This window comes from Vulpes vulpes, chromosome 6, assembly GCF_048418805.1.
Source record: "Vulpes vulpes isolate BD-2025 chromosome 6, VulVul3, whole genome shotgun sequence".
Classification (NCBI taxonomy): Eukaryota; Metazoa; Chordata; class Mammalia; order Carnivora; family Canidae; genus Vulpes; species Vulpes vulpes.
In genome coordinates, this window is record NC_132785.1 from 110897598 (window position 1) to 111029238 (window position 131641).

The 131641-nt window shown below is 40.6% G+C and overlaps 3 protein-coding genes and 1 long non-coding RNA gene across 5 annotated transcripts; 2 read left to right on the forward strand and 2 right to left on the reverse strand.

Annotated features, from left to right (window-relative positions):
- Positions 1-34388: 34388 nt before the first annotated feature.
- On the reverse strand, positions 34389-59567 carry ALKBH1 (alkB homolog 1, histone H2A dioxygenase). The gene is made up of 6 exons (XM_025996434.1): positions 59356-59567; positions 56368-56476; positions 52665-52827; positions 40032-40122; positions 36983-37176; positions 34389-35571 (listed from the first exon to the last, which is right to left on the reverse strand). The coding sequence occupies exons 1-6, from the start codon at positions 59536-59538 to the stop codon at positions 35142-35144; spliced, it is 1170 nt and encodes a 389-aa protein (XP_025852219.1). The 5' UTR covers positions 59539-59567; the 3' UTR covers positions 34389-35141.
- A 24-nt stretch (positions 59568-59591) lies between these two features.
- On the forward strand, positions 59592-67567 carry SLIRP (SRA stem-loop interacting RNA binding protein). The gene is made up of 4 exons (XM_025996435.2): positions 59592-59739; positions 63084-63142; positions 66893-67000; positions 67456-67567. Exons 1-4 carry the CDS (start codon positions 59643-59645, stop codon positions 67525-67527), a joined length of 336 nt encoding a protein of 111 aa, XP_025852220.1. The 5' UTR covers positions 59592-59642; the 3' UTR covers positions 67528-67567.
- On the reverse strand, positions 67568-101069 carry SNW1 (SNW domain containing 1). The gene is made up of 14 exons (XM_025996433.2): positions 100710-101069; positions 95818-95971; positions 90669-90830; positions 81748-81843; positions 81547-81653; positions 80476-80580; positions 79386-79455; positions 78398-78463; positions 76657-76773; positions 75523-75664; positions 71873-71969; positions 70075-70192; positions 68328-68491; positions 67568-68246 (listed from the first exon to the last, which is right to left on the reverse strand). Exons 1-14 carry the CDS (start codon positions 100721-100723, stop codon positions 68048-68050), a joined length of 1611 nt encoding a protein of 536 aa, XP_025852218.1. The 5' UTR covers positions 100724-101069; the 3' UTR covers positions 67568-68047.
- On the forward strand, positions 100112-115871 carry LOC140599408 (uncharacterized). 2 transcript variants are annotated; one of them, XR_012002290.1, is made up of 3 exons: positions 100157-100988; positions 101384-101603; positions 112177-113557. It is a non-coding gene; the product is annotated as an uncharacterized lncRNA (long non-coding RNA). The 2 variants fall into 2 exon arrangements; XR_012002289.1 differs by lacking the exon at positions 101384-101603 and having other exon boundaries at positions 100112-100988; positions 112177-115871.
- The last annotated feature ends 15770 nt before the right edge of the window (positions 115872-131641 follow it).

A 131641-nucleotide genomic window follows, 5' to 3' on the forward strand; every position in this document is an offset into this window, starting at 1 on the left:
CTTTTTTACAAGATTATTGATGTATAATTGACATCATGTAAACTATATATATTTAAGTGTAAGATATTATGAGTTTTGACATATGTACACACCTGTGAATCATCTCCACAATCCAAATAATGAAACTATTCATCAGTTTAGGGCACCTGGGTGGCTCAGTGGTTGAGTGTCTGCCTTTGGCTTAGGGCATGATCCCAGGGTGCTGGGATCGAGTCCCACATGGGCTCCTCGCAGGGAGCCTGCTTCTCCCTCTGCCTATGTTTCTGCCTCCTTCTGTGTTTTTCATGAATAAATAAATAGAATCTTAAAGAAAAGATTCATCAGCCTCAAAAGATTCCCAGTACCTTTTGGAATCCCTCCCTCTTTCACTACCTTTCTCCATCCCTTTCTATCAATAGACTGGTTTGGATTATCTAAATTTTATATAAATGGAAGAATAGGGTGCCATACACTAAATATCTGTGTCCCTCCAACTCCCAAATTCATAGGTTAAAATCCAAATCCCTAAACTGATGGTATTAGGAGGTGGGGTCTTTGGGAGGTGATTGGGTCATGCAGGTAAACATTTCATGAATGGGATTAGTATCTTTATAAAGAGAGGCCCAGGGACACTTGAGTGGCTCAGCGGTTGAGCGCCTGCCTTCGGCCCAGGACATGATCCTGGGGTCTCGGAATCGAGTCCCACATCGGGCTCCCTGTGTGGAGCCTGCTTCTCCCTCTGCCTGTGTCTCTGCCTCTGTCTCTGTGTCTCTCATGAATAAATAAATAAAATATTTAAATAAATAAATAAACAAACAAACAAATAAATAAATAAAAAGAGAGGCCCAGAGAGATCCCTCATCTCTTCAGTCATGTGAGGCTACAGTGAAAAGACATGTTCTCATCAGGCAGTAAATCTGCCAGTGCCTTGATCTTGGACTTTCCACTGTGAGAAATAAATTTCTGTTCTTTATGAGCCACTCAGTTTACGGAATTTTGTTAGAGAAGCTTCAATTGACTAAGACAGAAAATCAGTACTGAGAAGTGGGGTGCTGGTATAACAAATCTAAATTGTGAAAGTGGCTATGGATATGGGTAATGGGTAGAGGCTGTAAAATTTTCAGGTGCCTGATAAAAAAATTCTAATTGTTGTTAACAGACCTTTAAGAGTTATTCTGGTGAGAGCCCAGGGAATAAAGAGAACTGTAAAAAAAGTCTCAGTGTTTTTAGAGAATGCCCCAGTAATTCTAACCAAACTGTGGATTAAAACACTGGTCATTCCAATGAGATCTCAGACAGAAATGAGGAGCATGCCTTTGGATGATGGCAGAAAGGCCATCCTTGGGGGATCCCTGGGTGGCTCAGTGGTTTAGTGCCTGCCTTCGGCCCAGGGCATGATTCTGGAATCCCAGGATCAAGTCCCACATCAGGCTCCTTGCATGGAGCCTGCTTCTCCCTCTGCCTGTGTCTCTGCCTCTCTCTCTCTCTCTCCCTCTCTCTCTCTGTGTGTGTGTGTCTCTCATGAATAAATAAATAAAATAAAAAAAAAAAAGAAAGGTCATCCTTGCTATAAAGTGACAAAGAACTTGGCTGAATAGTGTTTATATCCTAGTGTTTCGTGGAAGGTATAACTTGTATGTGATGATATTAGATATTTAGCTAAGAAAATATCTAAGCAAAGTCTTGAAGAAGTGGACTGCTTCCTCTTGACTGTTTATGGTAAAATGCATGAAAATAGAAATGATTTTAAGATGAAATTGTTAATCAAAAAGGAAGCAGAACTTAAAGATTTTGCACATTCTCAGCCTACCTTTACTGTAAAGAATGAGAAGAGATGCTGGGAGAGAACACAATAGTGGCCAAGTAGCCATTTGGTAAGATTAGCCAGCCATCTCTACAGAACCCCTGAGCTGTTGTTTAAGACAATAAAAGAGGGGCACCTGGCTGGCTCAGTCAGTAGGGCGTGCAACTCTTGATCTTGGGGTTGTGAACTTAAGTTCCACATTGAGTGTAGGGATTACTTAAAAATAAAATCTTAAAAAATAAAAAATAAAATAAAATAAAGACAGTGGAAGAGCGCAAAAGAGGAGCCACCGGGGTGTATGATTCACCAGTGCACTGTTTTGTCTCAAGTCATAGGTTCTGCTTCCTGCATTCTGGCACCTAGCTCTGGGTACTCCAGGTGCAGCTCTCATGGACCTCTAGGTGGAGTCTTTTTTTTTTTTTTTTTTTTTAAGGTAATATTTGTTTCTATTACAAAAGCAACATATATTTAACATAGGCAAGTTAGAATATAATATAAGCAAAAGAAAAGGGGAAGAAATTAAAAACCACTCATAATATATATTGGTATATGACCTTCCAAGAATAATGAGCAAAAGAAAAAAATGGTGAAAGAAAGATGGGAAGAAAATCTGGGGCAAAATGAGCAGCATGGAAAGCCACCAAGATACAAAATAGCATAGAATGTGGGCAAACACAACACAGCCACTTGTTATTTCTGGAGCAGAGTCTTAGAGGAGTAGTTTCCTTGCTACAGTCCCACAATGAAATATAGCATTCAACATGAGCCATTTTATACTCAAAGTATTTATGTACCCACTTGTGCTTGTTTTCTCATCCACTGGAGAAACTAGTGAAACATATTCAGTTAGTTTGTGGGGTTACTTATGTATATTTTGTTTGCATGCATTTGTAGCCCAAAGAATCAGACCCAAGAATTCTGTGTTCAGGCTGTGGATGAATAAATGTATTCCTACTTTTCAGTTTCTTTTTTTCTTTCTTTCTTTCTTTCTTTCTTTCTTTCTTTCTTTCTTTCTTTCTTTTTTAGTTTTCTACTTTTCAGTTTTTAAAAATGAATCTATTTATAATTACAACAATTAAAATCACAGTGATAGAGTGGGACCCCAGAGTTGGTTCAACATTCAAAAAGTTAACATAATTCATTATTTAAATAGAATAAAGGACAGGGGTGTCTGGGTGGTTCAGTTGGGTGAGCATCTGACTCTTGATTTCAGCTAAGGTCATGATCTCAGGGTCGTGAGATTGAGTCCCAAGTGGGGCTCTGCACTCAATGTGGAGTCTGTTTGAGATTCTCTCCTTCTGTCCTTCCCTCCACATGTGCATACTCTTTCTTCCCCTAAAATAAATTTTAAAAAATCTTAAAAATTAACTAATTAATTAATTAATTAACATACTAGGGGCACCTGGGTGGCTTAATCAGTTAAGCCTCTGACTTCAACTCAGATCATGATCTCAGGGTCCTGGGATCAAGTCCCACATCAGGCTCTGAGGTCAATAGGAAATCTATTTCTCCCTCTCTCTTTGCCCCTCCCATGCTCATGCTCATGTGTGCATGTGCTCTCTCTCAATCTTTTTTTTTCTCAATCTTTTAAAAAATTAACATAATACATTATTTTAATAGGATAAAAGATGAAAACCACATGGTCATTTTAATAGATGCTAAAAATTTTTGACAAAAATCTAACACTTTCATGATAAAAACACTAGGAATAAAATAGGAAAAACAAACTAGGAATAGAACAGAACTACCTCAACCTGATAAACGGCATTTGCAAAAACCCTACAGTTAACCACATTAACATTACTGTAAATGATGAAAGACTGACTGCTTTCTTTCTAAGACCAAGAACAAGAAAAGAATGTCCACTTTTCATCACTTCTATTTAACATGTACTGGAGCTTTTTTAGCCAGAGCAATTTAAAAAAAATTTTTTTATTGGAGTTCAATTTGCCAACATATAGCATAACACCCAGTGCTCATCCCGCCAAGTGCCCCCCTCAGTGCTCATCACCCAGTCACCCCAACCCCCACCCACCTCCCCTTCCACTACCCGTTGTTCATTTCCCAGAGTTAGGTGTCTCTCATGTTTTGTCACCCTCATTGATATTTTCACCCATTTTCTCTCCTTTCCCTTTATTCCCTTTCACTAATTTTTATATTCCCCAAATGAATGAGACCATATAATGTTTGTCCTTCTCCGATTGATTTACTTCACTCAGCATAATACCCTCCAGGTCCCTTCACATCGAAGCAAATGGTGGGTATTTGTCATTTCTAATTAGCCAGAGCAATTAAGCAAGAAAGTGAGATTAAAGTCATCCAGATTAGAAAGGAAGAAGTAAAATAATCTCTATTTGCAGTTGACACAATCTTATACATAGAAAATACCAAGGAGTACACTAACAAATGATCATAATAGACAAGTTAGGGACGCCTGGGTGGCTCAACAGCTGAGAGGCTGCCTTTGGCTCAGGACATGATCCCAGAGTCCGGGGATCAAGTCCCTCGTTGGGCTTCCTGCATGGAGCCTGCTTCTTCCTCTGCCTGTGTCTCTGCCTCTGTCTCTCTGTGTCTCTCATGAATAAATAAATAAAATCTTAAAATAAAAAAAAGAACTAATGACAAGTTAAATGCAAAGGTTGCCGGGTATAATAAACAAAGATCAACAGTATTTCTATATTCTAGCAATAAACATTCTGAAAATGAAATTCTGAAAACAATTCCATTAAACAATAGTCTGCAAAAGACTAGTATACAGAGAAAAAAAATAGCAAAAAATTACAAGATTTATACATTGAAAACTACAAAATATTATTGAAAAAAATATAATCTACATAATAGAAAATTAGCCCATGTTCAGGGATTGAAAGACTTAAAGATGACACCACTGTTTCAATGCCATCTCTACCCAAATTCCAGCTATGTTTTTTGGAGACATTTATAAGCTGATCCTAAAACACATAAGGAATTGCAAGGCACCCAGAATAGTCAAAATAACCTTGATAAAAAAAAATTTAGAGGATTTTCACTTCCTGATTTCAAAACTTTACTATACAGCTGCAATAATCAAGACAATGTGTAGCATAAGGATAGGCATAAACAATGGAATAGAATTCAGAATCCAGAAATAAACCTGAATATTGATGATCAATTGATTTTCAACAACAGTGCCTAGACAATTCAAAGACAGAAAGAATGATCTTTTCAACAAATGGCGCTGGTATAACTAAGTATCCCCATGCAAAATAATGAAGTTGGACCCCTAACCATATATAAAAAATAAATCAAAATATATCAAGGATCTAAATGTAAGCACTAAAACTATAAAATCCTTTGAAGAAAATATAGGTATAAATTTTCATGACCACTGATTAGGCAATGGTTTTAGATATGACACCAAAAACATAAGCAACCAAAATAGATAGATTGGATTTCATCAAATTTAAGAACTTTTATTCTTCAAAGGATACCATGAAAGTGAAAAATGGGGTACTTGGGTGACTCAGTGGATTAAGCACCCCAGTCTTGATCTCAGCTCAGGTCTTGATCTCAGAGCTGTGAATTCAAGCCCTGTGTTTGGCTCCATGCTGGGTGTGGAGCATGCTTTAAAAAAAAAAAGTGAGAGCCTGGGTGGCTCAGTCAGTTAAGCGTCTGCCTTCAGTTCAGGTCATGATCCCAAGGTCCTGGGATTGAGCCCCATGTTGGGCTCCGTGCTCAGTGCAGAGTCTGCTTGAGAATTCACTCTTTCTCCCTCTGCCCTCCCTCCATGCTCTTGTGCTCTCTCTCTATCTCTAAAAATAAATAAATAAATCTTTTTAAAAAATTCCAGAACCAAGAAAATAAATGGATCAAAAGAAAAAAAGAAGAATAGCAAATGTCTAATAAGCAAATGGAAACATGCTCAACTTCATTCGTTGTTTATGAAATGTTAATCAAAACCAGAGTGAGATACCAGGTCATACCTACTAGGATAGCTAAAATTAAAAGCCACACAACAAATGTCAGTGAGTATGTGGAGGAATTGGAATCCTCATACGCTGCTGGTGGAAATGTAAAATGGTGCAGCAGCTTTGTAAAAAAGCTTTGTAATTTGGCAGGCCCTCAAAATGTTAAATATAGAGTCAGCATATGACTATGACATATGACATATGACAACTGTACTCCTCTAGGTACCTACCCAGGAGAGATGAAAACATTTCCCAACATAAAAACTTGTATACAAATCTTCATAGCAGCATTATGCATAGTATCTAAAATGTAGAAATGACTCATATGTACATCATCTGATGAATGGATAAACAAAGGGTCATCTATCCATACAATGGGATAAAAAGTAATGAAATACATGTGCCGCAACATACATGAAGCTTGAAAACTTGATGCTCAGTGAGAAAAGCCAGATAAAAATACTGTATGTTGGTCCCAAATAGGCAAATCAGAGACAGAAAGTAAATTAGTAATTGTCAGGCTGACATATGTGTAGAGAAGGTAAGGGGAGGAAGGTGGGATTGGGACTAACTATTAATGAATATGAGGTTTCTGTTTGGGACCATGAAGGTGTTCTAAAATTATGGTCATGCTGTGCAACTCTGTACATGTACTAAAACTTCTGCATTGTATACTATAGATGTTGAAGTTTAAGGCACATAAACTACATCTCAATAAAGCTTTAAAAAACAAAACCTGGGCAGCCCGGGTGGCTCAGCGGTTTAGCGCCCAGGGCCTGATCTTGGAGACCCAGGATCGAGTCCCACGTCGGGCTCCCTGCATGGAGCCTGCTTCTCCCTCTGCCTGTGTCTCTGCTGTGTTCTCTCTCGCTCTCTGTGTCTCTCATCAATAAATAAATAAAATCTTAAAAAAAAAAAAAACTAAGATACTTTATTTAAAAAAAACCCAAAAACCTCTTGGGGCACCTGTATGACTCAGTTGGTTGGGTGTCTGCCTTTGGCTCAGGGTCCTGGGATCGAGACCCACATAGGGCTCCCTGTTCGGCAGGGAGTGTGCTTCTCCCTCTCCCTCGGCCACTCCCTCTGCTTGTGCTTGCTCTCTCTCTCTCTCTCTCTCTCTGTCAAATAAATAAATAAAATATTTAACAATAATAAAAATAAAATAAAATAAAAACTTCTCACAGGGAAAATGTCCTCTCCCTTGATGGGGAAGGGATTGTGTTTTATAAATTGTGTAATTTCAACACTTACCTCAGTGCATAGCCCATGGAGGACTTGATGACAGTTTAATAAAAGGAAGGAAGGAAGGTGGAAGAGGTGGATGGATATGACTATGAAATTCCTTCAAAAAATATTCATTTTCTATAGTGTGCCAAGAACCTAACATACATTGTCATTGGCCACCTTGCAAATCAGGAAACTGGATCTCTTTGGAGGATCAGAAGCTGATTGAAATCCTTATGCTAGTGAACAGTGGAGGGAAAAATCAGAACCCAAGTCTATATATGCCAAAGCCAATATTCTGTATATTCATTTCTGTAATTTTGATGAAGGTTTGAAACTATAGGGGTGATTGGAAGCTATGTTGATATGAGCCGGAGAACTGTATAGGCAAGTGCATGAGGGCAGTGACGGATGAACAAGGGAAGGAAAGGGGTAGCTCCTGAAAATTCATATTAGGTGTTGTTGGGATTCGAAGGGGCCCAATAAATAATACTCTTGCTCATATCATCAAGTCCTGAAACTGATAAATAAGACAAAAGGGTGAGAGATGCACAAAGTGCAGGATTGGATTGGTGAGTCGCACTTGGTTTAATGCTCTGCCATCATTGTCTTAGAGTTTTTGGTCCTTTCCATTTTATACTAGGTCTCACAATTATGTAACGGACAAAAATGTCATCTGACAAAATATCACATTTATGACTGTTTTATTTTTTTATTTTATTTTTTTAAAGATTTATTTATTCGTGAGAGACACACAGAGAGAGAGAGAGAGAGGCAGAGACACAGGCAGAGGGAGAAGCAGGCTCCATGTAGGGAGCCTGATGTGGGACTCGATCCTGGATCCTGGGATCATGACCTGAGCCAAAGGCAGCCACCCAACCCAGGCGTCCCTATTACTGTTTTAAGGGGTCTGGGAGCCTGTGGCTTGAGTGTGATAACCAACTTTTTTTTTTTTCGATTTTATTTATTAGAGAGTGCACACTTAAGAGCAGGGGAGGGGGAGAGGGAAAGAAGGAGGCAGACTCCCCACTGAGCAGGGAGCTGGATCCCAGGACCCTGAGATCATGACTTGAGCCAAGGCAGATGCTTAACTGACTGAGCACCCAGGCACCCCATGACAGCCAACTTCTAACCTCCAATCTAGGCCGTGGGCAGCCCACCTAAGGGAAAGTTTGAGTCTGCAATGTGTATTCATTCCCACTGGTTCAAGTGAAAAGGTGAAAGAAAGAGACCAGATCCTCCAAGCCAGGACCATTGATAAATCCCTCCCATCCAGTGGAGAAATCTATCCCACACCAACCAGGTGCTGACTCCACCTCCCTGGGGAGGGGTACAGGATGGGGCAGGAGGCCAAGAATGATTAGATAAATCAGAGAAATGGGGAAACATTCCCTTAACCGGAGCAGTCAAGTAACAACAGATACAACTGACAGATACAATCAAATTAGCTTAAATGGAACAGGACGTGTTGAAAAGGTGCTGCCAATAGTGTTTGTTTCAAAGCAACACCAAGGGGTGCCCAGGGCTGGCTCAGTTGGAGGAGTGTGTCTCTTGATCTTGGGGTCATGAGTTCAAGCTCCATGCTGGGTGTAGAGGTTACCTAAATAAATAGATAAATTTTTAAAATAAAAATAGGGATGCCTGGGTGGCTCAGTGGTTGAGCCGTTGCCTTCAGCTCAGGATGTGATCCTAGTCCTGGGATCAAGTCCCACATAGGGCTCCCTGAGAGGAGCCTGCCTCTCCCTCTGCCTATGTCTCTGCCTCTCTCTGTGTCTCTCATGAGTAAATAAATAAAAGCTTTAAAAATAATAGAAAATAAAAATAAAGAAGCACTGAATAGTTTTCCCCTGCTAATTTTGTTCAGGTACAGGGAGGAAATCCCTTGATCTCAGAGAAGCAGATGTCCTGCCAGCCCCATGCATCATAATCATGGAAATCCAATTCCCTTTTCCTTGCCAGGCACTCACTTTTCCAGCCCGTCTTGCAGGTAGGGTTAATACATGAAACAGCTCTAGCCAGTAGGATGTAAGAGGGAGACTTCTCTGGAGACTCTAAGAAAGAGGGGCTTTTCATTATTAACAAAAATTAAGCCTCTTTCTCTCCTCTTTCCCTTCCTTCTTACTGGATACAATAGTGTGAGAATGTGACATCTGGAGCCACGGAAACCATATTGAGACCGTGAAGCGACACGCACAGAATGAAAAGTGGACGTGCTGAGTAGCATAGCCAAAAGATGGAGAGTCTGGGTCCTTGATGACACAGCTGCACTGAACACACCGTGGTTTTACGTCTGCCCCCAGACTTCTTAAGGAAGCAAAGTGTCCTGGTGGTTCAAGCCACAGTCACCCGGGTACCTCTTGTGGTCAAAGACATCCTAACTCCTGCACACTTACCCCACGCTTGGAGTGATTAGTATCAGGGAAGCCCAGGGCAGCTGCTCTCAAACAGGAAGCAGGAACTGGGAAGTTGTCACACTCCCGGGCAGTTATCTCTCATCCAGCCTCCTCTCGTCTTCTCCCTGAGAACCTGTCTTTCTTCACTCGGGTCTACAGACCGGTTTTCACTGGCTCGGCATTCACATTCACAGGCAATGCCATCCCTGTCTGCATCCCCTGCATCTAAGAGACCAGCTCGGGCTGCAACAGCATCTCAAGCTCAATTCCAAAGCCTTTAGGAGAGAGAGGAGGCTTGACCCGGTTGTGGGTCCTGTACTTGTCGGACACCCTAGGGGCAAAGTCACATGCTGGAACACAGCTGCCAAGGACGCACCCATGTGTGTGTGAGATTCTCAAAGAAGGGGAGGCATGGGCTAAAAGGCACCCCTAACTAGGGACACCTGGGTGGCTCAGTGGTTGAGCCTCGGCCTTCTACTCAGGGTGTGATCCTGGGGTCCTGGGATCCAGTACCTCACCTGGCTCCCGGCATGGAGCCTGCTTCTCCCTCTGCCTGTGTCTCTCATGAATAAATAAATAAAATCTTAAAAAAAAAAAAAAAAATCCAAACCACATATCCCTAACCACCTACCTTATGAGCCGAGCAAAAGAGGAAAGGAGATAAACGCCAGGTTAGGGATGTGAGAGAGTGGGTGGGAAGGGAGAGAGAGAGAGATGGAAAGATTTTGGCAGCAAGAGGAAAACTGGGGGAGGGATACACTGTTTCCAGGGGTGGCTGAGAAATTCCTTAGAAGCCAAAAGAGGGACTTTCCTTGAATGAGGGAGGAAAAGGGGAGGAGGAGCAGAGAAATAAGGAAGAGAAGGAGTGGCCCTGGGGCAGGGCGAGCTTGTCAGTGGACGCGCCCCCCCCGCCCCCCAGGAGGGAAAGCCCGGGCCTGCGTCTTTCAGGCCCAAGTCCCGCCGCCGCCGCGGGGTGCGGAGACGAGGTCCCTGGAGCAGACTGGGGGCAGCCTCCGAGCCCCCCCACCCCAGAGATGAGAAGTGTGCGTGGGGGCCGGAGCGCTGCCCCGAGGGTCACCGGCTCCCCACGTGGAGGCGACAGCCCGGGGGCCCGCGGGAGGGGGTGCAGGGCGCCCGGGTCACAGGGGCGCGGCCCCGAGCCCCATCCCCTCGGCGCCGGGCGCGGGGCAGGGGCCGGGAGGACGGTGTGCGCAGGCGCAGTTGCCGGCCCGGCCCCGGCCCCAGGGAAGGCCCCAGGGAAGGCCCCAGCGAGCGGGGGGACGTGCGCCCGGAAAGCGCAGGAAGGAAGGCAGGGCGGCCGGATAGCGAGGGCTGTGCAGTCACCCTGGACAATTCTGCGAACACAGAGGCTGGGGTCGACTTGCATCCAACCCCCCTTCCTCCCTCCCTCCCTCCTTCTCTGCATTCCTGCATGATTTATCGTGCACGGCCGCGGGGCCCTGGCACGCACTTTCCGCTGGGCCACGGGGAGGGATCGGTCCTGCTGGGTTCACTACAGGTCATCTCGTGCGTGCTCTGCACACAGGAGGTGCTGGGCAAAATATTTCCTTCATGAGTAAGTGCGTGGGACTTTGTCACCGGGAGAAAGGACTCAAGACATAAGCAGATGTGTTGGTTGTCTAATAAGGGGGCGCTCCCTTACTAGGGTAACCTTTACACCATTTTTTGGCTACACCCTCTGACTTGTTACTGATGGATTGGTTTTGTGCTGGTAGACGGAGGAGGCTGGAGAAAAGGTTTGGAACCACTGGACCAATTAGTGATTTCCCAAACTAATTCGTATTTTTGTTTACAAGATTTTTTTTTTTTAAAGATTTTATTTATTTATTCATGGAGACACACACACACACACACACACACTCACACAGAGGCAGAGACACAGGCAGAGGGAGAAGCAGGCTCCATGCAGGGAGCCCGATGTCCTGGACCCCAGGATCATGCCCAAAGGCAGGCGCTGAACCTCTGAGCCACCCAGGCATCCCCCTGTTTACATGAAATTTCACCTGGAAGCCTAAACAAATAACAGAAATTAGCAACTATAACAAAACCAATAGTTGCTCTCCTGCCCCCATCCTCAGTGAAGAGCTGGTTTTCAAAAACATTCATCCGGTGCCTGGCTGTTTAGGTCCATAGAGCATGGGACTCTTGAACTCATAATATACACATGTCAAGGTGTGCCTGGGTGGCTCAGTCTGTTGAACCTCTGCCTTTAGCTCAGGTCCTGATCCTGGGGTCCTGGGATGGAGCCCCACAGTTGGCTGGCTCCCTGCTCAGGGGGAAGCCTGCTCTGCTCTGTGTTGACACTCTGCACCCCCCCCCCCACTCATGTGCTCTCTCTCTCTGCACACTCTCTCAAATAAATAAATGCAATCTTAGAAAAATATGAGTGTCAAGTCACTATGCTGTACATCTTAAATGTATACAGTGTTGTATGTCAACTATATCTTAAAGAAACTGAAAAAAGCAAGTAAAAAATTTAATTTAAAAAAAAAAAAGAGAGAGAGAGAGAACTAGGGCAGCGCAGGTGGCTCAGCAGTTTAGCACCACCTTCAGCCCAGGGCCTGATCCTGGAGACCCGGGATCCAGTCCCACATCGGGCTTATGCATGGAGCCTGCTTCTCCCTCTGTCTCTGCCTCTCTCTCTCTCTCTCTCTCTCTCTCTCTCTGTGTGTCTCATGAATAAATAAATAAAATCTTAAAAAGCAAAAAAAAAAAAAAGTTAAAAATAAAAGAGAACTGAAGCCCAGAGAGGCTAAGTGACTTACTCAGTGTCATATGGCAAAGAAGGAAAGAAAGAAGGCAACAACTAAAAAACCACAGGAACTTGAATAGAAGCCAAGAGAAAATGATAGCTTGCAGTCCAGATATATTTATTGCCTGTTTTTGTACAACTTGAGATTGAAGAATGTTTTTTACAGTTTTAGATGATTAAAAAAATCAAAAATATTATTTTGTGACTTGTGATTATATGAAACTCACTTGTCAGGGTCCACAAATAAAGTTTTATTGGCACACAGCCATGCCCATTCACTTACTGCTGCTTTCAGCACTACAAAGGCAGAACTGAGTAGTTAGTACACAAACTGTAAGTGGCCTGAAATATTTGCCATCTGGCCCTTTACAAAGAAAGTTTGTTTACTTCAGGTATGGAATTCTGTGGCTCCTTAGGTTTTCAACTACTTCAGAAAGCTTTAGATGCTGGGGTCTGGGTGGAATATGTGACAGTGAGTGGTGAGGAGAGGGAGGACTGCAGATATTGGGGTCCTTTGATTAGAGGCCTAGAAAACCAGCTGTAGGCAGCACAGGAAAGAGAGCAGGCCTAACCTGAACTAGGTAATTATGATATCAGGGACAACCTGACTTTCTGTGACTCTCCCATGTTCTGTTCTGTGCATTGTAGGGTTTATAAACAGTTCCTAGTATGCTACACAGGAGGCTCACAGTGCTGTTCGAAGACTGTCTACACATCATGAGTTGGAAGGACACTCTAGTAATGATGGTGTACAATGTCAGCTTCTCACCAGGCTCTATCCTTCCTCCTATATATTAGCTAGTACTTATTGAACACTTTCTGTGCCAGGCACTATGCAAAGTACCTTTCAAACATTACTTATTTTATAGGGTACACTAGTATTTTTTTAAAGATTTTATTTATTTGTTTGAATGAGAGAGAGAGAACACAGATGTCGAAGCGGGGCAGGGGCAGAGGGAGAGGGAGAAGCAGGCTTTTTGCTGAGCAGGGAGCCCAGGACCCCAGGACCATGACCTGAGCTGAAGGTGTCTAACCAACTGAGCCACCCAGCTGCCCAAGACTTTATATTTTTATCTCCATTTTGCAGATGAGGAAACTAAGGCTTAGTGAGACTAACATCCCACTGTGGAGACTGAACAAGGAAGTGGAAGGGGTCAGGATCCAAATACAGATCAGCCTAATTTTATAGTGTATTTCTTCTTTTTTATTTTTATTTTTTTTCTTCTTCTTTTTTAAAAGATTTATTTATTTTATTTTATTTTTTTTATTATTTTTTTTAGTTTTAAATTTTTTTATTTATTTATGATAGTCACAGAGAGGTAGAGAGAGAGGCAGAGACACAGGCAGAGGGAGAAGCAGGCTCCATGCACCGGGAGCCCGACGTGGGATTCGATCCCAGGTCTCCAGGATCGCGCCCTGGGCCAAAGGCAGGCGCCAAACCGCTGCGCCACCCAGGGATCCCAAGATTTATTTATTTTAGAAAGAGTGCCTGTATGCAAGGAGAGGGATGGACAGAGGGAGAGGAAGAGAAGCAGACTCCCCACTGAGCACGGGGCTTGATCCTATGACCCCAAGATCATGACCTGAGCTGAAATCAAGAGTGGGACACCCAGCCAACTGAGCCACCCCGGCACCCTGATGGTGTATTACTTAAGTAGCATGCTGTATGGCCAGTGACAGGAGTTGGGTACATCCTAGTCTATGTAATGCCCCCTGAGACCCAGTGAATCATCCAGGGTCTGATTGGAAGAAGAGGAACCACTCTGAGCACTTGAAATAGAGGGGAGTGGGATGCAGAGAACTGGTGAGAGAAAAGCTGAGAAGCCTGTGGGAGACAATAAGACAGCCCAGAATTAGCAAAAACAGAAAGCTACCAGCACTCATAAGCTGAAAAGGTGTCTTAGGCTGTTCAGGTTGCCATAATGAAACACCACAGACTGGGTGGCTTAAACAACAGGAATTTATTTCTTTGAGTTCTGGGGCCTGGGAAGTCTGAGATCAGGCAAGGTAATTGTCAAGGTAAAATTCATCCTGAGGGGATCCCTGGGTGGCGCAGCGGTTTGGCGCCTGCCTTTGGCCCGGGGCGCGATCCTGGAGACTCGGGATCGAATCCCACGTCAGGCTCCCGGTGCATGGAGCCTGCTTCTCCCTCTGCCTGTGTCTCTGCCTCTCTCTCTCTCTCTCACTGTGTGCCTATCATAAATAAATAAAATTAAATTAAAAAAAATTCATCCTGAGGCCTCTCCTCTTGGCTTGTAGGGGGTTGCCACCTCACCCTGTGCTTCCATGACCTCTTCTCTGTGTTTGAGCAAAGAGGGACAACAAACTCTCTGGTGTCTCTTCTTATTAGGGTACTAATGCCATTGGATCTGGACCATCATCCTGATGGTCTCATCTAACCTTAATTACCTCCCTAAAGGCTCCTATCTGTAAATACAGTCACTTGAGGATCTGAGGTGGGGTGACGCAAACATTCCGTCCATAACAGGTAAAGAATGGAGGTGATGTTACAGAGCCCAGGGATGGGCTCAGTTGGTTTCAGACAGAACGGTGGTGGGCCTGACTGGCTGGAGCCAGAGGCACAGAAAAGGTTCAGCAGCTGCTGAAGATGCTGCCCATGGCAGACAGAGAAGGGAGAAATACCTGGCTTTTCCCTCTCTTGTGCCTTTTTGTCTCCTGTCTCTAGTCAAACTGAGCAGGAAGCCAGTTGACTCAGAAAGTCCTGGGAAATGTGAGAAATGCAGTCAGTCTGTAGGAGTCAGTCCCACTGTGACACAGAGCAGGGGAAGGGGGAAGATAGATTTGGGTGCTTGGAGTGGCCCAAAGAGCTTCAGAGAAATTCTCTTGCTCCTGGTTGGGGAGCCTTGAGCCACCGTATTTAAAAAGGAGCAAACCTATGCTTGTTTATGCCTAACAATGTTTCTGGCAGGATACATAGGAAGCAGCACGAGTGACATAATTTGGAGGCCCAGGGAAAAATAGAAATGTTAGGCCTCTTGTTAAAAAAATTATGAAAAATTTCAAGATGGCCATGGCAGAGGAGTAAGTGTCCTTCTAAGCGTGAGGGCCTGGGTGACTGCAGAGATAGTTCGCCCATGACGTCAGCCCTGATAAGAAACTCCTAACATGATTACTTCTGTAACGTGGTACTGAGGGTTGGGGAAGGAAGGAAGGATTTACTTATATCAGATGCTGGTGTGTATTTAATATACGTGTCACTACAATTAATTAAAACTATTTCACTCATAATGAATTTGAGCCAAGATATGCACAACTACCTTAAGGACACAGAGTGCCTTCAGGATTAGCAAAACTTGACACGGTAGCCTGATCGAAACCATTTATCTGGGATCCCTGGGTGGTGCAGCGGTTTGGCGCCTGCCTTTGGCCCGGGGCGCGATCCTGGAGACCCGGGATCGAATCCCACATCGGGCTCCCGGTGCATGGAGCCTGCTTCTCCCTCCGCCTGTGTCTCTGCCTCTCTCTCTCTCTCTGTGACTATCATAAATAAAAAAAAATTAAAAAAAATTAAAAAATTAAATAAAAAAAAAAAGGATCAGTCTCTAATTTAAAAAAAAAAAAAAAAAGAAACCATTTATCTAATGGGGCACCTGGCTGGCTCAGTTGGAGGAGCATGTGAACTTTTAATCTCGGCATTGAGTTTGAGCCCTACTGGATGTAGAGATTACTTAAACAAGTAGACTTTAAAAAATGCTTAAAAAAACCCATAACCCATTGATATATCTTAAGAAAGAATATGTCTGTTAGAAAGGGGTTACTATATATATATTTTTTCATGTGACATATAAAATTATATTAGAATATAATAATTATTATTTTTAAAGATTTTATTTATTTATTCATGAGAGACACACACAGAGAGAGGCAGAGACACAAGCAGAGGGAGAAGTAGGCTCCATGCAGGGAGCCGGACGTGGGACTTGATCCCTGGACTCCAGGATCAGGCCCTGGGCCAAACCGCTGAGCCACCCAGGGATCCCAGAATATAATTATTTTGTAAGTTTAAATTTATGGCATTTACTTCTCAGTGAGAAAAAAATATATTTTTATAAATAGAAAAATGGAGATTATTGCCATCTATTGTGCTATCAGCTTCAGCATCAGAGTTAGAGGGAGAAGCAGGCTCCATGCCGGGAGCCCGATGCGGGACTCGATCCCGGGACTCCAGGATCACGCCCTGGGCCAAAGGCAGGCGCTAAACCGCTGAGCCACCCAGGGATCCCCCTGTTAGTTTTTTTCTTTTTATTTTATTTTATTTATTTATTTGAGAGAGAGAGAGAGAGCACAAGCAGTGGGGAGGGATAGAGGGAGAGGGAGAAGCAGGCTTCCCACTGAACAGGGGCTTAATTCCCAGGACCCCCAGCACCTGAGCTGAAGGCAGATGCTTAACCAACTGAGCCACCCAGGTGCCCCAGGATAGGTTAGGTTATGCTGCTATAACAGGTGACCCCAATATTTCAGTAGCACATAACAAAGGTTTATTTCTCACTCAGGCTCAGTGTCTAGCAAGCACAGGTTCTGCACTGTGTTGCCTTCCCTCCAGTGCATGCCCATCCTCATCGTGGCCAAGAGAAGAAAGAACCATGGTGAACAGCTGCTAGCTTTTAGAGCTCTGTTTCTGAAGTGGCATTACTTCCACTCACATTTTATTGGCCCAAAGAAATCACATAGTGAAGCCTCAGATCAATAAGGCAAGGAAATATAATCCCATCCAAGGGGGAAGCAGTGAATACTTGTCAGCAACAATACCATCTATCACAGCAAAACACTGCAGAAATCTGGATTAACAGAAAAATCCTTAGAATTGATAAGAACTCACCTGGCAATCTTGAGCTCTCTAATTACATGATACTCCAAGCTAGAAACAAAAATGAGAAAATTTGTTTCAAAGTAGACTCACTAAGCACTGAGCTTATCACTCCTCCTAAATATAAAAGTGAGACTAGAAGCATCCATCTGAAACCAAGCATTAAAGTATTTACATTTTGTCACTCTCACCATGTGATGGGTTAAGCATTCACTTTTTACTGCCCAACTGATTCTTAGCCCTGTGATAAAAGTATGTCTCTAGGAGATACACCTAACCTGACCTTTGCTCAGCATTCAGTAGGGTACAGAGAGCATGTGCTCTAGGGGTGCATCCACTTGGATAATTCACCTGAGCAGCCATGCCCAGGCCTGGAATTTTCAATAAGAACCAGTACTGAACAACTGAACCAGTGTTCCTAATCAATAGGCCATTTACAAGGCGTTCAAATATAGTCATAGACATAGGCAGGAGAATTCACCCTCAGGAGCACTCCGAAGTACGGTGGTTATCATGTTGTGGTATCCAAATAAAGAAACAGAGAGGTCTTGGAAAATCCAATACCTGGAGGGGCCAGGCTGATAACTTAGGTGGCCAAAGGATAAGAAAGAGCACTGACACTCCAACACATTGTCAGCAGGCTGTGGAAAGAAAGGAGACCGATGAAGTGGAGACCCTGCCTGTACTTTTAAGAGAAACAACTACTGTTCAGCTCTAGCCAGTTGTTGCTATAGAGAAAACTCTCCCCCTCCTTTAAGTTGGAAATCAAATTTCTATGCGAAATCTGCTGGTTTTAAATATTGGCAGTCATTCAAAATTGTAAAATACAGCGTAGGCCAAATAAGCATCTTCGCAGGCTATGTTTGGGGGCTGTAACTCTGCTATCCCTGAGGCAGGTGACTGAGGTATAGATCTTGTGGGAAGGAGAAATCTGGAGAGCAGATTCCCCCAAAGGGGAAATGTGAGATGGAGCAGAGAGCCAGGAGGACAAGCATGTGGTTAGTCCCTGGATGGCAGGGACCTAGGGGAAAAGACAGATGTTGAGACAGGGAATTCAGAAAGTTTTGTGACTTTGTGGAACCTCATTACTCTCCTTTTCATAAAACTTTTAGGAAAACAGGCTCTCAGCATTGGTTGCTCTGGGAGTCGGATGTGTGTTTTCTTTGTGGTGCATCATTGCGCTGCGACTGGCTGCAAAGAGGCCCAGTTACACCTGCCCTGTGTTTGAGTCTCCACCAAATGCTCCTTGCTTGGAGTCCAGATTGCAGTCTGGTTTCCCAGGTGGTTGGAGAAGCAGGAGAGAGGCGGCCAATTCAGAGCGTGGGTCCTGCAGGCAGGCAGAATGGGGTTTGGATCCTGGATCCCCTACTTATTTGCTCTAAACTCTAAATCTCTGAACCCTATGGCAAAGAGGGGATAAAGTAGACCACCGCATAGCCGTACAGACTTACATGAGAAGATGAACACAACGCGCTCAGGACCGTCTGTTCTCATAGTACAAGTACGCAACAAAGAGCAACTGTACCTGTCATTAGTGTTATTTGTATGCGATTACTTTCATATGTGATCACATGCCCACAGGGAGAGAAGGTGCTGATCATCAAACACAAGTAATTGCCCTGTAAAAACCAAGCAATCCATTTAAAACTTTTATTTCATGTTAGAAAACAATTAAACCGCTCTCCTGGTCTTTATGCATCAATCTCTTGTGAGTTTGGTCGTGTGATTCAGTCAAGTGGAGCATAATTTCTGCTTTCCCCCTGTCTGGCTTCTTACTTTTGCCAGAAAGCACCAGTGTGCTTTCCCGGTGGTGTCTCCGCCTCTCTGAGGGGAAGAGGGCTGGTTCCCACGGATGGAGAGGGAACCGAGGGAACCATGTGTGTTAGCTCCTCAGCCAATGCTTGTGCAATGAGTGAACCTGCTGCCTGCTGAAGTGACCCCCCTCCTTCTCCCTCCTCCAGCACTGTGCCATCCTCCACGTGGCTCCCAGGGAGAAGAGCAAATTATCTGAGAGCAGTGTTTCATTATTATAGGCGAAATATCATGCCAGTGGCCTCCCTTCATTTTGGTTATATGAGCAAGTTAGGAGCCTTGCTCTGAGGAAGTGGTGTAGGAAGGCTTCCCCTGGCTTGGTAAAGACCACTTTATTTATTTATTTTTTTAAATGTATTTATTTTAGAGAGAGAAGGGGAGGGGTGGGTGCAGAGGGAGAGAAAGAGAATCTCAAGAAGACTCCCCACTGAGCATGGAGCCCCACCCGGTACTCAATCTCAGGACCCTGAGATCATGACCTGAGGTGAAATCAAGAATCAGTTGCTCAACTGACTGAGCCACCCAGGTGCCCCAGTAAAGGCCACTGTATACCTTGACCTTTTATGACCAGGTATAAGGATCCCAGGAATCTTCTTGAATGAAAGGTTCCAGTATCCCCTATTCTTAGTCCTTTCCAGCGGAAGTTAGAGAATTCTGTTGGGAGTGAATCTAGATGGCTCTTGACCAGGACCTTACAGCAGCATTATCACTTCAACCTAGGACTGCTGGAATAAAACTACCAGGAGAGATAATTCTTCATTTATGATTCAGATTAAAGTGAAATGAAAACACACGCACGCAAATGTGGAATGCTATAACCCAAATTGAAAACAGTGGTTATAGGGCAGCCCTGGTGGCTCAGTGGTTTATTGCCACCTTCAGCCCAGGGCCTGATCCTGGAGACCCAGGATCGAGTCCCACATCGGGCTCCCTGCATGGGGCCTGCTTCTCCCTCTGCCTGTGCCTCTGCCTCTCTCTCTCCCTCTCTGTGTCTCTCATGCATAAATAAATAAAAATCTTAAAAAAAAAAAAAAAAGAAAAGAAAACAGTGGTTATCTTGTAGTGGGATGGCTGGCAACTTTTACTTTCTGCTTTAAATATTTGTGCTTTTTTTTTTTTTTTAATATAACAGGACTATTACTTTCATAATCAGGAAGAAAAAAGTCCTGTATTTCCATTTTGAAGAAGAGAAGAAACAGATGCCAGTAGCTAGAATACTGCAGGTGGATGAAAAAGTGTCTATTTAATGCTGATTGCTGGATTAGAGACCACAGAGTAGAGAAGGCAGGCAGGAAGGCCAGGAGGAAGGACAGAGGGAGGAGCTGAGAAGGAGGACGGCAGGCAGTCCTCTGGGAGTGGCTGGGTGTGTCTGGGCAAACCCTAAGTGTGCTGGCCTGTCTGGGGCGAATTAATTTAGAGATGGGGGGATTAAGGATCAGTGTTTTGGCAACCAGCCCCAAGTTAGACACTATTTCTTATCCTCAGTGAATCTTTATGCTTCGAGCTCTGCGCACTGCTTCTGCCCTCACTTATCTAGAATGTTCGACTGACTGGCTCTGAGTCCAGAACAAGATTTTGAGCCTGAGGTGGGAGATTTACTGAGAAAAAGTGTAGCAGGCAAAGCCAACCCTTACTGTCTGCAGTTCGGTTCAGGTAATCACTTGAATGCTTTCCAGGCACTGAGGTCTTTGGGGTCCATGCTGGGGATGCAGAGACAAGAGAACAGGCCTCTCTTCAGAGGAGCTCAGAGGCAGGAAACAAGGACATCCGTCTATGAGCTGCGATGGAGGAGGTGGCTCGGAGGTGGAGAGGGCACTCGTGAGGACAGGGCTCTTTCACTTGCTGTCTATGTCTATATGACCTGGGGCACATGACCTGATCCCTCTCTTCTCAGTTTCCTCACCTGTAAAACAGGGATGGTCATAGTGCCTGGTTTTTAGGGTTATTGTGAGGATTAGAGAGATAATGCCTCTGGAACCCTTAGCACAGGGCCTGGCATTAAATATTCAGTGTAAGCTATTGTTCAGTGCATAAATGCTCAGGGGAACTCTGTGAGGGCCAGGGATTCCCCCACAGGGGGCCAAGGAAGCCACAGAGGCACGAAGGGGGTCTTTATGAAGGAGTAAGTGTTTGTTTGATGGACAAAGGTGGGCAACCTATTGCCAGCAAAAGAAATGAGACACGGAAATATATGGCGGGTTTGTTGAAGATGGTGGCTGTGTGTGTGTGCCTGTGTCTATGTGTGTGTGACAGAGACAGAGACAGAGACAGAGAGACAGAGAGAGGCTGCTCTTGAGAGGCTAAACTTGAGAAAGACCTTGTAAACCAGGCTAACAGCCTTGGGCTTTATCTTTCCCTTGAAGGCACAGGGGGTGTGGAGTGAGGAGGCAGAAGAGCATTGGTTGTATTTTTGAGGTTTATTAAGCAAAGAATAGTAGAAACTGATATAAGTTCTGAAAAGTTGGTTCTGGAAGAAGTGTCCATTCTGTCGAGAGGCCAGGAGCCTCTGGCTGTTGTCCCCAGACTGGTCACTAGAGGGAGGCCTGGGCTCAGTAGTCGCACCACACCTAGTCACACCTAGTGCTGTTGAGGGGCTTGCAGGTCCCTGGTGGGAGAGTAGGGGCGCCAAGGAGACAGCCAGATCTCGACTCACAATAGCACCTCACCTGGGCTGAGGTAGACTTGCCATATCACAGACAAGGGCACTGGCAAGTTAGGAAGAAAAAGAAAAGACAGGATGTGCTGTGGGAATCTTGATTTCCATGCATCTAACAACTAACTGGGCTTTTCATCTCCCTCCCAGTTCATTCTCCCCCTCTTCCTATTCCTGGCTCTGGCCCACCCCAAGTATGTGGACACCCCATCCACATGACCAAGCTTTGCCCATAAGTCTACCATTAGCCCCGGGGTGCACCTGAGGATGAGGCCTGTGTAGACCCGGGGAGAGACGTGGGCCATTATGGGAGAGAATTCTGGGGTCCTGGGTGATCAGGGCACAGTCTAGAAAGGGGTGAAGGGCTCTAGGTATAGGCACTTTCTTTTGGCCAGTGAATGAGTCTCCTCTAGGGGAGGGACGTGGTTAAAGGAGGGACCCAAGGCTGTGTCCTCTTTCAGCCAGATCTTGAGTGAAAGTATCTTGTGTTATTTCTGCCTTTACACACAACATTTGGCAAGGAGCCTAGCAGCTACTGGGTTTTCAATAAAAGCTGTTTGAATGAATGACTTCTCCTTCTCCGGCTCTTGACTGGCTTCGTATGTGAGAGAGCCCAGTTGCTTTTCCTTTGTAGAGAGTTCTGGGGTTGGAAAGATCCACGAGTCCTCCGACACCCTCCAGAAGAAATGGGGCCTAATTCCCCTTCTGGGCCAGCCTAGCAGCGACTTGAGAGGGTGGACATGCTACTTTGGGAACTAAGTCATAAAGGCACTGAGACTTTCTCCCCTTTATCACTTAGCCTGCGCTCAGGAGAAACAGCTGCTGTGTCAAGAGAACACTCGGGTAGCCAAGTTGCTTAGCTAAGTTGAGCAACAGTGTGAGAGAATACATATTTATCACTTTCTGTCATTACATTGAGGGTGATTTGTTATGAAGCAATAAGTTACCACCACAGGCTTCAAGAGGACTCTAAAAAATAGCACTCCTATTTCTTGCTTAGGTTTCCTATATGTCAAAAAATAAATCAAAAGCAAATGTGAAAGGTGAAGTGTCGCCTATTTATTAGTGGCAAGAGGCCGGGCTTTGACCAGCTGAGGCAGCTCATGCTGAATGGAGAATTTAGGCAGACTTCCTCACCCAGTCCAAAGAAACACTTGGTGGAGACATGCCTCCCTTCACAGAAGGTTCCAGAGGGGAAATAAAAGCATGAAGGGGAGAATTTCTACTTGACCAAGAGAGAGACAAAGTGTGGGTCTGAGTCAAGGATGCTCACATGTTCTTGCCAAAATTGACAGTAAATCACTGCTCATACTGTCCCCCACCAGGGCAGGAGAAGTCGGGCAAAGAGAGTTCTAGAAGTCTCGATAAAGATGCTTCCCTTCTTGTCAAAAGTGGGGAAGAAGTCTCCCATGGCAAACCCTCCCCTTCCATCTGTCTCTGGGCCTTTCCCATGCATGTGACCTCTTTCTTCCCCACAGGGTCAACATCTCATGGTGGGGGGTGGGGGGTGACTCTGCCATCCTTGGAATCTGGCTACTGCTTTCATTCTTCTGCCTCTCCCCATCATGTCCTGGGATGTCCTCGTTAACTTGGGCCTTTGTCTGTCACTCTGGACATAACAGGGAATCATGATGCTTCCAACTTGTCATTTTGAAAGGGAGGATTTTCTTATCATCTGGGCCTCTTTCCCCCAGCTTTTGGGGGTACTGTTCTGTTAAATCGCTGATGGACCAAACCAGCTCTGCAGGAACACTGTATACATGTGGAATCATGACTTTTTTTCATTGGGTGGGAATGTGGTTCTGGGAAAGCATTTAATGACCAGCAAGCAGTGGCAGAGAGCCAGGAGAGAATGGAAAATCCCATCATCCTTTTGCATAGCTCAGTAGTAATACGTACTGTTTCATAGGCACAGCTACTTCAGGGTCTGATCACATTTATTTCTTAGTGTCGGGAATCTAAGAATATTGCTACTTCCTTCCTTTGCTCTTTCTCTAAGGGTCACATTTTGTTTTAAAGATTTTATTTATTTATTCATGAGAGACACGGAGAGAGAGAGAGAGAGAGAGGCAGAGTCGTAGGCAGAGGGAGAAGCAGGCTCCATGCAGGGAGCCCGATGTGGGACTCAACCCCAGGACCTCAGGATCATGACCTGGGCCAAAGGCAGACGCTCAACCGCTGAGCCACCCAGGAGCCCCAAGGGCCACACTTCTCACTAGTCAACACATCGCATCTCTGGACTCGGCTATGCCAAGCTCCATTTTCTCACAGTTGTGTTAAAAAACAAACAAACAACAACAACGAAAAACAAGACACAAACAAACTTGCCGGGCATTTTGCTGCTCCGTCAGTGGGGTATGCGACTCTTCTTGATTGTGGGGTCGTGAGTTTGAACCCCATGCTGGGCATAGAGATTACTTAAAAAAAAAAAAACCAACTTTGCCTCTAACCTTGAGGTCATCTTTGACTTTTCCAATCGAATTATGTGTCAACAAAGTCCTCATTGCCCTTGGATAGGTCTCTTAGATTTGCCCTCTTGTGTGTATCAGTTTACCTGAGTCACACAGGAACATGGAGTCTGGAATCTTCGAGTAAAAGGTGAGAGGTGCCCGTGGCTGTTTGTTGACAAGTTCTTCCCATCCCACTACAGCTGCCCGTTGGCACTGTTGTCACTCTGTCATTCCCGTCATCAGGAGGTGGGTACTTTCCTCGGCCCTCGAACTGGGCCGCCCTTGGACCTGCTTGGACCGGAGCGTGGCAGTGGCCAGCGTGCTGCTCCCTGTGTGGCTCGCCGCAGCGAGAGGCCACTGAGGCTGAGGAGGCCGGGCTGGTGGCTGTCACCCATCACTGCAGCCGGGTCAGAGCTCAGGGGGGCCCAGCGCAGGAGCGACCTAGCCCACCCACCGAGTCAGGAAGGAGAGTAGGGCTCTGGGTGTCTTGAATCTCCAGCTCTGGGCGGGGGTTGTCGGGCTCCCCCTTCCCTGTTGGGGCACACCGTAAGGCCCCCGTGCCAGAACTACACGGCCCCAAACACAGGAGTGTGATGACACTTTACACACCGACACATTCTCCCGGGGAGACCAATGATTAGGTGCCTCCTAGACCTCGACAGAGCGCTTTGTTGTGCGAGGTGCTGCCGTCTGTCCGTGTGCCTAGGCCTTGCTCACGGACCGTGACGCTGTTTCTGACTTTTTGCTGCTACAAGAGCATCCGGTGAACGTCCTGGGGCCCTCATGTCTCCCTGCTCTGACTCACCCTGTCCCCCACCCGGAGGCAAGGGTGGGCAGAGACAGGACGTCAGGGGGTGCTTGGGTACCTGCCAGGTTTTGGCCTAACCCCTCTCCTCTCAAGAAAACAGAGAAGCATGTCTGCCCCAGGGCCACCTCCCTCCCTCTCCCCTGGGGCCTGATTAACGGATTGGACATGACACACCAAGGAGATTTATAAAGGCCATGGAGATGGGGCTGTGTGCTAGGGGCGTCAGGGAGCATATGGACCCCAGCAGGCTCTGGCGCCCCGCGTTCCCTCTCTCCTGTCCGGGGGTGCTTTCGGACCTGCGTGATTGGCCCAGGTGCTGCAGGAAAGGAAGGGTGAGTGTGGGTGTCCAGAGCGGGAGGGGGCCTGCAGAGAGGGAGGGCTGCCAGGGGAATGTGTGTGCAAGTCGCGGGGGCTGGTGACAGGGCGCCCCATGTGCCTGAATGTGGATGTGACCAAACTCGGGGATATGCTGCTGTTAAATGAAGCGAGGCATCGCCATGGCAACACAGCTCTCTGCTCCCAGCCAGATGCCAAAGCCCTTAAATTATATTTTTCTGGCTGAAAGCACCTCAATTGCCTCTGGTCTCCAAAGCAATGGGACTGTGGGGGCGCCAGATGCCTCACCCTCATCTCCAAAGCCTGAGAGGTGATAAGGGGAAGGGGGAGAGGTGGATGGGGCACTAATGAATTTTGTCTGGGGGAGGGCCTGGGAGTAGCCTCTGGCGAAGGAGGTTGCGGGGAGCCATGGACACACCCCACTTCTATTATTTCCTGGTCCAGTGATCAGGGCTCAACATTCTCCAGCACTTCATTCTAGAAGGCAAATTGCACAATGAATGTCAGTAGAGATACCAATCATCTCTTCTACTAGTCATTTCCTTGCCTTCCGTCCATTGTCTTCTCTTTGAAGGGGAAAGTATTTCTGCCTCCCTTGGCCACAGCGGACTGGACTGGGGTAGGCAACCGACCCGAAGAATAGCAAGCTGATTCTCTTCCAGCACCTTGGATTTGGGTTAATATGCAACCAACCTGGAGGGGCAGGGACTGAGGGCGCCACTTGGGGGCAGCCCTGTGTTAGTAAAGTCATCACAGAGGGTCTGCCAACAGAAGCAGACAGGCAGAGGGCAGCCAAGATCCTGGGAGGGCCGAGGGCGGGAGAGGTGGAGGAGGGAAATAGGGCAGTTGCTGTGGTCCTGATGTCTTTCCTGATTCCAGTTCTCAGGGAGGCGGGGTGCACTTCCTGCCTTTACTTGCTTTTTGTCATCTGATGGGTTTGTGTCTTAGAGCGGACTGATCCCTGATTAAGGCATTAGGAGTACTTGGGTAGAGCTTGGCTGATGATTCTGGAAGCACTTTTCTAGCCACATTTCTACTCAGGATAAGGAGTGACTCTCTTTAAAAAGGCTCTTTTGTATATATATATATATATACAAAAGAGCCTTTTTTTATATATGTGTATATATATATATACATATATATGTATTATATACATTTATATATGTATATATATATATACCTTTGCAAATATATATACACACACATATATATGTATATATATATGCAAAGGAGTATGTTTTATATATATGTATATATATGTATATATACACAAAATGTGGCTGCTACCTTTCTGCAGCCAATTATTTGCAAAGAACCTTCGTGATACACAATGTCACATGAAGAGTATGACGAAGGGGAGCCTGGGTGACTCAGTTGGTGAGGCTCCAACTCTTGGTTTTGGCTCAGGTTGTGATCTCATGGGCTGTGTTGGGCTCCGTGCTCTGCAGGGAGTCTGCTTGAAGATTCTCTCCCTCTGCTCCTCTCCCTGCTTGTGATCTCTCTCTCTCTCTAAAATAAATTTTGAAAAAAAATATGACCAAGAAAATTTTCTTCAATCATCAATGATATTTTATTGAGCAGCTGCTATGTACCAGGCAGTATTCTAGGTGTCAGGGAAATGTCAGTGAACATGACAGGAAAAAAGCCTGCCCTGAAGGAGCTTTTCTTTGGAGGACACAGATCATAGAGTGAACAAAGGATATATATATAACAGCAGACATTGCTAAAGGCTATGAACAAAATAAATCTCTCAATGTGAGTTGCTCAGGATCCACTATTAGGGTTTGAAAAAAATCCTCAAAAGTTTCCAGATGAAACCAAAGAGATAATAAATGGCCTTTAGCCAAAGAGGAGGGTAGTGAAGCTAACTCTAGCTGATTCTTTGTTGGCTTTTATGTTACTTCCTACAGGGAGCCTTTCCCTACCACCTCTGCATTAAGTGCCTCTCCCACTGCACCTTATTCAGCCCATCATGGCATACTTTATGGTGACGCCTGCTTATGTGGGTGTTTTGGCCACTCACTGTGGGACCTGAGGGCAGAAACGATGCCTGTCACATTCACATCACACAGTGACTCACACTTCACAGATGCTCAATAAATAGTTGCTGGATGAATAAATGAAAGGGCTGGTGCCTGGCCACCAGCATCAATGCTGATGTTTCTTTTACTTCTGTAGGGGATTCTCCCACCGTGTGACCCCTCCAAAAGCAGACGTAGTTGGTTAATGACACAGACATGGCATGACTCTCTTCAGAAATAAGAGAAAAATATTCCACAGCCAGAAACCCAAGAGAGGTGGTTTGTTCACTCTTTTCCAGCTGTTGAGATAGGAACCTTTGGGCTGAGCACCTCTGAAAGATGAAGAAGCAAAGGCCTCTACAGGGCCTGTATTTGGGGGCTTTCAGGAGGTGCTAGGAGCAAGGAAAGTAGCCAGCCATTGGTGGGGGGACACTGGTAGGCCTAATCCCAAGTTGGGGACAGGACCATTGACGTGTTAACAAAAGGAAACACACAAGGCACCCAGGCAATGTACAAGTACACGCACCCACCAGCGTGTCCAAATCGGCAGATTTTACCTCTCCTCTATCTTGTTCTCATCATGGAGCTAACAGAAATAATACACCACTGACACTATCTGCCCAGCTGTGGCCCGAGAATATGGTCATCCTCTCCAGGGGAGAGAGCTGTGGCCCTCACAAAGCAGCTCAGTGTTGACTGCTCATTGTCTTTGTAACCAAAGCCACCTGGTATTTTCATCACAGAGGCAGGACAAGGTGTGTAGCCATAACAGACAACTGGAGATTAGGATAGACAAAACCATGACGGAGGCTGCTTCTCTAGGCGGCCCAAGGAGAACCCAACCCAGGAATCACAACTAAAGCCTTGGCGGGAGCAGCTGAAACTGGCTTCCTGCTGCATTGCTTGACGCAATACCAGATCTTATCTATAAAGTTATCTCCAGAGTCTGGGGAAAGACGAATTTCCTCCGTTTCTTATTACTGAACGATTCTTTCTAGGGTCTGCTATGCATAACTTAAAGGATTTATATAGGTAATGCATACATATGCTCTTAGCATACAAAGAATCCCCCTACTGCTTTCCACTCTCCTTCCCACTATTACATGTGGATGTATCTTTCCTGCTATGTATCTACCAACCAGTATGTGCATATGCAGATAATAGTCTTAGTTTTTACAAAGTACTCTTTATATGTACATTTACATATACATAATAGCTTTATACCTTGGTTTTTACTGTATGTACAATTTCACAATTTCTTATTTTTCAAATAACCATGTATCTTAGAGTCCTTTTCTATCACCCGTTCTTGTGAAGGGGGTAGTCTTAATATTCCAAAGTATATAGGAGCCATTACTCAGTGAAGTCTTTTCCTACTAACATTTGAGTTGGGTCCAGTTTTCTACTGTTACGAACAACACTGTAATGAACATCTTTTTACACATACCATTGTGTCCCCGCATAAGCATTTCTTTTTTTCTTTTTTAAAAATTTATTTGAGAGAGAGACAGTGAGTGAACAAGCACAAGTGTGGCAGGGAGGTGCAGAGGGAGAGGGAGAAAGAGTCTCAGGCAGACTCTTTGCTGAACGGGGAGCCCAACTCGGGGCTCGATCCCATGACCCTGAGATCATGACCTGAGCCAAAACCAAAGGTTAGATGTTTAACCAATAGCACCACCCAGGCACCTCCCTGCATAGGCATTTCTATTGGGAAGATACCTGGAAGTAGAATTGCCAGGTCAAAGTTTCGCTAAACACTGATAATGGCTTGATCAATTTACATTCTCACTATAGTGTAAAGTGCCCATTTTCACAGGTACCATTGACCACATCTATCCATCCATTCTACAAATATATAATGAGCAATTATTATGGGCCAGGCACTGTCCCAGAAAATTAGGGCACATCTCTGCCTTGTGGCCCTTACAGTAGTAAGGAGGGAAATACTTTTTTTTATCATGTCAGATTTTCTTAAAAAGTATGATTTCCTTTCTTAGTAAATTATATAGAATGTTATGTCATAAATGTTAGAACAAAACAGAGTACGGTAAAGAAAATCTGGAATGCCTTTGGGGTTGAGATTTTGAATAGCCGAGAAGGCATCCTCAGGGTGATATTTGAGCCTTTGAAGTAAAGGAGAGTGAATTTTCTGCAAAGGGAGAAGCCCATGACCAAGGCTCAGAGCAAGGATGTGCTAAGTCTAGGTCTGTCTAAAGGTGCAGAAAGGAGGTCAGTGTGACCTGAAGAGAGTGGATGAGAAAATCAAGAGGAAATGGGGGCCAGGTTGGGTAGGGACTTGCAGGCAATGGAGTGAGATTAGAAATTTTTTTTTAAGATTTTATTTATTCATGAGAGACACAGAGACATAGGCAGAGGGAAAAGCGGGGTCCCTCCCACCTTGGGAGCCCAATGTGGGACTGGATCTCAGGACCCTGGCATCACACCCTGAGCCAAAGGCATACACTCAACCACTGAGCCACCCAGGCACCCCAGATTAGAAAGTTTTGAGCACAAGAGTGATATGATCTGCTTTGGTGCAATGGCCTCACCCTGGCTGCTCTGTTAGGAGTAAACTATGGAGTCAGGGGTGAGTGCGAGCATAGGAGTCAGTTGGGAGGTTGCCACAATAATCCATTTGAGAGTTTAGAGAGCCTTGGGCAGGGCAGTAGCAGTGAGGTGAAGAAAAGTGGTTAGATTCTGGATACTATGAAAGTAGAGCCAACAGTTATTTGGGAATAGAAATTGGTGTGAGTGAGGAGTCAGGAGATTATAATCTTGATTTTGCCACGTGGACAGCTACATCTCCTGCTTTAATTTCCATTTCCCTTTCTTTTAGCAAGGTTAGTTTCTTTCCACATGTTTATTGGCTACTTGAATTATTTCCTTGAGAAGTTCCAGTTTTCCTGTCCTTTCCTCTGGTTAATGCATAATTTCCTTAACAAAAATCTTGTCTTGGGGGCAGTTTTGCTTGCTGTTTATCCAAACTCTGAGGTTAATTTCTCATTTTAGAAATACAGTAGGGCGCCTGGGTGGTTCAGTCTGTTAAGCGTCTGCCTTCGGCTCAGGTCATGATCCCAGGTCTTGGGATGGAGCCCTTGCACTGGACTCCCTCCTCAGCGGGGAGCCTGCTTCTCCCTCTCCTCCCTCTCATGCTATCTCTCTCTCTCTCAAATAAATAAAATCTTAAAAAAAAAAAAATTACAGCATTGCTGAGCTGGCAGGTAACCCAGGATTACTTGGTCAAGTCTCTATAGAGGAGAAAACTGGGGTTCAGTTGGGTAATTTATTCAAGGTCACACAGTTCAGTGTGGGAACCATTACTAAAATTTAGCTTTCCTGATCACACCTCTATTTCACTTTCCATCTACTATACCATCTTATTAAGAAATCTTTTTTTTACCAATAAAACTAATGAGAGCCAATAAACTCATCTCCACGAGGGTTCACATTTGGATAGGACAGTTGATCAAAAGGAATGTTAATCAAAATGTACTCCCCAGGCTGAGCCACCGGATTTGCATGCTTTTTTTTTCACTCTAACCTTTGAAAAAGGAGAGAAGGGGCGGGGTGTCTTTCCTGCCCAGCCCTCAGGCCCCTGAGCCATGCTGAGATCAATAATCATTCGGCTTCTTTCCGCCTCATTACCGTTCTAATTTGCCTTAGTAGAATTCACCGAAGGTGTGAGTATAATTTTTTTCCTACTCTAATAAACCAACCTTTTAGATTAAGGGAAAAGAGAAAAGGGATAAGACTAGCTTATCTTAGTGAAAAGGAATTGGGAAAATTAGAACCTGGCAAGCCAACTCTTGCTGAGTTGGGATTGTTCAGCAACAAAGCTGTCTCACTGAAGGCTTGGGGTCCTTCTAGGAAAAACCTGATGGAGGGTGCTGGAAACAGGGAAGGGGCTCTACTGATGTAATAAGCAAAGAGTCACCAGAGGATCCACCTTAGCCAGACATTTGTTTTTTAAAGTTCTATGCCCAGCTTGACCTCATGACCCTGGGATCTGGAGCCCCATGCTCTGCTGACTGACCAGCCATATTTTAAAGATCAGAAAGACTGAAATAGCCCAGACTGGACTGGAAGTGATGATGCACATACTTGCGGAGGTGAACGGAGCCTTGGTAAAGCTACTGCTGTTGAGCCCTGTGCATACCAGAGCTGCCCCCTTTCAAAGAGGATCACAAAGACCTTCTTCAAAAGAGCAGTTATGCTAGCTACAGAGCACTTAGGAGATACAAAAATACCAGAGCCCTCTAGCCTTTTCTGTGCTATATACTCTGTGCATACAAAAAACCCTGGCAAAAGGCTAAGCCTACTATTTTTAAGCTGTTTTTCTCAGTTAACAATATTAAGCATTTTCTCCATGTACTTAATATGTCTCTACATGATTGATAGTGACCACAAAGTATTTTATTACATAAAACTTTCCCTCAAACAAGCCTCTTTTGTTAGACTATGTTGATGTTTCTAGATTTGGAGACTCACAAATTTCAGGTAGAGGTAGAATTACCAGGTCAGAGTGTTTTTTAATTTATTATTTTTATTTTTAAAAATGTATTTATTCATGAGAAACAAGAAAGAGAGGCAGAGACACAGGCAGAGGGAGAAGTAGGCTCCAGGCAAGAAACTGATGCCGGGCTTGACCCCAGACCCTGGGATCACGCCCTGAGCCGAAGGCAGATGCTCAACTGCTGAGCCACCCAGCCGTTCCAGGTCATAGTGTTTCTTAAAAAACAAAACAAAACAACAAAACAACCAAAAACCCCATAAACATTTACTCTTTAAAAAAGAGAGATTTCAAAAGATTTTCAATGTGGAAAAAAAAAAGATCAGAAATACAGAAAAAGAATAAAATAAACATCAACTACAATCGCACCATCATTCACATTTTGGTATATGCCTATCCTTTTAGTTTTAAAAAAAAACACATGTAAATATTCCATACAAAATTATACATGGTTTTGTAAGAGAATTTTCTCATTAGATATAGTATGAGTATTTTCTCAAATCTCTATTCTTCCAAAACAGAACTTTAAATGGCTACAGATTTCCATTGTATGGTGATGTCACACTCACTAGGATAGAACCAGAAAGGCAGGTACTTTGTGGTCAAAGAACAGTGCCTCTTGGGCAGCCCCGGTGGCTTAGCGGTTTAACGCTGCCTTCAGCTCAGGGCGTGATCCTGGGGACCCGGGATAGAGTCCCATGTCAGGCTCCCTGCATGGAGCCTGCTTCTCCCTCTGCCTGTATCTCTCTCTCTCTCTCTGTTTCTAACTAAAAAAAAAAAAAAGAGAGAGAGAGAACAGTGCCTCTTGATAAAGAACAGTGCTCAATAATCACTTCTCGAATAAATAAATACATGAACTTAATCAACCAATTCCCTGTTGCTGGATATTGAGCTTATTTTGGACTTTCACTATTACATTCTTACACAAAAATCTTATGGACAGCTCTAATGACTTCTTTAGACTCAACTCCTCTAAGTGACATTGGGTCAGATGATAAACACTTTAAAACAAAATGGAGATGACCATCTAGTTTATCATTAAACCATATCACTTCTGAGAGGACAAGGGGACAGAATTTAGGACTGCAATTACATTCCTCCTGGCAGAGTGTCATCTGAGTATTGTTTGCTCCAGGTCTAACACTGTGACTCTACTCTTCATACTGCATATATCCTACATCGTACTGAGTATCTACTTGGGCATTTTTGGTACAAAATAATGGAGGAAAAAAAGATCTTCCCCTTGGCCCCTTCCTCTAGTTTCAGGTTCCTACTTAGGTGTCTAGTTTCCTTTCTGAGCATCCCACAAACACCTTCTGTGCAGGGCCAGATCACCTAGGCTCTATGGTCTCCCCTGCTTCCACTTTAATGGTCATGCTAGCATGAGGAAGCAACCACAGGGCATCTCTAAATGACTGTGACTGTGTTCTGATAAGACTTTATTTACTACAGACACAGAAATCTGGATTTCTTCTAATTTTCATGTGTCATAAAATACCATTCTCCTTTTGATGTCTTCTCCCCAGCCACTTGGGAACGTTAACACTATTCTTAATCTGTGGGCAGTACAAAAACAGGAGGTCAGTCAGCATTTGCTGCTTCTTGAGTTAGAAAATGTCTGGTAGACAACTAAAACCCTAGAGGGACCATCCTCATGTAAAAGGTAGAAAAAAAAATCCCCGGTTTTCCTTTCTCCACAATTCCATAATCTTCTGCTGTGAAAGTAGAGTTGCATTATAGATCTTCAACTACATGTTCCAAAAATAAACATAAATAAAAATGAGGGAGACAGAGAATTTGATGGTGTAAACAATTTTTCTCACCATCCCACTCAATCGGCACATCCCTAGAGGGAGTGTGGGCTAGGAGACCGGAATCTGCTCTTCTCTTGGCTGGCCTGTCTCTACATGCTTCTCGCAGCACATATATCTCACTTCATGAAGTGTTAGTTTACAGTTTAAGTAAGTACTTTTTGTACCAGTGTTTTCTAAACACAAGTCAGCACCTTTATCTGATACCCAATTGACTAAAGAGAAAACTATTCTAATACTGAAGGATAGGTTGACCTACTGGATTTGCTAAGTGACAATATGTGGGTTTCCAATGGGTCAGATACAATATATACTATGGAGAATTTAAGGGATTTTTTCCAATGGTAATTTTAATTATATAAAATTTTCCCATCACGGAACTAAGTTTTGAACCTAGCTATTTACATGTAAGGGACGAATCTATTAATTTCAGTTTCTTAAAAAAAAACCAAGTATCAAAAAAACCCCCCAAAAACCAAGTATCAAAATATGAACTCAATATGCAATATTCCTAAGAAGAAAAAAGGCAAGACAGAGAAATGCAGATTTGGCAAGTCTTGTCTCAAGCAGCAGGTATCCAAGTGGCTTTCAGCCAGTCGTCCACACAAACAAAAGGCCCTATGTAGTAATAAAAGCTTGACACTTTGTTATAAAGGAGCTCTAAATTCCTATTACATTTAAAATATTAATATCCTTCTAGGAAGATGGTAGTTAATACTATCGTCATGTCATGGATGAGGAAACTGAGGCCCAGAGAAATGTAAAGCAGCTCAGCTAGGGGTATGGTGAGTTAAGCTGGTAGGGGTATGAAGATTAAAACTTGGTACTTCATGCAGTTTCCAAGCTGTCCACGATCACAAAAGACAGCAGTGACTGGAATATCAAAGAATTTTCTCTTCTGTGAGACAGTCACAGAGAATACTTAGGGCAGAGCAGGATGGTGCAGGGCAGAAGCAGCTGGAGGGCTTCAACAGGAGCAACAACGCAGCAAGTAAAAACTAATCCCAGATTTACTAACCCTCAAAGATTGATACAGATCTTTAATTTAAGATAGAGAAAGTTTATTCATGGAGAAAACAGTTACCGAACACCCTTGGGGCTTTTTTCATCCAACAATTAAAATTGCATTAAAAAGCCAACAGGAAGAGTTTAGACCTAAAAGAAATCTGAAGAAACTACTGCCCCTCTTTCCTTGGGCTTATATATATTTTATCTTTTAGGCAAAAGAGATAGCTGTGATTAATTTCTTTCTTAGGAGATGAGGTTTTTAGTTCCGTTGTCTTAATATATATAGGATTCTTCTGTGAAGGCCAGAGAAGACAGAAGATCACAGACTCTGATGATGGCTGGAAGAATGAGGGTGAGACTAATGGCTGGTTCTTGGAACCACGATTTTACCGTAAATCACTAGATGGGGTAGTGGGAGGGGTGTCAAGTTTCCCACTTATAAAATCTGAGGTATTTTAAGGCTCCAGTAACATGGAAACTCACTTCTATTTCCCTCACAGGTAACAGCAGAGGTTGGGAAGACTGTTCTGGAAGGTCAGAACTCCTTGGACTTATCCCACACATTAGTGGCAACATCTAACCAGACTGGACCATGTCAAACATGTCTCTGAGCAAAGTGGCCAACTACTTTACTCTTCAGGATGCGTTCCAAGGCAACAGTGTGATCAGTGATGAGTTGCTCCCTGTCTGTTTTTGGCTTGTCTTGGTGCTAAAGTCTATGGCAATATAAGAAAGCGTGGTCGTTCACCGTAAGACCTGAGTAAAGGAACCAGCTCTCCAAGTCTCAGCTGTCAGGGTCGAGCTTCATTCGTTTTACTTGGCTATTGTCATCGTCCAGGTGGCAGAATCCTTCCAGGGTGAGGTCTCTTTGATTCTCCTCCGCGGGTTCTGAAGGGAAGTCCTGGTCTGCGGCCAGTACCTGTCGGACAGTCATGTTAACACGAGCAGTTTTCAAGTAGCGGGTGCACACTTGCCAGTCCTCCTCAGAGCAGGGTTGTACCACGGAGTCTCTGGGGAGAACGGCTGGCAGAGGCGTCTCCAGGCAGCACGGCAGGCTTTCCCCCTGAGGACTTGGAAGGACCCTTGGGACTGCATGGTTCAACAGGCGACTGAAACCTGACATTACCATGATGTCACCACTGTGCATAAACATGGCTGTGGGAGCTTCGTCTCTTTTGAGGCCGCCCAGGAGAAAGATGGCAGACTGTCCAAAGCTAAAATAAAATAAGTACAACAATACACGAGAGTCAGTTCCTTTACTAACCATGGCTTGGAAAGTTACTGCCAACTGGCTTCTTTTCTCATTTCAGCTTGGCACTTACTGCTCTCACATACTTTTTTTTTTTTTTTTTAAAGATTTACTTATTTATTTATTCATGATAGATATAGAGAGAGAAAGAGAGAGGCAGAGACACAGGAGGAGGGAGAAGCAGGCTCCATGCAGGGAGCCCGATGTGGGACTCCATCCCGGGACTCCAGGATCGCGCTCTGGGCCAAAGGCAGGCGCCAAGCCACTGAGCCACCCAGGCATCCTCTTTTTTAAACTGTGCTCAGACCCTTCTCTTCTGGCTCGTGTCTATAAGTGAACAACCCATGATCTGCTGCTCAAACTGCTCAAAGACCACAGGACTGCTACAAAATAAAATCTGAAGCAGTTAAATAAGCAGATTAAAAATTTAGTTTTACTATTACCCATATAAGTTTTGTAAGATGAATCTTTAAGATTTAAGCCTTCCAATGAATTATTTGAGTCCTTTCCTATACCATGCCTGCTCACTTTAAAGATAAGGCAATTAATAAAAGACTGTTCAGGCACTTTCTTTGTGTGATACAAGCACAGCACTTTGCCCAATTTAAACTTATGTTTAGGGAGACAAGGAGAGTACATTACTCAGGCTTCTCTGCTTTACTCTTCCCTGTTCCAAAAAAGGTTGCTTCACTCACCTTACAGCCTTCCACTTGCCTATTCCACAGACACTGACGATACCTCTCAATACAAAAGGCAGGGATACCTGGGTGGCTCAGCGGTTACACATCTGCCTTCGGCCCAGGGCATGATCCTAGAGACTCGGGATTGAGTCCTGCGTCAGGCTCCCTGCATGCAACCTGCTTCTCCCTCTGCCTGTGTCTCTGCCTCTCTCTCTGTGTCTCTCGTGAATAAATAAATAAAATCTTAAAAAAAAAAACAAAACCAAAAACACACAAAAGGCAGATTCCATGCATTTTAAACAAATATTATTATTATTATTTTTTAAAGATTTTATTTATTTATCAGAGACACACAGCGAGAGAGAGAGAGGTAGAGACACAGGCAGAGGGAGAAGCAGGCTCCATGCAGGGAGCCCGACGTGGGACTCGATCCCAGGTCTACAGGATCACGCCCCGGGCCAAAGGCGGTGCTAAACCGTGAGCCACCCGGGCTGCCCAAACAGAAATATTAACTGTAATTTGGTTACTACTCTTCAGGACAAGGCTAATTTTACTTATGATATCATTGCTAAGACACCCAGAAGTAAAGACTATAGAGTCCAACCATTTCTTAAAGTCTCTGTTTTTATTTATCTTAGCTAGAAATGGTTTAGAAAAAGGTATGAAGTAATAGAAAGTAATCTCAAACCAGCTTACCTGAAAGACAGCAGGGGTTTGGAGTGATCTAGTTCAGATCTGTCTACGTGGATTCCCAGTGTAGAGTCCAATCGGTAGTAATTCAGGATACCTGCTTCAGCTCGGAAACCCTGAAATCCACAGGCTGCAGCTACTTGCTCTGAGAGGAAAGCCAGGTCAGAAGGGAAAGGTGTATAATGATCGGCTGAGTATTTCTTTGATAAAAGTAGGGAAAATAAGAAAAATAAACAATGATCTCAGGAAAACAGGAAACTGTGGCATTATAAAATTTTTTATCTATCTTTAAAATTTAACTTACATGTAATACAATAACATAACATGATTTATCCATCTGTTTTTGAGGCATCCAGTAATCTAATAATGAGATATTCAAAATACTGAGCACCTATTACATGGTAGGCACTATGCTATAATCAGACAAATTCTCTCTGCCGGAGTCATGAAGCAATTACTAAGTCTCTCTTTGGTGTACTTTCATCCTAAATAGGATCATTCTCATAGGATAAAAAAGCAACACAACATTGTCACTGCCAAGAGGTATTTGATGACTAACTGTAAAGTAGTATCCTGGAACAGAAAACAGATATCAGTTAAAAACTAAGAAAACTGAAGGAAAGCTAAGAAACCGTGAATGAAATATGGACTTCACTATTACTATTGAAATAATGCATTAACATGGTTCACTAATTGAGACAAAGGAACCAAAAGAATGTAAAATGTTAATAAGAGGGAGAACTGGGTGTGGGGTCTATGGGAACTGGGTGTGGGGTCTATGGGAACTCTGTACTATCTTTTCAACTTTTCTGCAAATCTAAAACTATCCTAAAATACAAAACTTATTTAAGAAAAATAAAGAAAGTAATTCAAATATGATAGCCAGTTTGATTTTGGGCCCCTCAGCCCATAACATGGTTTGCTGCCCATTTTATTGGTCAGTCTGATGAGATGACATGCTCAAAACATCTGAATGGAAACTTAGACTAGAGTCAAGGCAGGATGTTAAAATGGAAGTAATTTTCAGCATTTACCTTCTAGAAATGTCTATTTTTAACATGTAAAGATCACGAATTTTTTTTCTTTCCTTTCCTTTTTCTCTTAAGTAAAACAAAACAAAAAAAATCAAAGGGCAGAACACTCATTCTCTCTACCAAATCCAGCAACTGAGGAGGACAAGGCGGCGGTCTCCTATGCACACGAGGATGCAGCCTGCTCTGGCTCGGGTGAGCCTGGCAGCCTGATGCCCCTCCTCTGTCCTGCTACTGCTCTCATGGCTCCCTCAGACCTATTAGCAAACCCACACCTGTCTCCTGTCTCACATCTCCACTAGTGCCCTGAGGTACTCCAACTGTAGCACCAAAACCATAGCCCTGGAGATCACGTCTTCACTTTGGCAGAAGCAAGCTTTTACTTAAGGTTAAGGAAGACTTTTGTGAAAAGTCTGATGGACGGCCAAGCCTCCTCACAGATGAAATTTGTTTTATTTTTTCCTTCTTTTCCTGAACTGCCCATAAGAAGAGTTCCTATTTAATTTCCCAACACTAAGGATACAGCTAGAGAACTTCAAGGCAGTCCTCCAAAAGATCAACAACTCAGAGCTGCTATTCCAGCACTAGGTTACCTCTGTGGGTTTTCGACCCTGTCCAGACAGTCTACGCACGAATCTCCCTACTTCTCTTCCCCTTTTCTCTGATTACTCATTCAAGGTTTCTGATAATTTTTCACTCCACATTTTTCTTAGTAAATGAGAGTAACTTTAAGTCCTTGGGGAATAACAGTATTGACAATAAATATAACATTCTAAAAAAAAACAATAAACTAACATGTATTGTGTTAATGCAGCATTTAACTGCTCAGAACAACCGGGCACTGCTGTAATCACGATGTAGACATTAAGTGTCTGACGTATGCACCCCCCTTTATGAGGAATACACTATCCCCTGGAAGGCAGATTCACACTGGGGTCAGCTAACCCAGAGAATCACCTGGCTATTTCCTCAAACACAGGTATCCAGTCTTTCATTGAATCTGCATTACTGAAAGTGAGAATTATATCATGAACATTTTTGTGCGACATTCATCATTATTTTAAGTAGTTAATATATTTGTTAATAAGCTGGGTTGACTGAAACTATGGAACTTTTATTTATTCATTTATTTTTTAAATCTATTATGTTCTAAACCATTTTATTTTATATTTTTAAAAAGGTTTTTAAAAAAATTTATTCATGAGAGACAGAGAGGCAGAGACACAGGCAGAGGGAGAAGCAGGCTCCATGCAGGGAGCCCGATATGGGACTCGATCCCGGGACTCCAAGATCATTCCCTGGCCCAAAGGCAGGCACCAAACCGCTGAGCCACCCAGGGATCCCCACTATGGAACTTTTAGAAAGTAACGAGTTAGTAAGAAGATGATCTCTACTAATTGGTTTATTCAATTTATTTTCAGAATTAGTCCTTCCACTTGGTGGCAAACATCTCATGGAGACAAGAGGCACTAGCTTGCCTGTGATAAAGGAGGCACTTTCAGAAGCACAGAGGTCAGCAAAGAAGCAGCTACCTCAAAAAAAAACACAGAACTTTGTTAACTGTAGGACATTCTTTCCCATCTGTGTCATGCTCAGACCTTATATAGTTGGCAAAGGTATCTTTTAGGAGTTGATGGACATTATTTTACTCCAAACAGATATTACATAGAAAATAAAAGCTCAGCAAACATTAAGCAATTACAGAAATAAAAGTTTTAATCGAGAATTGCTCTTGAATGCAATAAAGAAACATCTATATCCCTGAAACATATTTAGAGAAAGCACCAATGACTTCTGATGAAATATTATGACCTAAGGGCATATGAGAAGAAATTTTCTCTTCGGAGAAACTATTCATTCCTCTTGAGACATTGTTATCAAGAGGATTTTAAGAGATAAATGAAAGATCCTCTCACAAATGGATAATCTGATACTTTAAAAGCTTGGCCAGGAAGACATCAATCTCCAGAGCCCAAGGAGTGTAAAAGCAAAAGACAATGGAATTCACAAGGAAATCTGCATACCTTACTATCCCAGTTATAATGGTAGCCTAGGGTCACCCAGCGCAACTTCTCTAGTAAACTTCTGGGTCTCCGTTTATTCACTTCTTTATACCTGTGAAGATTGGGGACAAAAGAAGATTTATTCACCTCAATGACAGCAATTGCCCTTTGCATGATGGAATTTGGTATTCTTTGGTATAAGTTATTATTAGTCAAGATCTTGATAGAGGAAGTGAGAACAAAGGAACTGATCAAAATATAAAAACACTAAAAAGCAGGTTTGCATTTTTAAAAAAAGATTTATAGATTGGGGTGCCTGGGTGGCTCAGTTAGTTAAGCGTCTGCCTTCAGCTCAGGTCATGATCCCAGGGTCCTGGAATCGAGCCCTGCTTTGGGCTCCCTGCTTGGTAGAGGGCCTGCTTCTCCCTCTCCCTCTCTTGCTCTCCCTGCCTATGTGCTCTCCCTGTCAAATAAATAAATAAAATCTTTTTAAAAAATAAAGATTTATATAGATGTATTCATTAGAGAAAGAGAGAGAGAATGTGCATGGGTGCACATGCGTTTATGTGTGTGGTGGCAGTGGGGGGTGCAAAGGGAAAGAATCCAAGCAGACTCTACTGAACAGAGAGCTGGATGCAGGGCTTGACCTCAGGACCCTGAGATCATGACCTAAGCCAAAATCAAGAGTCAGATGCTCAACTGACTGAGCCACCCAGGCACCTCCTCCCCCCATGTTAGCATTTCTAATTTTTAGACCTTGATTCTAAATCCTTTGCTGAATGGGATAAATTTTAAATGGCAAGTCTCCAGCATGGCCATAATGATAAAAAAAAGGAAAACAGAAATATCTTTACCTATCCATTGGAAATGGGACCAAGGGCACCATGGGTAATTTAAATTTGGCTAATAGAACATGTTCCATTTGGTTTGCTAGGAGTAGGTAGGGTATGATTAATCACAGCAATCACTATGTTTATAATGCTGGTGGTTTCCCAGAATTATAGGTTGGGGAAAAATTTTGGCAAAATATACATTGTATACAATCAAAAATAACTGGTTTAACATGACTTCTTCAACCCTGTATGACATAGCTTAGAGAATTGAGGCTTAGCTAACAATTAAGGACCTCTGTAATTAATTTGGTTTCTGACATCTCCTTGTTCAAATACAGAAGGTTTCTGTAAAACAGAGAGGTGCCCTTTCTGTAATTACATCTTATCTGATCAAATCTATGGGATTAACTACTCTTTTTCTTTTTTTTTTTTTTTAACTACTCTTTTTCTAAAGAGAAAGAAGCTTCTTTGATTTACCTTTAAATATCTAAAAATACAAGAATGCTAAATCTAATGCTATGTAATTTGCATCATTAATCGATCAAATTTTTTTTGGTCCAAGGACCACTGCTGCTTAAAAAAAGATTAGTCTGCTTTAGGAATTCATATTTTGACAAGAGATGACAGATAAGTATAAGAAAAAATGAAGGGAAAGTTCAAGGCAATATGAAATCTGTACTGAACTGAATAGCACGAGATTTTGAGGGCCACTGGAATTAAGAAAAGGGAGAGCTCAAAGTTAGCTGTCTAATCAGTTAAGGCCTCAGTGGGCAATACAAGCATACCACATGAGCAGAAGCAAAGGACTTTATTAATTAGAGGTTCATACTGTAAGTGGCACTCGTCTTGATGTTTGACAGCGTTTACATAATAGATCCTATCTGTCCTCACAGAGTTTACATTTTTAGGACATCATGACACAGACACACATCAAGGCCAGATGCTAAAAGGAATGGTATCAACACTGGCTTACTAAGGAGAGCAGTGCTGAAAAGAGGCAGAGCAGATCTGAATGCTATCCTTTGAAAGGCCTGCTTACAAGGTTGGTTGTTGGCAGGCATCTGGAACTTGGAATTTGGGGAGGTTCATGTCATTCCCAGAACTGCTGCTCACTGTGCCTAAACTTCCTGTGCAAAACGATATGGTTTATGTTACACAGCTGCTTTCCTTCTGAGAGTCTGAATTTGGAATGTGTCACACAGAGACTATGTGACTGGGCACTGAGCTTCATAAACAATCTTTCGCACATGTTGTCACAACTTGTTATTGGTAGAACAAGCATAGCTTGTGTGACTTCACGGGGAGAAAACCCCAGAAGCTTGAGCCCGGTTTTTCCAGGACTTTGCTCAATGCATCTTTTCCCTTCACTAATTTTGCTTTGGATTCTTTGAACTGGAATAAATCTTATCTACGAGGACAACTATGTGCTGAACCCTCCTGGTCAATCACCAACCTTGGGTGTGGTCTTGGGGGACACCTGGCACAAGACATGATTAGCAATTTAGGGGAAACTATATATGTGTGGCCAGTGAGTACAGCTAGCTGATGTGAACAGCTACCATGTAAAACCATCATTCATTATTTACATCTTCTATGTGTAAAAACTAAAAATGGGGGGGAAAAAAAGGAATGCATAGTTACTAACACAACCTGACTTCTACCAATGTTTCTTCAGCTAAAGATACAAATAAAAGAATTCCCTGATGATCCCCTCTGGAGAACATAATCTATTTTAGTAGCTATGAGATGGAAAAATAAGGATGATCTCTCATTACTGGACTCCTGTGAATACTGTGGCTAATAGTGTGTACCCAACTTAGTTTCCAAATATTAATGTTCAGGAGAATCACCTAGTTAAAACTAACAGGGCTGGACCCAGACCTATAAATTCTGATTCAGCAGATCTAGGATGGAGCCTAAGAATCTGCATTTCTAGTAAGTTCTCAAGAGATGGGGATGCTGCTGAACCAGGGACACTTGAGAAACACTATTCTAGCTAAAATAAAAAAAAAATACTTTCCATCTTTCTAAATTGATAAAAATATCATTTTATTCTTGATGAAGAACTCACACAATTATTATATCAAAACTAGATTGATCTAAACAAATATAACAATGCAGCTCTAAAAATAATTCAGGGGGCACCTGGGTGGCTCAGTCGGCTAAGCATCTGACTCTTGATTTTGGCTCATGTCATGATCTCAGGGTTGTGAGATCGAGCACTGCATTGGGCTCTGTGCTGAGCAGAGAGCCTGCTTGGGATTCTCTCTCTCTTCCTCTGCCCCTTCTCCCAACTCCCCCTCTAAAAAAATAAAAATAATTCAGAAGGTGATGGTATTTAGACATTCGATATGGCATCACCAAACTGCTTTTACATCAAGAGTCAGTCTAAAATTCCTTAAGAACAGGGCATACACTATTATAATTAACACAGGTTTATGGTATTATTAGTAAGAAAATGGTCAAAATCATAGTAATCACCAAGCATGAGTAGAATCGTCCTGTAACATACATTTAAAATTTTGTTTTTAGGAAACCAAAAAAATATCTGTTTTCTGCCTTAATTGTATCACTATAAGGAAGGCTCTGGGCTTTGCCTTGTATTACTGAGGGGGACTGGTGCAAGGGTGTAAAAACATTAAGCCCAGGCCATCTAACAAAAAGGAAAAAAAAGCTTAAAGACTTGAATAGGGCAGCCCGGCTGGCTCAGCGGTTTAGCGCCGCCTTCAGCCCAGGTCGGGATCCTGGAGACCCAGGATGGAGTCCTGCATTGGGCTCCCTGCATGGAACCTACTTCTCCCTCTGCCTGTGTCTCTACCTCTTTCTCTGTGTCTCTGATGAATAAATAAAAATCTTTAAAAAAAAAAAATTGTATAGTCAAAGAAAAGTTGTGATCACTGGGTGCACCATTTTGAGGATGATTCTACACACAAATACACATTTTGTGTAATGTGTCAGACCCATGTAGATATAAGGTTCCACCTGTCACTTGCTATTCACTTTTGAGAACACAAGTTCAATTTTTGTCTTTGTATTGAATTTCTGGTAGGAAAGTAACATTATAAAACTTGCCTTCAAGATATGAACAGGGCAGGCCAACATTAGCCACTTCCTGTCTTAGCACTACTTGGGGACCATTCTGGTCCCTGTGACCTTTGGGTAACAAAGATTCCAAAAAATTCACTCTCGAACACTGTGAATAGTTTAAGGCCAAAACCAAGTTTAACACACTCCCAGATGACCTTCAAGCAGGAAATACTGATGGATTAATACAGGGAGTACGCTGTTCTCTTTTTAAACCTGACCTGTCCAAAAGGTGGCCAAGAAGGCTCAGTGCCAACAGAGCTGCCAAATCCAGTCTAAGGAATGCGCAGGATATGCTGGCATCTAACTTTGAATCTTTATCCAATTATCCAAAAGAATGTTTTCAAGCAAGTATGACCTTGATTCTTGGTTCTTACTGCAAAGAGAAAAACGCTAAGCTCCCTGCCCTTGCTGTAGCTCTAGGCACCAGCAGGAGGACGGATGGGCAAGCTGGCCACCTTCTCCCCTGGATAGCAGTTTGCTCACTTTCTGTCATGGATAAGTGCTTTCTCTAAGTGCTGGTATTTCTCTCCACAATCACATCCCATAATGCTTCTTTCAACTGCATCCTAACTGGGTGGAAATGAACCGTCCTGCTTGTCCACTCTTTGTGTAGTGGGTAGTTTGTCTCATAACTAAGCGCTGGTATTTCCTTTCCTTCCTTGTTTCAAGGAACAGTAGTGAATCACTGAAAGCAAAAGTACTCAGGCAGAAAAGATCTCAGGTTGTTTATGATAAAAAGCCTTAAAAATCCTATTACAAATATTCTTATTTTCTTAAAAAATATTTTATTTATTCATGAGACACACACACAGAGAGAGAGAGAGAGAGAGAGAGAGAGAGAGAGAGGCAGAGACACAGGCAGAGGGAGAAGCAGGCTCCATGAAGGGAGCCTGATGCGGGACTTGATCCCGGGTCTCCAGGATCATGCCCTGGGCTGAAGGCAGGCGCTAAACTGCTGAGCCACCCAGGGATCCCTCTTTCTTCTTCTTCTTTTTTAAAATAATTTATTATTTATTTATAAGAGACACAGAGATAGAGAGGCAGCAACATAGGCAGAGGCAGAAGCAGGCCCAATGTGGGACCCTGGGATCACTCCCTGAGCCAAAGGCAGACGCTCAACCGCTGAGCCACCCAGGTGTCCCAAGTATTTTTTTCAATCATTTAAAACAATTTTTATTTACTTAAGTAATCTCTACACTCAATATGGGAATTGAACTCACAATCCCAAGATCAAGAGTTGCTCTACTGACTGAGCCAGCTGCACACCCCACTTTACTATGGTCTTTATGTGTAACTCCCACATCTCCCTCTGACTTCATTCCTAACTCAGTTCCCTATTTCCAAAGGCATACTGGCCATCTCCATCTGCATACTCCACAGGTATTTCAAAAACTTGAATCCCTAAACTACACTAAGGATTATCTCTGCTCCTTCTCCTCCTCTAATCCTATTTCCATTAAAAATCTTAATATATATATAATGTTAAAATGAACATGGAGATGCAGATATCTTTTTGAGACAGTGATTTTATTTCTTTTGGATATATACCCAGAAGTGGAGTTACTAATCTTCTGGTAATCCTATTTTTAATTTCTTTAATCTTTTTAAAAAATTTTTATTTATTTATGATAGTCACACACACACACACACACACACACACACACACACACACACACAGAGAGAGAGAGAGAGAGGCAGAGACATAGGCAGAGGGAGAAGCAGGCTCCATGCACTGGGAGCCTGACATGGGATTCGATCCTGGATCTCCAGGATTGCGCCCTGGGCCAAAGGGCAGGCGCTAAACCGCTGCGCCACCCAGGGATCCCTAATTTTTTTAATCTTTAAAAAAATTTTATTTATTTATTTATTTATTTATTTATTTATTATTTATTTATTTAAAAAATTTTTTTTGAGGAACCTTCACAGTTTTACATAAATAATTAGTGTTATTTACAACAGCCAAAACAAAAAACACCTGAGTGTCCATTGATAGATGAATGGGATAAAGAAAATGTGATATACAACACATAATACAAGTATCATCTAGCCATAAAAACGGAAATCCTACATTTGTGACATGAACCTTGAGGGCACTGTGCTAAGTGAAATGTCAGACAGGCAAAGACAAATACTATATGATCATACTTACATGTGGTATCTAAAAAATCTAAACTTGTAGAAACAGAAAAGACTGGAAGCTGCCAAAGGTAAGCATGGGTGGGTATGGGTGAGGTGACAATGTGGTCAAAAGGTACAAACTTCCAGTTACTTATAAGTAAGTTCTGAAGATTTAATGTACAGCATGGTGACTACAGTTAACAATACTGTATTGTGTTATTTGCTAAGAGAGTAGATTTTAAAAGTTCTCATCACGAGAAAAAAATTTCTAACTATGTGAGGTAACTGTTGTTAACTCACCACAATAACTGTTTTGCAATATACACATATCAAATTGTTGTACACTTCGAACTAATATAATGTTTTATGTCAATTATGTCAATAAAACTGAGATAAAACCCCATTTTTACCCTAGAAGTGCTAGCAATAAATTTGTGGATAATCCTTAACTTGTCTCTTTTTTCTTATGATCTCTTGGTCACCAAGCCTTGCTGACAATGTCTTTTCCAGGCCTTTATCATTTTTTGTATGGCTTTTAAGCTAAATTCTTTTTAAATTAAAAAAAATTTTAAATTTATTCATGAGATACAGAGAGATCCCAGGATCACGACCTGAGCCAAAGACAGATGCTCAACCACTGAGCCACCTTGGTGACCCAAGCTAAATTTTTTATTGTGTTTTTGCAATGACTAAATTTTCAGTCCATTTTCCTCACTGCCAGAAAAATTACCTTTCTAAAGTGAAAAATCTGTTATTAATCTGATGAATTCCCACTGTTTATAGGTCAAAGCCCATACTTGCCATAAGGCATGCAACACCCCCTTACATTTTCTGGTTCTCACCTTTCTAGTCTCACCTCCTATCTTTTCCCATAGGGTGCCCTACCCTCCATCTTTCAATTTTGGCCATACAGTTTTCTCTACTGAAATGCTCTCTTCTCTCCTATTCTACTCTCTGTACGGCAGATTTTTCCGACTTGCTTTTTCACACACAATTTAACCTTACTTCTTCAGGGAAATCTTTTTCCTAGTTTCAGGCTCTCCCTCCACTGTGCCCCTATAGTACGCCTTGCAACTTCTATTTGCCTACAAGCTTCGGCATAAATTCTGTAGGTAAGTACCCAAATTCTTCCTTTAATAGTCCCTTCCTCAAAGGCAGGGACTTTAATCTTCCTCTCTTACCATCAGATATTTCCTAAAATACAAAAGTATATTATTTAATCAATTAATGAAAATAAGATGGAAAGATACTATATAGTCTTTAATTGATCCTTCTCAAATTCAGCATGTTTTTATCAGGCTAACCAAGGGGATATTAATTTAAAATAATATTTAAAGAGCACTTTCTAGTATATACAAAGAACTGTGGTAGGCATCAAGGTTACAAACACTTCAAGGTCTGAGGCAGAGGAGGGGCATGACAGGCAATGGGAGGGAGAAGGGCACCATGACTGGATACACTATAACAAGTGCTTATAACAGCATCAGAAACAGTCTTAAAGGAGTGGAAAAGGGAAGGGACTAATTCTGTGTCCACACTGAGGATATTAATGGGAAAAGTGTTCACACATACAAAAATGGATGTAAAGTATTTCACAAGCTAAGTCATGGGTTAGAGAAAGCAAAGTTGCTTTATTTGAATTAATATTTCCCCTTGTCTTATTCTTTAAAAAGTTATTTTTGAATAGATAATATATTCACAAAATTCAAAAGGTATAAGAAAGAACCCACTAATTAATTCCACAAATATTTATTTGGTAATTACCAAGCACTGAAGACTAAAAACAGAGGGCAAGGCGATAAAGAGTAAAGGAAATGGCAGACTATTTTTAATTTAATGATAAGGGAATCGTCTCTTATAAGATGACAACACCCAAAAGACTTGAAGGAAGCGCAAATCACTGGTTAGTTTTTTTTTTTTTTTAAAGATTTTATTTGACAGAGAGTATAAGCTGGAGGAGCAGCAGGCAGAGAGAGAGGGAGAAACGGGCTCCCTGCTGAGCAAAGAACCCACCATGGGACTTGATCCCAGGACCTTGAGATGACCTGGGCATGACCAGGGCATACGGCCAACTGACCAAGCCACCCAGGTGGTCTAAGTCATTGATTATCTAAAGGAAGAGCTTTCCAAGTAGAAGGAACAGTTTGTACAATAGTGTGAGCATGTTTGATGTGTTTAAGGGAACAGCTGGAGGCTACAAAAGCTGGAGCAGAATAAATGAAAAGGAATGGCAGTAGGTAAGATTGGAGAGGTGGCTGGGGGCTGGTTTCACCAAGGTCTTATAGGCTATGGTAAAGACTTTTGATTTATTCTAAGGTGATGGAGTTGCATTAATGAATTTTCACTGGCCTTTGTCCCTGGTTCTTGGGAGAGAGCTTTTATTTATTTAGTATATCTTTTTATTGGAATTTGATTTGCCAACATATAGTAGAACACCCGGGGGGGGGGGAGAAAGCTTTTAAATCCTAAAATTTCCAGGAGGAATTGGAGTATCTTTGTTTTACAGTGGGCCCTAGGACCACAGTTAAGGAGATAATTCAGGATGTGAGCTTGTCAAGCTAGAAAGACCAACCAAGTTAATTAGAGGGGTTGAGGCTTTCAGTCAAGTGATGTTAGATGAACCTCAGGGGCTGGTTTGGGGGCTAGATATTGAGTAAAATCATGTAGCTAATAATTCAATCATGCCTAAATAGTGAAACCTTCCAAAAAAACCAAATACTAAGTTTGGGAGAGATTCATGGGAAAATGACACATCCTGATTCCATGGAAATTCTGCATTCAGGACCCTCCCAGACATGTCCTACATGTTTCCTGTTGAATGGTCCTGATTTGTATCTTTTTTAAAAAAATATTTTATTTATTTATTCATGAGAGACACAGAAAGAGAGAGGCAGAGAAATAGGCAGAGGGAGAATCGGGTTCCATGCAGGAAGCCTGATGTGGGACTCGATCCTGGGACTTCAGGATCACGCCCTGAACTAAAGACGTAGGCAGATGCTCATCCACTGAGCCACCAAGGCATCCCTGTATCCTTTATAATAAAACTGTAATCATAAGTACAAATGCTTTCCTGAATTCTGTGAGTTGTGAACTTAAGAGGGTCATGGTTATGGAATGCATAATTTGTAGTCAGTTGGTCAGAACTGTGGGTAGCTAGGGATCTCCCAAACTTGTGGCTGGTGTCAAAAGTGACAGTGACTTGGTTGGAGGGCATGCTCTCAACTTGTGATATCGACTTTGAATGACTGCATCAGAACTGAACTGCAGTACTACAGATGAGAAACTGTAAGAGAGGTGCTTTGATTCCTACACTTAATTAGAAAACAGACTGAAGAGAGGCGCCTGGGTGGCTTTGACTTTTTGCTCAGGTCATGATCTTGGAGTCCTAGGATCAAGCTTTGTAGCAGGCTACCCATCCAGTGGGGAGTCTGCTTTTCTCTCTGCCTTACCCCCTTACCCCCACTCACGCGCATATGCATGCACATTCTCTCTCTCTCAAATAAGTAAGTAAAATCTTAAAAAGAAGAAAACAGACTGAAGAGGTATTAGAACAAACACAGGGAGACAGGCTAGAAGGCTACTGCAGTAAATGGTGGTGGCTTAGACTAAGGTGGCTGTGACAGAGAGGCTGAAAATCGATTTTACTTATTATGACGGTAGCCCTACTATATTTGCTAAAGAGTTGGATTTAAGATCCTTGAATGGCTGCACAGTGGCTATGTTCTACTGCTGTGGTATGTTATACTTGATTTACCTGATCTCTTGCTGACACTTAAATTGTTTCTCATTTTTTTCCATTACGAATAATGCCGCAATAAAGATGCATATACCTAGCTACTATAGTCTTGTGCAAGAATCTCTAGCTACACTATCACTCACAATAAACTCTGAATGAAATAGCCCTAATTTTGTCAACAGATCTATTTTTTCCTCTAAGTTCAAGTCTTTCTTCATTTCCTACTTAGAAGTTTCTCCTCTGGGGGAAAAAGAAAAGTTTCTCCTCTGACCATAGAAAGTTAAAATGGAAAGGATCCTTAGAGGTCTTCTGGTTCAACGGTTCTCAATACAGATGTTACGGTCAATAATAAGAATCTCTAGGGAAACTAATCTTCTTCAGTGACAGACCCTCTTTCTTTCTGACCTGCTCTGGGAAAGTGGGGAGAGCTAGCATGTATTGTCCAGGTTGATTCTGACCATGATCCAAACACCTGAAATGGCTTATCAAGTCCAATCCCTTTGTTCCCAAATGAGGAAATCCAAATATATATCATATAATGAAAGAAGAAAAATAAAGTCCTAATCGATTTTTGATGCCATCAGCAATGTCTGAGCCTATCACTTTCTTCCAATCCTTGACAACAGAAGACCACCGTATTTTTATTTTTGCTGATTTGCTAGATAAAACAAAACAAAACAAAAACCTCACCACTGTTTAGAGAACGATTTATTAAAGAGGTTCATCTGAACTATCTTAGAAAATGACAATTTTCTAAGATTTATGCAGTCATTTGTCAGAAGGAAAAAAATCAATTACTTGAAAATACAGGCTGGTTTAACAGCAAACTCTAATATTTCTAATTTCAAACAACCATAACCTTCCTTTACTTTCAGTTCTAAAGAAGACGTCACTGAAACCTTACAGAGGGTGTTTCCCACTGCTCCTCTGCCTTTCCCATAACCTGCAGACCAAGAAGTCTTGAAAGGAAAACAATGAATTTTAGTTTTGCCTGTTTCAACTAAAGGAAATCTTCTATTTCCCCTATGGAATTAGTATAGACACAGTTTAGGAAAAGTGAACCATTAGAGATCCTGAGTTCAAATAAAATACACAAAGCCAGCACAGTGGTTTTAATAGGCTATTCTAGAGATGTCTCACATACTACCTTGTTTAATCCTCGTACTATTCAGCGAGGGAAGGAGTACTATGAGGCATGGAAAGGTTAAGAAACTTGCTAAAATTTATACATCTAGTAAGTGGCAGACCTGAGATGTGAACCCAGGCGATTGGACTCTGGACCTAGTGCTTTAGGTCACTAAACCCTTTATCCTCTGGCCTTAATCTAACTTTTCTGCTTCATCTCTTACCAATTCTATCCATCATTTTCAGGAAACATGTTCTATAAACTACCTCCAATCTAGCCACTTGAGTGACTGTTCCCATAATATCGTTTAAATTCTATCTCTGTACCTGCCAAACTATTTAATTATGTCTCTGCCCTCAACTAACTTACAAATTCCTTGAAAGCAGGACCTGTGTCTTATCTGTCTTTGAATCTCTAACACTCAAGCACAGTATCTGAAGCATAGTGGACACTCAATAGGTATTTGTTGAACAACACATGAACTCCCATATCCTATGCTATTTCACACACCAATTTACTCTGCCTTGAATATTACCTCTTTGCTCAGTCTGCTTTCTTTACCCCAAACAGCTTTCTTGCTTTTGACAGGAAAACTCCTAATCGCTTCTGAAGACCCAGTTCAAATGGAAGGAGGAAAAAGAGGAAATAGATACAATTAAAAAATAATTTTTTCTTCTTTTGACACCTCTTTCTGCCTAGAGGAATTATTTCTCCCTCCGGCCTCCAGAGCATTTTTCTGAACACCTATCCTAACACTTTCTAAGCTCTATTATAATAATTATTCCTGTTGACATTGAGTTCCTGCCACAGACTATGCACTTCTGAATACAAGGACTGTGTCCTGTGAATCTTTGTACCTCCAGTGCTTGTAGCATCATGCCTGGGACACAACTAACCTTCAATAAATACTTGTGGAATGATGGGGCACCTGACTTAAAAAACAAACAAAAAAACACCATACACACACATACACATATTTATTTATTTACATATTTGTATTTGTCAACGAATAAAAGGTGCACAGATTAGTTTAGATTGATTAAGGTGCACAGATTAGTTTTCATGAGGAACAACTGACCTACCATAAAATTCTTAGTAGCAGTAACTTCATCTAGGAAAGCAGAAATAAAGAGCTTTTAGTGTTAATTTTTTCTAGAATATCGTTAAGTCTTCAAAGAAACTCACTTTATTTTTTAAAAAAATATTTTATTTCTTTATTTGAGAGAGAGTGAGAGCACAAGCCAGGTGGAGGGGCTCTCCCGCACTGCGCAGAGAGCCTGAAACGGGGCTAGATCACAGGACCCAAGATCATGGTTTGAGCCAAAGGCAGGCGCCTAGCTGACTGAGCCACCAAGGCGCCCCAGATTTTACTGTTTAAATAATCTCCACACACAATGTGGGGCTTGAACTCTCAACCCCAACATCAAGTTACATGCTTTACCACCTGAGCCAGCCAGGTCACCTGGCTGGAACTCACTTTAACTAGAAAAAGGGCTGAAGCTGAATAAAAATGGACCAGCTGATGATTAATGAGGATGAATCTGAGATTCAAGCTATGATAAGGAAATCTTTAAAATGGATCTCAATTTAATGTAACTGTCAAAGCATTTGTCCAAATGTTCCCAGGGGAAAGAATATAATTGTGCTGTATTTGCATGGAAACAAGGAAAAATAGGTCAGTTAATTTCACTGCATTGTTCTGGGGTAGTTCCTCTAAAGATGTGCAGTGACCTGAGCTGAATATGAACACTTACCTGAGGAGCTCTTTGCTCTGTTCCCACAAGTCCTGGGTCTCTTCTTGGCTCATGTGCTTGTCCAGATTACATACATTAGGTTTCTGGGAATATAATTTAAGGCACTGCTTCACCCAGTGCCACTGGTAACCTGGGAGGAAGGGGTTTGGGATGAAAATAAATCCTATACAAAGATGGGGAAAAAAGGAGAGAAGGAAATTCTCTGTCAGTTATTGAGATAATTTATTTTTGTTGACATCCTTATACCTACTACTTTATTACTTATTCCCCATCCCCTTTTGCTTATGCTTTATGGCTTCCACATTTATAAGCATATGCTTCTATTCTCCAATTTCAGAGGAAGGAGAGAGAAAAACAAATTCTCAAGAGAAATAAATACTCCACAATTACTAATTGTGTTACTCCAAAGCAAACTTTAGAATTGATAATGCCAAGTTACCCCTCAAATTTGTACCAGGTATTTATCATTTACAAAGATAGTAGATGCTTCCTGCTATTACTACCTTTGTGATACCTTACTGTTCCCCCTTGACCTTTTTTGTTTTCTAATATCTGTCTAACAATACTTATATTAAATTCTCTCAGTTAAAATAATTGGTGTGACTTCTGCCTCCTGTTGAAATCTGAATGACAGAACAGAGAAGAGAAATAGTGTGAAGTACATCTGCTCAGTATGGCATGATGCAAATACCTACAGCATGTGTGCTGAAAAGATCTTTTGTGAACTTGTAAGTAATCTAACGTCATTTTTCTCCCGTGTAGAAAAGGAATAACAATACTTACCCAGAATCCTTTGTGTGGTAAGGATCCATTCATCAAACATTCAACAAACACACACTATGTACTTTCTTAAGAATTAGAGATGAAAAACTGTCCTTAGTGAAGCCCCTTGGAGAAAGGAGCTTCTTTCTTTCTTTTTTTTTTTTTTTTAAAGATTTTATTTATTTATTCATAGAGACACAGACAGAGACATACAGGCAGAGGGAGAAGCAGGCCCAATGCAGGGAGCCTGAGGTGGGACTCGATCCCGGGTCTCCGGGATCATGCCCTGGACTGAAGGTGGCGCTAAACCGCTGAGCCACCTGGGCTGCCCAGGACAGCAGTGATTTATGCAGATAACACCTTGTGGAAGACTGGGTATGAAAGGAAACGAGTTTGAGGAGCAGTCATGGAAGAATAAAGAATTTAAGAGTAGATTTATGTTTTTTGGGGGGTTTGGAAAAGTCTAAGCATGATTACAGATTATGAGGAAAGAACTAGCAGAGAGGAAAACAAGATGGGAAAGGAGCAGAGCAAGGTCTTGAAAACTGGAAGAGGTTAAAGAAGGTGGGATCAACAAGGTGAAGGGACTGGCTTTGAACAGAAGGTGCTCCTCTTCCTCTAAAATCGGAGGACAGGAATGAAAACATTTGTTTCTGAGTGTTTTTGCCACTTTTGCATTTCATGACTAGCAAAATTCTCCAAATAATTTAAGAGTGTGACAGGACTGTCAATATTTTGAGAGGGGAAAAAAAAGATATGAAAAATCCCCAGCAACTTACCCACCTAACAGCATTATTTCACAAAATAAAGATTATAACATTCCCTCAAATACTGGATACCACTGACCCAGTGACAGACAGATGAATACCTCTTAAAGCAATCTACTCTAGACAACTGCTGGCCTTCTTTTCACTGAATTAAAATTTGCCTTTAAATTTTCATGCATTGATCTTATTAAATTGGGACACACAGAGCAACCCCCAAATTAGTTTCTTGGTCTATAAAAAATACCTCTACCTTTCCAGCTAACATTTATCAATCATTTACTGTGTGCTAGGCAGACCTAAGTACTTTAATGTACTCACATTTAATCTTCATAAAAACCTTACAAAGTGAGCATCTTTTTCACATTTTATGCATCAGGAAACTGAGGCCAAGAGAGATTAAGAAATTTGCCCAAGGTCACACAGTGGATGGTATGAACTTGAACCCAGTGAATGATGACTTGAACCCAGGTAGCTTGGGTGTCAGAACCTTAACCACTAGTATGCAATGCTTCTATCCCTTTGTGTGTATGACAACCTTTCAAATGTTGGGTGCTGTCAGGTTCCCTCTCAGGATTTACTCTTCTTTCAGACCCTGACCTGCTCATTCTTATAAGGATAGGTTGTGGTTACTTAGGTTCTTTCACAATACGCAGAATCCAGAAGGAAACACCATCCTTCGGATCAAGTCTGAATAAGGGGAGACTGTCATTTTCCATGTTCTGGACATTGCACTTTTATTAAATGCAGCTTACAATGTTAGGGAAGATAGAATGAAGTCCCTAAGGACAAAATGAGATACGAACTCACAAAATGTGAGTTGTGTGAAATCCTAGAAACCCTCAAAATTAGTATTGGACAATAGAAAACCAAAGTGGGGTTGAAAACTCTGTAGTCTGAACAACGTGTTAAGGGAAGAGGGCATAGGAACAGAGAAACACAGCCTTGAAAATAGAAGATAGGCCTGAAAGGTCAAGGGCAGCCTTCAAGAACAGAAAGTACATAAAAGACTACTGGTGATGCACACTCCTCATTCATCCAAACTCACAGGGAGCCATGCTGTCTGTGACTCTTCTTTCATGAAGAACTAAAGTGCATGACAGCTTTTAGGTAAGTACTGAAGCCATTATGCTGTCCTATATTATTAACAAATACATCAGTAGTCCTAACGTACTAAGAGTATGACACAGACCTGGCCCGTGGCATAATGAAAATTAGTATTTTTTTTTTAAAGATTTTATTTATTTACTCATGAGAGACAGAGAGGTAGAGGGAGAAGCAGACTCCTTGTGGGGAGCCTGATGTGGGACTTGATCCCAGGACGCTCAACCACTAAGCCACCCAGGTGCCCTGAAAATTAATTATTTCTTTTTAGGGATTCTTCTTGCTTTTAATCCGTATTTGAAATCACAAATACAATGTTAACTTTATGTTCTCTCCAAGAAAAAGGATGACAGATAAAAGATTATATGGCCAAATAAGGTATTTCTGTATTTTCTAAATAGCTCATAATAATTAATCTACAATGGCCCCACAATTAAAAAAAAATAATAATAAGGGCACTTGTCTGGCTTAGTCAGTATGATGTGACTCTCAACCTTAGAGTTGCAAGTAGAGGTTACTCAAAAAAAAAATTAAAAACATTATCCATTTTTCATTATGTTCTTAATTTCTGTATCTGTAAACTGAGCTACCCAATATTACTGAAGTTCAAAATGCTAGATTATTTAGCCTATTAGGACTTATGATCCTATTAACTCTAATGTTCTTTTCAAAAGCTCAGTCATAATATAAACAATTTTTAAGTTGTTGTGTGTTTTTTCCCCACACGAGAACACAGATATTTTGTGACTAGAGCAACTATTATGAATTATTCGATTATTCAACGTAGTTCTTCTGCCAGAGTAGGTGTTTGGAGTTGTGGCAGGGAGCTGAGAGTCAACATCCTAATTTTTGATTTTTATCTGGTGTGTCACTTTCTGTACTGTAAGGGAGGCACTACTGACCCCTATCCTAACTTTTGGATATGTTAAATAGATGTAAATCTTTGATGAGGGAGAATTTAAAAGGAGTTTGGGAGTAAAATATTTGTGTTTAGTTTTCACGTGCTATAACTCCTCCCCTGAAATTAGACAAATGATTAAATGATTTTGTTTTCTGAGGTCAGTTGCACTCACCAGGATAGCCTTGGAGTCCATAGGCTTGCCATTTGCTGACTGGCTGAAGTCCTGCTCTATGTGCATCCTGGTCACTGACAGAAGACACACTCAGCTGAGATTTGACCACCTGACAGGAAGGAAAGAGAAGTCAGAGGGCTAAAGCTATTTTGCAGGTCAGCTCTGAGAATTCCAAATTTCTGAAGATATTTCTGGTATAAGGCAAAATTAGGAGTCCTAAGTCTGGGCTCCTAAACTCAATTCTACCACTTGGTTGATGTAAGACTTACAGAAGTCACTTCTTAGAGCCTCAGTTTTCTCATCTATGTACTAACAAATACTAGAAAGTGATTTAAAATTAAGCAGTAATGAGAAGCAGGATGATTTTGGCCTTCAAGATTACCTTTTTGGATGACACCACACCTTTGTGGATTTCTTTTAAGATTAAATTGTGGGCATGGGTGCCCACAATCCGGGTGGCTCAGTGGTTTAGCATCGCCTTCAGCCCAGGGCGTGATCCTGGAGACCGGGATTGAGTCCCATGTCGGGCTCCCTGCATGGAGCCTGCTTCTCCCTCTGCCTGTGTCTCTGCCTCTCTCTCTGTGTCTCTCATGAATAAAATCTTAAAAAAAAAAAAAAAACTCTAAATTGTGAAAAGTGTACTGAAATATCCTGTCAGAATTCTATTCACCTCAATGTGGCCCAACATAATGCTTCCAAGGCACTAGTATACAGTTGCTATTTAAACAAACTTATGAGGAACAATAGGCAGGGGAGGTTAAGAGACTGGAAGAGAGTGCTCCAACCAGACAGAATAACTGTTTCAGTAACACTGGAAAGTCTGTTTGCTAAAAGCAGAATATTTATTCTCTTTTAGATTAGATGAAACTTCAAATTTAAACTCAGAGCTTTTGCCTTTATTAGTTACTTAGAAATTAAGCTTTTCAGGAGCTCAAGTTTTCTTTGCATGTAAGAGCATCTTACTGATGGCTCATTAAATTGGTTAAGGGATCCAATATTTAGTCACTGAAGACAGAGAACATTCATAAAACAAGTATTCTTTATTCTTCCATTAACAATAAACTTAGAGGGGAGCCTGGGTGGCTCAGTCGGTTGAATGTCTGCCTTCAGCTCAGGTCATGATTCTGGGGTCCTAGTATTGGCCCCATATCAGGCTCCCTACTTGCTTGACAGTCTGCTTCTCCTTTTTACTCTGCCTGCAGCTCCCCCTGCTTGTGCTCTGTCAAATGAAGCAATAAAATCTTTAAAAACTCTGAAGAGTCTGTCTTGTCTTAGAATACATCAAATGCTCTCTTCCAAAATGACATGATCACTTATCCTATTAACTTCACCAAGGGTAGAGATTTACAGAAAAAAATACCAAGTAGTGGCTGGTGTATTACCAGTCTCTGTAATAAAATGTTATCTGGAACTCTGAGCCAGGTACTGGTTAAGAAGTTTTTATTTCAAACATTTTGTAATGATTTGTTAGATAGATTATACTTAATAGTCCACTGTAATTGAGCAACACCCTCCTATCTGAAGTTTGTAGACCTCCATGCCAAGCTGAAACAAACCTCTGTGTTTCAAAAAAGCTTCTCCTTCCTCCCTTGCCTGTTAGCCATGATTTTCTTCCCTGCTCATCACTTGCTCTCATAGCAACTTCTCCAATTTGCTACTTTCAATCCATTTTGAGCTGGGGAACTAAATACCCTTTTTTTTTTTTTTTTAAAGATTTTATTTATGATCAGAGACACGGAGAGAGAGGCAGAGACATAGGCAGAGGGAGAAGCACTAAGTTTTATATACTCAATGGATAGGACATTTATTGAGTGCTTACTGTTTGATACTGTGCTAGACACAATATCCTTTTCTCACAGGCTTGCTTACATTCTAAAAGTATGTTTTTTGTTTGTTTGTTTTTTTTTGAGAGAGTGAGTGTCAGCACAGCAAGGTGGGCAGGAGAGAATCTTAAGCAGGCTCTGCACTGAGTGTGGAGAGGAATTGACCTGATGACACTGAGATCATGATCTGAGCTGAAATCCAGTCAGATGCTTAACCAAGGCACCCTCATTCTATAAGTATTTAGGTACTGCAGCAAAACATAGGCTAAAGAAACTGAATGAGGGTCTGAAGGTCTGTCCGTGTATATTATTCTTAGAGTGCAAACTTTGTGTCCACGATTTTGACAATTCTAAGACCATTTCTGCTAACAAATGAAGCTCCTAGGAAGCGGAGTTCTTGACAAACATGGTATTGCTGTAGCTCCAATTTTGTTCCGAGCTGTTACTAAGCTTAGAAAGAACCCTTCAACCAGCCATCTGTGGACAACATCAAGGGCAAATTAAGGGATCAGGGATTCCCAGTGTTACAGCGGTTGTAAAGAAATTATGCATTATTGTATAGTTGTAATTTCCCCTGTGCCCTCTGTCATCCTTTATGTTTCTTTTCTTACTTTCTATGGGGGAAAGGCAGAAGTAATGGGCAGCGCTTGGATTCGTGTGCCCTTTATTTTCAAACGTGTAGAGATTACCTCAATCTTTCAACGCCCTCTTTCTAAAAGGCCCGGAGACGACAGGAACTAGTTTTAGGGACAACGGTTTAATTAACAACATTGATCCCTCTCAATTCTGGGATAACTCGGGTAGTTTTTTTTTTTTTCCTTTTTTCCCCAAGCTGCTGAGTGCTATCCTAACATCTACGAATACGGTTTATGGATTTTCACACAAATCGAAGTAGAGATGCAAATGCACACTTAATGTTAGGCACGAACACCAATTCCCAAGCATTCTTTGAGGCCGCAGCCAGGAATGGCGGAGTGGAGATGCCGGCAACGCAGCTCTTCACGCCAAAGTGAGACACTTCGTGGACAATTAAACTCCGCGCCCACGGAGAGCGGGAATTACTAACAGTCTGGAAGAGAAAAGAGGTGAGCAGGGCCCTAAAGGTCCTCCAAGAAGCCGGGAGAGGTCAGCTGACCCGGGGCGCGGTCCTCTCCTCTGTCCGTACCTTGCGGGCACCAGGCCCCGTGCCCCGGGCTGTGTGGGCCGCCGAGAAGTCAATGACTGCTCCCAGGTCTGCTGTCCCGGGGCGGCTCTGCCGGTAGAAGCGGAAAAGCTTCCGAAAAGCGTCCTCCCCTGGCTCCGCCGCAAGCGTCGCTACAGAGCCCACGGCCGCCGCCATCTTCCCCATGTCGTCGTCCGGCTTCTTCTGACCCGGAAGCAGATTGCGTGCCCCGGATCCGCCAGTTTCTTCCGGGGTGGCGACCAGAGGTCACAGAGGTCCTCAATCTAAAGATGGCGGCTTCAGCAGCGAGGCGCGCTGTGGCGCTGCGTACCAGGATTGGCCGGCCGGTGGCTTTTGTCAGAAAAATTCCCTGGACTGCGGCCTCGAGTGAGTGATGGAAACGTGTTAGGGACGGAAGTTTTAGGTACAAGCGGTCCTTGAAAGCCCTGCTTTCGGCTGAATACTTAAATCAGCGTGGTGGCTGGATTAAGCGCTGTGGCTCCTGAGCAAGCCAGTGAGCAGAAATAAATAAATAAATAATAAATAAATAAATAAATAAATAAATAAAATATATCAATGTCTATATAATCTATCAATCTATATATCATTATATATCAATAATATGTCAATATAAAATATATCAATATATATCTATATATCATATATCTATCAATATCTATCAATATGTATCATATATGTGTATATGATATAATATAATTTGCAATGAGTCGTTCAGGGATGCCACTGAGTTTTTGCGGCACGTATTCACGGCCTCCTGCCTTTCAGAGTGATTGGGTGGAACGGTTCGTTACTTGAAAACTTTTAAGATCGACGATTTAGAAGGGGTTATTTTGACTGCGGTGTGGAGGTTAGATTCAAACTGGCAAGATTGAAGGCGAGGAGACGCGTTAAAAGGCAGTTTCAGTAATTTAGTCCAAAGATGAGGACCTGAAATAGGATAGTGGTGGAAAGGGGGTCATATCCACTTATGTTAAAATCCACGGCTTTTCGCGATGGCTTGAATAGGGGAAAGAGTACGGAAGGAGGGAAAGGGAAGAACGACTTTTTAGCGTTGGTTTTTAGCGTTGGTGATTAGAAGGTAGGGAAGGCGGGTTTAAAGACCATGAAGAGTAAAATTTAAATGTGTTGAGTTTGAGAAAAACCTGTGAGTTCTCCATCACGCAGTTGGACGGAGGAGATGTGTGTCATTGACTGAGAAGTGCCCCTTGAAGCCCTACGGCTTAGGTTAGAAGGCCACCTGGGCCCTTCAGTCCTTATGTAACCCGACTTACACGGGGGAGGTACTTGGGTAAAGGGCTCACACTGTACCTCGGTTTCATGTATGAAACGAGGTCAGTCATACCTTCTTGATAGGATTTTTGATAAGATTAAATGAGTAAACCACAGACTTGTGCTAGATACAGAACGAGTACTCCATAAATGATTGTCATTTTCATGATTGCTGTAATTGAAACTCATGGAAGAGGCCTAGGCTGGAGATAGAGGGTTGGGAGTAATCAGTATTGAAGTCTCTCACCAGCTTTGATTTTCGTCAGTTGCAATTTTGAGAAAGGGTTTTTTTACACTTGCTTACCAAAAATTAAAAATCTATGGTCACTTTTGTAGATATTCATGTGTCAGGTCATCTCCCTTAAACAAAGAAATGGAAATCCGATTTCTTACCTGTTTTTGTGGTTCCGGTGTGAGTAGTAGAGTGGATAATAGATTGATATGGGTCCCATCTTCTTAATATGAAGCAGATGAATATACAGCTTTGAAACAGTCTTCATTCATTCATTCATTCAGCAAATATTTAAGGAGTATCTGTGTGTGGTGGGCATTGTTTTTGGTGCTTACATCTGTTTTCCCATAATAGTTATAGGTAATTTGGCAAGAGAGCTACGTTCCAGAGCTTGTTTTGGAAGAGAATATTTTCTAGAACTTTTAATACATGGTTTAAAACATGCATATTTAACACTATTTTGTTTATTCTCCAGTAACATGTTCCATGAGGTCCTAATATTGCCAAATGGTTTGACCAACTGTTGGAGCTCTTCAGAAATTTAGTCCCTGTGGGTTGTTGAAGAATTACTAAGCATTTATTCATTCAGCAAGTATTGCACTTCTGTGTATCAATTGCTTTTGACATAGTGGACTCATCACTTAGGAAGTTTATGATATAGTGGTGAAGGTGAGGAGACTTACAGCAGATACAGGCAGTTGTTGAGCCAGTGACATTTAGATGAACCAGGGAGAAATAACCTGGTAATATGAAGTATAAGCCAGTGAAAGTACAAGCACTGTAGTTCAGAAGAGATCATGTAGTTTTTGAACTTTAAGATTATCTACTATGCATCTTATCTGCTATTATCTCATGGAGTAGTACATTGCCTTGTATTGCAGTAGAAGCCCAATAAAATAACATTCAGTGGATATATTTGGCCTGGGTCTTGAAGGAGAGTTATAATTTAGGCAGGAAGAGATAGGATTATTGACATACCAAGGGGGAAGAACAACAGGTAAAGATGGGAACCCACAGAACAGATACAAAGAATTTAATTTGCTTACTAGAGAGTCACTATGGGCCACCAGTGGGTAATAAGGCAGGAAAGTAGGGTCATCTCAGCAAATTTTAGAGTGTTAACTATTTAACTTAGTATAAATTTTATGAAAGGCAAGTAAATTGAGCTTTTACTTGAAAATCTATAATATGGCTATCAAGACACCGTATTTTAATTATCTGTCTTCTATGAGTTTCTCACAGGGATTATTATCCGTGCACCTAGTGCAGTAACTGTGATGATGATGCTCATTATCCGCTGGGAATGATGACTATAGTCAACTCAGCAATTTAATTGTGTATGCCCCTACCTTATCATCTCCCCAAATCTCTGGTACATTGCAGTTTTATACAGATGGTTCCTGACTCAACAATGTTTTGATTTACAGTTTTTTGACTTTGCAGTGATATAAAAGTGATATGTATTCTGAAGAAACTATACTTCAAATTTTTTATTTTGATTTTTTTCCCATACTGCATAGTGTTATGCAGTATGATAGTCTCTTGTGATGCAAGGCAGCAGCATCAGCCATGTGCATGCAGCTCCCAGTCAGCCATGTAATCATAAGGGTAAACAACTGATAGACTTACAGCCATTTTGTGCCCATGTAACCATTCTGGTTTTCATTTTTAGTAGCCAATAAATTACCTGAGAAATTCAACACTTTATTATGAAACAGGCTTTGTGTTATATGGTTTTGCCCAACTGTAGGCTAGTGTAAGTGTTCTGAGCATGTTTAAGGTAGGCTAGACTAAGCTATGAGGTTCAGCGGGTTAGGTATATTAAATGCATTTTCGACTTAGGGTATTTTCAACTTATAATAGCTTTATCAGATGTAGCCCCATCATAACTTGAAAATCTGTAGTCAATACCATAGCTCCTTCCTAAATCTCAAGGCTTCAGGGAAATGCCAAGTAGTTCTGTTCACAAAATTTGAGGACTCTACGTTCCCCTTTTGGTTTCTGGCTACAATCTAGGTTGGAGGATACAAAATACATTAACTACTTTTTTTTTTAAAGTAATCTCAAAAAAAATAAAATAAAAATCTCTATGCCCAATGTGGGGCTTGAACTCAGAACTCTGAAATCAAGAGTCACATTCTCTACCAGCTGAGCCAGCCAGGTGCTCCAAAATATAACTACCTTTAATATGTTTTCTTCTCCTATACAGGTGAGCTGAGAGAACACTTTGCACAGTTTGGCCATGTACGAAAGTGCACTGTACCTTTTGTGAGTATTATCTTTAAAAAAAAAAAAAGTTATCCCTTAATTATTGGATCCTCTAATTTTATCCTCGAATTCTCGACTTTTGTTAAAGCATACCAACTTATATAACTTTATTGGAGTGAAGCTGTTCAGTCTTTATTGATAAAATTGAGGGTGGTATCGATTAAAAAGTAAAAAAACCTTACCCTATGTAACAAATTACCACAAATGTAATGACTCAAATAAACACACATGTATTATCTCAGTTTTTACAGATGAGAAGTCGGCATAGCCTTGCTGGATCCTTTGCTCAGGGTCTCACATAGCTTACAGTCTGGTATCAGCTGGGGCTTTGATCTCATCAGAGGCTCAAAGGCTCAACTGGGAAAGATTGATTTTCAGGCTCCCTCAGGTTGTTGGCAGAAGTCATCTTTGAACTGGCAGACTGAGATATCTACTTTTTTGCTGGCTTTCAGCTTGTAGGGACTATGTGTAGTTCTGTGTTACTTGGCAGGTCTCCCAACATGGCAGCTTACTTCTTCAAAGAGGAGTAAGAGGAGTTTCTCTAGTCTGTTATAACAAAATTACAAGAGTGATATCCCATCACCTTCGCTATATAACCTGGTCAGGGGAGCAACATACCATCAGTTTTGCTATTTTCTTTTGGTCAGAAGTATGTCACAGGTCCCACATACACATAAGGAGGGGATTATACATAGTGGGACAACACGGTGGGACATGTGGAAATTATGGGACCATTTTAGAATTATACCTATTATAATAATAAGAACTTGATACTGGAGAATGATTTTATAGTAAAACTAATTGGCAGAGAATATCTATTTTAACTTTTATCCTTATTTAAATGGAGTGCTTTTTTTTTTCTTTTAGTGTTTTTACATTTGTTATATTTGCTTTCTAAGGAAGATATAAAAATCAGTTTATAAATTTGTTCTACTTTATTTGGGCTGTATTTTTCTGTAGGCTTTCTAGAATTACTGGGTTTTTGGGGGTGGGATGTGGGTGCACATGAAGTTTACACATGCTTCATTAAGACTCCCCTTTTTCCTCATGGCACAGAAAAGGCTATGGCAAAATAATAACCTAAAGTAATTAAAATTGTTAACTCTTGGTTTATTTTTATTTTATTTTTTTATTTATTTATGATAGTCACAGAGAGAGAGAGAGAGGCAGAGACACAGGCAGAGGGAGAAGCAGGCTCCATGCACTGGGAGCCTGATGTGGGATTCGATCCCGGGTCTCCAGGATCGCGCCCTGGGCCAAAGGCAGGCACCAAACCGCTGCGCCACCCAGGGATCCCTAACTCTTGGTTTAATGTTAGCTGCCTTCCAGGGATCTAATAGATTACTCCTATCTAGTGCTAGTGAGAGTGTAGGGAAGCTGGTACTGAAATTGTTCAGGAATGTACTTCATTTCTGAAGGGTAATTTGGTAAAATTAAGAATTTGTATTTGCTTTATCTAGCAATTCCATTTTTGGAATTTATTCTCCAGAAATGGTGTGGTCAAAAATGTTCAAAGCAGCCTTATTTAATAAGTGGAAAGAACCTAAATGTTCATTAATGGGATTAAATAGATATTAATTCATTGATACAATGGAGTTTTATACAGTAGATTAAAAGAATGAGGCACAACTATTACTCAAAAATGTTTCTATAAGTTTAAAAACTACAATTTTATAAAAAGGATGAAATTTGTTTTTTTGTTTTGTTTTTTTGAAATTTCTATTTTTTTGAAGAGCATTAAAAAAAATTTCTCCAGGAACACCCGAGTGCCTCAGTCCATTAAATGTCCTATTCTTTTTTTTTTTTTTAAAGATGTATTTCTTTCTTTTTTTGTTTTAATTTTTTTTTTTTTTTTTTAATTTATGATAGTCACAGAGAGAAAGAGAGGCAGAGACATAGGCAGAGGGCGAAGCAGGCTCCATGCACCGGGAGCCTGATGTGGGATTCGATCCTGGGTCTCCAGGATCGCGCCCTGGGCCAAAGGCAGGCGCCAAACCGCTGCGCCACCCAGGGATCCCTAAATGTCCTATTCATGATCTCAGGGTGGTGAGTTCAAGCCATGCATTTGGCTCCACCCTAGAAATGGAACTTACTTAAAAATTTCTTCAAAAATAGTAACACATTTTTCTTGATTGCCATTTGCTTCTTAAAAGTATAAACAAAATTATTCAAGACCTGGAGTTGGGATGCCTGGGTGGCTCAGTGGTTGAGCATCTCATCTACCTTTGGCCCAAGGCATGACCTGGGCCCCAGGATCGAGTGTCACATCGGGCTCCCTGCGTGGGGCCTGCTTCTCCCTCTGTCTGTGTCTCTGCCTCTCTCTTTCTGGGTCTCTCATGAATTAAAAAAAAAAAAAAAAGACCTGGAGTTAACAGATCTTCAAAGAGAACTTTGACTCTTGGTAAAACTAAATATAATAGGAGAAAAGTTAGTTTCTGATTAACAAGTTCATATACTCATATTAGAAATCCAGGTTCCTATTTTTTTTTAAGATTTTATTTTATTTATTTATTCATGAGAGACAGAGAGTGAGAGGCAGAGAGAGAAGCAGGCTCCATGCTGGGAGCCTGATGTGGGACTCGATCATCCCAGGACCTCTGGATCAGGATCTGAGCCAAAGGCAGACGTTCAACGTTCAACCGCTGAGCCACCCAGGCGTCCCCAGGTTCCTATCTTAGATACATAGTACCTAAGTGTTTACAAACACAAATTTTTTAAGGGTTTTACTTATGGAAATGGCCATATGGAAGTAGAGGAGAAATTGTAGCTATCTGAGGTAAGGAGTGAATCACTGGGACGTTACCAGAAACTTTTCCTGCAGTCTAGGTTAATACTAAAGAATTTTAAGTATTAAAAAGTCCTTTAAAATAGGAGGGCGGGCAGCCTGGGTGGTTCAGCGGTTTAGCGCCGCCTTCAGCCCAGAGCATGATCCTGGAGACCCAGGATCAAGTCCCGCGTGCGTCGTGTTCCCTGCATGGAGCCTGCTTCTCCCTCTGCCTGTGTCTCTGCCTCTCTCTATCTCTCTCTGTGTGTATCTCATGAATAAATAAAATCTTAAAAAAATAAATAGGGCAATTTCTGAAAATTTGGTTTGGGGGTGGTGCACAGCATAACTTTATAACAAGATTGACCATGTACACTGAGTGAATGGACATCTTTGTATCTGTTTAAATAGTAGGGCTGGTGGTGTGGGTTAGAATCATCTCCACATGTGCTAATGTATAGGTTAAAGGATAAGCACTCTGCTTTTTACACAAAGGGAAGTAGTGTTACTATTAAGTCGAGCTAGGTAAGGGTTATATATGTATTTTTTCCTATTTTTCATTAAGAGTATGTGATTATAATGGTAGTGGTGGTGATGAGAGTAATTGGTCTCCAAAATTACCAGAAATGAACTAGGTTTTGAGGCTTAAGTTTTTAGTTCCTATAAGTGAAGAAGTTAGAGTATTTCTTTATGTGATCAAAATGTCCCATGATTATCATTGATAGTGTAGTTTGTATCTTGCATGACAGAAACCTTACTATCCATATCTTACTTCCTCCAATGGCAGCAGAAAAGCAGAATGTTAAGATTAAACAAAGGAGTTAAGCCTTTGGTAACTAGGAGGGTAAGCCTGTGTTAAAGCAAAGTTTTTGATGTTTATTGAAATGTCAGTTATCCCATTTTGGCAGATAAAGTTGGTAGCTTAATTTCTAACTCATGGAAACTTCCATGTTCATGTTAATCTTTTCTAAATTTTGAATTTTTAGGACAAAGAGACAGGATTTCATAGAGGTATGGGTTGGGTTCATTTTTCTTCAGAAGATGATCTTCAGAATGCACTACAACAAGAAAAGCATATTATTGATGGTGTAAAGGTAATTATTTTTCTGTATATTATCACAAGCTTTCTGTATATCAGTAGGTCAGAAGTGTTGAATGACAAGGACTTTGGGAAATTTGTAACTGAGGTTCCCTTCATATTGGTTAAAGAATGGTGGTGGTTATAGAGTGCCTGTTCTAAAATGTCTGGGGAGGGTAGTTTAGGAAGACCCTTTAATGATTAGCAATCTAACACAACAGTGGCAACAGCAGTCTACTTGCAAGGTAGGGAGACGGGTCGAAACCTGGCTTTTCCACTTATCGTGCAACCTTTGGTTAAACTCATTTGATTTAGTCTTCAGAACAGGGAACAAATAACATTCTTTTGACCTATTGGTGCTGACTCCCTTATAAAAAGGCAGCCTAAAAGGGGCAGTTTTCAGTTGTAATGTTTTTGTAGATACTGTCATTCCTTATTACAATGCTTATTTGATTTTTCTTTTTTTTTTAGCTCCACATTCAAGCTCGGCGACCAAAAGCTTTGCAAGGGGGTCAAACATCTGATGAAGAGAAAGATATTTGAGACTATCTCTACCTAGTAAATAAAGTAAAAAAATTAAAAATTTTGTCTAAATGTTTTTATTTGAAACAAATAGTTGCACCGAGCAAGAGCTTACTTCCCCACTCCAAATTAAAACAGAGTGTAATGGGGGCAAACGTCAGGATAGTTCCAGTACGTGAACATCCTTCTACTCACTGTGGCTGGGGCAACTTTATTCATCAGCAGTCATTCTTACACAAAATATTAACCCCAAAGTACTAATGTCACACAAAAGGAAGTGGTCTTAGTTTCATGTGTGGGGCTGTATGTTCTATAAATGCCAAAAGGTAGGAGAAGCACAAACACAACCCACTCTTTAAAAAAAACTAAATAGTTCAAAGAATTTTCCATCCCACCCCCCTTATTCCCATAATAAAAAGTAGTGCTGGGTTCTGACACCCAGATTTGGTTTTTATCCTGGCCATTTACAAAGTATTTCCCCATCTGACTTCCATCATTAGGGTTATCGATAAAAGTTCATTCACTTTGAAGAGAGGTGCATTTACTCCTTCCTCCTCTTCTTGCCTTCATGCTCATGTTCCTTGGGGCGGCTGCTGTCTGAGGGTCTTTTAGAGCCACCGTGCTGTTTGGCCTCTTCCAAAAACTTGTCCAAACCAAAAGGATCTTCCTCAAACTGAACTGGTCCTTCTCGGCCTCTTTGCCTACGGTCTGAACCAGAAAACTCCTTATCGGGAACAAATCTAGAGGAAAAAGAGAAAGGACTATGAACTACTTTGTTTTCATTAGTGCAAACAATGAAACTGAGCTGTCTGCTTTAGTACCTGTTGGTCTTTATTCTGGCTTCTAGGTCATCACCATACATGTCCTTGTCCAGATTTTTACTGGGCCTGTAAATATTCTGGGCCATATCTTTACCACCTCTCCAGGCTTGATCATAAACGTTGTAAATTTCATCTTCTCCACCTGCAAAACCACTGTCCATACCCTGTGGGAAAAGGACATTAAATAAAAATGTATTATTAAAAGTTGGATCTGATTACATTCATGTAATCATTTATAGCTCACATTTTCAGCAATCTGAACTGCAAATGAAAAAGATCTTCATAAAAACTCACAAAGTCCATAAACTTTTATTCTTATCACCTTTGGTCCTTAGATTAAGTAAAGGGGTAATTAACAAGTTTGACAATTTTAGTGAAGTCATTAAAATTGCAGGACAGTATAAGCAGGTACTTGGCAATTTCTGTTGGACAGTGGCAAGAAGATAGAACTGTAAAGCATGTATCTGATGTCATTAAGTTCATAACATAGTAAGTTCTATGCCCAACATGGAGCTTGAACCACAACCCCAAGATCAATAGGTGTACACTGTACTGACAATATCTCATGTCATTTAGAATAACAGTGTTCTATATCTTAACTCCCTGAAAACATCACTATTATAGCACAAGACAATAAGGCTCTTAATGAAAATCCCAAGTCAACAACAAACTTGTTTAATATATTTGGGTGGTTCCTTAATAAAGGGATGTGCTTTTGTAGGAAAAATTTATATTATAGCTTTGAAAAAATTTAAGCTTGTAAGAGGTGACTGTCATAAATATTTACTTTTGTGGAATTTTCATGCCTAACCTTAGGCTGCTAATATTGCATATGTATACCGTACCGCTGTATATATAGTGTTGAAGAACACAACCTTTGAAAACAAATGTTTGAATCTTCTACCAATTTCTAGCTAAACCTCTATGTATCTCAATTTTCTCATATACAAATAGAGATTATAATAATAGTATGACTTCATAAGGTCTATATAAGGATTAAGTGAAATAATGAAAGTGAAAGACTTTAGAACCCTGCCAAGAATGTAAAAAAGTACCCAATAAGTTACTATTAACTAGAAGAGCTTACTCAAATGCTACCTTCAAATCTTAAGGCCTTCAAGTCATAATAAATATTTCCCCTCTATATCCCAGTAGAACTTTTTATACTTTATCATTATTGCAGTCTGCCTTGTCCTTATTTATACACGTCTTACGCATAGTACACAATCACTGTTGGGTGGATTAACACATAAAAAGCACTTCTTCAGGCCTAATGTGTCCTAGCTAGTTCATAACAATAGGTACTTGAAATCAGATTTCCTGACAAACTAGTCTAGCACTTAGTTTTACAGCTTCATCTTTTAAAGATCTCAAGTTATATTTCTTTAGCATTACATTTTTTTTTCAAAGATTAACAAAAAACCCAAGGGATACTTTTGTAGGACACTGGCTCTACCTTATAAATAAGACTTATATACCCAAATCAAATTTTATCGCACTATTTCTTTCATTTTCTAATAGTGTCTTAAATTTTAGCCAACTGTAAGAGGTCAAAATCAGAACTGTTTACCCTTAGATATGACGAAATAAGATAAAATGGTTCTGTAAGTTACATCACACAACTTCTAATTTTTCCCTCTCATGCCAGCATATTTTAGGCTGATCCAAATCTATGGTATGTGAATTTTCTTTTCCCTGAGGATTAATTCACATTAACTAAGACCTGCTATTTGTAAACTCCTTATACCTTCGACTGGTTGAAGAGCCTTTGGTCATACTGAACTTCATTGGACGTCCGCGGATTGGGCACACCAAGAGCAATGACTTCACTGATATCTCGATTTTCATTTCTCTGTAGTTTTGACCTGTTTCAAAATACAATGTCACTATGTCACTAACTGAAAACTTCACACACAAGCCGAATTTCAATTTAAATACAACCAATCTTAGAAGCAAAGTTAATGAATATGTCCTGTTCATATCTTGTGAACATATATTCCTTGATAATGCATAATCAGGCTGGTAGTCCTTACAGCTTTTCAGAGACAGGATTATTAGAAGAGGTGGGGTTTTACAATCAGGCCTTCCTGTTAGCTGAAAAGAACTGTCAAGAGACTCACTCTTGACATGAAATTTTTAATATAAGCAATCACCTTACAGAAAGAGCATGCTGAGATATGAAATCGCTACGGTCTGTATTTGCTATTATATGATGGTTGGGGGGGGGGGAATGGATGCAAATTAGACATATATGAATCACTTTCAATAAGCCAAATTCTGTTCTTTACCTAAACCACATTTAGTAATTTTACCCTATTAGAATTTTGAGGAAAACATGTCAATGACTGAATTACTCAGTATGATTTTCAATATTCAGATTATCTTAATTCCCCTGCTGTTTCAGTATGTATGCAATCTACATTGCAGTGAAACCATGGTAACTGTCATCATTTATTTTACCAGAAACCCAGGTCTTAAAATAATTTCTATAGACGACCAGATTTTCATCCAATCACAAATTTACAGCTTTTCTACATTATCAATTCTCATAACCACTTTACTGGTTTTAAGGGCCCAATTTATCTACAGAGCCATTTTGACTTTTACAGCTTAGGAATTTCAGACCATTAGTATCTTTAATTGTGCATTTTCACATTTCATTCCTCTCTCTTCTACACTGCACATTTACCTACAATTCTAAATTCAGATTTTCTGCTTCTCCATGGTTTCACTTATGCAGGGAGATGAGCTATGCCATTAAATAACAATACCAGCAGGAATCTTCTTTTTCAATGTTTAAGACATAACTTGAAAAAATGGATTGTATCAGCCACCAAAGTGATGAGAAAGAAAATGTTTTATATTTGCATTTAACACTCACTCAGAATTCAGCACTCAGCCTTTGGTGAAGCATAAACTTTACCAATCCCTACTTTAGTGTGAGTCCCCATACATGTATTTTGTTTGTTCCAAGCAGGCCTGTACTTATTAGCAGTGCTTTGTTAATATTCTCAAGTAATTTTATATGGTAGCTTTGTCTTTCTGAATTTTAAGCGAACTACTTATGAGAAGAGGCCAATTTTCACTTCTCACAAAACCTGCTCTCCTCCTCCACTGTACTTGGGACAGCCCTCTGCATATAAGAGGATCTCAATGCAGGTACAGAAGCTTCTTTGCCTGTCTAGAGGAATAGGCACATAATCAGTTTGTCCTACCACTTGAAATAGGAAAGAACAGACCAGAACAAGCCTATCTACTGCCTTCTTTTCATAAACAAGATCTGAATTCCCTTTTCTATATTCCTATCATTCGCAATCTAGCTGACTCTACAAGGTGATGAGAAAGGATTTCTTCCAGGGAGTTAATTCTTCTGCTAAGAAAAACTAAGTAGTTTAGTGTAGGAAAGTAAGTGCTGATTTAGTAGATTATCCAATTAAGAGAGGAAAGGGAGAGAAGCAAAACTGGTCCCAGTGGACTAAACCTCTTCTTGAAAGGATTTACAAAGCCACTCCTCACAATTTGCATTTATCTCAAATAGCACCTACCTCTTATCAGGAGCTGCCCTGGAAAGATTCCGGTCGTGCTGTCTCTCTTTTCGCCTGTCATGCCGGATTTCATCCCTCTCACGTGCCTCCCCATCCTCTGTGTAAACAGAGTTGAAAATTCCTCATCACTATATTACGCATTAATATTTAGAATGAAAATATTATTTAACCATGACCGATAATTCCATGAATTTCTTTATAGTCACATTCAGCCCTTTTAACTCACTTGCAATTAACTTAAATCCAACAGTATTGGTTTAATTTTTGAATATGAATTCCAGAATCATGCATGCAGCTCAAATGTTTAGAGGTAAAGTATACTGATGACTTTGACTTTGCAATGCATCAAAATTGTAAGGTGGATAGAGATTAGCAGATAGGTGATAAAGTAAATTTTAACAATGTCAATTGTTTTTTTGTTTTTTAAGATTTTATTTATTCATGACAGACACACAGAGAGAGAGAGAGAGAGGCAGAGGCACAGGAAGAGGGAGAAACAGGCTCCATGCAGGGAGTCCGATGTGGGACTCATCCTGGGACTCCAGGATCACACGCCCAACTGCTGAGCTACTCAGGTGTCCCTAGCAATGTCAATTGTTAAAAGAAAAGTTAATCTAGGTGGTGGAATCTAGTAGAATCTGGGTGGTGGTGGAGATAGAAAGGTGTTCCTTGTATAATTCTTTCAACTTTTTGGTGTGTTTTTAAATGGTCATATTAAAATTTCAGGGAAAAATTATGTGTAAATTTACCCTTATATTTTCAAAGACCAAATGAATAAAGAACCTTTTGCTAGTGGTACACAGGGACTGGTTACATCTTGATCTCTACCTATTGTGTTTATGTCTATCTTCATTTTCTCTTCTCTCTCCAATCTGAAGGGACACAGCTTTGGAGCCAGCTTGTCTGGATTCAAATCCTGTTCCTATGACAGATTAGCCATGTGACCTTGTGCAGGTTACCCAACCACTCTGAGCCTTAGTCTCCTCTGAAAAACTGACAATCCTAGAACCACTGTGAGGGGTTACTAGAGGGATTACATAAGGCAATACATGTAAAGTGCTCAGAGTGGTGTCTTTCATAATAAGCACTCAATAAACATTCGTTCTTTTTACTATATGGCAACACATTTTTCAGAATTTTACGTAATTCCTCAAGAGCCATTCTGTGTTTTCTTTTTTTTTTCTTACCAGTGTAGAGACTAAGATATAGGGAAATCTTACTTCTAATTACCATCAGTGGCTAAGTGTATGTACAATAGGCAGGTTTTTATATCTTGCCTCATTAAGTCATTTATGTATGATTCAAGGATATGGATCACTACTTCTAATCCTGGTTACCTCCCTATAGCTGAACTCTGGACTCCTCTAACCAAATGCCTACTTGATACCTCCACCTTAAACCTAACTAAACTCCTAATCTTTTCCTCCCAAACTGCTTCCCCTGCAATCTTCCCACTATTAGTAAATAGCAACTTAATGCCTCCTAATTGCTCATGTCAAAAGTTCTGGAGTTAAAAAAGAAAGTTCTGGAGTCATCCTTGACTCTTTTTTTTCATACCTCTACCTAATCCATAAGCAAATTTTGTCAGCTCTCCCTGCAAAATACATCTGTATTTGGCAGTGTTTTCCATGCCTCTCTTACTATCATCTCTCATCTGGATTATTGCACTAGCCCTCCAAATGACTTCCCTACTCCCCCACATGCCCACTTCACAGCCTGCTCATGTATGGCAGATCATGTTGTTCTGCTTAACTCTTCGACTTCTTCCCTTGTTATCTGAAATAAAAGCCACCTCCTTAAATGGCTAAAAGACCACACATGATCTGGCCACTACCTTTCCTATTTACTCTATTTTGATACCTTGTCTCCTACTACTTAGCTTTCTTGCTCCAATCTGGCTGTACTGGCCTCCTTGCTTTTCCTTTAACATACCAAGAGTACTCCCAATTCAGGGCCTTTGCACTTGCTGTTCCTTCTATCTGGGATGCTCTTCAAAACCCTAGATATCTATAAGGCTCAATTCCTTACTTCAAGTTTTTGTGCTAATGTTACCATCTCAGAAGTGAGGTTCATCCTGACCCTCTCCTGGCACTTTTGTCCCTTTTTCTTGTTTTATTTGTCTCCATATCAATTATTACTATACTATTATTATTAATCATCTAGTAATGATAATTAACTTTTTTGGTCTCTCTACACTCACTAGAATGTTTACTGCCATACTCCAACAACAGAAATCCTTATGTCTAGAAGAGAACCTTGGGCAGCTCCAGTGGCTCAGCGGTTTAGCGCCACCTTTGGCCCAGGGCCTGATCCTGGAGACCTCGGATCAAGACCCATGTCGGGCTCCCTGCATGGAGCCTGCTTCTCCTTCTGCCTGTGTCTCTGCCTCCCTCTCTCTCTTTCTCTCTCTCTCCCCCTCTATGGAGCCTACTTCTCCCTCTGCCTGTGTCTCTGCCTCTCTCTGTCTCTCATGAATAAATAAATAAATAAAATCTTAAAAAAAAAAATAGAACCTTATATATAGTAGGTGCTCAATATGAGTTGAATGAATAATTGTACTAGTCTAGGATTTATTAATGAAAAAAAACAACCCTCACAGTTTTCTTGAATTAGAATTACTCTTCTCTTAAATGAATTACTAAAGTAGTGTAGATCACTAAATAAAGCCAGAGGAAAAATACTAGCAGATTTAATGATTATAGGTGTATTAGCCTATAAAATAGAAAAACTGGATTATTTTACTATTCGGGGGAGCTGAATTATTCAGTTGGGGATCTCAATTTTCTAATTTTTTAAAAAGATTTTATTTATTTTATTCATGAGAGAGACACACACAGAAAGAGAGAGAGAGAAAGAGACAGAGAGAGAGGTAGAGACACAGGCAGAGGGAGAAGCAGGCTTCATGCCCGAGGGAGCCCAACGCGGGATTCAATCCAGGGTCTCCAGGACCAGGCCCTGGGCTGAAGGTGGCGCTAAACCACTGAGCCACCTGGGCTGCCCCTCAATTTTCTAAGTTTTAAGAAAATTAAAATGAGAGACAAATCAAGCCAATCATTTGAATGTGATTTTTAAATCTATTATTACTCTGAACTTTAAAAACGTCTAGTGTAGTCCCATACTTCCTTAAACATATATTCTTTATTTTCTACTACTACAGCTCATTAATAGAAGTTACCCTTTCATTTTTATGTTATTTGTGAAACATTGGCCTTTTCTTTTTCTTTTTAAAAGATTATATTTATTTATTCATGAGAGACACAAGAGAGGCAGAGGCCCAGGCAGAGGGGGAAGCAGACTCCATGCAGGGAGCCCCATGTGAGACTTGATTCCGGGACTCCAGGATCATGCCCTGAGCTGAAGGCAGATGCCTAACCGCTGAGCCACCAGGCATCCCAAAGACTTTTTAAAAAAATATTTTATTTATTTATTCATGAGAGACACAGAGACAGAGGCAGAGATATAGGTAGAGGGAGAAGCAGGCTCCCTGCAGGGAGCCTGATGCAGGACTCGATTCCAGGATCTTGGAAACATCTACGTTTTCTTTATAGGTGTGTATTAATTTTATGTGCAGTAAAAACAACAGTGATTCTCTAAAATGAGGTATGTATTGTTTATAATGTAAATTCAACTTAGTAAAGAGAATGTCATACCTTTTTCCACATGGGTTTTAATCCCAGCTCTTCTCTCTCTAGCTTTCTGGGCCATTTCTCTAAGTTTCTCTTCATGTTTCTCCTTTTCTTTTTGTGCCATCTTCCTCTCTACTTGAGCACGCATTTCTACAGCTTCACGAGCCTGTTAGTAAGATTGAATGTTAAATAAGACACGACTAGGGGTAAGTTACAGCTATCATCCAACACTGTAACTAAAGTCTGGCTTGAAAGAGAACTTATAAAGAATTTAGATTTGTTATTGCTAATTAAAACAAAGATTCTTGTCCACTAAAGAAACCTTGCCTGGAATACAATGCAAACTTAGATTTTCACTCTGGAAAATATTTTAGTGGCTGAAAGTATAGGACCCCAATCAATCTTATAAATCACTGTTTCACTAGTGCTTTCTCAGAAACAACCCAAAATATAAAAAGATTCCAGTAAAGAAATTTTCAATTTTCAATTTCTTTCACATAGCATGTGTTCAAAATCAAGCAAGTCTATTCAAGATAAAGCCTTAGCAAGAAATGATTTTTATAAGGGTTCTTGCTACGATACAGGAGATATACTTCTCTATGCTCTAGATGCATGCCATAATGTATGTGAACTTCTAAGTCAGACATTAATAATATTAATGCCATAATATTAAAAGACAACCAATATTATAACTATCATTTTCTATAGCATTCAAATATCAAAATGTTTATTTGCCCTTCTATGCTACCAACCTTTTGGGAGACATCTATATTTAAAATAAATCATGAAATCTAAAAACAGCAGTCGGCAATCTCTTTCAAAATGAGATCAGCCTAGCAAACCATCGTTCTAGAATGTGGAAGCTGGACTGCCAGTGGTAGGGTATGTGTGTAAGTCTACAAACTCTAGACCAGGTATAGAACTGTAAATAGCACCTACCACCTCTGGCACACATGCTGCAGGTGAGAGCCTCTCTGGGTACTGAGTACTGTAGCGTAAATGGCAGTATCTTAGGTAAATCAAACCATCATGCTATAAGGCTTAAAATTCACAGTGATATGTCAATTAAACTGGAACGAACAAACAATATCTTAGGTAACCAAAAATGGATTTACAAATTATCAAGAGCATTAAACCATTTAATTATAACAGACCAACCTTCCGATCAGCAATATAGAGGGCTTCGGCCAGCTTAGCAAAATTCTCATTGATGTGAACTGTCTGGAGGCCTCTTCCATCAGCAGCCAGACGTTTGTCTAATGGAATTGTATACCCCTGTGTGACAGCAGGCAGAAAATACCAGTCATAAAAGAGCAGCAATATATTCTTTAAAAACAGATTTAAAAGTCCATTTTGATCACCACTGAACTGAAGTTTTTTTTCTTATATCTTTTTTCAGTTATGTAACAGCAGCAGCAGCTAACATGAAGGGCTTCCTATGGAGGCCAATTTAAAAGCACTTCACATCTGTAGTCCCATTTCACCTTCACTGTGACTCTGGAAGGCTGGTAACACTGTGTTTCTGTTTCACAGATGCTGCTACTGAGGTAGGGAGCTTAGGTAATGTACCCAAGGGCACACAGTTAATAACAGATGAGCTAAAATTTAAACTTGGGTAGTGTGACGTTAGAGCCTAAGCTCTGAGCAAAATATTTTCATGTTAATAATGAGTTATAATAAAAGGAAATCACTAGCAAATAGCTAGATAGCTGTTTTTCAAGTAATTTAACAGTCATATAAAAGTGAAACAAGTCACTAAGAGTACATAGAGGTAGTTTTAATGTGTACTGTTTCAACTGAAATTTTGCATCCTATTTTCAATAACTCAAGGAATATGCTTGAACATCCAGGACATTTCAGGCTTAGCTTTATTTTTCCAGATTTTTGACTACATTCCCAAATGTTGACCTCTTGTCCATAGTCTTTATTCCTAATAAATGGGAGTGTTACAGAATCAGCTCAAGATATCACATAATTATATATAAGCTAATCAACCCAAACTGGATCATCCAATAATCTTTTTGTTTTGGTATGAGCACGTAACTTCCTTTAAGAAATAATTTATATTTAATCTACAAATTAAAGTAGTCTTCTTCACCAAACAAAAATAGAATTATGAAACATGATTTGGAGGAAATAGGAAATAGTGATTAGAAAATATATGTTTCATGGGTGCCTGGGTGGTTCAGTCAGTTAAGTGTCTGACTTTTGGTTTTGGCTCAGGTCATGATCTCAAGGTCCTGGGATAGAGCCCTGAGGTAGGCTCCGTGCTCAGTGCAGTCTGCTTGTCCCATTCCCTCTGTTCCTCCTCTCCCGTGAGGATGCACGTGCGTTATTTCAAATAAATAAATAAATAAACAAATAAATAAATAAATAAATAAAATCTTTAAAAAAAAGGAAAAGAAAATATATTTTACATTGTTTTGCAGATTCTTTATGACACCCGGAAGCATTGATGCTTAGAGATATATATATATATATAGGATTTAAATAGTTCACACATATTGTTATAAACAGAAAAAAAATGTTTAAAAATTAAAGGACTGAATATATCCAAACATTTTCTCTGTTTTGTCATATTATCATTTATACTGGTTTCTTTCAGAAATAGTTTTAGATATCAATTTCTAAATTTTCTAAAGAATACTATCATTCATTGATATGTTACTCTATTCTATTCCTTTTCTATATGCTTCTTTTCTATAATATTCATGTGACTGGCATACTATGCTTTTATTACATTGAAAAAAAGAAAGTCACGTAAGTTGGGTGTTCCTTTTTGAAAACATTCAGGTAAGTGAGATGCTCAGGATTTAGTGAAAATTTCTGAGGCTGAAGCTCCTTCCTGTTTTCCAGTAGTTCTAATAGTAGGAGACTGATTTTATGACAACTTAATTACCTTTGCATTTTTCCAGTTTGAAATACAAGGAGGAATCTTCCATTCTTGTTGCTCCTTCACAGTCATCTGAGTAGACAAAAGAATGGAAGAAGAGACACTTTTAGATTTGCAGTCCATCTAAAAACCATGTGCAATCTTTCTCTTCAAAGACAGTTCAACAGACATTGACATATGAATAGATTTAGTCAAAGGCCAAAATTCCATTTGTTTGGTAGCTCTATATACTATGTTCCCATACCATGGTTTTTAGTAATAAATTTGATTTAAAAAACGGAAAATAATCTGTAAGTTATTTTTGATACTTATAAATGCTAATTAGTATTTTTCTGTATTTAAAGTGACAGGAGGGACGCCTGGGTGGCTCAGTCAAACGTCTGATTCTTGGTTTTGGCTCAGGTCACAATCTCAGGGTCGTGGGACAGAGCCCAATTTGGGCTCTGTGCTAGCGGGGAGTCTGCTTGGGATTCTCTCTCTCTTTGCCCCTCCCCGCACTTACTCTCCAAAATAAATAGATAAATCTTTAAAAAAATAAAGAATTGATCTATTAAAAAACAAAGTGATAAAACTTCTTTGAAGTGAAAAGTTGTTCTTTTAGTTGGATAATAAATCATACCTAAACAATGTCATTCAGATTATCAGGGGCCTATTAATCGTAGGTATTCAATTCCTATAACTATTGATAATATCCTGCTTGTCAAAGAGCGGACCCTGTTCATTCCATTAAGAGCAGGGGTCAGGCTAATAGCAAGAAAACTAATAGCTAACATTTTATATACATTCTCATAAGCACTCTGGAACTACACGTAATAGTCCTGAGTGGGTCCCTATTTGATCTTAAAAAACAAATTAAAAAATAGTTAAGTGCAGTAAAATGTACCTGTATAAGCATCTAGGCTTTGTTCTATGTGAGGTTTTTTTTTTTTTTTTTTTTTAAATAAAATTAGTAACTATGATAAAAAAAGATTAACTAGACTACAGCAAAAACTACCTTTCGGCTAGGAGAATGCATGACAGGTGCAGGAGGAGAAGGTGGTCCTCGGGGAATTTTCTTATTAATCCTGAAGGATAAATCAAAGCACAATCAGAGTGTTATATATTTTTTTCCATTTTGGTTAATTTGTCTCAAATCTCTTCTTCCCATTTTTGTAAAGCTTCAAACATATACAAAAACAGAGTGTATAATGAATGCTCATCTATCACACATCACTCAGCTTCCACAACCGTTAAAACACAGCCAACCTTGTCACCATCACTACCCACCTCACCTCCACAATATCATCATTTCAGAGTAATATGCTTTTTTTTTTTGTTATAGTGAAAAAATTTAGATTTATAGCCAGCTGGACTCAGTTTAGATGATCCCAATTTTGCTGGCAACATCCAAAGCATCACAGTCAGGAGCCAGTCGAACATACGCTTTGTTCCCCTATCAGGCCTGATCAAGGTGCTGATCCTAGCCACATCAATGTCGTAGAGCTTCTTCACAGTCTGTTTGATCTGGTTCTTGTTGGCCTTGACATCTACGATGAACACAAGTGTGTTGTTGTCTTCTATTTTCTTCATGGCTGATTCGGTAGTTGGGGAACCTGATGATGGCATAGGGATCAAGCTTGTTTCTCCTTAGATTGCTCTTTCAAAAATATGTGGGCTGCCTTTGGAGACGTAGGGTCTTGGCTCATCAGAATGCAGCTGAAATGCAGATCTTTTTTTTTTTGTGACTGTGGATGCTTTTCAGCACTGCTTTCTGTGGCCTGTCACTACAGATTAGTTTGCATTTTCTAGTTTTTATAATTGGAATCATACAGAATGTACTTGTTTTTGTCTGGTTTCTTTTACTCAGCATAATAATTTTGAGATTTATCCATGTTATTTCATGTATTAAAAGTTTATTTTTTATTAAATTAATTAATGTCAATTAATATTGTTTTAAATTGTTTTAATATCAATATTATTCCATGTATATGGAATGTCCCACAATTTACTTATCCACTAACTTACTGATGGACATTGGAGATATTTTTCTCCTCTAATATCTTTTTTAAGAATAGTGCTTTATTCTCATGAAGCCATCTACTTACTTGAATCTTGGAGGCTCCATTGGATCTTTCTGCATTTCTACCATCCGAATAACTCTCTGTTTAGCTCCAGAGTTGAAAGCCACTCCTTGCTGAGATGGTGTGTATCTGAAGAATGCAAATGAAACCAAAGGTATGACTAGTTCAAACTCAAAAGGTATTTTTTTCTGTTATAATTCTAAGCTAGACTATACTGTCAATTCTTTTCATAAAGCATTAATAGAAAATTTACAAAATATTTAGAGCAGGTAGCAATGGAGATAAGAGAACTAACAGCAATTATGAGTTATAAGCAAAACGTGAACTAGAGTCATATTAGTTTGCAAATAATCCTTCCCCCTCCATTTTCTACCATGGAAGGCATGGTGTTCAATTCCACAGATAAGAGGTCTAAGAAATGGTACTTATTTTGTAAGTTTGCATTTACAGAAGAAACGCCCCAGAATATTCTCAGCACGTAGTTTAGAAATTAGTTCTTGACTAATCATAGGTTGTAAAACAGAAAAAAAATAACAGTAGCAGCCCTAAAACTCTGAATTTTCCTGTAATACCTACATGTGAATCATCTCTTTATACAAGATTTTAGTTGAATGAAATCCCTCAAAATTTATACTATAAAGATGCCTATTATATTAATGATATTAGTACACTGATATTGTTATTATATTATTACATGTAACTATTTAATAAATTATGACATAACCAATATACCATTTATACCATTACGTAAATATTATATAAATATACATTATATAAAACCTATTATAAAAAAAAAAATAAAATAAAACCTATTATAAATGGGAAACTGTAAGTAGTATTTGTGGTTTGGATCATATGCTGTAATTGTTAATTTCTACAAACAAAAAATATGTTTTGAAAATAGCATAATAGCTAATATCTTCTAAGTGATAAAGATTCTTCTGCTTTCAGTAGTCTGCACAGAGTCAACAGGCTTCACCTCATTATTCAAAAAATTGCATTTCCAATTGTGACTAAGTAGGATAGTGAAAGAATATCAAGACTCTCAACCCCAATCAAGTCCTACATGAAACAGACTTCCAGGCAAGATCATACCGAATATACTGAGCAGGAGCCAGTTTATCAGCAGCTCGAACTGGCATGGCTGCAGCAACCTTCTGTGATACAGATTTTTCTAAGGCTACTCTTGTCTTTTCTGTTATCTGAAATAAGAAATACCACATTGAGTGGTCTGGAAGTTAACACATATGTAAAAAGTCATCTAAAATAATTATATATCTTTCAATGCCCTGTTACCTCTTTAATGGCTTCTTCATCAGGTCTTTGCAGATCTGGATCATCTGCATTCATGACTTCCTTGGGAACCAGGTCAGTATACTTGCTATAAATGACCTAAAATGTTCAAACAGAAGCAGGCTCAAGAAAAGCAGAAAATGAAAAGAAGCAACCTCATTAAGTCATTTCAGAAGTCAGCACACTTACAAATTTGGGACACAGATTTTTGTCTTTTAGATTTTAAAACCAAGGAAGCTTAAAATATATACACAAATTATTGCCCTGGCTATATAAGTTAATAATTTTCCTTTGACCTCATGCATTTAAATTATTTGAGATCTTCTAATCAAGTCAGTATCCAAATAAATTGTGCCAACAAAATCTTATGCATCAGTGATCCCTATTTTTGAGGCTAAGACTTGAAATTAATGATGATATAAATTGCCTATAGCACCATTATCTTGGATTATAAGCTCATCAGGATTTAAGTCAGGTTACCAAATAATTTCCAAATTCAGGGCCTGGAAAATTTATTGACCTCACCCTACTTATGTTTGTCTTTTCTGGCATCAACTGTATTTACAGACTAAGAAAATAAACATGTGCCATGGTTAAGAAACCCAGAATACTTTCTTCTGTGGGAAAAAAAGAAAAAACAAAACATATTCTATATACACAACTTATTTTATACTCATTATCCAAACTTAGGATGGCTATAATTTCTACTGGGCTTGCCATGTTTCTATGAGGCTGACACTAATGGTCGGCCCCTACCAAACAGAGTATTACTTACTTTTGGGTCCGTCTATACTTTTTGAATACTTTCATAAAAACTTACATAGCAGACTTTACAGAAAAAAAGAGGTACTGGAAATTTAGCAAAAGGAAGGCATTCTAGATTTTGCTGCTTGAGTCAGGAATTTGTGATACACATATAAAAAAAGAACAACTAATGAATATGAGAGAAAACCAAATTCCCAGGTACTTGAGACTTTCAAAAATCACTACTATAAGCCAAAGTCTTATAACAATAACTACATTCTACCATGACATTCCTCAAAAATAGCTTAAAGGAGGAGTGTTTGGGTGGCTCAGTCAGGTGTCTACCTTTGGCTCAAAGGCCCCCGGCTGGGATCATGGCTCGTGAGGCTCCCCGCTCGACTGGGGAGCCTGTTTCTCCCTATCCCTCCGCCCCTAAACCCCTATCTTCTCTTTTTCAATAAATAAATAAAATCTAAAAAAAAAAAAAGCTTGAAGAAGGGGTGCCAGGGTGGCTCAGTTGTTATTAAGCATCTTGATATTCAGGTCATGATCTCTGGGTGGTGAGATCCAACTGCACATGGGGCTCCGTGTTCAGCATAAAGTCTGCTTTGCTTGTCCCTCTTCCTCCCCATCCTCCACTTCTACTCTCAATCCCTCTCTCAAATAAATAAATAAATAGCCAAAAAATAGCTTAAAGGAAATGCAGGCTATTCTTAATTTCTTACTTCAAACAACAGAGCAAAAAACACTTCATGGCCTATATAACCTGACCTGGCTTTCCAAAGTGGCTTTAATCTCCCCCTGTACTTCTCACTTCCTCATTCATTATGCTTCAATTACATTAGCTCTTCCTGTTTTTTGTTTTTGTTTTTTAATTAATTAATTAATTAATTTATGATAGTCAGAGAGAGAGAGAGAGAGAGAGAGAGAGAGAGAGAGAGAAGCAGGCTCCATGCACCGGGAGCCTGATGTGGGATTCGATCCCGGATCTCCAGGATCGCACCCTGGGCCAAAGGCAGGCGCCAAACCGCTGCGCCACCCAGGGATCCCTCTTCCTGTTTTTTGAACACAACATGCTTTTTCCCCAAATTCTGGGCCTTAAAAGTATTGTTCCTAGTTCTTCATGTGAGTTCTCAACCTTTGAGTATCAGTTCAATGGTCATGAATGCATTGATGAGGCCTCTCCTGACTACCCTTGCTAAAGCAGCAACTCCTCCCAACCCAATCACTCAGTGTCACAGCACTCTGATTACTGTCTTCAAAGCATTGCTCATAGTATGGAATTATTTTCCATTTTACTTGTTTATTTATATACTCTATTAAAGTAATAATATTAACTAAAATTTATTAAGCACTTATTTTGTGGCACTATTCTTTGCCTTATATATATTAACTAACTGAACTTTTGTGTTATCAATTCTGAGGTATGTACAATAATTATACCTCTGTTATTGATGAGGAATCTCTAATTCATTAGTTATCTCCAGGGTTTGTAACAATGCCTGCTCCACAGAAGGCACTCAAGTCAGTATTTTTTGTACAAATGAATGAATATATGAATTTTAGAGATGCTCAGTTCTATGCTAAAGGTGATTATATTTTAGGCCCTATAGAATGTTCCCTATAATCTGTGGATTTCTCAGAACAAAGTATCTCACGGCTACAGACTAAAATCCCTAGCTTGTTTTTTCTCAGGAATGAGACTAAGGATGAGGGAAGAAAATGTAGATAGTTTACCACAAAACATGACCACTGATATGTGAACTGCTAGTATCATCAACCTCTCAGTGTTCATTTGGAAGGGACCTAAAACTCACTCTGGGGACAAGAGTGAGGCTCAGTACATTAAGATCACACAGCTAGTAAGTAACTGACCTCAAAAGTCATATTTCTTTTCAAGATGGAAAAATTGATACCACATGAGTTTACGATTATATAACAATACTCTAGAAAATAATATCTAGACTAGGAAGAGTTAATTACTTTTACACAGCAATCATTACAGGAAGGGATTCTAAGTAAATGGCTCCCTGGTAGTCATATGTGCTCAACATAATTTAGCATACAAGAGCCATTTGCTGCTTCTTATTTGGGTATTCCAAAGTTAATAATCCTTTAAATGAGCATCAATAAGATTCTAGCATCTCACAAAGCTGAGTGAAGGACATCTGAAGAGCAAGATTCCTCCATGGTAATTAACTATAAAACCCCCAATTTTTATTGCTTTAGAATCAAATGTGCGAAAGAAACTCAGTATATCCCAGGAGGCAAGGGGGCTAGGGAGGGTTATCTGAAAAATACAATATACCCTAGAAGGTATGAGGAGCACAAATGAGCTCAAACACTATCTTTAGGCTTAGCTAGTTTGTGAAATCATAGGAACAAGGCAATATACAATCTTGGGGTCAGTTTAAAGTTGCTGAGAGTTATTTCTTTGGGGGGAGGAAGGAGTTACAGGCATTCTTTTGGGTAATTATCACATATGCAATATTTCCCATACAACTATTTCAGAAGGAAAAATGTAAATACCAAGGATTTTATTTCAAGATTTATCACTCAAGTCACAATTGGGGAAAAATAAAAGCATTTAGTTCCATCAAAATTTAATTCAAGAAATTTTTTCCTCTACCAATTTTGTATTACTGTAAGTCTTATGTATACAGTATTTATTTTACATGCATCTATGGCCTTAGACTTGCCCTAGAATATTATCCCTTGCAATCTTGCCTTTTTCTTAATCTCTTATACCCGGGGATAGCATTTACCATTCTTGACCTTTCACTATTAATATTTCAGTGAGAACTCTGGTTTCTGAAAAAAAAACCAGATCTCTGAAATAAATCAGAAATCTTTGCACTATAATGCAAATTCAATAACCCAATAAGCTATTTTCTTCTTATGTCAAAGACTGTGAATATCAGCCCCTGAATGATAATGAATTTTTAAAGCCCCATTTTAAAGCCATACTTAGTAGCCAATTCCTACTTCCAAAACAGGAAAGTCAGTGATTTTAAAACTGGGCATTGCTGCTACCTTCAAGGCACTACAGGAATTTAATAGGTAGTGGCAATTATGTTAAACATTACACAATGCTCAAGACAGTCCCAAACAATCAAGAAGTGTCCCCTCATATGCATTTGCCAACATGTACCAGTTAATGTTGAATTATTAAATGCATTAAAAAACTTCATGCATTAACCCATCCACTTTTTAAAAAATTAAAATACTTACAAAATTAAGAGGTACAGAGTTTTCCTATATACATCCTATGCATGCATAGCTTCCCCTATTAGGTTAGGGTAAGAGTTAGGCTAAGACTTAGGGTTAGTATGAACCTCTGAGTGGTACTTCTATAAACTACCAATTTTGGATTCATCTCTAGTGGCTGCATTATAGACAAACATATAAAGCTTTCAGTGTACAAAGGACTATTACTTTAGAGACCTTATTTGGCCAGAATACTGAAATCTAAAAACAAACAGTTCTAATATTTCTACTTTACTTTCAAAACAAAATAATCACCAACATACACAGTTGTTAGAGAAAGAAGAAAACTTTCATTCTCTGGGTCAGAGAAAATTCATGGTTTCCAAATCTGAAATTTAATGCAAAATGGGCTAAAACGGTATGTCACTCAAAATTAGTCAACCTGCCAACACCAAACTTATTGTCCTAAAGTGTTGCTTTCCCCAAGCAACGACAGGAGAGGTAGCACATACCAATAAAGAATAGTGATTATTCCAAAGAAGGAGAGATGTATCAAAACAAAGGAAGCTAAAGCCTAGTGAAGGCCTCCACGGTACAGGGGACATTTCCAATATATGTCCTACTGAATAGGGATCTATTTTTCCTTTTGCAGGAATGGACTATGCTTCCCTACTGGCTCAGGAGAGGTAGTTTTCTGTTATTCAATGAAAACTGCTATTGCTTCTTCAATAACCACTGATGAATGTCTGTGGGCCAAGCTGTCAGGGACTAAATTAGGTACCAAAGAGGAAACCTAAAGATATAATAGAGCTTACAGTCAAATGACATAGATAGTCATGAATGGGTAGGTACAGCAAAAGGTGATGATGACTCCTATGATAAACATGGAAGAAGGAAGGAAACTCTGTCTAGCCAAGGGACGTCGGGAAGAGTACCCTGAAACAGTGAAGAGCGAGCTGTGATTTGAAAGTGATAGAATTCAAAGGGGGGGGGGGCTTTCCCATGCACAGGAGGACATCCATGGGAAGTTCCTATAGTAAGAGAGAAGGTGCCATATTAGGGGAGTCGCCAATAGTTCCTTACAGCACATCTTGACAGAGAATGCCTGAAAGTTTTTTCTTTTAAAATTTAAAAAAAGTTTTTAATTATATTTTTAAAGATTTTATTTATTTATTCATAAGAGACACAGAGAGAGCAGCAGAGATATAGACAGAGGGAGAAGCAGGTTCCCTGTGGGGAGCCTGATGCAGAACTCAATTCCAGGACCCCAGGATCATGACCCGAGCCAAAGGCAGACACTTAACCACGGAGCCACCAAGGCGTCCACTAAAAAAAAAAATTTTAGGGGATTCCTGGGTGGCTCAGCGGTTTGGTGCCTGCCTTTGGCCTGGGGCATGATCCTGGAGTCCAGGATCAAGTCCCACATCGGACTTCCTGTGTGGAGCCTGCTTCTCCCTCTGCCTGTGTCTCTGCCCCCTTGTCTCTTTCTCTATGTCTCTCATGGATGAATAAGTAAAATCTTTATATATATACAAAAAAATTTTAAGTCATCTTTATACCCCAATGTGGGGGCTCAAACTCACAACCTGGAGATCAAGATTTGCATGCTCCACTGGCTGAGCCAGCTGGGTGCCATGAAAGTTTTTCTTCTCTAACAACCATGTACAATAGTGATTATTTTGTGCTGAAAATAAATAGAATAGCTAAAACTGGACTTTTTATTTTTAGAATTCGGTATTCTAGTCATGAGAGCTGAGGCTAGGCTATAAAGGTAAGAAAGGGGGTAAATGGACCATAATAATATGGAGGTTGGCTGGTTCTTACCCTAAAGGCCATGGAAAGATTTTTAGCATGTACACTTGTGTGTGTACACATGGGGGAGAGAGAGTAAGTTAAACAAACAAACAAACAAGGATAAATTTGTTTTTCTAGGCAGGTAAGACAAAGGCTTCATTCAGATTCTGCTGTGATAAATAAAGCAAGAAATGATAAGGGCCTGAATCAAGTAGCAGAGAAGAGCATATACTTGAGAAGTATTAAGGAAGAAGATAAACCATAGTGACTAAGCAGAACCACAAAAGAATGGAATGAGTACTCAACAAAGGCTTTTTAGAGAACATACCAGCTTTATATGTTACATCTGACATCTGAATATCCCTTGACCCAATAAATCCACTAAGAATTTATTTACACAAATATTCAGGTACAAAAAAAGTATCTGCATATGGATCTTGAATAAAGTACTGTCTGAAAACTAAAAAATCAGAAATAACCAATGCTTTTTTTTTTTTTTTTTAAAAGAAACTGCCAAATGCTTAAAAATAAAAATTCAGGCCCATGCACACCATGGACTTCTACACAAATTTTAAAAAATAAAACAGACCAGGGTGTCTGGGTGCTCAGTCAGTTAAGCCTCTAACTCTTGGTTTCGGATTTGGTCATGATCTCAGAGTTGTGAGACTGAGCCCCACATTGGGCTCTGCACTCAGCGTGGAGTCTGCTTGAGTTTCTCTCTCTCCCTCTGCCCCTCTCCCACATGGGTGTGCTCACACACTCTCCATCTCCCTAAAATAAGTAAATAAATCTTAAAAAAAAAAATAAAGCAGACCTATATGTACTAATAAAAATCTTTAAAACATATTAAGTAAAAAGGCAAGCCTATAAAAGTTATGAATATTAAAGTCTCATTCATATAAAAAAGATATTTATGTGTAAAATATGTATATACTTCTTATATTTACCTCTGGGAAGTATTTACCTCTGGGAAATAAAGTGGGAGAAGTAGACAAGACTATATATACATACTTATGTACTGTTGGTCTTCTACAGTAAGAATTTATTAGTGTATTAAAAAAAATCAATAAAATAATGGGAAAAAAAGAACTCCCAGGCTTTTAGCATAGTCAATCAGGAGGATATCACTGCCAGTCACTGAGTTAGAGAATAGAGAAAGTATATTAAGTAGAAAATTATGCATTTAGGTTTGGATTTGATGAGTAGCACTTTGGGAAAATCTAATAGATCTGCCCTTGCAGACAGTAGATATAAGGACCTAGAGCCCAGGAGAGAAAATGGGGCTGAAGACACAGATCCAACAGTTACCAAAATGAGTGGCATTTTTAGCTAGGGGAATAAATTAGATTAGTCAAAGAGATGGTGTTGAGAGAAACAGAGTCTTAGAGACCTTTGCCAGAGTTTTTCTCAGCAGACTGGCTGAGGTGAGGCTGTATTACAGTGAAATGAAGAATGAAAGAAAGTTAAGAAAATCAGGTAGAAATGTGGTGGTAGCTAGAGGGAGCCTTGAGGGAATTCAGGAGAAAACTTTTCTTACAAAAGATGAGAAAAGCAAGCATATTTAAAAGCTCATAGGAAGGAGCCAATAGAGGAATGGAGGTAAAAGTCACAGTTGAGAAGAAGAATGAAGAAAAAGTGAGGCTGTAAAGGAGAGGGGAAGGAATGAGATCCAGGATACACTAGGGCAAGGTTAGGTTTACAGAAGAGCTTTCTTATAGAGACAAAAGGAAAAGTCAAGACAGAAAGCCAAGTGCAGGATAAAGAAAGTAGACAATTTTCTTCCACTAGTCTTTATATACAAACAGATGTCACCTAGTCACCTGTTCAGCTGAGAGGGGATGGAGAGGAGTAGGAGTTAGAGCTTGGAGGAACACCAAGGGAGCCCAGCTGAAACCTAAGACACAGATTTGCATGACAGTGTTAACTGTTTTCCCTAATAACTCAGCAGTCTTGATGCAGGAACAGAGTATGCATTGTCATTAGTGCTATTAGAGGGTAAAATGAAAATGTTTCCAGGACAGAGAGACAAAGGACAGGTACTGAAACTTCTCAAGTTTTTTCCCCAACATCTTCAATTCTAAAGAGATCTTACCTTTATGTGGAACACTTATTTACAAGAGAAAAAACTAGGTCTTCTTAAAAACAGTTTCTTGGCTCTGAGTGTAGCTGCTCTGTGATGAGATTATTTTAAGTGAATTTTATTTTTGGTCTTTGGATTACTTTGTAAGCAGGCCCATCATAAATCTGGATAGCAAGTGCCAGTTTTATGGTTAATGGGTAAAAAAGTTTGTGTAATTCAAAGGAATTGCTAAAATAATTAAATATCTACGCAAGTACTTTTTAAGTACGAGAAGAATTAGAAAACTATAGACAAATCTAAATTGACAGGTGCCAGAATTGTAGATTTTTAACAATTTTCAAGCACTTAAGAAATGTTAGTGCTATAAAAGAACTTAAAACAATTAAAGTTAAACAATTACAAATTGTTTTTTAAATATTAAACAAATAGATGAAAACCCTAAGTATATAGAAGTTTTCACCAATTTGGAGACTTCAAAGAAAAAAGTCATTGCTATTATGAAGTCATAATATACTGCTCGTATTGTTATGAAGCCCTATCTTCAATTATCCTATGTATATTTCATTGCTACTTTTAAAAAAAAATTATTTTGAAAGAGAGAGAGAGTGCACCAGTAAGAGGAGGGGCACAGGGAGAGGGAGAGAAAATCCCCACTCAGGACGGGGCCCAACACAGGGTTGGATCCCAGGACTCTGAGCTGAAATTAAGAGTTGGAGGCTTGGGCAGCCCGGGTGGCTCAGCGGTTTAGCGCCGCCTTCAGCCCAGGGCCTGATCCTGGACTGCCGCCTTCAGCCCAGGGCCTGATCCTGGAGACCCAGGATCGAGTCCCACGTCAGGCTCCCTGCATGGAACCTGCTTCTCCCTCTGCCTGTGTCTCTGCCTCTCTCTCTATCTGTATGTCTTTCATGAATGAATAAATAAAATCTTAAGAAAAAAAAAAAAAAAGAGTTGGAGGCTTAACTAACTGAGCCACCCAGGTGCCCCTCATTGATACCTTTAACAAAACTAAATGGCTAGATATGTATCATTTCCATAAAATTAAAAAACAAACCTCTTCAAAAAAATTTTACCAATGGGGTAAAATCATTGAGACGATTACCTTGTCTTTTGACTGTCCTTGCCGAGCAATTGCATCATATTTAATTTTTCCTTCAGCATCCACCTGAATGGCCAGTGCATTTGACATTTTTTTCTTTCGTCCCATATCCAGTGGATACTGGGCCACATGGATCTCTGGAAAAGCACCTCCATCTCCAAAATCCTATATATTAAAAAGAAAAGAAATAAGAATAATATTTAATAGTAACTTGAGATTCAAGATATATTCTTTCATTCAACAAATAATTATCGAGCCCTTGTTATGCTAGATGCTAGAGATACAGCAACAAAGAAAACAGAGGTCCCTGGTCTTGAACAGTGTACATTCTAGTGGGCAAAGATATAAAAAGCCTAATCTTTGGCTTGTGGTAAATGCCTTGAAAATATAATGGGATTGCAATGAGAGGCTACTTCTGATAGTGCGGTTGGGACAGCCTTTGTGATGTGAGCTAAAACCCGAATAATGAGAAATCAGGCATGGGAAGATCTGAAGGAAGCATTTTCTAGGCAGAGCAAATAGTGTGAAGGCCTTGCTGCAAAAATGAACTTGGAATGTTCTAGGAAACAAGCGTCCAGTGGGGCTGGAGCCTGCTGAGGACAGAGGAGCAGACACACAGGTGGTAAGTTTGCATGGGCAGACAGACACCTGATCACGAAAGGGATTCTAGACCATGGCAAGGAATTTGGATTTCTATCCATGTGGCAGGAAGAAATTAAACAGAATGTTTAGGGCAGTGAGAAGATTTTTAGTTTTAGCATATACAATTTTTTTACTTAGGTGCACTTCAAGATACAAGAGCACAGAAATGTAAAGAATTTTTTCTTGGAACCAGATTTTAAAAACATTTTTAAAAAAGATTTTATTTATTTATTTATGAGAGACAGAGATAGAGAGGCAGAGACAGAGGCAGAGGGAGAAGCAGGTTCCACGCAGGCAGCCCAATGTGGGATTCGATCCCAGGACTCCAGGATCACACCCCAACTGCTGAGCCACCCAGGCTTCCCTTTAATAACATTTATTCATGTCCCATGAAAAGCAAATAATAGAATAGGAAGGCCTCAGAAATGAGTTCACCACATTTTTAATGGTGACTATATACAATTATTTAGAAGAGAGGACTAAAACTTCTAAAGTAGAACAAGCTAAGTAAAGTCAGTTGATGAAGTTTAACATTACAAAAAAAGGTAGCTTATCAAATAAGCATTTATCAAATATAACTTTTAAATATTTTTGTTAAATTTAGTAGTATTCATTTAGGACCTTCTTATAATGTACAAAATCCACACTCATTTAATTCTTTTATTTCTCCAATAACTCATATTTTCATACAGAAAAAATTCAAGTTTAGAAAAGTTAGGTGATTTTCCTAAGATGTCATGGCTAGCATATGTAGGAATTGAACTCAGATCTTCTGACTCCAAAAAACTTTGTATTTTTTACTGAACGAAAATTCCTTTTTATCCCCCTAAAAGATTTTATTTATTTATTCATGAGAGTCACAGAGAGAGGGGCAGAGATATAGGCAGAGGGAGCCTGATGTGGGACTTGATTCCAGGCCCCCAGGATCATGATCTGAGCCAAAGGCAGATGCTCAACCACTTGAGCCACCCAGGTGCCCCTAAAATTCTCTTTTAGCTCAAAAAAGGGCAAATCAGTACTACTAAAAAATGATAGGAAAAAATATATATTTAAAGATTTTATTTATTTATTCATGAGAGACAGAGAGAGGCAGAGACATAGGCAGAGGGAGAAGCAGGCTCCATGCAGGGAGCCCAACATGGGACTTGATCCCAAGACTCCAGGATTATGCCCTGAGCCGAAGGCAGATGCTCAATATTTCTAAAAATATTTTTTCCTGGGATGCCTGGATGGCTCAGTGGTTGAGTGCCTCCCTTGGCCCAGGGCATGATCATGGAGTCCTGGGATCCAGTCCCACGTCGGGCTCCCTGAATGGAGCTTGCTTCTCTCCCTCTGGGGAGGGGTGCACCTGATTGGTTCAGTTGGTATAGCGCGCAACTCTTGATCTCAGGGTTGTAAGGCTGAGCCCCATGTTGGGTCCAGAAATTTCTTAAAAATAAATAAATGAATACATACATACATACATACATACATACATACAGTGACTTGGAGTAGTTCCTCTCTGGGATTATGCCACTAATCTGATAGGTTTATTTCTTTTTGCTTTGGATTCTCAGGAGTTGCTTAAAAAATGCTTTGTGTGGGCAGCCTGGGTGGCTCAGCAGTTTACTGCCACCTTCAGCCCAGGGTGTGGTCCTGGAGACCGGGGATCAAATCCCACAGTACCCTGCATGGAATGGAGCCTGCTTCTCCCTCTGCCTGTGTCTGTGTCTCTCTCGAATAAATAAATAAAATATCTAAAAAAAATTTTTTTAAATTTAAATTCTAGATAATTAACATAGAGTGCAATATTATTTTCAGGAGTAGAATTCAGTGATTCATCCCATATAACAAGATAGGAAAAGATATTAAAATCAATCATTTAGAGGTGATTTGATGAAGAAACTTTATGTAAATAACGACTTTTAAAAGATCTCCTCCTTCAATAATTATTCCATTGGATCCTGGATATATGATTTCCTAGGTATGATATGCTGACTTGCTAAAGAAAAAATTTGACATTTTATTTTATTTTTAAATAATAAATTTATTTTTTACTGGTGTTTAATTTGCCAACATACAGAATAACACCCAGTGCTCATCCCGTCAAGTGCCCCCCTCAGTGCCCACCACCCAGTCACTCCCACCTCCCGCCCTCTTCCCCTTCCACCACCCCTAGTTCGTTTCCCAGAGTTAGGAGTCTTCCATGTTGTGTCTCCCTTTCTGATATTTCCTACCCATTTCTTCTCCCTTCCTCTCTATTCCCTTTCACTATTATTTATATTCCCCAAATGAATAACTTTGACATTTTAAAAAACAAAAAATAAGGGCGAGGGAGACATTTTCTTACAAATTAGGCAGAAAATAGTTAAAGCATTTCCAAGAAAGGTGCTACCTGTACCCAGGCCATCAATATGACACATGCTCAGATTTGCTAGGGCTCTTGAACTAGAATAAGCACTTTAGAACTGTGGATGTGGCATTATGTGGTCATTAAGCCTGCCAGAAAATCATAGCTTTTCCTTTGAAAACTAGAACAAAATGCTTTCTCCATAGAACGTTCACTCCCCTACAAAAGCATTCACAGTATTTCCAGATTAGCTGGCCATTTTTGTTTGATTTTCAAATAAACTGTTCTGTTCCACCAGGATATATGAAACCTTTCGTCAAGTAAGATTTTAAAAAGTTAATAGTCCCTGACTGTCCTAATGCTGAAATGGAAATAGGATGAGATTTCTGTTGTACATAAAATGATGCCTGCCACCCCTGCCCTATAACCTATTGAGAGGCAAACAAAGAATATCTATCATCCCTCAAAAGAAACACACTATCCTTTGGTTCGATAATGCCAATCACTACCTTTCTGTCCCAGGTAAGTGGGCATTATAGCCTCCTTGATTATCTTTTATTTTGTCCTGCTTCTCACAAATATACTATCAGTGAAAACAAAAGAAACAACAATGCCTTAGTAATTTTAATAAGACTGGTCTTGGCATATTAGAATATTAATTAAGTCTAGAAGAGGGCTGAGAAAAAAAAAAAAACAAGGAAATTTTTTATGACATGATCTAGTTGGGAGTTTGTCTTCCAGGCTCTACAGAGTGTTCTGGTAGGTAGGGAGAATGCCAAACCTGGGAGAGGCTGAGAATGCAGATGGCATCTTGCAGGGTGTGAAGCAACAGATTTCAGTCCGATGAATGCTTAGTTCACTATGAACACCACGTGGAAGCATATGAAAAAAGGTAAAGGCATGGACCCTTCACATTGTAAGGTAAAAATCACAACTGTAAAAGGAAAGAATGTAAGAAAGTGATAAAATGAAGATACCTGGCTACAAAAATGAATGGTTTAAGAAGAGAGATTTTTAATAGGGCAGGTACATTCCTTGGGAAGTGGAGGAAGGAAATTTGCAAGAGTCAGAATGAATATTAAGAGATGGAAAAGAAAAAGGCTCAATCAAAGAGGAAGTGGTCCTGGGGAGGCAAAATAGTTAAGTCTCAAATATTTGCTTTTCTCCCTAGATGAAAAAGGTGGTCAAGCATGAGAAATCTGCCCTGGAATTAGGGAAAGGATTATGTATTGAACTGCAGTACAAGATACACAGTAACTAGGAGGACAGGTACTATCAAATAAGTTTGTTTTTTGGAAACAAGCTAGAGATATAAAAAGATCAGTACAGATTCATCTTTCTCCTTACTGCCTCCAAACCAACAATCAAATTCTCTTATACTGGGACGCCTGGGTGGCTCAGCAGTTTGGTGCCTGCCTTCAGCCCGGGAATCCTGGGACCCCAGGATTGAGTCCCACATCGGGCTCCCTGCATGGAGCCTGTTTCTCCCTCTGCTCCTGTCTCTGCCTCTCTCTCTCTGTGTCTCTCATGAATAAATAAATATTAAAAAAAACTCTTATAGCTTCTAAAAAATTAATCTGTATATTAGACATATAGAAACATTCTCAAATTGAAAACAAGAAAACAGATCAAGAGAGGTCAGGATCTGCTGACTAAACAGTAACCAGCACAGGTATGATGCAAAAACACTTATTATTATTTATTCTTTTAAACTCCTTGCCAATGATCTTGCCACTATACTTAATAGGAAGGAAATCAGAAAAGGAAACACTGCTGGAGTTTTCCCTGGAGGAAAGCTGTCTCTGCAGGGTTATGTGGCATTGTGCATATAGGGAGAAGAGAGGGAAAGGCACCCGAACATGAACTTGTTCTTTCATTTTCTCCTCTTACTTTCCTATTATTTTCCCTCTGCGGTAATTGCTAGATTTATAGAGGGTATGTTAGTTTCTTTTGTACGTTTAATAGCTGGACATTAAGAAGCGACACAACCAGGTATAATTCTCTCATGTTCACAAAGCAGTGATACTAAGCCAGAAGAAAAAGATCAATGCCCTAAGAGGAGTACATGTCTTAGGAACTCATCACCAGGATTTCTAGGATATTGGCATTCATGTGCAGACATTCTATGGTTTAAATTTATTTTACAAGGGTATTATAATAAATGTTAGCACAATTATTTACCTCTAATAATCGAGGTATCCAGCCTTTCCTGTACCCATATGGAGGAGGTTCTCTTCGGGACGAGACCAGTGAGGTCTGTCTTGATCTCTGGGATCTTGCTTTTTCTTCAGCCTCAAGCTGGTCCTGAGATAGCTGAGTAGGTGCAGGTAAAAAGCTATAAGCAAAGATAATACAAGTCAGAATTGTAAAAAATTCTCACATTAGATCATTGCAATTTGGCCATCAGAGGCTATTTTACCATACTACTTTTTTCTCTTTAGCAGGTCAAACATGTCAATGATTTATGGCAGTATTATATATCAGTCATTTTATTTTGTCTGGAAAGAAATAGGTACTCAGAGATATACAGTAAAACATGTTTGACTAGGATGCAGGCAAATGATGCCCCAAATAAAAAATTAATAGGTATTTCATATAATAAATAAACTATTGAGTTTTTATGCTTCCACATTATAACAAGGAAACATTCTCAATTACCAGGGGCCAACTGTCCACTATACAGTTGCACTAGTGTCTTTCCTACTTTCGTACTCCTTATTTTTAACTGCTTTACTCTTATGCTTCTTACTTTTAACTATTTTAGCATCAATACAAAAAAATAAGGATTAGCACTGAATGTAACAAAGAGGTGGACAAAAGAAAGAAAATATAAACTGCATATTTAAGTGTGTTTTACCAAAGGTATCTAACTTAGAATGCAGTTTAAAACTTAAGAAGTCAAAGATTCAAAGCAGAAATCCTAAATATGTACTTTGTTACTCTTTAATCAAAGCAGCCTTTCTACCAAGCAATTCTTAGCAACTTTGAAGTGTGATAAATGTTACTACAGAGATATCCCAAAGTACCACAAAAGGATTCCAGTAATAAATAATACAATTAATGGAAAAGTTAAGGTTTCTTTGTAATTCTTGGTTAGTAAGCATATTTCAGTAAGCAACAGAACTTATTTATTCAAAATATTTATTGAGCACTTGGGTGCAGGTACTGTGCTAGGTAGGCAATGAGACTATAAACTGAGAAAGACCGGTTACATCTTGCAGAGGAGAGACAATCACTCATACAAATCCACAATCACAAATTGAATTAAAGCTGAAGGAAAAAATACAGAGGGCTATACACGAGAGGGATCTATTCTAGAGTTGGGTACTATGATGGATAAGAACCCAGAGTTCAAATCCTACCTATGCAAGGTAGTAACCCAGATAAGTTACCTACCTCTCTGAACCTGTTTTCTCATCTGTAGAGGCAGATCAAAAGATGACCTACCTCACAGAGTTGCTCTAAGTACTAAATGAGAAAATCGATGAACCCCCTTCACAGTGTCTAAATATTATTCAATACATACTTGATTATTTGGATCTGTTCCACAATTCCCCCCAATTTGGGTTTGTTGGACCTACCATGCTCCCACAAGACCCCCTATATACTACTATTATAACATCTGTCTTACTGTTTTAGAATCATCTACTCATTTACCTTTCTTTTTCTCACCAGAAACTTGCAGGAATCATGCTTTCAGCTTCTTTCATCCCTAACTCTTTAGGCATTGTCTAGCTCACAGCACATCCTTTCCCACAGTGCTTTTACAGAAAACTCTTAAGAAAACTTTTTTTAAAAAAATATTTTATTTATTTATTTATTCATGAGAGACACAGAGACATATGCATAGGCAGAGGGAGAAGCAGGCTTCTCTCAGGGAACCCGGTGTGGGACTCGATCCCACAACTGGGATCACGCTGTGAGCCAAAGGCAGATGCTCAACCACTGAGCCACCCAGGCATCGCTCATTCATTCATTCTTAAAGATTTATTAAGTAATTTCTACATCCAACATAGGGCTTGAATTTACAACCCCAAGATCAAGTCTCATGCTCTACTGAGACAGCCAGGTGCCCCCACCCTAGATCTTTTAGTCCTTGTTTCTTAGCATTGATTTCTCTGCTCAATTATACCTCCCCAGAGCTGTTTTCTGACCATCTCAATCAAAACACCACCACCCCACTCCACATTTTGAGTCACTCTCTGTCCTTTTATCTTTATTTTATTCCTAGTAATCACTACCTGATATTGCATTATTGATTTGTTTACATATAGATAGGTAAGTAGTTTGTCTTTCCTAGACTGTAAGCTCTTCGAAAATAAAGGAGTTTGCCAGACTGACTTAATACTGTAAAACCAGCACTAGAACAGTGTCTGGCACATGGTAGATCTTCAACAAGTATTTGTTGAATGATGAATGGATAAAGGACTGGAGTCAAAAGTTTTGGGCTTTTACCATAATTCTATTCAGTATAACTCATATATCCAATTCATAGGAGGGATACAAAGATAGTGTAAAGAAGCCAAAATATTTATTATTTTCTCTTTTCTTTACCTTCTGCTGTAAGAACTGATTACGAAGATGATCCAAAGGCAGGCAGCCTGCCAAAGCAAAGGGTCCAGACGATACAGTGAACAAGTAACTTGGCCTGGATTAGGGTCTGAACATACTCTAGACTTCCAGAGGGTCTTAATTTTGCTTTTCCTTGTAAAAGATGACATTCCCACAAGAGGCACACTCCTGTGGTGGCAGGATAGGGGAAAGGGGTACATAGTGGGCTGTGGGCTGTATATGTAAGCAGAAAATCTACCTCAGTGGTTCTCAACTGGGTGGCAAAATAACTACAATGTAGGTATTTGATAATGTCTGGAGACATGATTGTCAAGACTTAGGGGATAGGGAATGGGTGAAGGGGAGGGAGTTGCCTCTGGCATCTAATGTATAGAGGCCAAAGATGCTGCCAAACATCCTACTACTAGGCAGCCCCAGTGGCTCAGAGGTTTGGTGCTGCCTGCAGCCCGGGGTGTGGTCCTGGAGACCTGGAATCAAGTCCCACGTTAGGCTCCCTGTAGGGAGCCTGTTTCTCCCTCTGCCTGTGTCTCTGCCTCTCTCTCTGTGAGTGTTTGTGTCTCTCATGAATAAATAAATAAAATCTTAAAAAAAAAAACAAAAACAAACATCCTACTACTATACACAGGACAGCCCCACACCAGAATGAATCATCCAGTCCAAAACCTCAACAGTGCCACTGTTGAGACATCTTTTATTTATTTATTTTTTTAAGATTTTATTTATTTGAGACAGAGAGAGAGAGACAGGCAGAGGGAGAAGCAGGCTCCATGCAGGGAGCGGGACATGGGACTTGATCCCAAGTCTCCTGGATCACGCCCTGGGCTGAGCGGTGCTAAACCGCTGAGCCACAGGGACTGCCCACTGTTGAGACACCTTGGTCTACCCTTTCCCCTTTACCAAATAAAGCATATTAAATGCAAATAATATTATTAGATACATAACCCCAAATACAGTTGCATTTAGAAAACTAAATCAGTATGACCTTAAATCTTTAGTTAGTCACAATAACTGGTGACACCAATATTGCAACACATCAATATGTTAAGTCCCTGCTATTAAGTAATCCTTGGTAGGTCTTGGAGATAAGGTAACACTTCACCTGCAATCAAATCAACCAGAGCTCACTGAAATCAGAAAACTATGTAGCCTCCAAGACTAGCCATTTAAGGACTGCACTCTGCCGCTGCAATTTTAAGCCCACAATAACCCACAAGATCTGCTATTTTCCCTGTGTCCTTTTCCACAAATACCTTCCCTCACAACCCTGGTAATCTTTGCCACAGTGCCTCCCACCTGGAGGCGCACTCAAATGTTTGCTGCTTACTAAATTGAACTCCTTAGTTCATCCAACTTATTTAGTCTAATTCTTTTTGCACTTAAGGTTACTACTACACAAGTGAGCATTCTGTGCTGTTCTTTCTTCCGTATCTGTATGCCTCGGACCCCACCTTTCCTGCAAAGACTGTTAGATGGCTTTTGAGTGTGTGTGTGTGTATACACACAGGCCCTAGGATATAGAGAGCAAGGCACCCAAAATTAATCCCCCCAAGAACTTTCTGATTAAAACGTTTTGTGGGATCCATAACTGCCATCAGTCAGGAAAAAGAAGCGTTGAGGAGAATCAAGCAGGTTTAGGGAGCTCAAGCCGATGTCCCCAAAACGATTTCCTTCACAGGCATCTTTGACAACTCAACTTTTCCTGCTTGCGTTCGCAGACGGGAAGTTTTCCTTCTCAGATGGGGCAGCAGGTCGCCGACTAGCAGGAGTTATGTAACTCCTCGGAATCTCCCACTTAAGCATCTCTCTTTTTTTTTTTCCCCCCCTCAAAGGCGGGGACCACTTTACACGCGGTTACCAAGGCAACCGAGAACAGCAAAAATCTGAAGTGGTTCTATCTACGGAAGAAATTCTAAGGTCCAAAGTTAAAAGTGCGGAGCAGCGGCTCATTACTAGTAGACAGTGGCCACTACAGTGGCTAATAAAAAAAGATCTGTGTTCGGTGCCGGGCTCCTCACCTCACATCTTTTTTTTTTTTTTTTTTTTCTTCAGGAATCCTGGTTTCGGGGCACAGACGAGACTTGGGCAGACACACGGCGGTAAGCCGGCTCGTGGGCTCCCGCCGCTTCACTTCGTCCAGACAAATAAGCCACTGCCCTCCCTCCACACCCCCACCGCGCCCGCCCGAGGCGCGGACCCGACGGAGCGCTCTCCACAACCCGGGATGCGACTCCTTGGCATCCGCGGCCGGAGAACTATTTGTCGCGCCAAGGCTCTCGGCCCTCGTGAGGGGACGAACTCGACCCGGGAAACCGCTGAGGAAAGACCCCAGCTTCCGTGAGGCCTAGTCGCCCCGGAGGCCTGCAGGAGGGCCTAGCCGCGGTCCCAGCCCTTGTCGCTCTGTGCCCCGCGCCAGGTCACCGCCCGGAGACAGTGGGCAGAGAAATAAAAAACGTGGGTACTCCCAGACCCTTCCGTATCGAGGACCCCCATCAACAACCCACCTGGTGAGCGCCATCTTCTTCCGCTTCTTCCAGCGCGAGCGACAGCACCGCGGGGCGGGTCTTTCCCCTTGACGAGGAGGGGAAAGGAAGGAGCACGCGATGCGCAGGCGCCTCGGCCGAACGGCCTTCTGGGATTCGTAGTTCTTTGGACAAGAGAGTGCGATTCTGTCCTAAGCCGACCGCGCGGTTACAATGAGACTAAGGCTTCAGTTAAGGCGGATGCATCCCTGGTACCCTGTGACGGAATAGGGCGTTCCCTATTCTTCCAAAATAACGAAGGTGAGGTGCCTTTTAAACCGCTTTATTTTATTCCTCACTCAGTCTCATTCCCCGTGTAGTCATCCCCAATACAAGAAGAGTATCTTGGGAATGGCAACGTTAAATAAAAGGGTGACAGGGTTTTAAAACAATGGGAAATCGGGAGACTGTCGAAGGGAGAGTTTGGGAACGCTCCAAAAATATTCACACTCGAAACTTTTCTCTGAACTCTGCCCCCTACCTCCACACCCCACCCCCAAAACACTGTCCTGGGGGGGTCTTGTGTGATCCTCGGTAAGTTGCCTTTACAGCACTTCTTTTGTGTATTGTGTATGCTTTTATGTATGTGCGTGTTTAGATTATGTGTTTAACGTAGATTATGGATTAGACATAATCCTTTTTTTTTCTTTTTTTAGATTTTACTTATTTGTTCATGAGAGACGTGGAGTGAGAGGCAGAGACATAGGCAGAGGGAGAAGCAGGCTCCGTGCAGGGATCCCGGGTCTCCAGGATCACACCCTGAGCCGAAGACAGATGCTCAACCCGCTGAGCCACCTAGGCGTCCCAAGACATAATCTTTTTTTTAAAAAAAGATTTTATTTATTTGTTTGAGAGAGAGAACTAGCAAGATGGGAGGTGGGTACTGGGGGAGAGGGAAAAGCAGGTTTCTCCCTGAGCAGGGAGCCCCACACTGGGCTGGATCCTGGGCTAGATCCCAGGAACCTGGGACCATGACCTGAGGTGAAGGCAGAGGTTTGACAGACTGAGCCCCTAAACATAATCTTTGACAAACTGATAGGATAAATGAAATTTGCTTACAAATATTGGAGAGAGGGAGGTGGGTGGAGTATAGATGAAATGAGAATAGCCATTTCTGATCACTGTTGAAGCTGGATAATGGGGAATTGGATGTTTATTGTACTAACACGTTTGACATCTTCCACGACAAAAAGTAGATAACAAATTTTTAGTTGTAGTATAGCACACATAGAGAAAGAAGCATACACCGTAAGTGTACAGCTCTTTGAATTGTCCTGAACCAAACACCCTACTTGGAGCAGCAGAAGCAGAATCCACTACCCAGGGTGACTCAAATTTCTGGTGTGACAAGATGTTGTAGATTCATCTAGTACTTTTCTAGATGTACTGATTCCAAGTCATTTGGAATGACTTGGAATCAGTTATTTCTCCAAGAAGCCCTCCTTTAAGTGGGAAAGCGATCTTTTAGAGAAAACAATCTGGATGCTACAAATATTCATTGTTACTAGGTTGATTATTGTTTGTAAGCCTCTTTAGTCAACAGAACTAAAAAATTTGGATATACACACATATTTTTTGAGAAAATGCACCACTCATTTACATTAATATTTTTCAACTCAAATTTAGGATTACACAGATTTTACTTAACTTTGATTTTTATATGCATATCTCTTCTGAAAATCTTGGTGCCTAATGGCATTAACGTAATTACATATGGCAATAACAATTTATTAACATAATTAACCTAATTGTTTTACCCTACTGTATATATAAAATAGTTTCAGAATAACATTACTAAAATGATTACTAAACATATGCTTAATGATAATGGTTTCTGCTTTTTTTTAAATAATTCTTTTTGCCCTTAGAGTATATCTCTCTAGGTGTGTATAGTTAAATTGCATTGCTTTAATGTTATTTAGGGAGGCGTGCACCTGATTGGCTCAGTTGGTATAGCGCACAACTCTTGATCTCAGGGTTGTAAGGCTGAGCCCCATGTCGGGTGTAGAGATTTCTTAAAAATAAATAAATAAACCGTGACTTGCAGTAGTTCCTCTCTGTGGGATCCACTAATTTGATATCAGGTTTATTTCTTTTTGCTTTGGGTTCTTAGGCGTTGCTTAAAAAAATGTTTTATGTGGGCAGCCCAGGTGGCTCAGCAATTTAGCTCCACCTTCAGCCCAGGGTGTGGTCCTGGAGACCAGGGATTGAGTCCCATGTCGGGCTCCTGCATGGAGCCTGCTCCTCCCTCTGCCTGTTCTGTGCGTCTCTCTGTGTGTCTCTCATGAATAAATAAATAAAATCTTAAAAAAAAATGTTTTGTGAAACAGTTGCATGGCTTCAAAGCCAAAATTTCCCAAATAGGTAGTACATTTAGAGAAGTCTAGATTCTTTCCCTGACACTTCTGTTGTCTTCCTTTCCTCTCCCTATAGACAAACCTTAGAAAAAAAATTTTATGGTTTATCCTTTCACTTAAAAATATACATAGATACATATATATATCTATGCTTCTCTTACTCAGACAAATGGTAGATACCACACACACTTTTCTTCACCTTCCTTTTTTTCACTTATTATTATATCTCGGGAGATCACTCTTCTACAGTATGTAGAAATCAGTTTGGAGATTTTGAGCAGAGAAGACACGTGACCTGATTTGTGTTTTAAGAAGATTGTTATGACTGCTGTGTTGAAAATGGATTCCAAGAAACAAGGAAGGGAACAGGGAGATCAGTTTGGTGGCTTTTGTGATAATTCAGGGGAAAGATGCTGGTGGTTTAGGGAGGGAGGTAGTAGTAGAGATGGTAAGAAGAGATTGGAATCTGGATCTATTTTGAAACTAAGATTAACAAATTTTAATGATAGAATTGATGTGTAGTATGAAAGAGAATAATCAAGGATGGCTCCAAAGGTTTTTGTCTGAGAAATTAGGGGGATGGAGTTGCCACTTACTAAGATGGGAAAATTGCAAGAGGGTCATTTTTGTGGAAAAAGATCAGGAGTTTGGTTTTGAACATATTACATTTGAAACGGTTATTTGGCAAAGACAGCCAACTAAAGATTTCATGTAAGCAGTTTTATATACAAGTTCAAAGTGTGGGGAGAAATGTCTGGGCTGGAGACTTTTTGGGGTAGATGGTATGTAAATTGATGATACTAGATGAGATCACCTAGGGAGTGAGTATAGCCACAGAGGAGAAATGGTTCAGAGGCAGTTTGGTGAGATGAGAAACCAGTGAAGGAGACTGAAAGGAATGGCCAGAGATTTGATCAATGGAGAGAAAGCATCCATCTTTCTTTTGGATCAGAAACTATAAGATTATAGGCTTGAGTTACCAGTATTTATCTATCCTGGCAGATAGCGAGAGCCTGTGACAGGAAAAAAATGAGGCCACCATGCAGAAAGAAGGAAACCAGAAGGGTAAAGAGGAGAATAAGAGATTGAGAGATGTTGAGACCTCTGGACAACATCATGGGAATTCCTGGATTCAGCAGTACCTAAAGACCACACTATCCTGAATTTTTAAATTTAATTTTTTTAAAAATTTTATTTATTTATGATAGTCATACAGAGAGAAAGAGAGAGAGGCAGAGACACAGGCAGAGGGAGAAGCAGGCTCCATGCGCCGGGAGCCTGATGTGGGATTCGATCCCGGGTCTCCAGGATCACGCCCTGGGCCAAAGGCAGGCGCCAAACCGCTGCGCCACCCAGGGATCCCTTAAATTTAATTTTTATTTATTTATTTTTATCATCTTGAATTTTTAAAGTAGTGAGCAAATGAATTATTTTGTTGGCTCAAGTTAGTTTGAGTTGATTCTCTATCATTAACAATGGAAAGGAGTTTATACAATGTTTATTTTCTGTGCTCCAATAATACTTGTTCTTCCCCCAATCTTTTTTTTTTTTTTTGTTCTTCCCCCAATCTTAACATTAATCACATTTTATAGATTTTTAAAAAAGATTTTATTCATTCATTTGACAGAGACAGAGAGAAAGCACAGGCAGGGGGTGTGGGAGAGGGAGTAGCAGAGACTCTCCACCGAGTAGGGAGGCTGATGTGGGGCTCAATCTCAGGACCCTGGCCTGAGCCTAAGGCAGACATTCTACTGACTGAGCCACCCAGGCACCCCACTGTGTAGATTTTGGTGGTTTACTTGACTACAGAGGGTTGAATCTCTCTTCTCTCCTGTGCCTGAACAATCTTGGGCAAGTCCTCAACCCTCACTGGAAATAGACTCCTTATCTGTAAAAGCATAGAGTTGGACCAGATAATATCAAAGATTCCTTCTAGTGTCAATATCCTTTTATTCTTGATACTTTTTTCTAGAGTTGTTTCTATTTTTTTTTTTTGTTTGTTTGTTTTTGTTTTTAAAGTAAGCTCTATACCCAGTATAGGGCTTGAACTCACAACCCTGAGATCATGAGTTGCATGCTCTGCCGACTGAGCCAGCCAGGTATGCTACTTTTATCTAGTTTTTAAATTTCTAGATAAAGAGTTTTAAAAATTTTCCATTCTGGAAACTATTAATACATGCAACTTAGATGAAGCCAAGAGGCATCAAGCTGAGTTAAAGAAGCTATTCTCAAAAGATTATATTATTACATTAGTCCTCAAGCGATGCAGATGTTAGCGACATCAACTCTCTATATAGTCAAAAATCCTGGGGATCCCTGGGTGGCTCAGCAGTTTAGCGCCTGCCTTCGACCCAGAGCATGATCCTGGAGTCCTGGGATCAAGTCCCACATTGGACTCCCTGCATGGAGCCTGCTTCTCCCTCTGCCTGTGTCTCTGCCTTTCTCTCTCTCTCTCTCTCTCTGTGTCTCTCATGAATAATGAATAAACAAAAAAAAGAATCCTTGCATAATTCTGACTCCCCTAAAAGCTAACTACTACAACTTAACGTGAAATAAAGTAACTTAATACTTATAATACGGTAAATTAGAGAAAAGAAAATGTTATTAAGAAAACTATAAGAGAAAAAACATTTATAATACTGTACTGTATTGAAAAAAATCCACATATAAGTGGACCTCGTGTTTCAAACCCATGTTATTCAAGGATTGGATTCCATTTATGACATTTTTGAAGTGATAAAATTTTAGTGATAGAGAACAGATCAGTGGTTGCCAGGGATTAAAGGTGGAGAGCAGGGGTTCCTGGATGGCTCAGTCAGTTAAGCATTTGCCTGTGCTCAGGTCATTATTCCAGGGCCCTGGGATCAAGCCCCTCAAAAGGCTCCCTGCTCAGCAGAGTCTGCTTCTCCATCTCTCTTTGCCTGCTGCTCTGCCTACTTGTGCTGTCTCTCTCACTCTCTCTCTCTCTCTGTTAAATAAATACAATATTTTTAAAAAATAAAAAAATAAAGGTGGGGAACAGATGTGACCTCCAAAGGAAGTTTTTTTGGATGATGGAATTGTTTTATATCCTGAATGTGATGGTTACATGCATCTATATATCTGTTAAAATTCATCAAACTGTATACCAAAAAAGTCAGTTTTACTGTTTGACAATTAAAAAAAGAAAAAGCCTGGTCTAGTTCTGTCTATTGTTAGAAAGGAAATGGAAAATGTATTCATTTTCTATTGTCATGTAACAGATTACCACAAACTTAGTGGTTTTATTAGCTCACATTTCTGTAGGTCAGAGGCTGGCACAGCTTGACAGGTTTCTCTACCCAGTGTAGCACAGGCGGAAATCACAATGTTGGCCAGATTAGATCTCATCAGGTTGAGGCTCTGCAGAAAAGTCCATTGCCAAGTGCATTCTTGTTGTTGGCAGAATTTGGTTTCTTGCAGTTGTAGGATTGAGGTCCCTGTTTTGTTGTGTGCTGTCAGTGGGGGCCACCCTCACTTCTTGCTGGCCTCTCTCAGGCCCTTCCCATTATGGACATTTGCTCTTCCAGGTCAGCTGCGTCACATCTCTGACTTTCTCTTCTGCCACCCGCTGGAGAAAAATCTCTGCTTCTAAAGGGCTCATTGATTAAGTCAGGCCCATCCAGATAATCTCCTTGTCTCAAAGTCAACTTTGCCCTATAACGACATGTATTAACAGCCCCAGGGATTAATGCTGGGCATGTATGTGAGGGGTGGGCCAAGAGGAGATCTTGGGATAGATCTGAGAATCCTGTCTACCACAGGATATAAGCCAAAAGGGGGGAAAAAACTATTTTGTTAAATGCAGGATTATTGATCACATCATGTAGTGTAGCAAGCATGATCTAGGAGTTTGAAGATACAGATTCAAGCTATAGCTTCACCAATAAACTGTGTTATCATGGTCAGTGATGTGATATGGGCCAGGAGTGAACGGTCAAAAAGGAATTCTTTTTATTTTTATTTATTTTATTTTTATTTTTTTTCAAAAAAGAATTCTTGAGATGTTTTGGGTCCAAAAAAGGTTTTATCAAAGCAGAACAGGACCTGTGGGCAGGATGAGCTGCATTGTGATTGTGAGGAGCGATTGATTATATACTCTTAAATGGGGGAGGCGGTTGATTGTAAAGGAAAATTCTAAAGAGATTTTCATATGTTAAGATTTATGGGATCCTGGAGGTCTGGCTATTGTCAAGCTAAAGTTGCTTTTTGCCTTTAGCAAAGCATTAACAGTGAGGCAGTTGTGAGTTCCTTGAGGAATGTGGTACTCTGTCTCAAGAATTTATCAGTGGGCTGCAAGTTGTAGAGAAATTTAATTTTTGTCTACATTTCTTTTGCTTTTGTTATCATCAGTCAAGACACTTAACTTCTCTGGGCCCCAATTTTATCAAACTTAAAATGCTGACCATGTTGCCTGCTGTACGTGGATCATGGAGCGATTTGGGGACTTAATTGAGGTAATGTAGGTGAATATATTTCACTCAACTCTAAAGCGCTATGTAAATATATTAGTTATTACTGTTAATATTTTGGTTGACATTGATCTGCTTTAACCTCTGCTCCAGGAATGTATTATCTCTAAAAAGAGAATAAAAAAGGAGCAAATTAGAGAAGGTCCCGGAAGCCAAGATCAAGGAGCTTAGATTTAATTCAGCAGGTGATTCGGAGCTGAAGGAGGACTTAAATAGAGGGCTGGGTCATAGAAACTGGCAAGAAAGACGGTTCTTAAGTCAGAGTGGGTTTCTATGGTGATGAGAGACAAAGGAGGCCACCGAGGACAAGGTGAAAGTAATTAACATGGGAAGTTGGTAAGATACAGACTCAGACCTGGGATGCAGGATTGAAAGAAAGGGGCGGAGAAGTGCCTCTGCGAGGCTCTCATTTCTCACAGAGGCACTTTCATGTGAAGCATTTTTACCAGTCGTGGTCCCTCACTGTCCTTGGGGTGTATAGAGAATAGCAACAGACTTTAATAGCAATCTTGACAAAACATAATTAAGAAGGCACATCTACTGCAAAAGCAATACGATATTATACCCTAAGGCCAAGCACTTTATTCAGTTCTGTGGGGGAGGGGGCTTGTGTTCTGCTGTGCTGGATCTTCCTTGCAGCATTCATCCCTCATTATCACAGGTAATTAGCAGCTGCCTGCTTCAAATAGAGAGCCCTGTGCAGTCCCTGGTTGCCGGGAACCATCAGCTCACTCCACTCTTGGCCGTTTAGAGGGGGGAATTCGTTCCCAGAGAAGTGAGGGCCTAACGTGATTCCTAACTAGTTGTGACTCCATAGCCACAAGTGACATAACTCAAGAGGTGGTAGGGTGGAGCGATTAAGCACAGATTCTGAAGTCAGCTTTCCTGGCGTCCTCTCCCAGCTCCCTTATTTGCTAGCTGCACATCCTGGGCATGCCACTTCTCTCTCAGTTTTCTTACTGTCCAAAAAAATGGGTAAAGTAAGTATAACCTATTCTTGTAAAATTGTCAGGACAATTAAATGAGGTAACCATGTAAAGTGCTTAGAACAATGTCCAGGGTAGGGCGAATGCTCAAAAAAACAGTCACTATTTCCTGGCCTTAATTTTATTGGCCTTAACATTCATTAAGCTTCTTTGAGCTTCAGATTTGCATTTGTACAGTGAGGCAATTGAACTTAATTTTATTTCTAAGTTACCTTCCAGTTAACATTCTATTCTTCTATGTGATGGATGTTTTATTTATTGCAATACCAGTATTTTTATGCTCTGATGCCATTATGCTTTAGTTATTGCTGCTTTACTTATATTCATTCTCTGGTGAAAAGTAGTATTGCCCCACCTCACTTTCTTTTCTTTCTTTTTTATATATTTATAGAGTCTTTCTTTTCTTTTCTTTTTTTTGGTATATTTTTTAATTGGAGTTCGATTTGCCAACATATAGTATAACACCCAGTGTTCATCCCATCAAGTGCCCCCCCTCAGTGCCCATCACCCAGTCACCCCAACCCCCACCCACCTCCCTTTCCACTACCTCTTGTGCCTTTCCCAGAGTTAGGAGTCTCATGTTCTGTCTCCCTCTCTGATATTTCCCACTCATTTTCTCTGCTTTCCCCTTTATTCCCTTTCACTATTTTTTTATATTCCCCAAATGAATGAGACCATATAATGTTTGTCCTTCTCCGATTGACTTACTTCACTCAGCATAATACCCTCCAGTTCCATCCACATTGAAGCAAATGGTGAGTATTTGTCATTTCTAATGGCTGAGTAATATTCCATTGTATACATAGACCACAGCTTCTTTATCCATTCATCTTTTTTTAAAGATTTTATTTATTTATTCATGAGACACGCAGAGAGAGAGGGGGGCGGGCAGAGATACAGGCAGAGGGAGAAGCAGGCTCCATGTAGGAAGCCTGACATGGGACTCGATCTCGAGTCTCCAGGATCAGGCCCTGGGCTGAAGGCGGCACTAAACTGCTGAGCCACCCGGGCTGCCCCTCCATTCATCTTTTGATGGACACAGGCTTCTTCCATAGTTTGGCTATTGTCGACATTACTGTTATAAACGTTGGGGTGCAGGTGTCTCGGTTTTTCACTGCATCTGTATCTTTGAGGTAAATACTCAGTAGGGCAATTGCTGGGTCATAGGGTAGCTCTATTTTTTAACTCTTTGAGGAACCTCTACAGAGTTTTCCAGAGTGGCTGTACCAGTTCACATTCCCACCAACAGTGCAAGAGGGTTCCCCTTTCTCCAAATATTCTTCAACATTTGTTTCCTGTCTTGCTAATTTTATCCATTCTCACTGGTGTGAGGTGGTACCTCATTGTGGTTCTGATTTGTATTTCCCTGATGGCCAGTGATGCGGAGCATTTTCTCATGTGCTTGTTGGCCATGTGTATGTCTTCTTCCATGTGAAATTTCTGGTCTTGTCTTTTGCCCATTTCATGATTGGATTGTTTGTTTCTTTGCTGTTGAGTTTAAGAAGTTCTTTATAGATCTTGGATACTAGCCCTTCATCTGATATGTCATCTGCAAATATCTTTTCCCATTCTGTAGGTTGTCTTTTAGTTTTGTTGACTGTTTCTTTTGCCGTGCAGAAGCTTTTTATCTTGATTAACCCACCTCACTTTCATATGCTTTCCCAATTTTTAAATATCTTGTAGAGTCAAAGTATTAGTTTGTATTAAAGTATAGTTAAAGGGGCCAGACTTACAGATTACTTAGAAACGGCAAGAGAAAAAGTGTAACTTTATAATGGAGATATAATGCCATGATCACTGGTATTATTTTTAGAAGGATAGTCTGACATTAGTTGCTTCCCCAATTACCTTATCAAGTCAGATCTAACTTTCAGTTCCTAAGAAATTTGGAAGATAGGGGAAGAGATAAATAACACAAAGAAACAGAAAAACCAGAATGTGAGCCATTCTACAGGATGACTGGCCTAGACTCTTCAAAATGTCAAAGTTATAAAGAAAAAAGTAATAGAATGGATGAAAATAGTATGGACGAGACATACTAAGTGCAATAAATAAAAGGTTGATTCGATTCTGGTTCAGATGGGGAAAACTGTAAAGATATTCTTGGGCCATATGAAACAAATTTGAATATGGACTGTTAGTAGACTACGTTATGGAATTTTTGCTAAAAGATATCAACAATTGTTAATATTTTGTTATATTTGCTTTCTCCCTCCCTCCCTCTCTGTCCCTTTACTACACACACACACACACACACACACACACACACACTTTGTCATTGTTGTTAAGTTGAACTGTTTGAAAGCAAGTTGCATACATTTCATCCCCAAACGCTTTGGCATGCATCTTCTAGGAATAAGGACATTCTCATAGAGCTTTTCCTCTATGGTCAGGAACAGGACAAGGATGTTCACTCTCACCAGTTTTATTCGACATAGTACTAGAAATGGGTTTTTCATATATGGGCTATATTATGTTGAGATATGTTCTCTCTAAACCTACTTTGTTGAGGGTTTTAATCATGAATGGATGTTGTACTTTGTCACATGCTTTTTCTGCATATGTTGAAATGATCATATGGTTCTTATACTTTCTTTTATTAATGTGGTATACCATGTTGATTGGTTTGCAAATATTGAACTATCCTTGAAGCCCAGGAATTATAGTGATTATAGTGAATGGTTTTTTTTAATGTACTGTTGGATTTGGTTTGCTAGTATTTTACTGAGAATTTTTGCATCTATGTCCATAAGGGATGTTGGCCTCTAGTTCTCTTTTTTGGTGATGTCTTTATTTGGTTTTGGTACCAGGGTAATGCTGGCCTCATAGAATAAATTTGGAGGTTTTCCTTCCTTTTCTGTTTTTTGGAATAGTTTGAGAAGAATAGGTATTAACTCTTTTTTATTTATTTTATTATTATTATTTTTAAAGATTTTGTTTATTCATGAGAGACACACAGAGAGAGAGAGAGTGAGAGAGAGAGAGAGAGAGAGAGAGGCAGAGACACAGGCAGAGAGAGAAGCAGGCTCCATGCAGGGAGCCTGATGTGGGATTCCATCCTGGTACTCCAGGATCATACCCTGGGCCGAAGGCAGGCGCTCAACTGCTGAGCCACCAGGCATCCCCTTAACTCTTTTTTTTTTTTTTTCCCTTAACTCTTTTTTAAGTGGTGTTTGGTGGAATTCATGCATGAAACCATCTGGTCCTGAACTTTTTTGGGAGTTTTTTGATTACTGATTCAACTTCTTTGCTGGCTATCAGTCCATTCAAGTTCTCTATTTCTTCCTGCTTCTGTTTTGGTAGTTTTTATGTTTCTAGTAATTTATCCATTTCTTCTAGGTTATCCAATTTGTTGGCATATAGTTTTTGATAATATTCTCTTATAATTGTATTTCTGTAGTATTGGTTGTTATTCCTCCTCTTTCATTTGTGATTTTATTTATTTGGGTCCTTTATGTTTTCTTTTTGATAAGTCTGTCTAGAGGTTTATCAATTTTATTAATTTTTCAAAGAACTGGCCTGGTTTCATTGATCTGTTCTAATTATTTTTTGTTTGTTTCTATATCATTTATTTCTGCTCTAATCTTTATTGTTTCCTTCCTTCTGCTGGCTTTAGGCTTGCCAACAGCATTTTTCAAAGAGCTAGAACAAACATTCCTAAAACTTGTATGGAACCACAAAGACCTCAAATAGCCAAAGCAATTTTGAAGAAGAAATTTGCAAAGCTGGAAGCATCACAATTTCAAACTTCAAGTTATATTACAAAGCCGTGGTAATCAAAACAGTATGATACTGGCATAAAAATAGACACTAGCTCAATGGAACAGAATAGAAAACCTAGAAATGAATCCACAACTATATGGTCAATTGATCTTTGACAAAGCAGGAAAGAATATCCAAAGAGAAAAAGACAGTCTTTTCAACAAATGGTATTGGGAAAACTGGACAGCGACATGTGAAAATGCAACTGGACTACTTTCTTACACCATACACAAAAATAAATTCAAAATGGATGCAAGACCTAAATGTAAGACAGGAAACCATCAAAATCCTAGAAGAGGCAATAACCTCTTTGACGCTGGCCATAGCAACTTCTTTCTAGGTATGTCTTTGGAGGCAAGGGAAACAAAAGCAAAAATAAACTATTGCAACTTCATTAAACTAAAAAGCTTCTGCACAGCAAAAGAACTCATGAACAAAACTAAAAGTCAGCCTGCAGAATGGGAGAAGATATTTGCAAATGACATACCCAATAAAAGGTTAGTATCCAAAATCTATTAGAAATTTATCAAACTCAGCACCCCAAGCAGTAATAACCCAGTTAAAAGTGGCAGAAGACATGAATAGGCATTTTTCCAAAGAGGCCAACAGACACAGGAAAAGATACTCAACACTCAATACTCAAAGATACTCAATACTCAATGAAATGCAAATCAAAACTCCAGTAAGACATCATCACCTCATACCTGTCAGAGTGGCTGAAATCAACAACACAAGAAACAACAGGTATTGGCAAGGATATGGAAAAAGGGGAATACCCTTGCACTGTTGGTGGGAATGCGAACTGGTGCAGCCACACTGGAAAACAGTATGGAGGTTCTTCAAAAAGTTAAAACCACCCTTTGATCCAGCAGTTGCATTACTAGATATTTACCCAAAGAATACAAAGATCCTAAATCAAAGAGGTATATCCACCCTGATGTTTATAGCAGCATTATCTATATGAGCCAAAGTATGGAAGCAGCCCAAATGTCTATTGATTGATGAATGGATAAAAAAAGATGTGGTGTGTATGTGTGTATTGCTACATATATGTATATATATACATATATACACACATATATTGGTATATTATTCAACCATAAAAAATGAAATCTAACCATTTGCAATGACATGGATGGAGCTACAGAGTATTATGCTAAGCAAAGTAAGTCAGAGAAAGACAAATACCATATGATTTCACTCAGATGTGGAATTTAAGAAACAAAATGAGCAAAGGAAAGAAAGAGAGAGGCAAACCAAGAAAGAGACTCTTAACTATAGAGAACAAAACCTATGGTTATCAGAAGGGAAGTAGGTGGAGGGAATGGGTTAAATAGATGATGGGGATTAAGGAGTGTACTTGTGATGAGCACTGGGTGATGTATGGAAGTGTTGAATCACTATATCATACCTAAAACTATTATTACACTGTTTGTTAACTAACTGAAATTTAAATAAAAACTTAAAAAAAAGAGTATACCCTCCCCCCTCCAAAAAAAAAACTTCTGTGCTTCAAAGGGTAGCATCAAGAAAGTGAAAAGACAGTCTACAGAATAGAAGAAAATATTTGCAAATTATATATCTGCTAAGGAACTTATAGCCAGAATGTATGAAGAACTCTCACAATTCAACCACAAAAAGACAAATAATCCAATTAGAAGACAGCAAAGGATTTGAATAGATGTTTCTTTAAAGAAGACACATGAATGGCCAATAATCACACAAAAAATTGCTCAACATCATGAGCAATCAGAGAAATGCGTATCAAAACTATATTTACTAGGGTGACTAAAATAAAAATGTCAGACTAAAACAAGTATTAGTAAGGCTGTGGAGAAATTGGAACCCTCATACACCGCTTATGGTAATGTAAAATGGTGCAGCAACTTTCAAAAACAGTTTGGCAGTTCTTGAAGAAGTTAAACATAGGGGATCCCTGGGTGGCTCAGCGGTTTGGCGCCTGCCTTTGGCTCAGGGTGCGATCCTGGAGTCCCGGGATTGAGTCCCACGTCAGGCTCCTGGCATGGAGCCTGCTTCTCCTTCCTCCTGTGTCTCTGCCTCTCTCTCTCCCTATCATAAATAAATAAATAAATCTTAAAAAAAAAAAGAGGTTAAACATAGAGTTATCTATATTATCTATGGCCCAAGAATTCCTAGGTATATAGTTCAGAAATTTGAAAATATACATCCATGCATAAGCTAGAGTACAAATGTTTATTCATAATAACCCCAAAGGAGAAACAACCCAAGTGTTCATCAACTGATGAACAGATAAACAAAATGTGATCTATCCATCAAATGGAATATTATTTGGCAATAAAAAGAATTATAGTATTGATACATGCTAAAACATGAATGAATCTTGAGCAAGATTAGCCCACATGCAAAGTTGGAGGGAGCAGTCTACAAGAGATTACCTTCACTTTTAACACTAATCACAGATTGGGAGTTCCTAAAGCCCTCAAATTTGATCATTCATTAGAAGAGGGACAGAACTCACTGAAAGGTGTTATCCTCATGATTTATTACAGGAAAAGGTTCTAGATTAAAATCAGCCAAGGAAAGAAGTGCATAGGGCGGAGTCCAGGAGGATTCCATATGAAGCATCCAGTTGACCTCTCCCTGTGTAACCAGGACAGCATAGCTTTCCTGGCATTGGTATAGACAATATTCAGGGAGTATTGCCAACCAGGGAAGCTCATCTGAGCCCTGATGTCCAAAGTTTTTACTCGGCTTCCATCATGTAGGTATGTCTGATTGCTTTTGTGGTTGATCGCAGTCTCTAGCCCCTGCAGACATCTACTGATACCGGGTGACCTCAAGCCCACACTAAATCACATTGCTGGTCTTTCTGGTCAGCCCCCACCCGAAGACTATTTGATGTGGCCAGCCTCCACCCTAAACCATATTTTTAGACTATCCGGTGGCCTAAACTCTGAGGCAAACAAAAATACTCTGATTAAGCATGATATTTCACAAGTTTAGAGATTACTTCCCAGAAGCTGAAGACAAAGGCCAGATCTCTGTCCAAGGTGAAATTCTTGACTACAGAAACCTTGGAAACATGTTAAATGAAAGAAGCCATGCACAAAAGGCCAGATATAATTCCATTCATATGAAATTTCCAGAATAGACAAATGCATAGAGACAAAAAGTAGATTAATAGTTACTGCGGAGGAGGGGGCTAGTGCTGGCTGGTTTAGTCTGTAAAGCATGGGACTCTTGTTGATCTCAGCATTGTGAGTTCAAGCCCCATATTGGGCACAGAGCTCACTGAAAAAAAAAAAAGTTACCTGGGGCTGGTTTGTGTGGGGATGGAGGATGGGAAAAGTGAGTGACTGCTAATAGGTAAAGGATTTCTTGTCAGAGTGTTGAAAAATTCTATAGTGCTGATGGTGACACAATTCTGTGAATATACTAAAAACCACCGATCTGTATACTTAAAAGGTGAATTTTATGGAATGTGAAATATATTTCTATAAAGCTGTAAAAGTGAAGTCAAGTAAAATGCAAAACTAATAAAACGAATAAATAAGTGAATAAAAAGTATGATATAGTATCCCTTCATTAATTTTTTTCCAAATTAGGTTTAGAATTATCTTGTTGAATACTTTTTGAAAAGCTTGTAGGAATGTTTTTATTGAGTTGACTGTGAATTTACGTAGAGCTGATATCTTTACAGTTTTATGTCTCAGGATCACTGTTTAGGTGTTGACTTATTAAAATCTTCTTTCAGGGATCCCTGGGTGGCACTGTGGTTTGGTGCCTGCCTTTGGCCCAGGGTGCGATCCTGGAGACCCGGGATGGAATCCCACGTTGGGCTCCCGGTGCATGGAGCCTGCTTCTCCCTCTCCCTATGTCTCTGCTTCTCTCTCTCTCTCTCTCTCTCTCTCTCTCTCTCTCTGTGACTATCATAAATAAATAAAAATAAAAAAAATCTTCTTTCATATCTTTCAATGACATTTTGAAGTTTTCTTTATATAGACTACCTATCTCTCAGGACATTGATTACTAGGTATTTCATTTCTTTGTTATAAGTGCAATCTCTATTTTTATATTATTTCTAAATACAACAATAATTTTTATTAGGCAAACCAAAAATGTTCTGAAACATAGCAATTTATGAATAGAACCAATGTTTTCAACTGTAGATTACTTAAAGTTAGGGTTAACTTGTATATGGTGAAATGTGTTCCTATATCTCCTTCCTGGGATTGAGCAGTTCTTTGGTTTGATGTACAGGAAAGCAGCTTTGCTATCAGCTACTTCCCTCCTTGAGCTAAGAGATTTCCTGTTTAAAAGCACTGCAAGACCTGCTGACCCCATTTCTTTTCGGATTTAATTATTCTTTTTGAAAGTTGACTCTAACCTGAAGGGGATTTGAAACGTAAGGCTCCAGTGGGGAATGAAGCTTTAGACCCAAGATAACTATTCCTTTTTCTGTTGAACAGCCTGGCAGGGGAACAATTTGCCCCCTGCCCTGAGCACTGTCATTTGTTTTGATCACTTTCATTCCCTATCAAGTGTGCTGCCAGCTCAGAAGGCAGCCATCTGATATCTGAAGTGACTCCTTTCATTATTGCCTTGTCTTTTCTCTAGTAACAAGATATTCCACCAGAATATGCCTGTTTGTGGTTTAAGAAGCTGCAGTGTGTGCATAGCTATGGATTTAATAACCATAAAGGGAAAAAATACTGGCATAATAAGAATAGTTACTATTTGCTGATGAGCTCTTCTGGGCTTGTTTATCTCATTTACCCCCTTACGCCAGTTCTATGAGTAGTTAACACTTGTTTCCATTTTACAGACCAAGAAATGGAGGCTCAGAGATGTTATGTAAATTGCCTAAGATGACAAATAGAAAGTGACCAATCTGGGCCTTCATCCCAAAGAATATGATCTTAACCACTATTCCATACTGGCCCCCAAGTGGAAGTTTCTACTTTTCTTTTCTTTTTTTAAAGATTTTATTTATTCATGAGAGACAGAGAGAGAAAAAGAGAGAGAGGCAGAGACACAGGCAGAGGGAGAAGCAGGTTCCATGCAGGGAGCCCGACCTGGGACTCCATCCCGGGTCTCCAGGATCACGCCCTGGGCTGAAGGTGGAGCTAAACCGCTGAGCACCTCCCCCCCCCCCCCCCCAGCCCACGGGCTGCCCAAATTCTACTTTTCTAAGAAATCTGGAGTCAGATGTATTGCTCTCTTTGCTTCCTAGCTGTGTAACGTTTAGCGCTCTACCTACCTGATAAGGTAGTGAAGATGAGGTGACATAATGAATGGAAAATGCTTAAGTGCTTGAGTCACCACAAGTATTATATTTTCAAAATATTATATTTTCAAAAATATATCACGTTTGTCAGAAAATTAGCTTTTTCTGTACTAGAAATTTTTTTTTCCTTTTTCTGTGCCAGATCCTGTGCTAATTTGGGGGACTCAGTGAAATGCTATATAGCCCAAGTCCTAACCACCAGCAGGCTGGTCCATCTGGGGCTTGTGGACCGAATCTGGCCTTCAGAAGTATTCTGTTTGTCCCCCACACATATTACTTTAAAATTTTTGAATTAGATACAGACAATTCAAAATGGGGAAGATTAAAATTTTTTTAAAAATCAGAGTTCAATTTGCCAACATATAGTAAGCATAACACCCAGTGCTCATTCCACCAAGTGCCCCCCTCAGTGCTCGTCACCTGTCACCCCATCCCCCCGTCCACCTCCCCTTCCACTACCCCTTGTTCATTTCCCAGAGTTAGGTGTGTCTCATGTTTTGTCACCCTCACTGATATTTGCACTCATCTTCTCTCCTTTCCCTTTATTCCCTTTCACTAAGTTTTATATTTGGGGAAGATTTCAATAAAAATCTAGACTTCCTACTGCTTTTGAAAACCAGTAGAGCTGGCAACACTGGGCCTCTATTTTCCCATGGCAGCTGTCACCTAGAATGCAGTTTGTCATGTGGGAATATGGACCATAGACTCCATCACCCCCTGTTGCTTCCAAGGCTGGGGGAGTCACTGGTCATTCGCTGCTGCAATTGCACTGTTCTTGTGGTAGAAGTAAAACTTCATGTACCTAGAATGCTCTCAAAAGAAATCAAAAGATAGACCAAGGGAGCTACTACGTGATTTAAGAAAAATGAATAATGTTTTTGCTTAAAAGCCAGGATTATTCTCACATCTGACCTGCTTCACTCTTTTTGATTATCTTCTCAGCCTCTATAGGCATATACATTGGCAGCCCCTGGTGCGGAAAGGTAACCTCACGATGTGAAGCAGTGCCATACTGGAGGTGAGCCCAAGACACTTTGGAAGTCCAAAGAAGAGGCACTTAACTAGGCCTGGGAGTTCAGAGGATGCTTTCCTTAATGTCACCTGACCACGGTTATGTGCTATTAGTGGGTGAGGCTCAGAAGGACAGTGGCAGAGGTTTGGGTGGTTGGGTGGGATTGGGGAGCTGTTTAAGCAGATGGAGGAGCTTGAGAAAGGGCTCAGAGATAGTAGCAGCAGCTTTTGGACCTTCTACCTTGACCTCTTCCCAGAGGGGGTGGTGTCTCTAGCTCTCATATCACTAACAGACAAAAGATGACTCTACCCAATCAATGGCCAAGCCCTCCTGGCTCCATACACCAGCTGTACTCACATCCCTAGGTCTCCCTAACTCACTAGACACACATGTACCCCGAGGCACCCCTCAAAATCCATCAACACAAGTTCTTAACAGAAGGAGTTTTCACACCCATCACCCAGTCACACATCAAACATAATATAGAGTTATTCCTTCAGATGAGGGGCTGAGAATATCTTAGTGTTTAAATAATAGAAGTCAGAGTCTGTGTGGCTGGTGGAATTTACACCCCTCTACAAATAAACCACCCCTAAACACCTGTTTCTGACAAAGGCAAATTAAATTTTTTCCAGGGCAATAAAGAGAAGCCTCTAGAGGTGAGAGTGTTTCTCTGAGAGGAGTCCAGAAAAGTGGAGGGAAAGGGACTCTAGCAACTCACAACATGAGAATGGAAGTCTGTCTCAATGCGCAGGACCAGGCTCCACCCATAAGACAAGTCATTTTTTGTTCATAGTGGGTAGACGGATTTTTTATTTTTGAGGGTGTCCATCCAGCAAGGGAACTAGCAGGTCTAGCCATGAGTGGTGGGAAGGTTAAGTGAAAGTGAAGGGCCTGAGTCTATCCTGGCAGGAATCCATTCCTACCAGGGGTCTAAGAGACTTGGCAGAGGCTAGGTGAAGGCTTGAGGATAGAAGAGACTTCCCTTGCTGAGTTCAAGGTCAAGTTCAACACACAGTCAAGAACTCTGCTCCAAACCATGGTAAGAATACCACTCCATACTCACTAGGGTGGGTATAATAAAACAGGCAGACAATAACAAATATTAATGAGGATATGAGAAATTGGAGCCGTCATACATTGCTGGTGGGAATAAAGGGTGCAGCTACTTTGGAAAACAGTTTGGCACTTCCTCGAAATGTTAAACATAGAGTTACCATACAACCCAGAAACTCCACTCTTAGGTATATACCCAAGAGAAATGAAAACATGTTCACATAGAAACCCATACACAGTGTTCATAGCATCATTATTCATAATAGCCAAAATGTGGAAACAACTCAAATGCCCATCTACTGATGAATGGATAAACAAAACATATCTCCGTGCAGTAGTATACCATTCAGCAGTAAGAAATGAAGTAGCAACACATGATACAACATATATGAACCCTGAAAACATACCAAGTAAGAGAAGCCAGTCGCAAAAGACCAGACATCATGATTCCATTTACATGAAATATTCAGAACAGGCATGACCATTACAGAGCTTGGAGTGGTGGTTGCCTGGGGCTAGGGCCAGGTGTGTGTGTGGGGGGAACCTTCTGCTAATAGGTATAGATTTCTTTTTACAATGTTGAAAAGGTCCTAAAATTAGATAGTAATGATGGTTGTACAACTCTGTGAATATAATAAAAATCACTGAAATGTACCCTTTGAAAGGGTGAATTTTATAGCATGTGAATTATATCTCAATAAAGCTGTTATTAAAAAAGAGATCTCTGCTCCAAGTTTCCAGATACCCCTCCAAGTGGATGCGACAATGGCCTTGCTCCTTTTTTTTTCTTTCTTTCTCTTTTTAATAACTTCTTGAGCCTCTCTTTATTTATTAACTTCACATCTGCTTATTTTTCTTAAGGTTCTGCGATAAGAAATGGGTATTTCTCACGGGTATGCTCCATGAAGGCAGATTCCTGGCTTTTCCTAGTTGTGTGATATTGAACACGTTAACTTCTTTTTTTTCTTTTTTTAAGATTTTATTTGTTTATTAATGAGAGACACAGAGAGAGAGAGAGGCACAGACACAGGCAGAGGAAGAAGCAGGCTCCACACAGGGAGCCCAATGTAGGACTCAATCCTGGAACCCCAGGATCACGCCCTGAGCTGAACGAAGGCAGATGCTCAATTGGTGAGCCACCCAGGCATCCCACGTCAGTTAACTTCCTGACTTTAGTTTCCCATTTGACGAGGGAGATATTAATTGTACCTTCTTATAGGGTAAGTATGAAATATGTGATAAATACATGAAGCCTGTTTTAGAAGAGTACCTGCCACATAGTTAAGCTCCATATGTATTTGTAATGATTATTTCTATATTAAAACCCTAGATCCATATTTAGCATATACTAAGTGCCCTATAAGGATTAGCTATTAATATTACTGTAACATTTTTAGTAAAGAGGGTAAGGGCTAACTTGGAGACTTCATCTGTTCTGCTACTGATGAGCATTTGAGCTGCTTACAGTTGGAGTTAGTAAAGAACCATGTGGCCTTGCATATTGGTGCATTAATTTCTCTAGGGTATATACACTTGGGAATGGGTGGCTAAGTCATGGGGTATTCAGATCTTCCTGTTTCTGGATAATGCCAAACCAGGTTCAAAGTGATTGATTCAGTTTATATTCTCACTTCCAAAATTTGCACACTCATCTTGTAAAATTTTATATCCAGCTTGTAATGTTGGCATCGATTTTAATTTGCATTTCCCTGATTAGTGATGAGGGGGCGTGCTTTTGAGTTCCTCTTTTGTGAAGTTTCTCTGCAAGTCTGTTGTCCCTTTCACACCAGGTTATGTGTCTGTTTCGTGTCCATTTGTGGGAATTCTTCATGTGGTTTGGAAACTAGTCCTTTGGTTGGAAAATAGTCCTTAGTCTATTGCATGCATTTCTAGTTCTCTTCTTGCTCCAACATGATATCGTTTGATGAACAGAAAATTTTGATTATTAAGCAAATTTATGAGTCTTTACTGTTTTGGTTAGTGCTCTATGTGTGTTGTATAAGAAATTCTTGAATATGCTTCCCTGTATTATTTTATAAAAGCTTTCTAGTTTTTCCTTTTACACTTGGATCAGTTCCACATGGAACTGACTACTGTGCATGAGGTAAAATAGTATAATTTCAATTTTTTAATATGTGGATGCTCAATTTTATCAGCACCATTTATTAAAAAGTCTGCTCTTTCCTCACTGATCTGCAGGGCACCTCTGTCATGTAGTGTCCATATGTGTAGATCTTCTTGGGAGCTCTTTATTCTGTTCCTGTTACAACTGGTCCTCTCACCTTCTGCTTATTCAATAGCCTCAGATTTCAATAGCTCTTTAGCTTTAGAATCAGCTTATCAAGTCCCACCCCCCAAATTAAAAAGTAAATAAAACTGTTCCCAGTCAGTGACATCTCAAGATCTAACTGGAGGGTAGTAGGCAGGAACTTTCTTTTTCCACTTGGAAATGAATGAAGACGCATGCAGATTTTTTTTCATCTTTCTATGCGCTAGCTGCCTTATCCTAGGGGCATGAGTATGGAGTTGAAAACAACAGGGAATGGCAGAGCCAAGGGAGTCACTAAGGACAGTCAGACCATATCTTCTAACTCCTTCCTAACTTTGGGTTCCACAGCTTTCTGTTTGACTTGAGTTTCCTTTTGGATGCAGCCAAAAGCATCCCAACTTACCTTAAATACAGCTTGAATGCAGAAGCAAGTAAAAAAGCCTTTTCATGAAAAGGAAAACAGGGGTCACAAAAACTATTAACTTCTTTCTATAGGAAGGTAATATGTAATAATTATAATGATAACAATTATAGTTATAGCTAACATTTACCAAACCAGGCACTGTGCTAAGAAATATACAGGTAACATATCATTACATTTATGATGTTACTCCAAAGCCATGACCTCCCAATGTTATTCTTTTCCCAGATCCAGATATGTTAAGTAACTATCACAATGTCACAGAGCTAGTAGAATTTAAAGACAGGCCTGTCTGGTTCCAACATACTTATCAATTGCTCATTTGACTTAGAATTCTCATGAAATAGGGAAAATTATCATTATTTCAAAAAATTTTAATTTATTCATAAGAGACACATAGAGAGAGGCAGGGACATAGGCAGAGGGAGAAACAGGCTCCCTGCAGGGAAGGAAGCCTGATGTAGGACTCGATCCGAGGACCCCGATATCACGACCTGAGCCAAAGGCAGACGCTCAACTACTGAGCTACCCAGGTGCCCTGAAATAGGGAAAATTCAAGCAGAAGAGCAAGGTTTTAGGAAAAGGGGAATTCTATCTCACTCTGGGGAGGAACATAAATGGATATAACCTTTCTAGAGAACAGTTTGGCAATGTGTATTAAATATCTAAAAATATATTCTCTTAACTACTAGTTCTGCTTTTTAAAGAATGAGTGGGACCCCCAAATAAAGATTTTTGAGGATGTTCAGAGCAGCAAAATTTTTAGTAGCAACATTTATTTTTGACTAAATGTTAGGAACTGAAATACTATTGCAACCATTAAGACTAATGTTTTAGAATTTTTAATGACAAGGAAAAATACACTATCTTAAGTGAAAGAAGCAGATTATGAAACCATATTCACAGCAGGATTCCTATTGTATTATTTAAAAGGCAAGAAGGGTAGACCATAAATTGATAGTAGTGATTATCTCTGCAGGATTATGGATAATCTAAATTTTCTTTTACTTTTCTGAAATTTTCAAGTTTCAACTACGAATATGCAGAACATTTTATTTATAAAGATCTCAAACATATTCAAAAGTAGAACAGAAAAATGAACCTGATGAAATTCATCACCAGCTTTAACATTTTTCAACACACGGCCAGTCTTGCCCATGGCACTGCTTCTCACTCCCTCCCCCAGATTATTTTGAAGCAAATCTTAAACATCATATTTTATTTGAAAACAATTTCAGCACCCTTCTCTAAAAGATATGGTCCTTTTTAAAAACCATAGCCACAGTACCATTATCACACCTAATTTTAAAAATACCAAATTATTCGATATAATCAAATATCCATCTAGTCAATTTTGTCATTTCTCTCACTGTCTTAAACATTTTTGTTTTGTATGTTTCTTGTGTGTTCTTGTTTTTGCCTTTTAAATATCTATATATTTTGCTTATTTGAATCAAGGTCCAAGTAAAGTTTATCTGTTGTGATTGGTTGATATGTCTCATATCTCTTTTACCTGTAGGTTCCTTTTCCATCTCTTATTTTTTTCATGCAATATTTTGTTGAAGAAATCAGATTATTTGCCTCCTAGAGTTTTGCATCTTTGTGATGGTCTTCCTCCTCTGTTTCCTGTAAATCCTTCATTAGATCTAGAAGCTTGATCAGATATAAGGTTTTGTTTATTCATGAGAGGCATAGTGAGAGAGGCAGAGAGACATAGGCAGAGGAAGAAGCAGGCTCCTTGCAGAGAGCCTGATGTGGGACTTGATCCCCAGACCCTGGGATCACACCCTGCCAAAGGCAGAGAGAGGCTCAGCCGTTGAGCCACACAGGCATCCCCAGATGTAAGGTTTTGTTTGGCTTTGTTTTTGTTGTGAAGCTGGGGAAGGTATAGAGCAACCTCACAGATGGTGGTGTTTACTGCTATCAGGAAAATCCAGAGTCTGGTAGTCTTTCTTGTGATGTTAGCAGACATTACTATCGCAGCACCCATAAATCAGTAGGAGTTGCAGATTGGTTAGGTTCTGGCATTCCTTTTTCACTTACTAGCTGGCATACTTCTGTAAAAGAGAATTTCACAAAGGATAAAGAGAATGAATACCTGATTTTCTTTAATTACTCATTTTTAAAATAATTAGGTGGTTTTCTAGCACTTCTCAGAGATGACTTATTATTTGTTTGTTTGTTTTGAAGTACTCACAGAGGTAAAGATACTTGATGTGCTTCAATCCATTGATAATCAGTTTTGCAAGTGGGAGGCTCTTCATGTTGACTTCTGAGTTCTTCTGGCCCAGCCTTCATTGTCTTTGATAACTTCCATGCTTTCTGGTGTGACAAAATATTTCAGGATCATCTTACCCATTTCCATCCCCAGGTCCAGAATGAGTCTCTAAGAAGCCTTGATTTCTTTTAGTGGGACAATCTGTATATTAGGAGGTGGTAAACAAATGATTTTTAATAAAAGGAATAACAAACACTGGATGGTGAATAACAGTACAAAATAAATAGTATTATAAAAATGTCACAGCCCAACACTCCTTTAGAGAAGGAGATATGGTACCACACAATCCAACAGAAATGTCCACAGTATATCATGGACATGATTCCTAGTCACCCAGAAAACTTAAACTTTGTTCACCAAACTTATTTGACAAAGAAGTGTAAAACTTAAAAAAAAATTGTATGCGTGGATAAGCCCTAGTTATCTGGAAAGTTAAGGTAAATAGAATGTTTCATTCACCTCAACAGTGAGTGGTTCTCAGGATTGTGCTGAGAATAGAATCATTTAAGGATCTTGTCAAAATACAGATATCTGGGCCCTACTCCAGACCATCTGAATCCAGGGAAGAGGGCTTGGAATTTGTATACTAATAAGACTTCCAAGACTTGAAGCAGGTGGTTCTAAAAACTACCCTTTGGTGAGCTTTGCCAGATAGCTAGATAGACAGATAAATAAAGAAAAGGGAGGAGGAGAGATGCCTTTAAAGAGTTCACCTCAGAGCATACGTCTGAGAATTAAATCCCATTAAAAAAATTTAGTGATTCTCTTTTTCTGATTTCAAAAGAATTTTATTCTCTGTGAAATTTTGAAAAATGGAAAAGCAAACAGAAGAAAATAACCACCTGCAATCCTATTCCCCAGACACCATGTCCATTAGGTTGATGTATAGCCTTCTAGCCCTCTTAAGGGCATTTTGATTGCTCTTTTTTGCTAGCAGACACCATTACTGACTTGCTTGGGAGCTCTCTGCTAGTAAGTGGGAGAGTCCACACTGGAACCCAGCTGCTGAATCCTGAATTTCATTATGTTCCAGTCTAACAGAAACAGAGGAGCTCCCTGCCTGCCCCTGCCTCCATATCATCCCCAACATTACTTTACACATGCCTATATTGCATTTTAAAAATTGATTTTAAAATGAAAAAAACAATAGTCTGTGTCCATCAGACTGTAGGCTTCTCAGCAGGGCAGGAAAATCATTATTAGTATCAGTATCCCCCAAACAAGGCCTGGTGCTTAATAGTGGCTCAGTACCTGGGACAGTGTAGACACCCAACAACTGTTTCTTCCAGGCACGGAGTGGAAGACAATTAGGTCTCTATGGCCTCTGGTGGAACTGAACTTCAGGTGTCCTAGATTTTCCCAGACTGACCTGGTTTTCTCCCAAAGTAACAAATTGTAGCATCCCAGCTTTTAAAAAACAGAATACCTTCCTGACAGCGTGATGTGGGAATGTGTGTGAAGGTGTAATTTTCCAGATATTTCCTAGTGGGGCATCTCCCTTCCGCCCTGTTAATTTTCTGGAGGTTGGGGCAGCTGTGAATTGTCAGCAGCCAACACTCACAGGAGCTGAGTAATGGGGATACTGGCTTGGTAAAGGGGACCTGGGAAGAGCACTAAGCATGCATCCTATGCCACCTAAAACTACCTAGCATACATCAGTGGCACCTGTACCATAGTTGAGAAAGTCCCAGTGTAGAGAATGGTGTACTGAATGCAATAAAAGGGGTAAAAGGGGGTGGTTTGTGTAATGTCTGTGAGGGGGAGGAATCTGGGGGAAGGGGAGCCAGATGGAAGTCTGGAAAAGTCTAGATACGGGATCCATGGGGAACTTGACAATGCTTGTGGCAACGAAAAAGGTGAGGAAGGGAAAGAAAGGAAGGGTATGTGAAGGAAGTGTCACAAAAGCAGGTAGGACTGAGAGAAGGAAGGGGAGAGGGACCTGGGGACCTGGGAGGAAAGCAGTGTCTGGGCAGGCATAGAGATTCAGGGCGAGGAAGCTGGAGCTTGGTCCTTCTGGCAAGACCAAGAGACAAATTCTCTAACATGAATGTTTATGGAACTATCTTCTCCTTTGCTTTCGTTCAGAATATCCATTGTTAAAGATAGGATTTGCTCCTCAGATTTCAGCAAAAGGGGCATGATTGGGGGATGCCAAAGCCCACATGCCTCCTCTCCCCACAGAAATGCCAACCCACCCACCTGCCCCATCAGCAGGTTAGGGCCAGGGTGTCAGCAGCTTTTGGGGGAAGCTGTAAGACCCTGTCCTCTTTCAGGATCAGATTAGCTCTTGACATGAGTCACATTTCCAATTGTCTTTCTTTTCTGATAAGAGGGTCCTCACTGTCTCTGCCCTCCTTTCTTGGCAACAGAAGGGTGGTGTGAGATTTAATTTCTCAAGAAAACTAAAAAGGACACAAAGATCCCCAGCCTATCTCACGTGAGCCAAGATCTTTGGGTGTAGGGGGTCAGCTCAGACAAAGGCACTCTGATAACTCGTAATAGTTTCTCTCTCTAATTATAGAAAGTATTTAACTATTGTTCTGTAATTGCTTGCTGCAGTTGGGTTTGAGCTTTTTTTCTTTTCTTTTTTTTTTTTTTTTTTTGCCTTTTTTTTTTCTTTTTGTTTTGTTTTGACAAAAGCCTGCTTTCTGATGAGTTGTTCTTTTTTTTTTTTTTCTGCTTTGGTCCACTGTCATAACAGTCAGTCCCTGGCTATTCCACTACATAACTGAAGGAGGTGGTATAGTATTTCTGGAGAAACCACTTTACCTCCTTGAATGGTTTTCCTGGCTTCCCCACTCCTCCCAGTTGCCTAATAGAGAAAGGGAATCAACATTTATTGAGCATCTACTCAGTATTTATCAGGCATTGTACTAAGCCCTTGGATAGGCTGTTTTAGTCAATCCTTACAGCTAGTCTGAGAGTAGATATTATTATCCTCAATTTACAGAAGAGGAATCTAAGGCACAGGAAGGTCACAGCCAGCAAGCAGCTGAGCCAGGAATCAAACTCAAGTCTGTCAGACTTCATGTTCTCTCTCTTTCAGAGCCCAAGAGGATTTTTTATGGACTGGCTAATTAAATATTGGTGTTGATGCTCCCACCACTGTGGGAGAATTGGGGAATCCTGCTTCCTTACCCTGAAAGTGCCTACCTCTAGGTTCCCAGCTGGTGGTAGGGCCTAGGGGGGAAGCCTGCAGGACTTCAATAGGAAGGGGGATTCCTGTGTTGTGGGACTCCTGTGTTGAGGTCTGGGATTCCTGAGACATGGAGAAATTTCTGATGTCATGGCAGTAATGACAAGGAGGGAAGCCACCTCTCCACCAAGAGGGCTACAGTGCTCCGGGTCCTATGGGAAGTAGAGGCATGTTCAAGGGTTGAAACGCAGTGTTGAATGAATGAAATACAGGCAGTGGCAGGGAAGCAGCTGGGCACTAGCATCGCAGGAAGTTGTCACTGTTCCCAGGTCTAAGGGGGTACAGTGTGGGTGTTCCTGCAGCTCAGTGAGGGCTGGGGCTGGGCAGAAAGGCCTCGGCAGGAGCTGTGGCAGGAGAGGATCTCAGCCTCTGCCTAAACTTGGACCTGAAGGGCAAGAGCACACACATGAAGTGGGGTGGAGGTGTGCATGTGCATGCATGCATGTACATGTGTGTGTGTCTGTGTGTGTGTGCATGCATGTGAATAGATATCTATAGGCCTCTCTCTCCTTGGGCCTCCCTGCCTTCCGCCCATGTTGACCAGTGGCCAAACCCAACTGTAAGACAGAGGACAGTGGAGCCCCAGGGATACAGCCTGTGCTAGTCAGTCTCTTGGGCACAGGGCAGGACAGAGAAGGGTGGAGAGAGGACTTGCGGTAAGATACAGAGGATATTTGGTGCAGGGTCTTACTCCACTGCATCCTCGGTGTCAGGTTGGACATTGCTTACAGACTCAGAATTGTGGGATGTGAATGCTGGAAGAGCCTTAGATTTCCGCCCATAAAATTCCTTTACTTTACAAAAGAGGATCCTAAGTCCCAGCAGGGGAAAAATGACTGGTCCAAGGTCCAAGGTCCAAGGTCCAAGGTCCAAGGTCAATAGACAACCAGTAGCATTAGGCAGGACTGGAAGCAGCTAACCAAACTCCCAGTCCATCTTGCATCTTAACTGAGAGGTGTGGTCAATTAATGGCTGATAATAAAGGATTACTGGTAAGCCAGCTTGCCAATTTCCTGTTAAAACTGCTCAAAGAACTCAGGGCCGGAGTTAACTTCGGCTCCAGACATTTGCCTCAAATGATTCCCTCTAAATATACCAATGATCAGTGTGAGCTGCTCATTCCAGAGTGTCTGCTCTAGAGTCACACTCAGGGGACAGAATCCCAGCTGTGTCCTTATGGAGTGGTCTTGGACAAGCTGCTTGATCCTCTGTGCCTTAGTTTGCTCAGCTATAAAAATGGGGATAATAATATCTATCTCATATATCATGAAAATTATATGAGAAAATATACTTAAAGCACAGACTAGCATTTGGCAATAACAAATGCTTGATAAATGATAGCATATAAATGCATATATAGTATTTATTAGCATATATAAATATATATGTGATCTTCGTGTACACACACACACACACATACACACACACACACCCAGCTCTCCAGTAAACTGATTTAGAATTCTAGTTAAGAATTCATTTGGTTTTTACCCTGAGATATATCAGCTGTTGCTTGCAAGGAATTTTTCTTCTTCTTTATAACAGATAAGAAAACTGAAGGGTATGACAATTATAACTCAGTAAAGCTGGAAAAAAAAGAAAACTGAAGGGCCTGTGTGAAGTGCTTTTTGTGGGGTCTCTAAACCAGAAGCAGATAAGAAATCCCTGCTCTCCATGTCACTCCAGCCCCTGGGTTGGAAATGAATTCCAGATTACTCATCTTGATTTACTTCCTCCGAGGTGTTAAAAAAAGATCTCTTTAGACTTCCATCAAGTCCAGGCCAGTCTGACCACCCCATGATGCAGGGCTGAGCAGGTTTCCATCTCATAGTCATTGGTACCTAGAAGTATTCAGAGGCATCAGGCCTTGCTCTCTCTCCAACCTTAGCCTCAGCTCTTCAACTCCAGCACACAAATATATATGGTATATGGATTGGTCTGCAGGTCTTCTGGCAAATGCTCAACTGCCCTCTGGGGATAGCTAGACCCTGACCTTCCAGTCCTGGGTCTGGATCGACTGCCTTTTCCTGCTGAACACTCTGTCCTGGGAAGGTGCTAACAAAAGGTCTGGCCCTCCAGCTCACCCTTCCTTCTAAGGCTGTAACCCCTGCAGGGCATTGCTCACCTTTGGAATACTGCCGGGAACCAAATACAGCTTTCCTGTTTCCTCCACTACAAGCCTTAAGGCTTTCCCTTCCTGCAAAGAACATAGTTCCTTTATTACTCCCTCTACAGTAATCTTTTCTCCTGCTTTTCCTCTGGTTGGCTGCTTCCTCCTAGATGGTTTACTTCCGGGACACAATACAGAGCATCTTTTTTTTTTTAATAATAAATTTATTTTTTATTGGTGTTCAATTTGCCAACATACAGAATAACACCCAGTGCTCATCCCGTCAAGTGCCCACCTCAGTGCCCACCACCCAGTCACCCCCACCTCCCACCCTCCTCCCCTTCCACCACCCCTAGTTCGTTTCCCAGAGTTAGGAGTCTTCCATGTTCTGTCTCCCTTTCTGATATTTCCTACCCATTTCTTCTCCCTTCCCCTCTATTCCCTTTCACTATTATTTATATTCCCCAAATGAATGAGAACATACACTGTTTGTCCTTCTCCGATTGACTTACTTCACTCAGCATAATACCCTCCAGTTCCATCCACGTTGAAGCAAATGGTGGGTATTTGTCGTTTCTCTTGGCTGAGTAATATTCCATTGTATAGATAAACCACATCTTCTTTAACCATTCATCTTTCGATGGATACCGAGGCTCCTTCCAGTTTGGCTATTGTGGACATTGCTGCTAGAAACATCGGGGTGCAGGTGTCCTGGCGTTTCATTGCATCAACACAGAGCGTCTTGCATGAATGCTTCTCTTGGATAGCATTCTGAACACTGAATTTACCAACTCCAGGCCCTGTTGCCTCAGAAACTCAACTGGGACCTTGGCAGGTTCTGAGATAATTTAGCTGCTTCCCTTTGTGGCTTTGATTGCTTGGTTCATGTTCTGTTTAGCTTCTTTAGTCACATCCCATCTCAACAAAACCCTTTGGCTTCCTAGTGCACTTGGACTAAAATTCAAACCAGTAAACATTCTGACACGCTGTGTAACCTGACTCTACCTGCCTCTCCTACCTCTTCCCACACCATTCTTTCTGCTTAAGTTACACTGGGCTCCTCTCTGTTCTTCAAACATGCGAGGCTATTTCCTACCCCTGGACCTTCGTACTTGCTGTTCCATCTGCTTGCAATATACTTCCTCCTCTTCCCCATGGCTGACTTGCCCATCCATCACGTTGTAGCTTCCTATCCAAAGTCACCATCTCTGGCCTCTGTTTAGTTACTTTTATCACACACCCCTCTTCTTTCCTTCATAGGGTTTATACTATTATGTATCTATCCTGTTGTTTGTTTATCTGTTGTCTGTCACCTTTCTAGGCACTGAGGATCTAAATCCCTGTTCTTGGTACACCTGAGTGGCTCAGTGGTTGAGTGTCTGCCTCTGGCTTGGGTCATGATCCTGGGGTCCTGGGATCGAGTCCCACATCAAGCTCCCCATGGGGAGCCTACTTCTCCTTCTGCCTGTGTTTCTCATAAATAAATAAATAAATAAATAAATAAATAAATAAATAAAATCTTAAAAAAATAAGTCCTTGTTCTCATGAAGCTTATGGCCTAGTGAAGGAGACAGATAAAAGCCATTTAAACAAATGAATAATATAGTTTCAAGTATTGATAAATGCTATAACAGTAAAGCAATGTAAGGGGATAGTGTGTTTTAGGGACTGTGGAGGAGTGGTGGTGGTTAGGTAAGAGTAGTCAGGGATG

Bases quoted from the DNA above. Each gene is read 5' to 3' on its own strand.
- SNW1 (XM_025996433.2), bottom strand. The intron at 78,464-79,385 runs GTAGTTTTTGCT...TTGTCTACTCAG, and splicing joins TGCATTCTCCTAGCCGAAAG to ATGACTGTGAAGGAGCAACA. The intron at 71,970-75,522 runs GTATGACATTCT...CTGTTTACACAG, and splicing joins TAAAACCCATGTGGAAAAAG to AGGATGGGGAGGCACGTGAG.
- SLIRP (XM_025996435.2), top strand. From the start codon at position 59,643: ATGGCGGCTTCAGCAGCGAGGCGCGCTGTGGCGCTGCGTACCAGGATT. The intron at 63,143-66,892 runs GTGAGTATTATC...TTGAATTTTTAG, and splicing joins GAAAGTGCACTGTACCTTTT to GACAAAGAGACAGGATTTCA. The intron at 67,001-67,455 runs GTAATTATTTTT...TTTTTTTTTTAG, and splicing joins ATATTATTGATGGTGTAAAG to CTCCACATTCAAGCTCGGCG.
- ALKBH1 (XM_025996434.1), bottom strand. From the start codon at position 59,538: ATGGGGAAGATGGCGGCGGCCGTGGGCTCTGTAGCGACGCTTGCGGCG. The intron at 37,177-40,031 runs GTATGCAGATTT...CTTTTATCAAAG, and splicing joins ATTATAACTGGGATAGTAAG to AAATACTCAGCCGATCATTA. The intron at 35,572-36,982 runs GTAAGCTGGTTT...ATTTTATTTTAG, and splicing joins AAACCCCTGCTGTCTTTCAG to CTTTGGACAGTCTGCCATCT.